General features: G+C 59.2%; 2 protein-coding genes across 2 annotated transcripts in view; one reads left to right on the plus strand and one right to left on the minus strand.

The window, feature by feature from the left end:
* Positions 1-18230: 18230 nt before the first annotated feature.
* On the plus strand, positions 18231-60598 carry LOC141976882 (immunoglobulin superfamily member 1-like). The gene is made up of 17 exons (XM_074938048.1): positions 18231-18353; positions 18480-18533; positions 19919-20203; positions 20752-21036; positions 22400-22465; positions 23345-23475; positions 29951-30065; positions 31023-31112; positions 32723-33013; positions 41127-41342; positions 41490-41525; positions 52734-53018; positions 54244-54534; positions 57291-57575; positions 58773-59063; positions 60259-60389; positions 60487-60598. Exons 1-16 carry the CDS (start codon positions 18323-18325, stop codon positions 60387-60389), a joined length of 2883 nt encoding a protein of 960 aa, XP_074794149.1. The 5' UTR covers positions 18231-18322; the 3' UTR covers positions 60487-60598.
* A 75876-nt stretch (positions 60599-136474) lies between these two features.
* The window catches only part of LOC141976883 (T-cell-interacting, activating receptor on myeloid cells protein 1-like), a 16645-nt gene continuing 12802 nt past the window's right edge, over positions 136475-140317 (minus strand). Inside the window, exons 8-10 of the mRNA XM_074938049.1 lie at positions 137934-138030; positions 136983-137113; positions 136475-136885 (exon numbers count right to left, since the gene is read on the minus strand). The gene's annotated coding sequence lies outside the window, so the exon portion shown is untranslated. The remainder of the gene's footprint in view (positions 136886-136982; positions 137114-137933; positions 138031-140317) is intronic.

Raw genomic sequence — 140317 nt, forward strand, 5'->3', positions numbered from 1 at the left:
GACACACACAGCTGTCCCACCCCAGAGGGGCTGCATCTTAGTGCCGGCTGAGGGGTCCCCATATAACCAGCCCCCATGCCCCACCCCAGAGGTAGCTGCATCTCAGCACCAGGCAAGGGGTCCCTGTATAACGAGCCACCAACACCGTGCCTCTCAGGTGCCTGGAGAGCTGACCTATGGATCAATTTCGTTATAATGAGTCACTAACGAGGGAGGATTGGGGACAGGAAAAGCCCCCCCCCCCCGAGTTAATCTGCCCCTCCCGCCGGAGCATACTATGGTGTTGTGCTGCCCCCTGCTGGTCCGTCCCACCCCAGCAGGGATCCAGGCTCAGCCCCAGCAGCAGAGGGGACCCCTCCCTGGCACCCTCATCCCTGCTGCCCTGTGGGGGGTGAGTGGCCGGTGCTGGGACCAGGGGATCGGCTCATGGGGGATTCTGGTTTGTGTCCCTCTGCAGGAAAAGGAGCCGCACCGAGACCGAGGAGGTAGGAACCCCGGCCCCTCCCGCTCCTGATCAACCTGCCTCGGTCACAGGACTCCTGGGTTCTCTCCCTGGCTCTGCGGGGGGACGGGATTGGAAGCCAGGACCCCTCAGAGATGACTTGGACCTGCTGACAGTGGAGGGGCACAACCCCAGAACAGCTGGAGTCACACCATGCCCCACCCCGCCTCCGGAAAGCAGTGACCCCCCTGCCGTGCAGCTCCCAGCTGTTCCTCTGCGCCTGCCTCTGCCCCTCCCTGTCCAGCGCAGCTCCCCAGCTCAGCTGCTCAGCGGGGAGGGGGCCTGGCTGCACCATGTCACAGAGCCACCTGGGGGTGGGTGTCATGTGACCCTGCATGCCCCCCCCCAACTGCTGCCCCCGGGGTTCAGTGCGAGGCAGGATGGGGGGCTCTCTGGGTGTGTTGGGGAATCTCCCTGTGGGTGGGGGGATATGACATTTACAGGTAGATTTTCTATCTTTTAGTGCAATCCCCTTGGGGGTGTTGAAGGCCCCGGCTCAGCAAGACCCCATCTGTGAGTAACACACCGAAGGGGGTACCAAGGTGGGGCAGGACCCCTGGGGAGGGGCAGGGCTTGTGGGGGTTCCACCAATACAGGGCAGGGCCTGATTTACAGCTGCTGCTGGGTGGGACTAAGGAGAGGGTCCCAGAGATAGCTGTTGTCAGCTGAGCTTCTTGCCTCTCTCCCCACCAACTCCCTGGGGGTCACCCTCCCCTCCCCCTCTAGTTCAGGGACTCCCTCTGTGAGTCCCCCATTCTACCCCACCAGGCCTGAGGCTTTGTGTGTCCCCCCTTCACTTCTCCATCGGACCTTCCCAGCCAGTGACCTGCGGGGAATCCCCATCCACTCCTGGCTCCCAGCCCCCCGCTCTAACTGCTAGACCCCACTCCCCTCCCAGAGGTGGGGTGAGAACCCAGGGGTCCTGACTCCCAGCCACCCTGTCCTGCCATAACACTCTAGACTCTGTTGCCATCTCTGTGCCTCAGTTTTCCTCTCTGTAACACGGGGTTAATGACCATGGCCCATGCTGTGGGGCAGGGGAGGGGTGGCTGTGCCGGTCTCTGAGCCCCCTGGCTGGACATAGGGGGTCGGAGCTAGGTGTGGGGCTCTGCTCTGGGCCGGCCGGGGGCACAGCTCAGCGGGTGTCTTTGTTCTGCAGACTCCTCCGTCGACGAAGGGAAAGAGACACAGACCCTGGTAAGTGTCCCCTGTTCCCCCATGGGGCCTGACCCCAACCTTGACCCACATGGGCCCCACTCACCTTATCTGGCACACTCAGTATTTTGGGGTGGGGGTTGGGTTGCTGGGAGGGGCTCATGGGATCGCAGCTGGGATTGCCAGTGTGTGTGTGTGTGTGTCCCTGTCACCCCCTGTGGGAGGGGACAAGCCCTGCTCTGTGTGAATGTGTGTGTGTGGGGGGGGGTTGGTGCACACACGCACACCCCAGTGACTCTCTCCCCTCCCAGCCCCAGGAGCCCGACCCTGGCACCGATGGTCTCACCTACGCTGAGCTGGACCGCCAGGCGCTGCATGCCAAGCCGGGGGGCCCGGCTCCTGCCCCTGAGCCCACCCAGCCCAGCGTGTACGCCGCAATCAACGTGAGCCGGGGAGCCCCGCAGTGAGAGCCCCCCACAGCCATGGGGCGCCGGCACCCAGGGGGCCACAGACTCACTGACTTGAAGGCCAGAAGGATCCATCGTGCTCATCTGGTGTGAGCTGCTGCACATCGCAGGCCACAGAGCCTCCCCCGCCCACTCCTGTAGCAGGCCCCTCGCCTCCGGCTGAGTCACTGACATCCTCAGATCACGGGCTACAGACTTCGACTTCCAGAGAATCCACCACTGACACTAGCTGAAACCTGCCAGTGCCCCGCGCCCCAGGCCACAGACGAAGGTGAAACCCCCCAGGGTCTCTGCCAGTCTGAGCTGGGGGGGAAATTCCTTCCTGACCCCAGATACAGCGACGGGTTAGACCCTGAGCATGTGGGCAAGACCCTCCAGCCAGACACCTGGGAACGGATCCTCCGTCGTCACTCAGAGCCCTCCCCAGCGGGTGTCCCGTCTCCGGCCGTCGGAGAGATTTGCTGCTAGCAGTCGCGGATCGGCTCCCTGCCGTTGTGGGACGTCTCCTCATCCCGCCCCCTCCAGAAACGTCTCAAGCTCAGTCTTGAAGCCAGTGAGGTCCCTTGGGAGGCTGCTCCAGAACTTCGCTCCTCTGGCGGTTGGGCCTTGTCTACACTACAGAGTTTGCCGACAAAAGGCGCCACGATGACGTCGCTATTGCCCGTTCCCACTGCGCGTCCTCTGCCGGCAGAGCGCGTCCGCCTTTGGTGCGCCACCGTCCACAGTGAGAGCAGTGCATTGTGGGTAACTGTCCCACCGTGCTACTCGGCACCTTCAGCAGCTAGGACTTGTGGGCAGGCGCGGTGGATCGCAGCGCATCATGGGGGCGGCTCAAGGTCCCATGGTGCCTTATTTTCTCTCCCAGCATCCCACGCTGTTCCAACTGCGTTTCGCGGCATTTTCCAACGGCCCCTGTTCCCGGGGCGCCCGCCACCCCTGTGCGAAAGGATGGATCCCGCCCGGCTCTCCACTGCTGTGAACGCAGCAGCTCGGCTGGTCAGGCAGGATGTCACGAGCTCCCAGTCTGAACAGGGATCAGAGCTGCCCGACAGGCTGGTGCCAGGGGAAGAAACAAGACCAGCTTCCTTCTGGCATCACGGGGCGGCTGCACACGGTGGAGTGTCGCTTTGGGGCTCGGGAAACGAGCGCTGAGTGGTGGAATCACATTGTTAGACAGGTCTGGGACAGGTGACATGTGTGTGGGGGTACGCGGGGGTCAGATGTCCCCCCCGATTTCTGCCAGGGTGCGAGTTTCCCTGTGCGTGGGAAAGGCATCAGCAGCGGGTGCTCCCGCTGAGACCCACTCGGTGTGGCCCAGAGCCGGGAACTGAGACCGGGCTGACAGCGCAGCTCTCTGCCGGAGGGGGCGCAGGGAAGCCGGCTGAGTCCCATCCCTTCCTCGCCCGGCAGCCGCATGGTGCCTGTGAGAATATCTCCTCTTCACGGGTGACACAGGTCTGGTGATCTAAGTATTAAACCAGCAGGGAAATGTATGTACCTGCTCGAGTGCGGGTCTCGACTAGCCTGCCTGGGTGCATAGAAGGGAGCTCAGGGAGTTCAGGCAAAAGGGGGAGGCAGTGGGGGCTGGGGCGATATGGGGGGTGGGGGGTTGGCGGAGGCAGCAGGGGCCAAGGCGCCAAAATATACGTTCGCCTAGGGGGACATTTCCCCTCCGGTCGACCCTGAGAGGGCTGGTCTTAAGTGTGGGCGAGGTGGGTGACCGACTGCCCCCTTTATCTGCAGTTACCCGTCGCCTGGTCTGGGATGACGAGCCGCGGTTACAGAACGTTCGGATGTGGGAAGCCTTCTTCCTGGACCTGTGTGCGGAGCTCACCCCAGCCCTGCAGCGCAAGGACACCCAAATGAGAGCAGCGTCTCGTGGAGAAGTGCCCGGCGATCGCTGTGTGGATGCTGGCCACTCAAGACTGCTACTGGTCAGCTGGAATCAGCGGGGAGAGGGAAAGTCGACCGGGGGTGCCCCGTTAACACAAGTGCACAGAGCCATTCATCACATCTCACTACGAAGGACTGTGACTCTTGGCAATGAGCGTGAAATAGCAGATAGGCTTTGTGACAATGGGATTCTCTAACTGTGGCGTGGCAATAGATGGAACACATATTCCAATTTTGGCCCTGGACGATCTTGCGACGGAGAACATCAATAGAAAGGGGTACTTCTCCATAGTATTGCAAGCACTTGTTGATCACTGTGGGTGTTTCACTGACATCAACACAGGGTGGTCCAGGAAGGTGTATGACACACACATCTTGAGGAACACTGGCCTGTACAGAAAACTGCAAGCTGGGATTTTGTTTCCAGGCTGGAAGATTCCAGTGGAGGGTGTTGAAATGCCCATAGGGATCCTGGGAGACCCAGCGTACCGCTTCCTCCCATCGACTCATGAAGCCTGACATGGGGACCCTGAACAGCAGCACGGAGCACTTCAAGAATGGGCTGAGCAGGTGCAGAATGACTGTGGAATGTGTCTTTGGCAGATTAAAAGTGCGCTGGTGATGCCTTTATGGCAGGTTAGACCTAAGTGAGGAAAACATTGCCATGGTATGACGATGTGACGCAGCAGGGAGGGGGGAGTGTTGACCTGGGAATGTGCCCTGGGGACGGGAGACCTGAGAGCCTGTCACCTGAGCCAGGAGGGGGAGGGGGAGGTGACACCTCTGCCCAGGAATGTGGATGGAGGCTGCAGCAGGGAACCTGCTCGGTGGGTTTAGTTTCAGTTTGGGGCTGGGTGGAGGAACGCAGGGAACCCCAGGGCTGGGGTCTGAGCTCCCTGCTCCCCCAGAAGGACTTCACTGAGGGGTCCTGGGTGTACCCACAAGCTCTGTTTTGGACTGTGTTCCTGTTGTCCAATAAACCTTCTGTTTTACTGGCTGGCTGAGAGTCTCAGTGAATCCCAGGAAGAGGGGTGCAGGGCCTGGACTCCCCCACACTCCGTGACAACTGGTGGCAGCGGTGGGATCTACTGCACCCCGTGAACGGCGCTTCCTGCAGTAAGTGACTGGGGAACAGTAAAACGAAGGGGGATTGACGGGGACCAGGCGTGCTGAAGATTCAGAGAGAGACGGTTTCAGGGGGCGGTTAACCCCTGGGAGTGTGTGACCAGAGAGAAGGACTTTTGCAGTAACAGGGTCCCCCGGGGGATTGCAGCGAGCGGTCCCAGGGGCGGAGGAGTCTGCAGCTCGACCCTGGCAAAGAGGTGGTGACCTCAAGAAGGACTGGCACACTAGGGGCTTTTCCTGGAAACCGTGGACAGCTGCCCGGCCTGCGAGTGGCCAGCCGGGAGATGTACGCTAAACGCCTTAAGAGCGACCTGGTGGAGCTGTGCAGGCAGAGGGGGCTGCACGTCGGGAGGTCCACCAAGGAACAGCTGATTGCCCAGCTGGAGGAGAGGGATCGCTGGGATGACCCGATCCCTGTCCCTGAGGGAAGCCGCCCGGCGGACGCAGCGTGGGCCCTGGGGCCTGACCAGGCTGGGAGGGGTCAGACTGCTGCCCAGGACACCCCGAGACCCTTCCTACCTATGCCTGGGGGAGGGGTTGTGGGAAGCCCAGCGAATACCGAGGGCCCCCTGACCCCAGCAGCCAGCAGGGGATCCTCCCAGCGGAGCTCCCCATCCCTGGAGCGGATGCGGCTGGAATGGGAGAGGGAGAGGAAAATGAGGGAGCTGGAGGATCATGAAAAACAACGTCAACATGAGGAGAAACAACGTCAACATGAGCAGGAGGAGAAGGAGAGGGAGCGTCAGGAGAAGGAGAGGGAGCGTCAGGAGAAGGAGAGGGAGCGTCAGGAGAAGGAGAGGGAACGTCAGCATGAGCAGGAGGAGAAGGAGAGGGAGCGTCAGGAGAAGGAGAGGGAACGTCAACATGAGCAGCAGGAGAAGGAGAAACAAAGACAGCATGAACTGGAGCTGGCCAGGCTGAGGAGCAGTGGGGCCCCGGCTGCGGTGAGTGAGGGGGGACCCAAGACTGCAAGGAGCTTTGATAAGTGCTTCCTGGCCCAGCGGAAGGAGGGGGAGGACATAGATAGCTTCCTGACGGCCTTTGAGAATGCCTGCGAGCTGCACAGGGTTGACCCTGCAGACAGGCTCCAGTTCCTCACCCCCTTACTGGACCCCAAAGCCGTGGAGGTCTACAGCCGGATGACAGGGGCAGAGGCAGGGGACTATGAACTGTTCAAACAGGCCCTGCTCCGTGAGTTTGGGCTGACCCCCGAGATGTACCGGAGAAGGTTCCGGAGTCAGCGTAAAACGCCTGAGGTCACCTACCTACAACTGGTCAACAGGATGCAGGGATATGCCCGCAAGTGGACAGCGGGGGCCCAAACTAAAGAGGACCTGCTTGACCTGTTTGTACTGGAGCACCTGTATGAACAGTGCCCTTCCGACCTGAGGCTGTGGCTGGTGGACAAAAAGCTCGCGAACCCCCAGCATGCAGGGCAGCTGGCCGACGAGTTTGTGAACAGTCGGTCAGGGGGTAGCCGGGAGGAGTCCCAAAAGAACAGGCCCCCCCCGATGCAGAGAGAGAGTCACCATGGGGCCTCCCAGCGGGGAAATAGGGAGAACCCCCTCCAAAGGGGAACGCCTGGTGTCGGGCCCCTCCGACCCGTTCGAGGGGACCAACGTGACCTGAGCTGCTATCACTGTGGCCAGAGAGGCCACGTACGGGCCCAGTGCCCCGGGCTCAGGGACAAACTGAGCAGACCCAACCTACCCAGGGTTAACTGGGTAGGGACTCAGCTGGACGAGGGGCAGGCGACCCAGGAAAGGGGGGCTACCAGTTTGCCACCTGCTCAGGAGGGAAGAGTACCCCCAGCCAGCCCCGCCAGAGGGCTGGAGGCTCTGGACTCCGGGTGCTCGGTTTACAGGGTGGGTGCGGGGCTGTCCCTCCGGAGAGAGTGCCTTGTTCCCCTGGAGGTGGATGGGAGGAAGGTCAATGGATACTGGGATACGGGCGCGGAGGTGACGCTGGCCCGGCCCGAGGTGGTGGCCCCAGATCGGGTGGTGCCCAACACCTACCTGACCCTGACGGGGGTGGGCGGGACCCCATTTAAGGTGCCCGTGGCAAGGGTACACCTGAAATGGGGGACCAAGGAGGGCCCCAAGGATGTGGGGGTACACCACCATTTGCCCACTGAAGTTTTGATGGGGGGAGACCTAGAGGACTGGCCAAGCGACCCCCAGACCGTCCTGGTTGTGACCCGTAGCCAGAGCCGGCGAGGGGCACTGCGACCTGACCCTGGGGAGGGTACCACACTGGAGGCGCGAGACCCTAATCGGGTGGGGAGGGAGCGCCGAGGGGCACGGCTCAGAGAGGCTGCGGCCTCAGACCTGGCCACGGAGGGGGAACCGGGCCCCATCCCTTCCCCAGCCGCTGAGTTCCAGGCCGAGTTGAGGAAAGATCCCTCCTTGCAGAAGCTCAGGGACCTGGCCGACCTCAGTGAGGGACGGACCATGAGGAGAGGCTGCCAGGAGAGGTTCCTGTGGGAGAAGGGGTTCCTGTACCGAGAATGGGCTCCCCCAGGGGAAGGGGAGTCCTGTGGGATCAGGAGGCAGCTGGTGGTCCCCCAGAAGTACCGCCGCAAGCTCCTGTCCCTGGCCCATGACATCCCCCTCGCAGGGCACCAGGGAATCCGGCGCACCCGGCAGAGGTTGCTACAGAACTTTTACTGGCCCGGGGTCTTTACCACGGTCCGGCAGTATTGCCGATCCTGTGACCCCTGTCAGAGGGTGGGGAAGGCCCGGGACAAGGGGAAAGCGGCGTTGAGACCTTTGCCCATCATAGAGGAGCCTTTCCAGAAGGTGGCCATGGACATCGTGGGGCCTCTCAGCAAGACGACCCGGTCGGGGAAGAAATACATTCTGGTGGTGGTAGATTTCGCCACCCGCTACCCGGAGGCAGTGCCCTTAGCTTCCATTGAAGCAGACACCGTGGCAGATGCGCTCCTGACCATTTTCAGCCGAGTGGGGTTCCCCAGGGAAGTCTTGACAGACCAAGGCTCCAACTTCATGTCGGCCCTGCTCCGGTGCTTGTGGGAGAAATGTGGGGTCCGGCATGACTGGGCCTCAGCGTATCACCCCCAGTCCAATGGGCTGGTGGAGAGGTTTAACGGGACGCTAAAGATGATGCTGAAAACCTTTATGAACCAGCACCCGCAGGATTGGGACAAGTACTTACCTCACCTGCTGTTCGCGTACAGGGAGGTGCCCCAGGAGTCTACCGGATTTTCGCCTTTCGAACTGTTATATGGAAGGAGGGTGAGGGGCCCCCTGGACCTGATGAGAGACGAGTGGGAGGGGAAGGCCACTCCCGATGGAGAGTCAGTGGTGGAGTATGTCCTGACCTTCCGAGAGAGACTGGCTGAACTCATGGGCCTGGCCAGGGAGAATCTGGCCAGAGCCCAGAGGAAGCAGAAGGTCTGGTATGACCGCACGGCGCGGGCCCGTGCCTACGCCACCGGGGATCAGGTGATGGTTCTCATCCCCGTGAGAAAGAACAAACGACAGGCCGCCTGGGAGGGCCCGTTCAAGGTCGTCAAGCAGCTCAATGAGGTAAACTATGTGGTGGAGCTGTCGAACCGGGCCCACCACCGCCGGGTGTACCATGTGAATATGATGAAGCCATATTATGCCAGGGGGAATGTGGTGTTAGCTGTGTGTGGTCAGTGGGAGGAGCAGGGAGATGACCCTTTAGTAGATCTATTCCCTGGGACCAGAGCTGGTTCCCCCCTGGAAACAATCCCCCTCTCGGATCAGCTCACCCCTGCCCAGCAAGCTGAGGTCAGGGGGGTGCTGCATCCGTACCGACAGCTGTTTTCCAACCAGCCTGGACGCACTAATCTGACTGTCCACCGGGTGCAGACAGGGTCGCACCCGCCGATAAGATGCTTCCCCTTCCGGGTCACAGGGAAAACTGCTCAGGACCTGGAAAGAGAGGTCCGGGACATGCTGGCTTTGGGGGTGATCCAGCCATCGGCCAGCCCTTGGGCCTCGCCGGTGGTGCTGGTCCCCAAAATGGATGGGTCAGTCCGGTTCTGTGTGGACTATCGGAAGCTCAATGCCATCACTGTATCGGATGCCTACCCCATGCCCAGGCCGGACGAGCTCCTAGACAAGTTGGGAGGAGCTCGGTACCTTACCACCATGGACCTTACAAAGGGCTACTGGCAAGTGCCGCTGGATGCAGATGCCCGGCTGAAATCGGCCTTTATCACCCCTCTGGGGCTCTATGAGTTTCTGACCCTGCCTTTCGGCCTCAAGGGAGCGCCGGCCACCTTCCAGCGCCTGGTGGACCAGCTCCTGAGGGGGATGGAGAGTTTTGCCGTGGCGTATATTGACGACATCTGTGTCTTTAGCCAGACCTGGGAGGACCACGTGTCCCAGGTTAGACAAGTGCTGGACCGACTCCAGGGGGCTGGGCTGACTGTCAAAGCGGAGAAGTGCAAGGTGGGGATGGCTGAAGTATCTTACCTGGGCCATCGGGTGGGGAGCGGCCACCTAAAGCCGGAACCGGCCAAGGTGGATGTGATCAGAGACTGGCCCGCTCCCCACACCAAAAAGCAGGTCCAAGCCTTTATTGGGATGGCAGGATACTACCGAAGTTTTGTGCCCCACTTTAGCGCCATAGCCACCCCCATCACTGAGCTATGCAAGAAGGGGAAGCCAGACAAGGTGGTCTGGACCGAGCAGTGCCAGGAGGCTTTCCGGGCGCTGAAGGAGGCTCTGGTCAGTGGCCCAGTTCTAGCAAACCCAGACTTTGACAAGCCCTTTGTGGTGTTCACCGACGCCTCCGACACGGGACTGGGGGCGGTGTTAATGCAGGAGGATGAAAAGGGGGAGAGACACCCCATCGTGTACCTGAGCAAGAAGTTGCTACCCCGGGAGCAACACTACGCGGCCATCGAGAAGGAGTGCCTGGCCATGGTGTGGGCCCTCAAGAAACTAGAGCCCTATCTCTTCGGGCGACACTTCACCGTGTACACCGACCACTCTCCCCTGACCTGGCTGCACCAGATGAAAGGAGCCAACGCCAAGCTCCTGAGGTGGAGCCTGCTCCTGCAGGATTACGACATGGACGTGGTCCATGTGAAGGGAAGTGCCAACATGATAGCGGATGTGCTGTCCCGGAGAGGGGGCCCCGAACTTCCCCAGGTCACTGGTCACAGTGACCCCGCTCAGTTCAGTCTCGAAGGGGGGAGAGATGTGACGATGTGACGCAGCAGGGAGGGGGGAGTGTTGACCTGGGAATGTGCCCTGGGGACGGGAGACCTGAGAGCCTGTCACCTGAGCCAGGAGGGGGAGGGGGAGGTGACACCTCTGCCCAGGAATGTGGACGGAGGCTGCAGCAGGGAGCCTGCTCGGTGGGTTTAGTTTCAGTTTGGGGCTGGGTGGAGGAACACAGGGAACCCCAGGGCTGGGGTCTAAGCTCCCTGCTCCCCCAGAAGGACTTGACTGAGCGGTCCTGGTTGTACCCACAAGCTCTGTTTTGGACTGTGTTCCTGTTGTCCAATAAACCTTCTGTTTTACTGGCTGGCTGAGAGTCTCAGTGAATCCCAGGAAGAGGGGTGCAGGGCCTGGACTCCCCCACACTCCGTGACACATGGTCATAGCCTGATGCACTCTCCATAAGCTATAAGAAGAAAAGGAGTACGAGTGGCACCTTAGAGACTAACCAATTTATTTATTTTATAAATTGGTTAGTCTCTAAGGTGCCACAAGTACTCCTTTTCTTCTTGCAAATACAGACTAACGCGGCTGCTACTCTGAAACCTCCATAATCTATGTGAGACTAATGGTGAAAAGTTTGCCCAGGGGTGGAGTGCCGAGGCAGATCACCTGGCTGCTGATTTTGAGCAGCCTGATACCTGGGCTATTAGGGGAACATAACGGGGGGGAATTCAAGTTAGGGAGGCTTTGAGGCAACCTTTTTTGATAATGAGCACCAGTAATGTGTATTTCTCTGCAGCAATCTGCCATGATTCATTAATTTGAGTTTTCTGATTTTGCCTAACACTTGCGATGCATCCTGAGCGGGATTTACAGAAAGCAAATGATTAAACTGTATGTCCCAGCAGTAATCACCACGTGTAGGACACAAATAAAGTTTGGTTCTCTTTCAGAGAGTTTGTTTTTATTCAACACCAATTAACACACAAAAAAGGCTTGTTGGGAAGTGAGGCAGTAGTGCAGGGCAGTGGAGGCTGTCATAGCCCTGTGTAAGTCCAGCTATCATTTTGGAAGCTGTCCGAAGGGATGGAGTGAACAGGATACCGATATGCTCCATAAAGTTCAAAGGAATGTGTGGAAGAAGTTTGGGGAGGGCATGGATAATACTTCTGTATCAGCTGCAGAGGGGGGCAAGCAGACATCTGTTCTGACTGAAATGTGATGAGAGACTTCAGCATTTCTGTTTGCTCCTCCATGACTTTTATTATCCGCTCATGGGCCTTTTGAACGCTCTCCTCACTCTCCTTTCTGTCCCACCTTTTCATTTCTCTCCACTCCCTGTGTTCTCCTTTTTTGCCTCTGAGGATTGAAGCACCTCACAGAACATGTCCTCCTTACTCCATCTAGGTCGCTTCCTTATCTGGCGGAGGCTTCTGCTGATGTGTAGGGGGTTCCCCTGAAGGCCACATCTGCAGAAGCAAAAGAAGCAATACACAGAAGCATGATTGTTAGTTCACACACAGCACTGAATCATGACAGTAAAATGCACCTCTTGTAACATACCAATTGCTTTCTCTCAGATCCTTAGCAAAGCACACATCTCGGGGAACACACTAAAAAACGTGAGTTCAGCCTGGGTGGGTGGTGGGCATTCAAACTGGGGCAAAGAGTGTAGGTGATGTTTCAAGGGGAACAATGCTGGTGAGTAGAGAGAAGATTGTAAATTCTACTCCCATTTTCCACAGGCAGGGGTCACTGAAGCCAATATCTCACTCCCGAGGGTAAGCAAGGATGCCAGTATGCATCTCCTACATGCATGCGGTTTCAGACCCGCTCCCTATGCTGCTCGCCTGTGTGCCGCTTTGGTTCCTGCACAAGTGATTGCCGAGTGGCACGGGAAAGTTTCCTACAATGGGGGAAGGAGCAAAGCAGCTCTGCCCAGGAACCTTCGGGCAGAGGATCGGCGAGTACCTCCAGGAAAGTTTCCTCGAGATCTCTCTGGAGGATTCCTGTGAAATCTCGGTGTGCATCAACACACTGATCCGCCGCACTGCTTAGCTGCACAGGGGAACGTGGAGCACATGCAAACACAGCTAGTCTGGCGCATTTCTATCGCTTCACCCACTTCTACAGTATACAGCGCAAAGGACACCTGTACGTCACATAACAGAGCAGCATCAACTCAAAAAGATCACTTCCCAGGGGTCTCCTCTCCTGCATCTTGCTCACCGGAGATGTGCTGTTGGGATTGGCTAGACCCCTCCGGAGTGGAGAAGAGTTCCTGACTGACCAGATGACCCTGCTGTAGGCCCCACATCATCCTCCAACTTCACCTCCTCGTCCACGACTTTGTCCTTGGGGTAAGGTCCACTGTCCGCTGCCTCCAGCCTGGCCGAAGTGTCCGCAGGGCTCTTGGCAGTGGAGTGGGGTCGGTGCCGAGGATGGTGCCCAGCTCCTTAGAGAAGCGGCAGGTCTTCAGAGCAGCCCCAGAGTAACGGTTTGCCTCCCTTGTCTTCTGCTATTCCTGCCTCAGCTCCTTTACCTTCGCTCTGTGCCAACCGTGTCCCGAGTGTGGCCCTTATCACACAAGCCAGGAGAAATCGGCCCGTAGGTGTCGGAGTTCCTTCAGCTGGAGCGGAGCTGGGACCGGACGGCCTCCTCTCCCCATGCACTCAGCAGATCTAACAGCTCCCCATCGCTCCAAGCAGGGGGTTTTGCCACTTGGAGCCGCCAGGTCAGCCGGGAAGAAGCGATGTGAGCTCTCCGCTGAGCAAACAGGAAATGGAATTTCAAGAATCCTCGGGTCTTTAAAGGGGGAGGGGCGGATGGTTGTTTACCTGGGTGCCGGGCAGCGGAGTTCGAACTGCTGACCAGAGCGGTCAGGATGGGCATTATGGGCCACCTCCTGGAGGCCACTTACAGTGACACAACCAAGCATGGTGTGGTCACTGACACTTTGTCGCTAAAACTTTGCCACAAAAAGCTCTACGCCTCTCCTCCAAGGGGTTTTACTTTGTCGGCTAGACGGGGAATTTTCCCGGCGAAAGTGGCACTGTAGTGCGTGCACCTCCCCTGTTTTGTCGACAAAAGCTGCCTTTTGCCGAGAAAACTGTGTAATGTAGACGAGGCCTCAGAAACCTTCATCAAATTTCAAGCCTAAACTTGCTGATGGCCAGTTTATATCCATTTGTTCTTGTGTCCAAACTGGTGCTCCATGTAAATAACTCCTCTCCCTCCCTGGGCTTTATCCCTCTGATATATTTATAGAGAGCAGAGCAGTCGTATCTCCCCTCAGCCTTCTTTGGGTTCGGCGAAACAAGCCAAGCTCTTTGAGTCTCCTCTCGTGAGGTGGGTTTTCTATTCCTCAGATCATCCTCGTAGCCCTTGTCTGCACCTGCTCCAGCTTGAATTGATCTTTCTTGAGCATGGGAGACCAGAATTGCCCACAGTGTTCCAGATCAGGTCTCACCAGTGCCCTGTAGCACGCTACGAACGCTTCCCTCTCTCTATGGGAACTACCTCGCCTGATGCATCCTGGGACTGCATTCGCCTTTCTCACAGCCACATCACACGGGCGTCTCCTAGCCATCCTGTGATCAACCCACCCACCCAGGTCTTCCTCCTCCTCTTTTGCTTCCAATTGGTACATCCCCAGCTTATAGCAAAAATTCTTGTCATTAGTGGATGATCCTGCACTTTGCATTGTTAAATTTCATCCCATGTCTATTGCTCCAGTTTTCCAGGTCGTCCAGGTCTTCGTGTACGATAGTCCGGTCCTCCTCCCGATTGGCAATACCTCCCGCCTTTGTGTCAGCTGCAAATTTTATGACAACCCACCCAGTTTTTGGGCCAAGGTCAGGAATAAAAACGTGAAATAAGCTGGGTCCCAAGCTAAGTTCCCTGTTCGCCGTGCAGCGGTGTGGCCGGACAGCAGCCCATTGAGCACCGCGCGGGAGCTCGGGGAACCCGCCCACCCGCGACCTGCTGCTACTGGGGAAGGAGCCACCCGAACGTAGCCCTGGCCGGATCTGCGGCCCCGGGGTGCCCCTCCCCCTGCCCCAGCTCAGCCACAGACCTGCCGCGGCTCGGGGAGGAGCGCCTCTCCCATGGCCCCAGCCCCGGAGCTGCTGCAGCAGGGAGAGGTGCCTCTCTCCCCGGCCCAGGTGCGGCTGCCAGGACAAAGAGCGGGGGGGAGTCCTCTCTCCCTGCTGTAGCCCTGGAGCCCCCTCCTGCACCCGAAACCCCTCATCCCCAGCCCCACCCTGGAGCTCGCACCTGCAGCCGGAGCCCTCACCCCATACACCGAACCCTCTGCCCCAACACTGAGCCCCTCATCTCTGGCCTCACCCCACAGCCCGCACCCCCAGGCACAGCCCTCACCTCCCACACAGCCCTACCCTCTGCCCCAATCCTGAGCCCCTCATCTCTGGCCCCACCCCACAGCCCGCACCTCCAGGCACAGCCCTCACCCCCCACACACCCCAACCCTCCGCCCCAGCCATACGCCCCTCATCCCAGTCCCCACCCCCCAGACAAGAGCCCACACCCTCCAGCACCCCAACCCTCTTGTCCCAGCCCTGAGCCCCCTCCCACACTCCAAATTCCTCAGCCCTAGAAGAGTCCAAAAAAAAAAAGAAAGCCAATTCCGAACCATTCTGTGTTCAACAAAGTACTAAAAAACCAAAGGGAAAGTTTAAAAACAGCTTTGACAAGGGAAGGAAACGGTTTCTGTGCTTGTTTTGTTTAAAGGAAGATGGTTAAAAGCAGCATTTTTCTTCAGCGTAGTCAAGTTTCGAAGCTGTGTGAGGTCAATGGTTAGTTGTAAACCTTTCAGAGAACCATAATGTTTTATTCAGAGTTAGGAACATTTCAGTTACGAACAACCTCCCTTCCCCAGGTGTTTGTAACTCTGAGGCTCTCCTATATTTTGCATCCTGTTACTCTCCAGATTTGTAATAAACACAGAACCACAAACCAGCCTCCCCCCCTTACAGGCACCCCAAAGCTCCCCAGTCCTCGTGCGTAACACCTGAGTGAGGTGGGATTACTCTGGAATGGGAACAGGGAGGGAGGGTCCTGCTCCAACCCCTGAACCCCACTCGCCTCCCAGAACTGGGATAGATTCCTGGGTAGGTGCTGGGCAGGATGTAATGGTGCCCCAGGGGCCGCCCTCCATTTGTTAAACTTTTCAATACTTTAATTTTTCTTGCATTTGTAGCCCATTTCATGACTTTGATGCAGGATTTGCATTCATGATTTAGCCCTGTCGTATAAGACAATAAATTTGCACACTAGGATCTGTAAATATGTATTTATTCATGCCACAGATAAGAAAAATACCCCCCCCAAAATTCATTTCTTCTAAGCTTATAGAAACGTTTTAATTTTAAGAATAACTGAAATGTACGAATGTCAAGGACTTGGCCTGTGCCCCAACCCGTACTAAATAATGTTACACCAGGTGACAGCCTGAGAACGTCCCCCCTCCTCCTTTAGTTTGAAGAGTCGCTTTTCTCACCTTCGCCCGCCCGAACTGAAGTACAGCATCCGAGCGGGAGCCAAGGACCGGCCATTGGCATTTTCAAGCGATAAAATAGCCAGCGACGTCCATCTCTCATTGGCCATCGGCGATCACAGACCTATTTTAACGAGCCTGAGCTTGGAAAAGCTCCTCTCACCGCACACGACTGTGAGCAGCCACGTGAGCAGAACCCTCGGAGCCGCCCACACGTTAGGAACCGTGTCCTGCAGCTCTGCACCACGCGCGTGTTGGAGAACTTGGAGTGGAGGGCGCGTCCCGTGTGGCCAAACGGGACGGATGTTGTCCGATTCGACAGAGAGGTCGTTACCACTGACGTGCGAGCAGTCCCCCTGCGTCAGCGCCCGGGGAAGGTCCGTACGATGGCTCAGCAGTGTTTTCCCGTCCGCCGGATGCTTACTAAAGTCGTACGAACCCCCCAGGTCTTTTCGTGGTGCTTCATTGTCCGAACCTTTCTTCGATAGACGCTTGAGCAGGGACCACGAGAGATAAAAAAACCTCCCTCGGGAACGTTTCTTCTGAAACATTTTACTCCAAACATTCGATTTTCCCTTTTGTTGCTAACAACAAAACCAGCACCCCGAGCCTGGCGCCCCCCAAGCCCAGCATCCCTGGCGGTCGCCTGCCCCTAAATCCGGCCCTGGTGCTGGGCATCAGGGTTACGCAGAGTTTCCCTGGCTCTAGCAGCGACAGCAAGCGAGAGCCGGCTCTGGGCAGACTTCCCCTTTCGCAGCTTTATCGACTGTTCCTTTAACAACTCAGCATGTAAATGGATCCCTCCCTCCCCCTGTCACAGGGGCCGGAAACCACAACCCCTCCCCACCCCCCATCCCTCCTGTCTCTGTCCCACGCCACTGGGCTAAGAACAGTATCTGCAGGGACTGTCCCTTAGAAGGACGTTGGCCAGGCCCCTCCACCCTCATGCTCCAGGGCGGAGCATGACAATGGGCTGTGAAGAGAGGACCCCGGTGACCGGACCAGCCGGTTCCAGCCAGGGGGGCCAGAGGACATAAGAGGGGAGAGGGGGCCCAGGCGACCCTGTTTACCTGGAGAGAAGACAATGGACCAGGGGTGGGGGGGCTTGCGGCCAGCCAGTGAGATCAGATGCCCAGCTAGGTAGCAGGGGGGTCGGGGCTGGAGAGAGGGAGCAGGCAGAGCCCACCTGGATGCAGGGGAGACTGGGATGTGCTGTGCGGAGGGAGGCCAGGCCTGAGGCCCGGAGAGTTTCCTGTGCTGGGTTCAGATGCTCAATAAACCCTCCTGTGTTACGCTGGCTGAGAGTCGCTCTGGGCTAGAGATCAGGGGGGCGTTATTCCCTCTGGGAGTGGAGGTCCTGGGCGTCAGAACGAGTGGACTCCCTGCGGGGCCCACGGCAGAGACAGGCCTGCTAAGGCTCGGAGAGGTGAGACTCCAGGAGGTGGAGGGGGCTAACCCCCAAGAGAGAGTGGACCCCCGAGAAGGGCTGTCACACTGAAGGGGGTTCCCCCCAGGGACTGCACGGGGCGAAGAGTGAACACGACCTGTGATTCTGTAGCACTGTATAAACAAAGCCTGTGTCACGTCCCTCTGTAGGGGTCTGGCCACATAACCATTGACAGCGTCTTCTCCAGCTCGGAGACAGGGTCTCTGTGGGGGCATTAGAAGGTCCCTGGATCTCTCCTGGCTGGTGACCGGCTGGGGGCCCGGGATGGAATTTCTCTTTCTCCGATTTTCTTTTGAACCTTGTTGATTTAATTCACACGCTGAGAAAAGCCCCTTCGAACCAGGCGTTACGGTGTAAAGCCGCCATCACCGCTCAGCTGTGGCCCAAGGGGCAGCAAACCCAGGCGTCCCCCATCGCGCCCGCTCCTCACACGGTGCCACGGCTCGTGTCGCAGGTGGGCAGCTTGGCAGGCTGAGCGGGAAGGCTGCAGAGTCAAACCCTCCAGCACCAGGAAATGCCACTGTTACAGTTTCCTGAGCGACCTTAACTGTGCTCCCTCATGCAGGCCCATTACAATGCCAGCCTTTAATTGCATGATCATGTATTAATTTTACCTACATGGGTCACCAGCCGGGCTTGAACCCAAAATGAAAAGGGGATGGAATTTTCATGGCAATCGTGGTCAGTGGCAGATTGAAGACCAGACCCCGTGGTCGCCCGGCTCTCAGCCTGAGGCACCTTCCCCAAGGGTGCAGGGTGCGTTGCGGGTGACCTGTCCCCACTCCCCACAGAGACACAGACAAGCTGGGAGCTGCATGATGCTTGGCCAGGCTGACAGTCCCTCGGTTTCCTGGGTTTTGCAAAGCCCCCTGCTTACTTTGACTGCCTTAGATTTCGCCTGCAGATTAGAGAGAAGGTGTGATGGACGCAGGAAGAGACGAGGCATCTCGGCTTCCTGTAGCTGCAGCCATCAGCTGAGCACCTTGTTTGGGGCTGGGTGGAGCTGGGCACCAGAGTGTTGCAGGCAGCACTGAGGGGCCCCTCACTGCCCCCGTCATGGCATCTGCTCTCATGATCTTCTTCCTTGGTGAGTATCGAGACAGCCAGGGCGTGTCCACTGGGGGGGGATCTGAGACCAGGGCGTGTGCCCATGGGGCGGGGGGGATCTGAGTTACTCTAGGATCTGGTCCCTAATGAACTGTCTCCTTTCCAGGCTGCTGGCTGGCCGGGCAGAGCGGGGTGTCGGGACAGAGCGGAGAGTCCGGACGTTAGTATCCGTGGTGCAGGGAAAACTTTAGTGTTCAGGATGGGGAGGTGGGGGGAAGTGATTTCCAGCCTATTCGTACCCACAGCAGCCCCCCGGGCAGGGGCTTAGCACCCTCTTTGCCTCCCACCCCCTCACCCTGGTCCTGCCCCCAGAGAGCGCGGGGCTGCTCCGTGTCCCCTAGTCACCCTCCCCTGCTGAGCCCCCTCTCTGGCCGGGGTCACTGAGGCCCCTGCAGTCAGGTTCCCAGGGCCCTGGTGCACAATGCAGCCTTCGGGCTTAACCCCTTCCTGTCCGCACTGTAACTGGGGGACGGGGGCGGCTGGGTTATGTGGGTGGCCAGCAGCAGCTTGGGGGCGTTAGCTGCCTTTCCACACTGTGCGGGCAGGGACAAGCTGCTTCCGTCCATGGGGGAGAGAGGGAGAGATGAGCTCTGCAAAGACAGGGGCCAGGTCAGCCCTTCCCTGGGCTCACTAACCTGGCTGTGTACCGGGTGGAGACGGGAGCCAACCCTCCCATCAGGTGTTCCCCATTCAGGGTTACTGGGAAACCAGCCCAGGACCTGGAGAGAGAGGTTGGGGGATCTGAGACCAGGGTGTGTGCCCATGGGGGAGGGGATCTGAGACCAGGGAGTGTGTCTATGGGGCGGGGGGGATCTGAGTTGCTCTGGATCTGGTCCCATCCCTTCCCTCCCGCACAGTGCCGAAAGGCTGCTGCTGGCTACATTCTGGTGTGAACCTTTGCAGAAATCTGGGGAGGGGAGGCATGTGACCCTGTGTCTCTCTGCCCCCCCCTCCACGTGTTGCAAGACATGGTGCCAGCTACCAGGAGAGGCAGGTCCGTCCCCGGAGGCCAGGCCAGGCATGGAGGGCGGAGAGCGCTGGGCAGGGAGGTTCGGGTCAGTCAGTCACCACCCCGTGTGAGAGAGGGGTATGGGAGTGTGTGTGTGTGTGTGTGTGTGTGTAAAACCTCTCCCTGTGGGGGGGGGAATAGGGGTGTGTGTGTGTCACCCCCACCCATGTGAACCCTAAAACCTTACAGATAAGAAGGTCAATAAAAAGAACCCAGCTAGGCAGTATTTCCTTTTAACAGGGGCTCAGTCAACTTGATGTTAATTTGAATGTTTGTTTGCGTAGTTCTGATCGATTGCCCTTGAACTCGCTTGAATACAAGTAACTTTACCAGGTGTCCCATATTCAGCATAGGGAAATACGATCACCCTCCTGGTGGGCTGAGATCAGAATCCAGCCCAGAGCGTCCCTGTGGATGCAGTGAGGTGTCTGTTACCCCCGGCGCTGTCCCTGGGGCTGGGCACTAAGGGCAGGTTACAGACACATGGGGAGGGGTTTGTGTCTCCCCATCTCACTCCTGTTTGTGTGTGAACGCAGAGGTCCCTGCGCCCAGACCCTCCATCTCCGTCAGCCCCAGTGGGGTGATCGCCCTGGGGGGAGCCGTCACCATCCGCTGTCAGTGTTGGTGCGAGGCCCGGAGGTTATTTCTGTATAAAGGTAGATTCCAAATCCAGGAGCTGGATGCTGATGGGGACAAGGGTGAATTCACCATCCCTAGCGCCAAGCGGGAAGACGGAGGGACCTACAGCTGCCGATCTCGCTCCAGATCGGAGCCGCCCAACTGGTCGTATCGGAGTAACATTGTGCGGATCATTGTAGCAGGTGAGGGGCCCGGCTTAGTGTCCCTGGCCCCAGCCCCACACCCAGCCAGACCGTCACGGGGGTCTCTGGGCAGATGGGACACTCCTTGGGATGTCACTTAACCTGCCAGTACCTCCTTTCCCCCTTGTATGAATGGGGGATAATCATCCCTCCTGCACCTTGTGTCTGGTTAGATACTCAGGACTTGTCTTTACGGCGGGGTTTTTTTCTCACCGTGTCTGTGCGGCACCCAGCACCTCTGACTCTCAGCCCTCTCCCGATCTAATCACTAGACCCCACCCCCCTCCCAGAGCTGGGGATAGAACCCAGGAGTCCTGGCTTCCAGGCTGTGGGGCCCGCAATAAATAGATAGACTGGTGCAGAGGGGTGCTCTGGATTTAGGTCCTCGGGCAGTTTCCGTCGTAGCTCCCAGGAATCTCTGGGGTCTCGGAGAGGTTCCTCTGGCTGGGTTTTCTCCCAGGGGCCCTGTCTCTGGGTCCGTGCAGCGAGGACGGGGCGCAGTGACTGTGCCGGGGTCTGTCTCACGGCCTGTCCCCTTCTCACTGCAGAGCTCAGCTACCCCAAACCCTCCATCTCCCTGCAGCCCAGCGGGGGGGTCGTCTTGGGGGGAGCCGTGACCATCCAGTGTTGGGGTCCGCTCCAGAACGTGAGGTTCCTTCTGTACAAAGAGGGAAGGCTGAAAGCGCGGCAGAACGCGGAGCTTCCTGGGGTTGAGTTTCCGATTCGCAACGTGAGCCGGAGAGACGCAGGGAGCTACAGCTGCTCTTATCACCACAAATCGGACCTGTCCATGTGGTCGCAGCCCAGCGACCCCGTGGAGCTGCTGGTAGCAGGTGAGGGGCCCGGCTCAGCATCCCCGCTCCCAGCCACACAGCCAGCCGGACCCTCAGGGGCACGGGCAAGTGCAAGGGGGGAAGCAGGCACAGGGCCCCCCCAGATCAGTGGGGCTGGAGCACAGAACTCCTCTGGGGAGCAGAGCCAGTTCCTCTGGATGCGGGAGGCACACAAAATGCCCCTCCAAAAGGGGCCACATTTTTATTCCTCTGCATGCCCCTGACCTCCCCGACTGCAACTTGAGACCATCGCTCCTTGTTCTCTCATCTGCCCCCCCTGAGAACAGCCCAGCTCCATCCTCTTTGGAACCCCCTCCAGGTGGTTGAAGGCTGCGATCAAATCCCCCCTCACTCTTCTCTTCTGCAGACTAAATAACCCCAGTTCCCTCAGCCTCTCCTCGTAAGTCATGTGCCCCAGCCCCTGATCATTTTCATTGCCCTCTGCTGGGCTCTCTCCAATTTGTCCACATCTTTTCTGTGGTGGGGGGCCCAAATTTGGATGCACCTGAACCCCTTGCCCCACCCCGGAGCCACCTTCTGCACCCCAAACTCCTCATCCCCAGAGTCTGCACTCCCCCAGTCAGAGCCTGCACCCCCCCCACACACTCTGAACCCCTCGGCCCAGCCCAGAGCCCCCTCCCATACCCCAAACCCCTCATCCCCGGCCCCACACCAGATCATGCACCCTCTCCCGCACTCCAAACCCCAAACCCCTTGGCCCCAGCCTGGAGTCCCCTCCTGCACCCAAAACCCCTCATCCCCCGCCCCACCTCAGAGCCTGCACCCCCAGCCCAGAGCTCTGACCCACTCCCACACCCCAACCCCCTCCCCTAGCCCAGTAAAAGTGAGTGAGGGTGGAGAAGAGCGAGAGATGGAGGGAGAGGGGATGGAGTGAGCAGGCGACAGGGTCTAGGAGAAGGGGCGGGGCAGGGGCGGGGCAGGGGTGTTTGGTTTTGTGTGACTAGAAAGTTGGCAGCTCTAGTGGGGACAGACGGCCACGGGTCCATGGGAATGTGGGTCCATGGGGACGTAGGGGGGTGGACACAGGGGAGCACATCTGGTGAGGGATAGAAAGATGGACAAAGACCTTGTCTACATAAAAACGGGACCCAAAATGACGAATCCCATGTGGTTCCCCATCCCCACTGGTGATCTCCGAGCAATTCTGGGGTGTCAGAATTCGCGCCTCCTGGTTTGATACAGCGAGGGAAGGGGGGGTCCCCACTCCCCAGCCACTAAACTCCCCCTCCCTGTTCCCAGGACTGAGAGTGACGACTGACGCTGAGTCGGGGGTGGGGTGATCACTAAGCCGCTGTTTTATCCCCTCCCCACACCCCGACAGACGCTGGTTCTATTCCCGCAGGGGGAACCGACCCAACCCAGCCAGGAGTGGAGCCGGCTCCCAGCCGCCCGTGCAGCACGGGACCAGGTACCGGAGCTGGGGGGGAATCACCATCGAACCAGCCCTGGAAACAGGCTCGTGATGCCCAGGAGCTGGGGCTGGGATGGGGGCAGTGAATCCGGGTGGGTGCGGCCCAGACACCACGGGGAGGGGCTCATTGACATTGGGGGATGGAGAGACAGCCCCACTGCCCTTCCCCACTGCCAGGCCCCCAGCTCCCCCAAAGTCTCCTGCCCTGCATGTCGCTGCCAGGAAGCTGTGGAGGATCCCGGGGCGGGGCAGGGTCTGGGGCACTGGGCCCTGCTGGGCGCAGGGGGGCTGGGGCTATGACCCCCTTCCCTAGGCCCCATGATGTCCCCTTGGCAATAGGGGTGACCATTACCCAGAATTCCCTCTCCTTGCCCTCCCCACATTGGGTTCTCAGGGGATCCCCGCCCCGCCCCCCAATAGATGTTCTGCTGCATCTGGCTGGGCCATGGGCACCACCGGCATGTGGGGGGCAGCGGGTGACGTCCCAGCCTCCCCCTGCGTGCACTGTTGTTTTTGGCAGGAGCCGAGATACCCCGGGGATGGGCTCACTGCACAGCAGATGGGCCGGGGCAGAGGTACCTGTGGGGGTGGACAGAAGGGCACTACGGGGTGCCAGGTAGCTAAGGGGGGAGTTCCACTGCCCAGGTGCCCCCTTCACCAGGGAAGCTAAAGCTCAGCCCCCCAGGGCAGCAGGACACGGCCTCCCCTGAGGGGTCCGACCCCGGGGATCCCCAGAGCCGCGGCACCTGGGACAGCCCCAGAAGGGGGCTGGGCCAGTCCTGCTGGACACGGGGTTGGGGGCTCTGCTCCCGGGGCAGCACCAGCTGCTGATCTCCCCATCCAAGCCGCCGAGTGACTCTCCCCTTCCCCTCGCAGCAGCCCCCCTGGGGCGCCCGGATTTCACCCACGCCAACATCACCCGCCTGGGGCTGGGCGCCGCGGTCCTGCTTGTCCTGGGTCTGAGCCTGGCTGAAGCCTATTACAGCCGCCCGAGAGGGGCACCCTCGGTGAGGTGACCCCCCCTTCTGTGTCCCCCAGGGGCTGGGCCCAGGGCGACATGGGGCCCCTCTAACTCACCATCTCTCTGAGCCCCCAGGAGCCTAGATCTGGCCGTACAGAGAAGAGAATCTCCCCGGGGGACGAGCTGCTCCACCTTGGGGGACTGAGACTCCAGCACAAACCCCCTGCCCCCAAACCCCTCTGCCTTGAGAATCATTCCCCACAGAGTGCTTCTGTCATAAATATCAAGGGAAGGGTAACCACCTTTCTGTACACAGTGCTACAAAATCCCTCCTGGCCAGAGGCAAAACCCTTCCACCTGTAAAGGGTTAAGAAGCTCAGGTAACCTCGCCAGCACCTGACCCAAAATGACCAATGAGGGGAAAAGATACTTTCAAATCTGGAGGAGGGGGAACAAAGGGTCCTGTCTGTCTCTGTGATGCTTTTGCCGGGAACAGATCAGGAATGCAGCCTTCCAACTCCTGTTAAGTTAGTAAGTAATCTAGCTAGAAAATGGTCGGTTTCAGAGTAGCAGCCGTGTTAGTCTGTATTCGCAAAAAGAACAGGAGGACTTGTGGCAGCTTAGAGACTAACCATCGGTGAAGTGAGCTGTAGCTCACGAAAGCTTATGCTCAGATAAATTTGTTAGTAGCTAGAAAATGCGTTAGATTTCCTTTTGTTTAATAGCTGGTACAATAAGCTGTGCTGGAGGGAATGTATGTTCCTGTTTTTGTGTCTTTTTGTAACGTAGGGTTTTGCCGAGATGGAATCTCTATGTTTTGAATCTGATTACCCCGTAAGGTATCTACCATCCTGATTTTACAGATGTGATTCTTTTACCTTTTCTTTAATTAAAATTCTTCTTTTAAGAACGGGCTTGATTTTTCATTGTTCTTAAGATCCAAGGGTTTGGGTCTGTGTTCACCTGTACCCATTGGTGAGGATTCTCATCAAGCCTTCCCCAGGAAAGGGGGTGTAGGGCTTGGGGGGATATTTTGGGGGAAGGCGTCTCCAAGTGGGCTCTTTCCCTGGTCTTTGTGTAAGACGCTTGGTGGTGGCAGCATACGGTTCAAGGTCAAGGCAAAGTTTGTACCTTGGGGAAGTTTTAACCTAAGCTGGTCAGAATAAGCTTAGGGGGTCTTTCATGCGGGTCCCCACATCTGTAGCCTAGAGTTCAGAGTGGGGAAGGAACCTTGACAGCTCCTGACCCGACTGCTGCCCCGCAGGATTGAACCCCGGACTTCTGGCCCCGCGAGCACCAGCCCCTGCGGCACCAGCGAGAGGAGCTGCCCCAGCGCTGGGCGCATCGGGCTCCCCACGGAGCAGCCCCTGGAGGGCATCGGGTCCCACTCGCGGGCCTAGCTGGGCCGGTCTCTGCCTGGGGCTGTCAGTGGGGAGGGGGATGCTGCGTCTGACCCTGGTGCTGGAATAACGGCACTTCCAGCCCCCAAGGGTCTGTCCCCCTCCTCTCTCTGCAGCGGGGTCCCCCAGCCCCTTTTCTCTACCCCTTTCTCCCTACACCTCCCTCGCCCTGTATTTCTATTGTACAAACCCCCAGAACTTCCTTCTCCCCTGCCCCCCAAATCTCCCCACCCCAGGGGGGGCTGTGATACCGGAGCCTCCCAATGTCCCCCCGTGGTGGGTTCAGCCGACGAAGGCGAGTGAGAAGTTCAGGCAGCGTCACGACAACCTGGACGAATGAACGTTGGGGGGAAAGTTGGCGAGACAGAAAGACGGGATTTGTCCAACCCGAGCGGCAGCTGGACAGACCCCACGGGCTGGGGCCCACCTGGGACACGGGAGAAATGGGGGAGCAGAAATCTGTGACCCAAAATTGGGGTGTCGGAAACCAGGCCTCATTGGTGGATAAAATATTGTGGGGACGGGCTGTGCCACCCACCACCCTTTGGGGCCTGAAAGAAAGAGACTCGCTTCGCCCTCCTGGCTTCCACCCCCCCCGTCTCCTGGGCCCCCCGGGCCATCCGGGCCCTGCTCCACGGAGACGTCCTGACCAGAGCGGCCGGAGAGAGGGACCCCGACGCCATCGCCCCTCCCCTGACTAACCTCCAACCTGGGAGAAAACGGGGTTGGACTTTAACAGGAGACGCAGCGACGCTGGCTCCAGCCCAGCTCCGCCGGCTCCTCTGCCCCCCAAGACAGTCGCTAGCGTCTCCGGGGCCAGCGGGGAGATGCCCAAACCAGGGGGATTTTCCGGCTAGAGACTCGCTCCAGCGAACGGGGCCGGGGCCGGAACAAACCCCTCGTTTCACACGGCGCCTGCCACGGCTCCCTGGTTCCTGCTCTGCTGGGTCTGTCACAGCTGGGGGGTTTGCCATGGGGCTGAGCAGGCTGCGGGCTCTGGACCCCACCCCCTGCCCATATTTAACCCTGTTCAGTGTGGGGCAGGGGCTGGGGCGTGTTCGCACCTCGGGCCCTTTATTGCCTCTCCATGAACACAACAGGGCCCAGAGGGATTTAGCCTCCGGCGCTTCTGGACCCCCCCACAGCGGGCGTTTGCGGGTAGCCAGCTGGGGGGAGCCAGGAGTTTGGGCGAAGTAGGTTGGGAGTGTTGGGAGGGGGGTTGAGGGGAGAGGGGTCGGGATGCAGGACAGGAGTTTGAGAGCAGACAGGTGACCCCCAAACATCAGAGCCAGGGAGCAGGATTGTTTTGGGGTGTGAGGGGGAGGGGGCAGACAGGGCCCCCCAGGAGGGAGCTGCAATTTCCACCCCTCGGCAGCTTCCCCTCTCACTTCCCCCCTCCTACTCCTGCCCCCTTAGTCCTGGGTCCCCCACTTTCTTTCCCCTCAATCTCATGCCCCCACAACACCCAACACCCCTCTCTGCCCCACATTCCCTGAGGGAGGTCGGAGGTGTGTGAGGGGATAGGGGATGGGGTGGGCAGAACGGGGGAGGGGACAGGGAGACACAACAGGGGGTGAAGGGACTTGGGACAGGGGGCAGAATTGGGGGGACGGGGACCTGATGGGGGTAACGTGAGGGAACTACAGGCTGGGGGGACAGAATGGGGAAGGGGATACAGGCCAGGGGGCAAAAAGGGGGCGACAGGGACATGAGGGGACACGGGACGGGGTGCGGATGGGGGGCGGGAACATGAATGGGGGAGGGGGCACAGGACAGGGAGCTGAGGGGCCCAATGCATGAATGTCGGGGTTGGGGGGTGAAGGGCAAATGAACTGGGGAGTCAGACCTGGGGCATCTGCTGGGTGGGGAGGAGTCTTTTCGTGGTGCTTCATTGGTCCGAACCTTTCTTCGACGGACGCTTGAGCAGGGTCAACGAGCAATAAAAAAACTCCCTCTGGAATTTTTCTTCTGAAACATTTTACTTCAAAGATTCAATTTTCCCTTTTGTCGCTAACAACAAATCCAGCACCCCGAGCCTGGTGCCCCCCAAGCCTGGCACCCGAGGCAGTCGCCTGCCCCTAAATCCGGCCCTGGTGCGGAGTTTCACTGGCAGTAGCAGAAACAGGACGCGAGCGCCGGCTCTGGGCAGACTTCCCCTTTCGCGGATTTATCCACTGCGCCTTTATCAACTCAGGATCTACATTTACCCCTCTCTCGCCCCGCCACGGGGGCTGGAAACCGCAACCCCTCCCAGCCGCCCGTCCTGTCTCTGTGCCACGTCACTGAGCTAAGAACGGCATCTGCAGCGATGGTACCTGGGAAGGAGGTTGGCCAGGCCCCTCCACCCTCATGCTCCAGGGTGGGCGCTGGGCCCATCTGGGTCAGGAAGGAATCTCTGCCCTGCTCCATGGGAGAGGGTCGCTTCATTGGGGGCACTGGGGGTGTGTGTGGAGGGTGCCCTCCTCTGCTCTGCTCTGAGCTGCTGCTCCAGGGAGGCTAGACGGGCCTGTTGGAAAAGGTCAGGGCAGCCTGGGCACTTTTGCAACCTCCCGAGATTGCCCCTGTGATGATGTGACACAGCAGGGAGGGGGGGAGTGTTGACCTGGGAATGTGCCCTGGGGACGGGAGACCTGAGAGCCTGTCACCTGAGCCAGGAGGGGGAGGGGGAGGTGACACCTCTGCCCAGGAATGTGGACGGAGGCTGCAGCAGGGAACCTGCTGGGTGGGTTTAGTTTCAGTTTGGGGCTGGGTGGAGGAACGCAGGGAACCCCAGGGCTGGGGTCTGAGCTCCCTGCTCCCCCAGAAGGACTTCACTGAGGGGTCCTGGGTGTACCCACAAGCTCTGTTTTGGACTGTGTTCCTGTTGTCCAATAAACCTTCTGTTTTACTGGCTGGCTGAGAGTCTCAGTGAATCCCAGGAAGAGGGGTGCAGGGCCTGGACTCCCCCACACTCCGTGACAGCCCCGTTCCCAGCTGGTCCCCGGACGGGGCAGCTCCCATGTGGGGCTGGGAGGTGATGGGGTGGGTGGGGAGACCAGGCAGCTGCAGGAGGGGATATGGTTTGCTGGGCGTGGCAGGGAGCTGGCTTTGCTCTGACCGCGGTAGATTTGGGCTGGAGATTGCAGAGAAACCACCCGATGGGGAAGAAAGGGGCCGAGCGCATCATGGGCTTCCTGGGGCTGCAGCCCCCGGCGCAGTTCCTCGTTCCACTCGCACTCGGGCCTCAGGCTGGGTGGAGCTGGGCACTAGGGTGTTGGTGGCAGCACTGAGGGGCCCCCGACTGCCCCCAACATGGCGTCTGCTCTCACCGTCCTCTTCCTCAGTGAGTATCGGAAACAGCCAGGGCATGTGCCCATGGAGGGGGGACCTGAGACCAGGGTGAGAATCCAGTCGCTCTGGGATCTGGTCACTAACGAGCTGTGTCCTCTCCAGGCTGCTGGCTGGCCGGGCACAGCGGGGCGTGGGGAGGTGAGTATCAGTCTGTGGGGAGGGTGGTAACATCAAGGACGGGGGAGGGGATGCGTGGGGTGGGGAAAAGAGGAACTGAGCCCTGAACCTTCCCCAAAACTCAACCCAAATTCCCCCCGTGAGCTCAGACCCGGCCCCATTCTTCTGTGCCCCTCCTCCCCTGCCATGGAGTAACTAGGAGTAAGTAACCAGGTCAATTTAAATCCCCACACCCTTTCCCAATCCGTAGGGCTCCGGGTGTAACTACTTCTGCAGGTGTGCAGGACCGTTTATCAGTGAAAGAGCCTTACCCAGTAATATCCTACATAACCTCTATTAACAATCTCCAAAACCAGACGGCACACGCTACACATACGGTGCTCACCACTCCCAATACCACAGGGGAACTTTTCTTGATGGCCGGTCAGGATCAGGCCCATCGGGGGGGCTCCAGTTTCTGCCCGGTGTCATTGGCAGAGCGTTGAGGTCTGGCAGCTCTGATCTCTGGGGCTGTGTCCTGGAGCTGGTTCCCAAAGAACTTCCTTTGGGACCCCAGTTTATAGAGTGAAACTCGAGCCCTGCTTAGCTATATCTTAACCAATCATGATAGTAAAATTTTACTAATCAATCCTAACAAAATTCTCTAACCAATCCTACCCCACCACCTTAATTAATTTACACCTAGCAACATGAATTATGTAACAGACAGAAACAATGAAAGAACCAGACAGAGACCACACAGATAAACAATAGGGAAGTGGGGACCATAATGACAGAACAATAACGAAATGAGGAGTTCACAACCACAGCTATTGAGAAGTGATTTCTTGCCAGAAAGGACGCTGTCAAACTCCGTTTTCTTTAACCATCTCAAGATCTGTTTGTTTATCTGGCGACAATGGGGGCCATTAGGCCGGGGTCTTCTTCTTAGCAGCCTGGTATGACATTGTTCGAATGTCCTGTAGATGGAAATTGAGGATTTGACTTCCTGCTTCTCAGCTAATGGCTGCTGCTCGGCTGCACTTTTAATCTGGTGGCAGACGAAGGCCTTCTCCTTACATGGGGTCTGATGAAGGAGACAGGAACCATCCCCTGGTTCAATGTCCTGCCCCCCACAGGCCGTGAGGATCGGGGGGTAGGGGGGGCAGCACGTGGATTTTTTTCAGCTCATATAAACGCTAACAGGGCTTGTCCATGGGCTCTAGATCCCCTCGGGGAACTGAAACGTTTGGGGTCAGTGCAGCCGTGGGAGAGAACCCCTCAGATCTTCCCCCGCCCCCCAGATCCACCCTCAGCTCCCTCCCCTGCACTCACAGCCCCACCCCGTCCCCAAGGCCTGGGGGAAGGTGGGTCTTGTGCGACTCCTGCTGGTCACAGACTCTATTTCCAACCCCGGGGGGTGGGGGCGGGCGGAGGCAGGGACAGAGCTGCAGGGGGCCCACGGCTGGCCTCAGGTGGGACCAGGTCGGGGGGACAGGTGACCTCTCATGCATCTGGGTCCTGAGCTACGTATGTGTGAACCCCCTACCCCCAAGTCCCATGGGCTGGCAGTGCCAACCCTGGTAGGAGACAGACTCCTAGAGAGGCTGAACGAGGGATGGACTGAATTGGGGTGGAGGGCGGGGTGGGGGGCTGCCTCTTTCCTGTTTAACTCCTGTCTCTTGTTGAAAGCAGGGTGAGAATACTCCAAACCCCCCCGTCTGGGTGAGCCCCAGCAGGGTGGTGGCGCTCGGGGGAAGCGTCACCATCTGCTGTGAGGGTTCATACCCGGGCTTGGAGTTCTTTCTGCGTAAAGCTGGACACCCGAACCCGCAGGTGCAGACGGTGCCTGATGGGACCGTGGCTGAATTTCCCATCCCCAGTGTTAGGATATAGATATTCAGGCCTGTCTGCAAAGGCCTGTACTTTAAGAATTTAGGTGTATTCTTATCACTTGGCTAGTTAGAGGTATAAAAGAAAGAATCAAAATCACTGTCTGCCAGTGTAAGGTCTTTCTCTTACTGTGACAGGCTGAGGTCCTGTTCTTAGGCTAAGGCCTTTGGCTAAGCGACAGAGGCAGCCATAAGCTGGGAAGCGACCGGTCACATCCTCACATTCCAAAGTAGTCACATTGAAAGAAGGTGCTATTGGGCTGTTAGGATACAATCCTGTCCTGATAGTGCCTATCACCTCCAGAGAAAGGGAAGTGCCTAGAAGATGTAAAAGGAAATTGAGGTTGATAGTTTTCTGTCTGGTAAGAACTCACTTATCAATAGACACAGCTGGGAAACTCTTATGTCTTTGTAGATGTAGTTGTGAAATCCCCACTTCTGTATTGTTTTGTCATTATAGTTCCCACTTTGCTATTGTTTATTGGCATGGTCTCTGTCTGGTTCTGTGATTGTTCCTGTCTGCTGTATAATTAATTTTGCTGGGTGTAAACTAATTAAGGTGGTGGGATATAATTGGTTAGCTAATCATGTTACAATATGTTAGGATTGGTTAGTTAAATTTCAGTAGAATGATTGGTTAAGGTATAGCTAAGAATATTACTATATAAATTAGGGGCAAACAGGAAGTAAGTTGGGATTCGAAAATAAGGAAAAAGGAACTTGTATTTAAGCTTGCTGGAAGTTCACCCCAATAAACATCGAATTGTTTGCACCTTCGGACTTCGGGTATTGTTGCTCTCTGTTCATGCGAGAAGGACCAGGGAAGTGGGAGAGTGAAGGAATAAGCTCTCTAACACCCAGTGTTGGCCGGGAAGATGGAGGGACCTACACCTGTGACTATTGCTCCATAACGGATCAGAATCGCTGGTCGTATCTCAGCGACCCCATCGAGATCATTGTAGGAGGTGAGGGAGAGTCCGGGCTCAGTGTCCTGACTTCCAGCCCCTCATCCATCCAGACCCACAGGGGGTCTCTGCATCGATGGGATGCTGAAAGCCAGGCTCTGCCCTGAGCCCTGGGCCCAGCAGAGGGGACACCCGGCCGGGGAGCGGGGATGGAGTCACTGCGGGGTTCCCCAGCCAGAGGGGAGAAGCAGCGGCTGGAGATTCAGGGCTGAGGGAGGGGGGATCCCTACCCACAGCGAGAGCTGCAGAGCAGAGTGGACCTTTCCCAGGCAACACGCCAGTTATGGGGTGATGGGAGGAGCTGAAGGTTATAAACCTCAGTGTATACTAGGGACTTGCACAGTCCCCTACAAGTCAGGGGTGGTGCTGTGCACAGAACCCAGGAGTCCTAGCCCCCATCCTCCCTGCTCTCCCCACTAGACCCCACTCCCCTCCCAGAGCTGAGGAGAGAACCCAGGAGTCCTGGCTCCCAGCCCTCCCAGCAGAGAAGCCAGGGTGTGAATGGACCCTAGAGACTGGCCTGGCCTGTCACCCGCTCGGGAGCAGAGCTCTGGGCCCCCAGGGGCTGGGGTTGCTCCATGTCTCATGCTGTTAGCCCAGGGCTCAGAGGAAACTCTGGGCCCCTGTGCAAAGGCATCCAGGAGCCCATCCCCAGGGCCGCCCGGTCTGACCCCCCACTGAGGCTGCGTGGTGATGACGGGCCCCAGGACTGGGTGACGGGGCCTGCGTCTCACGGCCTGTCTGCTTCCCCCTGCAGAGCCCAGCCTCCCCAAACCCAGCATCTCCCTGAGCCCCAGCTGGGGGGGTCTCCCTGGGGGAGCCGTGGCTCTCTGGTATTGGGGGCAGCGCCGGGGCGTGCGGCTGGAGAAGCGGTGGCTTGCTGGACACAGTGCTGGGCTGGGACCCAGGAGATCTGGCCCAGCTCCTGGCGTAGCCACAGACTCTGTGTGATGGGAGCACTTCGCGGTTTACAAAAGTGTCCTTCCTTGTGGTGGGGCCTCAATCTTGGGGGAATCTCAGGCCGGGCACCCACAAATGGAGACACCCACCATTAGTGGAGACCTCTGCAAACACTGGCCTCAATAGTGCTGGATCCCTTGTGTTGGGGGAGCATGTAGGGCCCCCGCCATGGTCAGGGCCCCTTTGTGCCAGGCGCTGCATAAACACAGAGTGAAGAGACCGTCCCTGCCCCTGGGAGCTCACGAAGGAAAGTGAATCTGACTGTGACTCAGGTTCCCCCCCTGTAGAATGGGGATAAAGATACCTCGATGCCTCCCGGGGAGCTGACACCCTTCCTCTGTGGAGCTCAGGCCCTGCAGTGGCGGGTGCCAGAGACCAGCCCACTCTGTGCTCGGGGGGGCCGGACACAGTGAACGAGGCAGGGGCAGGGGCCACTCACAGGCGTATGAGGACCCCAAGCACTAGGGAGCCGGTGTCTGTGGGGCTAGGAGCCCAGCTCGCAGGGCCGGGATTCTGGGCCGGGGACTCTGGGATCTGGGAGAGAATCTCTGCCCGGGGCCCTGGGTCCGCCCGTGGCTGGGGCCTGCCAGGGAGGCCGGGGCTGGGTGGGTGCCCGGGTCTGGCTCTCACAGCCTGCCTCCCGTGCGCAGATCCCAGCTTACCCAGACCCTCCATCTCTCTGAGCCCCACTGGGGTCACCGCCCCAGGGGCAGACGTCACCATCCGGTGTCAGGGGCAGCGCCGGGACGTGAGGTTCTTCCTGCACAAGGCTGGAGACCTGAACCCGCCGCGACACATGGACCCTGCTGGGGACGGGGCCGAGTTCCACATCCCCAGCGTGGGCCGGCAGGACGGAGGGAGCTACAGCTGCAGCTACCGGCCCCCATCAGAGCCCTTCATCTCCTCGCAGCCCAGCCACCCCGTGGAGTTGGTGGTAGCAGGTGAGGGACCCGGCTCCGCGTCCCCGCTCCCAGCCCCATCCCCAGCCGGACCCTCGGCAGCTTAGCACGCACGCGGTGCTCAGAGCCAGGCTCTGCTCTGAGCCCAGCAGAGGGGACCACCAGCCGGGGAGTCACTGGGGGGTTCCCCAGCCAGGGGGATCAGCAGCCACTGGAGATTTGAGGCTGAGGGGGGATCCTGGCCCCCAGATAGCTGTCCGCACTCTGGGGAGACACAGAGGAGTCGGGACCCGGAGGCTTCTGAGCCGGCATTGCCCCCCGAACCCATGAATGACAGTGACGATTGAAGCTGAGTTGTGGGGCGGGGGAGGGGCAATCACTGTCACTGTTTCATCCCCTCCCCCCACCCTGACAGACACTGGTTCGATTCCCTCAGGGGGAACTGACCCAACCCAGCCTGGAGTGGCGCCGGCTCCCACCCACCCGGGCAGCTCGGGGCCAGGTACCAGGGCCGAGGGGGAATCACCATCAAACCAGCCCTGGAAGGCTCATGCTGCCCAAGGAACCGCCCCCGGGGGTTGAGGCTGGTTGGGCAGGATGGGGGAAGTGACTCCTGGTGCATGAGCCCAGACACCAGGGGGCAGGGAAGCCCCTGCCCCTCCCTCCTCACCAGACCCCCAGCTCCTCCGGCACCTCCTGTCCTATAGGTTGGTGCCTGGAAGCAACTGGGGGATCCCAAGAGAGGACAGGATCTGGGAGTCCTGGCTTTGGGGTTGGGACGAGCTGGGTGCCCAGGCAGGTCCTGGGGCTAGGGTTGCCAGGTGTCCGGTTTTTGACCCGAACACCCGGTTGCAAGGGACCCTGGCGGGACAGTTAAAAGTCCGGTTGGCAGCACCGCGGGGCTTGCAGGGTCCCTGGCTGCTGTGGCTCTGCGCGGCTCTCGGGAAGCAGCCGGCATCTCCCTCCGGCTCCGAGGCGCAGGGTGGCCACAGGAGCTCTGCGCCCTGGCCCCGCCCCAAGCGCCGTCTCCGCAACTCCCATTGGCCAGGAACCGCAGCGAATAGGAGCTGCAGGGGGCAGCACCTGTGGGCAGGGGCAGTGCGCAGAACCCCCTGGCTGCCCCTCCAGCTCCCAGGCAGGCTGGTTACTTCCCGGGAGACGCCTGAGGTAAGCGCCACCCGAGGCCTGCACCCCGAACCCCCTCCTATGCCCCAATCCCCTGCCCCAGCCCTGAGCCCCCTCCCTCACCTAAACTCCCACCCAGAGCCCACACCCCGCACAGCCGTCTGCGCCCCAACCCCCTGCCCCAGCCCAGAGCCCCCTGCCACACTCCCAACCCCTCGGCCCCACCCCTCATCCCTGGCTCCACCCAGAGCCCGCCCCCCCCGCCGGAGCCTGTACCCCCTCCCGCACCCCAACCCCCTGAAAATGAGCGAGTGAGTGAGGGTGGGGAGAGCGAGCTGAGGCCCCAGAGCCAGACCTGCCGGATGGGTGGGTTGGCGGCTCCGCTCCCGGGGCAGCGCCAGCTGCTGATCTTCCCATCCGAGCTGCCGAGTGACTCTTCCCTTCCCCCCACAGCAGGCCCCACGGGGCACCCGGATTTCACCCAGGCCAACATCACCCACCTGGCGCTGAGCGCCGTGGTCCCGCTCGTCCTGGGGCTGATCCCGGCCGAGGCCTATTACAGCCACCCGAGGGGGGCGCCCTAGGTGACCGGAGCTGGACGCAGCACTCCCGGCCTGCCCAGCGCCGAGCAGAGCGGGACCCTCACCGCCTGGGACTCGCACGCTGCCCCTCTCTTAATGCAGCCTAAAGCTGCCTTTGCTTTTTGTTTTGCAACGGCATCGCATGGCTGCCTCATGCTGAGGGCGTGATCCACCACAACTCCCCGATCCATCTCGGCTGTGCTGATGCCAGGCCCGTTCGCCCCGACCCTTCCCTGCTGCGCTTGGTTTTTCTTCCCTACGTGCAGCACCTCTGTCGGTTTTGGAACAGTTCGGTGACGGGGTGCTCCACGCGCCATGCGGCTGGCGCCTCCTGCTGGCTGTTCGGGGGAACAGCTCGACGCCCCTTCCCGTGGCTGCCTGCCATCCCTCCACCTCTCTCTCTCTCTTGCTGCAGCAGCTTCTGCTGCCTCTTCGTGACTCGGCCCTGCGGCCAGGTCACGGCGCACGTGTTCCCCCGTTCAAAGTCTCCCTCTGCACCACTCTGGGGATGCCACCTGATGTACTGGGGTACCACAGAGCCCACCCCTTCCACCGGCCTGGGCTCCCTCACCCTGTCCTGCAGAGCCAGGCCCTCAAGCCTTCTCCAGCACATACACACACAGGTAGGGACACACCAGCTGCAGAAAGACACAGACACTGAAACCAGCCCTGCATGGGAAAGCTTTCAGCTAAGGAATTGACCTGCACTCAGGAGCACACCCTCTCAGGGTGCAAACCCAAAATTGTATTGTCTTGCGCTGCACAGAGAACTGCACTGTGTAAGCTAATTGAAATTTGCCTCCTCCCTCAATGTGGAGGAAGATATGCACAGCTTTGTCCCCCCACCCCCAGTAATGAGTTCCACAAACTGGGTTTTGAGACAACAAAACAAGTTTCTTAACTACAAAGGATAGATTTTAAGTGATTATAAGGGATAGCAAACAGATCAAAGGCAGATTACTCAGCAAATAAAACAAACATGCAAACTATAGTTTAATACACGATAGAAACTGGCTACAAGCAGTAATTTCTCACCCTCAATGTTGTTTTAAGCAGGTTGCAGAGTTTCTTGAAGACAAACTTGAAGCTCCAGGTATTCCTTTCACAGGCCAGACACCTTCTAGCCTGGGTTTAGTCCTTTCTTCCCCAGATTAGTTTTAGGTGTTTTCAGCAGTCAGCTTGGGCAGGGATTCAGTGAAGAACCAACCCTGATTATCTCACTCCCCAGCCTTAAATAGGATTTACATAAGGCGGGAATCCTTTGTTTCCCAGTTTGATCCCCACCTCCTACAAGTGGAAAACTACTATCAGTCCAAGATGGAGTCCAGTACCAGGTGACATGATCACATGACCCTGCCGTGTCAAAGCAGCCATGAGTCAAAGGTGGTTTGGAGCATCCCAGGAAACATCTGAGGAAGGTGGGAGATTAGCATCTTCAAAATCCTATTGTTCCCCCTAATGGTTCATTGACCAACCAGCCAGACTCATGGCGTTTTGTGTGTGGGCGTTCCTCAGGTGCAAACGTTTTTGTAATTGGTACATTGAAGTTAAGAATATTGACTGATACAGAAATGATCCATGCATACAAACAGGATAATCACATTCAGTAAATCATAACCTTTCCAATGATATCTTACATGACCCATCTTGCATAAAATACAACTTAGTAATGCCATATTCATATCAAAAGCAGATCCCCATGACGACTATGAAGTGCCACACCTGGGTCAGTGGGGATCCCACCCAAACACACCAGCCTGTGCTCAGGCCACAAAACCGGACGAAAGTCTGGTGTCCCTGGGCTACTTCTTACCACAGTCTGGGGGGCGGGGGTGTTCCGCAGTCCAGGGGTCCTTTGTCTCCATGGGGTACACTGCGGACGACAGTCCTGGCACCACGTCTCCAGGGTTGGTTCCCCCCGGGGGCAGGGCACTGCACAGCACAGAGTCAGCTCTGCGTTCAGCAGCAGGCTGGAGACATCTGCCTCCTTCCCCTGCAGGGCCCTCCCTTTATACTTCCTGCCCCGCCCCCGTACTTCCAGGAAGGGGGCGGGGCACATTTGACTCCACCCACCAGGGAAAACATAGTGGTCCCTCGCTTTCACGTCCAGAGGGAGGCCGCTCTGCTCACTACACCCCGATTATGTGTGGAGCCTTCATTTTATCCTCCGTTTCTCAGTGTATTATGGGATGGGATGGCCAATGGATGTGCCATTTCCTATACAATCAACGGATGCTCCTTAGACTGGAGTTACAGGATTAGCGCAGTATAGGATAGATAAGAAGGCGTGAGGAGTGTGTATCAGGTATTAGTAAAGCACGGTTAATAGCAAGGCCTACAGGCTGAGACCTGTACGATTTTAGCTTCGCCAGACTAGGCCAGAGGCTAAAGATGATTGCGTGACCTAGCAATAACCGCTAAGACCAAAGGTTACTGCATAAGATGTGCCAACATGTGAGGTTATGGGAAAATGTCTCTCCTGACTGCAGGGTACCTGCCATGCGTAGCTGCACGTGAGACAAAAAGGAACTACAAACAACCTAAGAAAAATGGGGCAGACCAATAAGCATGGGGCATGGAAGTGCAGCTAAGGAAAAGCGGGTTGACACCTTGTGACGAAGCAGGGGATTTTCTTAGTGTTGTGCATGAGTACTGTGAGTGCCTCAGTTTCCCCCGTGTGTGGCGTGTGTAATGAGGTGGTGGGAGAGGGGGTTTGCTGGTGCAGAGGGCCGGGTGTGACCTCGCCTAGCAGCCTGGACCCCGGACAATGGCCTGGACATGATAGAACTTAGCAACCGGTGACCTGGTGGCCCAGCCTGTGTTGGGAGCCGGCCAGTTCTGGCCAGTGGGAGGACAAAGGACAGAAGAGAGAGGGCCCCAGGTATCTGTTTTCCCAAAAGGAAGACAAAGGGTGGAGGTGGGGCTGTGGGGAAGGTGATATAGGGGGGTCAGCTGGAAGGAAGTCACTTCTGGACTGGGGACAAAGAGGGGTCTGGCTGCACCTGGACTGGGACAGACCGACCTGGACTGGGAGAGACCAGCCGCACGGTGCTGAGACTGGCCAGGCCTGAGCCCCTGACAACTGCCTGGGCTTTGTCCAGACATTCAATAAACCCTCCTGTTTTACGCCAGCTGAGAGTCCCTGGGGGAGGCTCATGGTGAGAGCCAGGCGGGCTGGAGGCTCTGAGAGGTGCAGTTCCAGGAGATGGTGGAACCTAGGGCATACCCCCCTAGAGAGAGTGGACCCCGAGAAAGGCTGTCAGACGGAGGGGAGTTCCTCCCGGGATCCTACAGAGCCAAGAGAGCTTGCAGGGGCCTGTGAGTCCGTGACACACCTTCATGCATAAACGGTGAGGTGGCAAAATTTGCAGATGATACAAAACTATTCAAGTTAGTTAAGTCTCAGGCAGACTGCCAAGAGCTACAAAGGGATCTCCCGAAAGTGGGTGACTGGGCAACAAACTGGCAGATGAAATTCAATGTTGATCAATGTAAAGTGATGCATTTTTGAAAGCATCATCCTAGCTCTACATATACAACGATGGGGCCTCAATTAGCTGTTACCAGGCAAGAGAGAGATCTGGGAGTCAGTGTGGAGAGTTCTCTGAAAACTTCCACTCAATGTGCAGCGACAGTCAAAAAAGCCAGCAGAAGGTTGGGCATCATTAAGAAAGGGATAGATGATAAGACAGAAAATATCATATCGCCTCTCTATAAATCCATGGTACGCCCACACCTTGAATACTGTGTGCAGATGTGGTCGCTCCATCTCAAAAAAGATAGACTGGAACTGGAAAAGGTTCAGAAAAGGGCAACAAAAATGATGAGGGGTCTGGAACGGCTTCTGTATGAGGAGAAATTAAAACTTTTCACCTTGGAAAAGAGACAACTGATGGGGGATCAGGTTGGGGTCTATAAAATCATGACTGGTGTGGAGGAAGTAAAGAAGGAAGTGGTGTTTACTCCTTCTCATGAAACAAGAACCAATGAAATTAATAGTCAGCAGGTTTAAAACAAACAAGAGGAAGTATTTCTTCACCCAACGCACAGTCAGCCTGTGGAACTCCTTGCCAGAGGATGTTATGAAAGCCCAGATTACAACAGGGTTCAAAAAAGAACTAGATAAGTTCATGCAGGTTACGTCCATCAATGGCTATTAGCCAGGATGGGCAGGGATGGTGTCCCGAGCCTCTGTTTGCTGGGAGGACGACAGAGGATGGATCACTTGATGGTTCCCTGTTCTGTTCATTGCCTCTGGGGCACCTGGCACTGGCCACTGTCACAGACAGGATACTGGGCTAGATGGCCCTTTGGTCTGACCCAGTGTGGCCGTTCTTATGTGTTAGGTGTAGTCAGAGCTACAATATCAAAGAGGGAAGACCCAAGGGAAACCCCAGCAGGAACCATCCCGCTAGTGACGCTTGTCTACTGAGAGGCCCATCGGAGCCGAGAACACCGGGGAGGAAGTGAAGATGGCCACGGCTGTAATTGTTGCACAGGGTTTTGTAGGATTTCTCTCTGCAGGACTTTACTTAGCACTGGGGAGGGCACTGACGGCCAGGGGAGAGCCCCCTAGTGACCTCTGCCCCCACTCCCTGCAGCACAGCGCCCCCCAAGCAGTGCACTGGGGTATCAGGGCCAGCAGTGACGGCCAGGGGAAAATGCCCCTCTACTGAGCCCCTCCTCCTGCTCCCTGCACCATAGCACCCCCTAGTGCAGCAGTGGAGTATTGGGGCCTAATGGGTTAGAACAGGTGGGCTGGGATCCAGGACTCCTGGGTTCTCTCCCTGGCTCCGGGAGGGGAGTGGGGTCTTGTGACTAGAGCGAGTGGGAGGCTGGGAGCCTCTGCCTCTCCGTGCACTTCCCACAGTGTGATGAAGTGGGACTGTTCTTAATGGTTCCTCTGAATAGTGTGGGGGTGCCTCAGTTTCCCCTATGCAGTTCTTAAGTATCTAGGTCGTGGGGTAAGGGTGTATGATCGTTGCAGAGCCCTAGAGGGCAGGTGTGTGCAGGGGTATGGACACAGAGAATGGCTGACACCCTGTTTCCTGGCACCTGAGGGCCTGGCCCTTCCCCCCTGGAAGGTGAGAGCTAAAGGGTTGGAGAATAAAGGAATCTGGTGCCCTCCTGGCCCCGAAAGGGACAAAGCCCAGAGGACCCCGCCTGGGCGGACTCGCTGTGGGAAGCGCACGGAGGGGCAGAGGAGGCTGACTGCTCCGAGGTCAGACCCAGGAAGGTGGAGCCGGGTGAGCTGTGTGTCCTGCAGACAGGCTGCTCCCAGAGAGGAGACTTCCCCAGAGTCCTGCCTGGCTTCGTAGGAAGCAGTTCCAGAGCATCGCCCAGGGACTCCGTGACACCCCCCAACTGCGGCCCCAAGACCAGAGAAGCTCTGCCCCACAGCCCGGCCCAGGGGCCCATTAGGGAGTGAGGGCGGCAGCTCCGCCTCTCTTCCAGGCTTGGCGGCAATTCGGCAGTGACTGCTTGGGGTGGCAAAATTGGTAGAGCCGCCCCAGGCTCCAGGGGTCCCCACTTGGCCAGGGCCCCTGGACACACAGGCCCCATAGGCCCAGTGGCTGATCCACCACTGGTTGCAGAGAGTGGGGGGCGATCCCTGTGTCGGTGTTTCAGTCCCTTTCCTCGCCCCGACAGACGCTGGTTCTGGTCCTGCAGGGGAAACCGACATGTTCACGGTCAGTGCAGCCGTGGGGAGAACCCCCCAGATCCACTCCCAAGAGCTCCCTCCCCTGCACTCACAGGCCCCCGTTCCCAAGGCCTGGGGAAAGGTGGGTCTTGTGTGACTCCCGCCGGTCACAGACTCTATTTCCGACCCCGGGGCAGGGGGCAGAGCTGCAAGGGGCCCACTGGTCAGGCTCCCTGCCTGGTCAGGCTCCCTGCCTGGCGGGGCAGGTGATCTCTCATGGAGCTGGGTCCTGAGCTATGTATCGGTGAAGCCCCTGCCCCCGAGCTTCATGGGCTGGCAGTGCCAACCCGGGAAGGGGACAGACTCCCAGAGAGACTGAAAAAAGGATGGACTGAACTGGGGTGGAGGGGAAGCGGGGGGCTGTTTCTCCCCTGTTTAACTCCTGTCTCTTGTCGATAGCAGGGTGAGAATTTCTCAAACCCACCATCTGGGTGAACCCCAGCAGGGTGATGGCTCTCAGGGGAAGCGTCACCATCCTCTGTGAGGGTTGGCTCCCAGCCCTCCCAGCAAAGAACCCAGGGAATGAATGGACCCTAGAGACTGGACTCTGTGTGATGGGAGTTCGTGGCAGTTTTCAAAAGTGTCCTTCCTTGTGGGGTGGCCCCAGTCTTGGGGGATCTCAGGGTATATAGGGTCCCAAGAACGAGGGAGCTGAGGCGCGGTGTCTGTGGGGCTGGGAGCCCAGCTGCAGGAGGGGATGTGGTTTGCTGGGCGTTGCAGGGAACTGGCTTTGCTCTGACCGCGGTAGATTTGGGCTGGAGATTGCAGAGAAACCAGCTGATGGGAAAGAAAGGGGCCGAGCAAATCACGGGCTTCCTGGGGCTGCAGCCCCCGGCGCAGTTCCTCATTCTGCTGGCACTCGGGCCTCAGGCTGAGTGGAGCTGGACACTGGGGTGTTGGTGGCAGCGCTGGGGGGCCTCCCACTGCCCCATCATGGCGTCTGCTGTCACCGTCATCCTCCTCAGTAAGTATCGGAGACAGCCAGGGCGTGTGGCCATGGGGGGCGGGGGGATCTGAGACGAGGGCGTGTGGCCATGGTGGGGATCTGAGACCTGGGTGTAGGATCCAGTTGCTCTGGGATGTGACCCCTTAACACCACTTTTCTCTCCAGGCTGCTGGCTGGCGGGGCACAGCGTGGCGTGGGGAGGTGAGTATCAGTCTGTGGGGAGGGTGGTAACATCAAGGATGGGGGAGGGGGTGCGTGGGGTGGGGAAAAGAGGAATCGAGCCCTGAACCTTCCCCAAAACACAACCCAAACTCGCCCTGTGAAGACCCGTCACAGTTCTCCTGTGCCCCGACCCCACGGAGTAACTAGGAGCCGAATCTGGCTCCCAGGCTCTGACAAAGAAGCCAGGATTTGAACCGTTCACTGGTTCAAAGCTCTGCCCCGCCCAGGCTGTGAGGATCGGAGGGAGGGACTCATGGATTTATTTCAGCTCATACAAACGCTAACAGGGCCCGTCCGTGGGCTCTAGATCCGCTCGGGGAACCGAAAGGTTCCCGGTCAGAGCAGCCATGGGGGAGAATCCCCCAGATCCACCCTGCCCCAAGATCCACTCCCAACCGCTTCCTACCCTGCACTCACAGCCCCCTGTTCCCAAGGCCTGGGGGAACGTGGGTCTTGTGTGACTCCCGCCGGTCACAGACTCTATTTCCAACCCCAAGGCAGGGGGCAGAGCTGCAAGGGGCCAACTGGTCAGGCTCCCTGGCTGGCCTTAGGTGGGGCCGGGGGGACAGGTGATCTCTCATGCAGCTGGGTCCTGAGCTACGTATGGGTGAATCCCCTGTCCCCAAGCCCCATGGGCAGGCAGTGCCATCCCTGGTAGGGGACAGACTCCTAGAGAGGCTGAATGACAGATGAACTGAACTGGGGCGGGAGGGAGGCAGGGGTGGGGTGTCTCCCTTGTTTAACGCCTGTCTCTTGTTGAAAGCAGGGCGAGAATTTCTCATGCCCACCGTCTGGCCCAGCACAGTGGTGGCGCTTGGGGGAAGCATCACCATCCGCTGTGAGGGTCGGTACCCGGGCATGAAGTTCTTTCTGTGTAAAGCCCTGGGCCTAGCAGAGAGGACGCCCGGCCGGGGAGCTGCAGAGCAGGGGGGGCATTTCCCAGCTGACATATCAGTTAGGGGTGACGGACGGAGCTGAAGGTTATAAACCTCAGTGTGTAGTAGAGACTTGTACAGTCCCCTTCAAGTCAGGGGTGGTGCAGTGCACAGAACCCAGAAGTCCTGGACCCCATCCCTCCTGCTGTCACCCCACTCCCTTCCCAGAACTGGGGAGAGAACCTGGCTCCCAGCCTTCCCAGCAGAGAAGCCAGGGAGTGAACGGACAATGGAGACTGGCTGTGAAGTGGGACTGTTCTTAATGGTTCGTCTGAATAGTGTGGGGGTGCCTCAGTTTCCCCGAGGCAGTTCTTAAGTATCTAGAGGGTGGGGTAAGGGTGTGTGATCATTGCAGAGCCCTAGAGGGCAGGTGTGTGCAGGGGTCTGGACACAGAGAATGACCAACCCCCTGTTTCCTGGCAACTGATGGCCTGGGCCCTTCCCCACTGCAAGTTGAGAGCTAAAGGGTTGGAGAACAAAGGAATCAGGTGACCTCCTGGCCCGGGAAAGGGACAAAGCCCAGAGGAGAAGGAGGGGCTGGAGGGAGTTTCAGTTTGGGGCTGGTTGGGACATGGAGTGAAGGGCAGACACGGTTGTCTGGCTCACTGCCCCCTAAAATGGACCCAGCTGAAGGGTCCCGCTCTCTGCACCTACAAGCTCTGTTTTAGACCATGTTCCTGTCATTTAATAAACCTCTGTTTTACTGGCTGGCTGAGAGTCACGTCTGACTGCGAAGTGGGGGTGCAGGACCCTCTGGCTTCCCCAGGAGCGCGGCCTGAGCAGACTCGCTGTGGGAAGTGCACGGAGGGGCAGAGGATGCTGAATGCTCCTAGGTCATACACAGGAAGGTGGAAGCTGTGTGAGCTGTGTGTCCTGAAGACAGGCTGCTCACAGAAAGGCAACTGCCCCAGAGTCCTCACTGGCTTCATGGGGAGCAGTTCCAGATCTTCACCCAGGGACTCCGTGACAACTGGTGGTAGCAGTGGGATCTACTGCACCCCATGGATGGCACTTCCTGCAGTAAGTGACTGGGGAGCAGGATTGACGAGGACCAGGAGTGCTGAAAATTCAGAGAGAGATGGTTTCTTGGGGCGGTTAACCCCTGGGAGTGTGTGACCAGGGAGAAGGACTGTGAAGTAACAGGGTCCCCTGGGGGATTGCAGCGAGCGGTCCCAGGGGTGGAGGAGTCTGCAGCTCGACCCTGGCAAAGAGGTGGTGACCTCGAGAAGGGCTGACACACGAGGGGTTCTCCCTGGAAACCGTGGGGAGCTGAGAGCGCACAGGCCTGTGAGTCCACAACAACTTGGGAAGAGTGGAGTGATGGTCTGTCACCATCTCCTTAAGAAGGACATTGTAACCCTGTGCAGAAAGAAAGGGTAGAGCATTGGAAAGTTCACCAAAGCAGAGTTAATCGTGCAGCTGGAGGAGGATGACCGCTCTAAGGAGCAGATTCCTGACCCGAAATGGGGCTATAGCAGGATCTGGGAGCAGCTGGAGTGGTAGCCAGGCATGCCCAAGACTCCTGTCCCCGACCAGACGAGGGTCTTCACGATCGGGTTCCCCATCCGGGGTTCGGAGACAGATGGGATTGGAGCTGAGTCCGAGAGAGCAAGAGGACTGTGAGAGACAGCGAGAGCCCGAGAAAGAGCTGCAGAAGCAGCAGCAGCAAGAGCTGGCGGTGGGGGAGCGGAGAGGCCTAGGGGACCTCCCAGGGGTGAGTGGGGATAGACTCTGGGGGGCCAGTTCTGCAGGGAACCTCGAGACTAAATTGCTGCCCCTGGTTAAGGAGCGGGGGATGTGGATGCCACCTCACTGCCTTTGAGCAGGCTGGCAATTTGAACCAGGGGGACCGTGCGGAAAAGCCCCGGTGTATAGCTCCCTTGCTGGGTCCCAAGGCCATAGACTCCGTCAGCCAGATGGGTGGGGTGGTGGACAGGCTCCCACTCCTGACCCCAACCTATATTTCTGTGATGGAGTTTCCTGGGGCTAGGCCCCTCGGACCCCCAGTGGGAGCGGAAGGTGATGGTCAATGGGGAGACATTCCTGGGGTGGCGAGATCCTGGGTCAGAGAGAACTGTTGTCAGGCCCTGGGTATTGCAGCCTCAGATGCTGAGGGGCTGTGTGAGATGGGTGAGGGTCCCAGGGATGAAACCCCTCGCCCTGCCTATGGCCCAGATCCCTGTGCAGACCCAGGAGGGGTCAGGCTGGCTGGCCGTTGGGGTGCTCCAGGATACCAGCTGCGAGACCCTGTTGTGGGGTGACTGTGTCTCTTTGGGACAGGATCCAGGCCCTGCTCCTGTAACTGCCAAGGGTTTGAATTTGAATCCAGGGAACCAGTTGGTGGAGAGAGAAATGGTCAGTGAAAATGCAGATGACCTGGCTGGCAGGGGGGAGGAGCGGCTAGGCTTAGGCTACCTGCCTGTCTGTAACCAGATGTCGCGGAGTGTGGGGAAGTCCAGACCCTGCACCCCTCTTCCTCGGATACACTGAGACTCTCAGCCAGCCAGTAAAACGGAAGGTTTATTGGACAACAGGAACACAGTCCAAAACAGAGCTTGTGGGTACAACCAGGACACCTCAGTCAAGTCCTTCTGGGGGAGCAGGGAGCTTAGACCCCAGCCCTGGGGTTTCCTGCGTTCCTCCACCCAGCCCGAAACAGAAAACTAAACCCCCCCAGCAGGCTCCCTCCTGGAGCCTCTGTCCACATTCCTGGGCAGAGGTGTTACCTCCCCCTCCCCCTCCCGGCTCTGGTTACAGGCTCTCAGGTCTCCCATCCCCAGGGCACATTCCCAGGTCAACACTCCTCCCTCCCTGCTGCCTCACATCATCACATCTCTCCCCCCTTCGAGACTGAACTGAGCGGGGTCACTCTGACCAGTGACCTGGGGAAGTTCGGGGCCCCCTTTCCGGGACAGCGCATCTGCTATCAGGTTGGCACTTCCCTTCACGTGGACCACGTCCATGTCGTAATCCTGCAGGAGCAGGCTCCATCTCAGGAGCTTGGCGTTGGCTCCTTTCATCGGGTGCAGCCAGGTCAGGGGAGAGTGGTCGGTGTAGACGGTGAAGTGTCGCCCGAAGAGATAGGGCTCTAGTTTCTTGAGGGCCCACACCATGGCCAGGCACTCCCTCTCGATGGCCGCGTAGTGTTGCTCCCGGGGTAGCAACTTCTTGCTCAGGTACACGACGGGGTGTCTCTCCCCCTTTTCATCCTCCTGCATTAACACCGCCCCCAGTCCTGTGTCTGAGGCGTTGGTGAACACCACAAAGGGCTTGTCAAAGTCTGGGGTTGCCAGAACTGGGCCACTGACCAGAGCCTCCTTCAGCGCCCAGAAAGCCTCCTGGCACTACTCGGTCCAGACCACCTTGTCTGGCTTCCCCTTCTTGCATAGCTCAGTGATGGGGGTGAGCTATGGTGCTAAAGTGGGGTACAAATCTTCGGTAGTATCCTGCCATCCCAATAACGGCTTGGACCTGCTTTTTGGTGTGGGGAGCGGGCCAGTCTCTGATCACCTCCACCTTGGCTGGTTCTGGCTTTAGGCGGCCCCTCCCCACCCAATGGCCCAGGTAAGATACTTCAGCCATCCCCACCTTGCACTTCTCCGCTTTTACAGTCAGCCCAGCCCCCTGGAGTCAGTCCAGCACTTGTCTAACCTGGGACACATGGTCCTCCCAGGTCCGGCTAAAGACACATATGTCATCAATATACGCCATGGCAAAACTCTCCATCCCCCTCAGTAGCTGGTCCACCAGGCGCTGGAAGGTGGCCAGCGCTCCCTTGAGGCCGAAAGGCAGGGTCAGGAACTCATAAAGCCCCAGAGGGGTGATAAAGGCCGATTTCAGCCGGGCATCTGCATCCAGCGGCACTTGCCAGTAGCCCTTTGTAAGGTCCATGGTGGTAAGGTAATGAGCTCCTCCCAACTTGTCTAGGAGCTCGTCAGGCCTGGGCATGGGGTAGGCATCAGATGCAGTGTTGGCACTGAGCTTCCGATAGTCCACACAGAACCGGACCGACCCGTCCTTTTTGGGGACCAGCACCACCGGCGAGGCCCAAGGGCTGGCAGATGGCTGGATCACCCCCAAAGCCAGCATGTCCCAGACCTCTCTTTCCAGGTCCTGAGCAGTTTTCCCTGTGACTCGGAAGGGGGAGCCTCTTATCGGCGGGGGCTACCCTGTCTGCACCCGGTGGACAGTCAGATTAGTGCGTACAGGCTGTTTGGAAAACAGCTGTCGGTACGGATGCAGCACCCCCCTGACCTTAGCTTGCTGGGCAGGGGTCAGCTGATCCGAGAGGGGAATTGTTTCCAGGGGGGAACCAGCTCTGGTCCCAGGGAATAGATCTACTAAAGGGTCATCTCCCTGCTCCTCCCACTGTCCACACACAGCCAACGCCACATTCCCCCTGGCATAATATGGCTTCATCATATTCACATGGTACACCCGGCGGTGGTGCGCCCGGTTCGACAGCTCCACCACATAGTTTACTTCATTGAGCTGCTTGACAACCTTAAAAGGGCCTTCCCAGGTGGCCTGTAGTTTGTTCTTTCTCACGGGGATGAGAACCATCACCTGATCCCTGGTGACGTAGCCACGGGCCCGCGCCGTGCGGTCACACCAGACCTTCTGCTTCTTCTGGGCTCTGGCCAGATTCTCCCTGGCCAGGCCCATGAGTTCAGCTAGTCTCTCTCGGAAGATCAGGACATACTCCACCACTGACTCTCCATTGGGAGTGGCTTTCCCCTCCCACTCGTCTCTCATCAGGTCCAGGGGGCCCATTACCCTCCTTCCATATAACAGTTCGAAAGGCAAAAATCCGGTAAACTCCTGGGGAACCTCCCTGTACGCGAACAGCAGCGGAGGTAAGAACTTGTCCCAATCCTGCGGGTGCTGGTTCATAAAGGTTTTCAGCATCATCTTTAGCGTCCCATTGAACCTCTCCACCAGCCCATTGGACTGGGGGTGATAAGCTGAGGCCCAGTTGTGCCGGACCCCACATTTCTCCCACAAGCATCGGAGCAGGGCCGACATGAAGTTGGACACTTGGTCTGTCAAGACTTCCTTGGGGAACCCCACTTGGCTGAAAATGGTCAGGAGCGCATCTGCCACTGTGTCTGCTTCAATGGAAGCTAAGGGCACTGCCTTGGGGTAGCGGGTGGCAAAATCTACCACCACCAGAATGTATTTCTTCCCCGACTGGGTCGTCTTGCTGAGAGGCCCCACGATGTCCATGGCCACCTTCTGGAAAGGCTCCTCTATGATGGGCAAAGGTCTCAAAGCTGCTTTCCCCTTGTTCCAGGCCTTCCCCACCCTCTGACCGGGGTCACAGGATCGGCAATACTGCCGGACCGTGGTAAAGACCCCGGGCCAGTAAAAGTTCTGTAGCAACCTCTGCCGGGTGCGCCAGATTCTCTGGTGCCCTGAGAGGGGGATGTCATGGGCCAGGTACAGTAGCTTGCTGCGATACTTCTGGAGGACCACCAGCTGCTTCCTGATACCACAGGACTCCACTTCCCTTGGGGGAGCCCATTCTCGGTACAGGAACCCCTTCTCCCACAGGAACCTCTCCTGGCAGCCTCTCCTCATGGTCTGTCCCACATTGAGATCAGCCAGGTCCCTGAGCTTCCTCAAGGAGGGATCTTTCCTCAACTCGGCCTGGAACTCAGCGGCTGGGGAAGGGATGGGGCCCGGTTCCCTCTCATTGGCCGGGTCTGAGGTCTCAGCCTCTCTGAGCCATGCCCCTCGGCACTCCCTCCCCATCAGGGTAGGGTCCTGCACCTCTGGTGTGGTACCCTTCCCAAGGTCAGGGTGCAGTGCCCCTCACCGGCTCTGGCTACGGGTCACAACCAGGGCGGTCTGGGGCTTGCTTGGCCAGTCCTCTAGGTCTCCCCCCTTCAAAACCACAGTGGGAAATGGTGGTGTACCCCCACATCCTTGGGGTCCTCCTTGGCCCCCCATTTCAGGTGTACCCTTGCCACAGGCACCTTAAATGGGGTCCCGCCCACCCCCGTCAGGGTCAGGTAGGGGTTGGACACCACCCGATCTGGGCCACCACCTTGGGCCGGGCCAGCATCACCTCCGTGCCCGTATCCCAGTATCCATTGACCTTCTTCCCATCCACCTCCAGGGGAACAAGGCACTCTCTCCGGAGGGACAGCCTCGCGCCCACCCTGTAAACCGAGAACCCTGAGTCCAGAGCATCCAGCCCTTTGGCGGAGCTGGCCTGGGGTACTCTTCCCTCCTGAGCAGGTGGTAAACTGGCAGCCACCCTTGCCTGGGCCGTCTGCCCCTCGTCCAGCTGGGTCTCTCCCCAGTTAACCCTGGGTAGGTTGGGTCTGCTCAGTTTGTCCCTGAGCCCGGGGCAGTGGGTCCGTACGTGGCCTCTCTGGCCACAGTGATAGCAGCTCAGGTCACATTGGTCCCCTCGAATGGGTCGGAGGGGCCCGACGCCAGGCGTTCCCCTTTGGAGGGGGTTCTCCCTATTTCCCCGCTGGGAGGTCCCAGGGTGACTCTCTCTCTGCATCGGGGGGGGGGGGGGGGGGCTGTTCTTTTGGGACTCCTCCCGGCTACCCCCTGACCGACTGTTCACAAACTTTTTTGTAAGTTGCAATTCTTGAACAAAAAAACTTCAAATCCAGACTCCAGCGAGAAACTGTTGAATTGGAATTCATTTGCAAATTGGATACAATTAACTTAGGCTTGAATAGAGTCTGGGAGTGGCTAAGTCATTACGCAAGGTAACCTATTTCCCCTTGTTTTTGCCTAACCCCTCCCCCCTCCTCAGACGTTCTTGTTAAACCCTGGATTTGTGCTGGAAATGGCCCACCTTGATTATCATACACATTGTAAAGAGAGTGATCACTTTAGATAAGCTATTGCCAGCAGGAGAGTGGGTTTGTGGGGGGAGGTATTTTTTCATGCTTTGAGTGTATGAAAGATCTTCTACACTTTCCACAGTATGCATCCGATGAAGTGAGCTGTAGCTCACGAAAGCTCATGCTCAAATAAATTGGTTAGTCTCTAAGGTGCCACAAGTCCTCCTTTTCTTTTTGCAAATACAGACTAACACGGCTGTTTCTCTGAAACAGTCCCAGGGGTTAACCGCCCCCTGAAACCGTCTCTCTCTGAATCTTCAGCACGCCTGGTCCCCGTCAATCCCCCTTCGTTTTACTGCTCCCCAGTCACTTACTGCAGGAAGCGCCGTTCACGGGGTGCAGTACATCCCACCTCTACCACCAGGTGTCACGGAGTGTGGGGGAGTCCAGGCCCTGCACCCCTCTTCCTGGGATTCACTGAGACTCTCAGCCAGCCAGTAAAACAGAAGGGTTATTGGACAACAGGAACACAGTCCAAAACAGAGCTTGTGGGTAGAACCAGGACCCCTCAGTCAAGTCCTTCTGGGGGAGCAGGGAGCTTAGACCCCAGCCCTAGGGTTCCCTTCATTCGTCCACCCAGCCCCAAACTGAAAACTAACCCCCCCGCCCCCAGCAGGCTCTCTCCTGCAGCCTCTGTCCACATTCCTGGGCAGAGGTGTTACCTCCCCCTCCCCCTCCCCCTCCTGGCTCAGGTCACAGGCTCTCAGGTCTCCCATCCCCAGGGCACATTCCCAGGTCAACACTCCCCCCTCCCTGCTGGGTCACATCCTCACACCAGACCCCTGGGGCTGGGTGGGACAGAGAGATGATCCCTGCCCCCATTTCCACGCTGGAGCGGGGGTGGGGGGTGGGGGCTCAGGCTGGCTCTGATGCAGTGAGGAAAGCAGCGAGCTCGCTGCCTACGCCCACTGGGACAGCAAGGGCAGCGCTGAGCACAGTGGGAGCTGAGACCCCAGCTGAGTGGGGGGAGACACAGGCAGGGCAGGGGATCTGTTGGGAGTGTCAAGGTGCTGGGTAAGGAAAGTTTGGATGAGCCTAGGCAGCCTTGTGAGCTGATGGCTTTGTCTAGTCAGCAGGGTGGGAAGGCGAGGAGAGTGGAAGATGAGTGTCCCTGGACCTTACCTGTTACCTGGGTGGAGAATTGTGACAGTGAAGGAAACGTGCCTGTGTCTGTCAGGGGTATTGACTTGCCTATGGAGGGAGCTACCCTGATCTCCAAGCAGTTGTCTGTGACCAGCCTTGTGTGCTGGAACAAGGGGAATGAGATCCCAAGCTGTGTGTCTGGTAAAGAAGAAAGTGTGTCCTGCTCTTCTTTGTCTGTGGAGCAGACAGAAGTGGCCTTTCAGCCTGTGATGGTCGAGGGTCGTGCAGTTGTCTCAGAGTTTGTTCTGGATTCCGCTAAAGCCCAGGAAGGGAATGGTCCCAAGATTGGGTCTGCTCAGGAGAATGGCCCTGTAACTAGGTCGCATCCAGTTAGTGTCTATGTAAAATCCCAGAGCCCAGACAATTCAGGTGCTTGTATTTTGCCTGTTGCTAGTGTGTTGTTGGGAAAGGGTGTAGCAACTCTGTCTAATCAGGTGAGATCCTAGCCAGGGCACAAGGAGAGCATGAAGGTGATGTGATTGTGTTACCTACTGAGGGTGCGGAAACCTGTTGCAAGAAGGAAAAGATTCCTGAACTTGTGTGTGGCAAAGGGAAGGAGAATGCTTCTGACCTTTTATCTAGGAAGTCTGTAAGTTTGCCTTAAAGGGGATTGTGTAGGAATCCGCCAGATGGGCCAGAGGTAAATCTGGATGTAAGTGAGACCCGGAAAGAGTCTGTTGTTGCTCAGGAAAGTGTCCCTCTAGAGCAAGCCCTAGGTAAAGAGAGTAAGAGCAGAATTTCTGTGAGGGGTGAATTGTTGCATAGAAAAGCCCCTCGGGAAAGGAATCCTCATGGAGTCTTTGCAAGCAGTTTACTGCAACTGAAGGGTGTGAAAGTGATTTAATCAAGAAAGTTTCAGTTCCTAACGGCCATCAATTTTCTGTTGTGAATGGATCCACTGACATTCCTGTTGAAGGATCCAGTGTGGATAGCTTTGAGAATGTCTCAGATGAAGTAAAAGCTGTTAAGAAAGTTAAAGAGTCCTCTAACCAAGTGGCTGTGTTTGGCCAGCTTGTTGGGGAGATGATCGAATCCCAGTTTGACCCCCTGGGGTTTTGGAGTGGCCAAAGGGCACGGGCCACATAAACCTTCCCACATGCGGACTGCGAGTGATATCAACCACCCCCGACTTAAGGGAGGGCGTGAAACTGGAAGGGCCTGGTGTAACTCCTACCAAGGAATGGGACATCCATGGAAACGTTGGTGGTTTCGAACTTCCCCAGGTCACCGGCTAAAGTGACCCCGCTCAGTTCGATCTCGAAGGGGGGAGAGATGTGATGAAGTGGGACTGTTCTTAATGTTTCCTCTGAATAGTGTGGGGGTGCCTCAGTTTCCCCTGTGCAGTTCTTAAGTATCTAGGTGGTGGGATAAGGGTGTGTGATCATTGCAGAGCCCTAGAGGGCAGGTGTGTGCAGCGGTCTGGACACAGAGAATGGCTGACATCCTGTTTCCTGCCAACTGATGGCCTGTCCCTTCCCCCCGGCAAGGTGAGAGCATAAGGGTTGGAGAACAAAGATATCAGGTGCCCTCTTGGCCCGGGAAAGGGATAAAGCCCAGAGGAGGAGGGGCTGGAGGGAGTTTCAGTTTGGGGCTGGCTGGGGACATGGAGTGAAGGGCAGACGTGGTTATCTGGCTCACTGCCCCCCAAAAATGGACCCAGCTGAGGGGTCCGGTTCTCTGCACCTACAAACTCTGTTTTAGACCATGTTCCTGTCATCTAATAAACCTCTCTTGTACTGGCTGGCTGAGAGTCACGTCTTACTGAGAAGTTGGGGGGCAGGACCCTCTGGCTTCCCCAGGAGCCCCGCCTGAGCGGACGCGCTGTGGGAAGCGCACGGAGGGGCAGAGGAGGCTGAATGCTCCTAGGTCAGACCCAGGAAGGTGGAGCCGGGGGAGCTGTGTGTCCTGCAGACAGGCTGCTCACAGGAAGGAGACTGCCCCAGAGTCCTGCCTGGCTTCATGGGGAGCAGGTCCAGAGCATTGCCCAGGGACTCCGTGACACTGGCCTGGCCTTTCTTCTGCTAGGGAGCAGAGCTCTGGACCCCTGGGGCTGGGGTTGCTCCATGTCTCATGCTGTTAGCCCAGGGCTCAGAGGAAACTGGGCCCCTGTGGAAAGGCATCCAGGAGCCCGTCCCCAGGGCTGCCAGGTCTGACCCACCACTGAGGCTGCGTGGTGGGGATGGGCCCCAGGACTGGGTGAAGGGACCTGCGTCTCACGGCCTGTCTGCTTCCCCCTGCAGAGCCCAGCTACCCCAAACCCAGCATCTCCCTGAGCCCCAGCGGGGGGGTCTCCCTGGGGGAAGCCGTGGCCATCTGGTGTCGGGGGCAGCGCCAGGGCATGCGGTTCGTCCTGAATGAAGAGGGACGCCATTTCCCACCTGTGGATCCGAACGGGTTGGAGGCTGTGTTTCCCATCAGCAACGTGAGCCGGGAGGACGGCGGGAGCTACAGCTGCTCCTATCACAGCAGATCAAAGCCGTCTGCCAGGTCGTCCCCCAGCGACCCCGTGGAGCTGGTGGTGAGAGGTGAGGGGCCCGGCTCGGCATCCCCATTCCCAGCCCCAGCCAGACCCTCACAGGGGCTCGGTGCTAATGGGACGCTCAGGGCCAGGCTCTGCCCTGAGCCCTGACGGGATGCCTGTCATAGAATCATAGATTATCAGGGTTGGAAGGGACTCAGGAGGTCATCTAGTCCAACCCCCTGCTCAAAGCAGGACCAAATCCCCAGTTTTTGCCCCAGATTCCAAAATGGCCCCCTCAAGGATTGAACTCATAAGCTTGGGTTAGCAGACCAATGCTCAAACCACTGAGCTATCCCTCCCCCGTGGAGCAGCAGCCCCTGGAGACTCGGGGCAGGGAGGTGACTTTAATGCTGCCCCTTGTGGGTAGGAGCCGTGAGTCGCTATTTAATCCTGTGATCCCCTCCGCTCTGTTCTCCAGGCCCTGCCCCAGGCAGTGCCCCGGCCGGAGCTGAATGAGGCAGGGCCTGCAGGGGAAGTGGTGGCTTGGTGGACACGGTGCTGGGCTGGGACCCAGGAGATCTGGCCCAGCTCCTGGCGCGGCCACAGACTCTGTGTGATGGGAGCATGTCATGATTTTCAAAAGTGTCCTTCAAAAGGGCCTCAATCTTGGGGGACCTCAGGCCAAGCGCCAGAAACCAAGATGCCCACAGTTAGTGGAGACTTCTGCAAACGCTGGCCTCCATAGCACTGCATCTCTTGTGTTGGGGGAGTACGTAGGGCCCCTGCCATGTTCAGGGCCCCTTTGTGCCAGGCGCTGCATAAACACAGAGTGAAGAAACGGTCCCTGCCCCTGGGAGCTCACAAAGGAAAGTGAATCTGACTGTGCCTCAGTTTCCCCTTCTGTTGAATGGGGATAATGACACCTCCCTGCCTCCCTGGGGGGCTGGCAGGGTGACTTCCTTTCTGTGTGGGGCTCAGGTTCTGTCGTGCTGGGCCCCAGAGACAAGCCCGTGAGTCGCTGTGTGTCCAGGGCAGGCCAGATGCAGTAAACAAGGCAGGGGTCACAAACGGGCATAGGAGGATCCCAAGCACTAGGGAGCCGTGGCTCGGTATCTGTGGGGTCGGGAGCCCAACTCGCAGGGCCGGGATTCTGGGTGGGGGGACTCTGGGATCTGGGAGAGAATCTCTGCCCTGGGCCCTTGGATCTGCCTGTGGCTGGGGCCTGCCAGGGAGTACGGGGCTGGGTGGGTGCCCAGGTCTTGTTCTCACAGCCTGTCTCCCGTGCGCAGATCCCAGCCTGCCCAGACCCTCCATCTCTCTGAGCCCCACTGGGGTCACCACCCCAGGGGCAGACGTCACCATCCGGTGTCAGGGGCAGCGCCGGGACGTGAGGTTCTTCCTGCACAAGCCTGGAGACCTGAACCCGCCGCGACACATGGACCCTGCTGGGGACGGGGCCGAGTTCCACATCCCCACCGTGGGCCGGCAGCACGGAGGGAACTACAGCTGCAGCTACCGGCCCCCATCAGAGCCCTTCGTCTCCTCGGACCCCAGCGACCCCGTGGAGCTGGTGGTAGCAGGTGAGGGGCCCGGCTCCACGTCCCCGCTCCCAGCCGGACCCTCAGAAGGTCGGCACCCAGATGGGATGCTCAGAGCCAGGCTCTGCATAGAGCCCTGGGATTTGCCTGGACAGGGAGCGGGGACAGTGTCACTGGGGGGTTCCCCAGCCAGTGGGGAGCAGCAGCTCCTGGAGACTTGGTGCCAAGGGAGGGGGGATCCCTGCCCCCAGGGGGAGCTGCAGAGCAGGGGGCCTTTCCCAGGGGATGCTTCCGCAGCTGCCCCTGCACTGGGGACGCACAGAGGAGTCAGGGCCCAGGGGCTGCCCAGCCAGCTCCGTCCCCAGCCACAAACCCCCGTCCCCGGGACTGACAGTAACGATCGATTAATGCTGAGTCACGGGCCGAGGTGGATTAAGGTTTCTTGGGGCCCTGGGCCAGAGCAAGGGGGATCCCTCCCCACCCCTTCCTCCTGCCCCCCACACTGTTCAGAGGAAATATTAAGAACAGTCCCACTTCGTCACACAAGGTTGTTGGGAGAGGAATGTCTCCATGCTAGTTCTGTAAGTAAACAGTATGTGGCCCAGGTCAAGATGGGGGCTCTTAACCAAGAGAGCCCAAATTGCAGCCCTCCAGACTGGAGCGCTGGGAGCAGACCCAATCCCAGTTTGACCCCCGGGGGTTTTGGGGGGCCAAAGGGCACGGGCCACATAAACCTTCCCACATGCGGACTGCTAGTGCTATCGACCACCCCCGACCTAAGGGAGGGTGTGAAACTGGAAGGGCCTGGTGTAACTCCCACCAAGGAAGGGGAGAGATGTTGGGGCATCCATGAGAACGTTGGTGGTTTCGAACTTCCCCAGGTCACCGGCTAAAGTGACCCCGCTCAGTTCGATCTTGAAGGGGGGAGAGATGTGACGAAGTGGGACTGTTCTTAATGTTTCCTCTGAATGGTGTGGGGGTGCCTCAGTTTCCCCTAGGCAGTTCTTAAGTATCTAGGGGGTGGGGTAAGGGTGTATGATCATTGCAGAGCCCTAGAGGGCAGGTGTGTGCAGGGGTATGGACACAGAGAATGGCCGACACCCTGTTTCCTGGCACCTGAGGGCCTGGCCCTTCCCCCCTGCAAGGTGAGAGCTAAAGGGTTGGAGAATAAAGGAATCAGGTGCCCTCCTGGCCCCGAAAGGGACAAAGCCCAGAGGACCCCGCCTGGGTGGACTCGCTGTGGGAAGCGCACGGAGGGGCAGAGGAGGCTGACTGCTCCGAGGTCAGACCCAGGAAGGTGGAGCTGGGGGAGCTGTGTGTCCTGCAGACAGGCTGCTCCCAGAGAGGAGACTTCCCCAGAGTCCTGCCTGGCTTTGTAGGGAGCAGTTCCAGAGTATCGTCCGGGGACTCCGTGACACCCCCCAACTGCGGCCCCAAGACTGGAGAAGCTCTGTCCCCACACCCCGGCCCAGGGGCCCAGTGGGGAGTGAGGGCGGCAGCTCCCCCGCTCTTCCGGGCTCGGCGGCAATTCGGCAGCGACTGCTTGGGGTGGCAAAATTGGTAGAGCTGCCCCTGGCTCCAGGAGGCCCCACTTGGCCAGGGCCCCTGGGCACACAGGCCCCATAGGCCCAGTGGCTGATCCACCACTGTTTGCAGAGAGTGGGGGGCTATCTCTGTGTCGGTGTTTCAGCCCCCTTCCCCCCCCCCCGACAGACGCTGGTTCTGTTCCTGCAGGGGAAACCGACACGTTCATGGTCAGTGCAGCCCCGGGGAGAAACCCCCAGATCCACTCCCAAGAGCTCCCTCCCCTGCACTCACAGCCCCCCATTCCCAAGGCCTGGGGGAAGGTGGGTCTTGTGTGACTCCCACTGGTCACAGACTCTATTTCCGACCCCGGGGCAGGGGGCAGAGCTGCAAGGGGCCCACTGGTCAGGCTCCCTGGCTGGCCTTAGGTGGGGCCGGGGGGACAGGTGATCTCTCATGCAGCCGGGTCCTGAGCTACGTATGGGTGAACCCCCTGTCCCCAAGCCCCATGGGCAGGCAGTGCCATCCCTGGTAGGGGACAGACTCAGTGACAGATGAACTGAACTGGGGCGGGAGGGAGGCAGGGGTGGGGTGTCTCCCTTGTTTAACTCCTGTCTCTTGTTGAAAGCAGGGTGAGAATTTCTCACGCCCACCGTCTGGCCCAGCACGGTGGTGGCACTCGGAGGAAGCATCACCATTAGCTGTGAGGGTCGGTACCCGGGCATGAAGTTCTTTCTGCTTAAAGCCCTGGGCCTAGCAGAGAGGACGCCGGCCGGGGAGCAGCAGAGCAGGGGGGGCATTTCCCAGCCAACATATGAGTTAGGGGGTGACAGGCGGAGCTGAAGGTTATAAACCTCAGTGTGTAGTAGAGACTTGTACAGTCCCCTACAAGTCAGGGGTGGGGCAGTGCACAGAACCCAGAAGTCCTGGACCCCATCCCTCCTGCTGTCCCCCACTCCCTTCCCAGAGCTGGGGAGAGAGCCTGGCTCCCAGCCCTCCCAGCAGAGAAGCCAGGGAGTGAACAGACCCTGGAGACTGGACTGGCCTGTCTCCTGCTAGGGAGCAGAGCTCTGGCCCCCAGGGGCTGGGGTTGCTCCGTGTCTCATGTTGTTAGCCCGGGGCTGAGAGGAAACTGGGCCCCTGTGGAAAGGCATCCAGGAGCCCGTCCCCAGGGCTGCCAGGTCTGACCCACCACTGAGGCCGCGTCGTGAGGACGGGTCCCAGGACTGATTGACGGGGCCTGCGTCTCACGGCCTGTCTGCTTCCCCCTGCAGAGCCCAGCTACCCCAAACCCAGCATCTCCCTGAGCCCCAGCGGGGGGGTCTCCCTGGGGGAAGACATGACCGTCTGGTGTCGGGGGCAGCGCCAGGGCATGCGGTTCGTGCTGAATAAAGAGGGACGCCATTTCCAAACTGTGGATCCGAACGGGTTGGAGGCTGTGTTTCACATCAGCAACGTGAGCCGGGAGGACGGCGGGAGCTACAGCTGCTCCTATCACAACAGATCAAAGCCGTCCGCCGCATCGTCCCCCAGCGACCCCGTGGAGCTGGTGGTGAGAGGTGAGGGGCCCGGCTCGGCATCCCCATTCCCAGCCCCAGCCAGACCCTCACAGGTGCTAATGGGACGCTCAGGGCCAGGCTCTGCCCTGAGGCCTGACGGGATGCCTGTCATAGAATCATAGATTATCAGGGTTGGAAGGGACCTCAGGAGGTCATCTAGTCCAACCCCCTGCTCAAAGCAGGACCAATCCCCAATTTTTGCCCCAGATTCCAAAATGGCCCCCTCAAGGATTGAACTCATAACCTTGGGTTTAGCAGGCCAATGCTCAAACCACTGAGCTATCCCTCCCCCCGTGGAGCAGGAGCCCCTGGAGACTCGGGGCAGGGAGGTGACTTTAACGCTGCCCCTTGTGCGTAGGAGCCGTGAGACGCTATTTAATCCAGTGATCCCTCCGCTCTGTTCTCCAGGCCCTGCCCCAGGCAGTGCCCCGGCTGGAGCTGAATGAGGCAGGGCCTGCAGGGGAAATGGTGGCTTGGTGCTGGGCTGGGACCCAGGAGATCTGGCCCAGCTCCTGGCGCAGCCACAGACTCTGTGTGATGGGAGCATGTCATGATTTTCAAAATGATTTTCAATCTTGGGGGACCTCAGGCCAAGCGCCAGAAACCAAGATGCCCACAGTTAGTGGAGACCTCTGCAAACGCTGGCCTCAATAGCTCTGGATCCCTTGTCTTGGGGGAGCATGTAGGGCCCCTGCCATGTTCAGGGCCCCTTTGTGCCAGGCGCTGCATAAACACAGAGTGAAGAAAAGGTCCCTGCCCCTGGGAGCTCACGAAGGAAAGTGAATCTGACTGTGCCTCAGTTTCCCCTTCTGTTGAATGGGGATAATGACGCCTCCCTGCCTCCCTTGGGGGCTGGCAGGGTGACTCCCTTTCTGTGTGGGGCTCAGGCCCTGTCATGCTGGGCCCCGGAGACAAGCCCATGAGTCACTGTGTGTCCAGGGCAGGCCAGATGCAGTGAACAAGGCAGGGGCCACAAACGGGCATAGGAGGATCCCAAGCACTAGGGAGTCGTGGCTCGGTATCTGTGGGGCCGGGAGCCCAGCTTGCAGGGCCCGGATTCTGGGTGGGGGGACTCTGGGATCTGGGAGAGAATCTCTGCCCGGGGCCCTGGATCTGCCCATGGCTGGGGCCTGCCAGGGAGTACGGGGCTGGGTGGGTGTCCTGGTCTTGTTCTCACAGCTTGTCTCCTATGTGCAGATCCCAGCTTACCCAGACCCTCCATCTCTCTGATCCCCACTGGGGTCACCGCCCCAGGGGCAAACGTCACCATCCGGTGTCAGGGGCAGCGCCGGGACGTGAGGTTCTTCCTGCACAAGGCTGGAGACCTGAACCCGCCGCGAGACATGGACCCTGCTGGGGACGGGGCCGAGTTCCACATCCCCAGCGTGGGCCGGCAGCACGGAGGGAACTACAGCTGCAGCTACCGGCCCCCATCAGAGCCCTTCGTCTCCTCGGACCCCAGCGACCCCGTGCAGCTGGTGGTAGCAGGTGAGGGGCCCGGCTCCACGTCCCCGATCTCAGCCCCACACCGAGCCAGATCCCTCGGGGCTTCGCACTGATGGGACGCTCAGAAGCAGGGTCTGCCCTGAGCCCTGGGCCCAGCAGAGGGGACACCCAGCCGTGCAGCTGGGACGTAGTGAGTTGGGGGTTCCCCAGCCAGGGGTGAGCAGCAGCCACTGGAGGTTCGGGGCAGAGGGAGGGGGGATCCCTTCCCCCAGGGGGAGCTGCAGAGATGGGGGCTTTTCCCAGGGGGATGTTCCCCTGTGTTGCTCCCATTCTTGGGACCCATAGAGGTGGTTGGGTCCTGGGTCCGGGGTCGGGGGCAATTACTGTGGAAACAGGTCGTGGTGCCCAGGGGTGAGTGGGGCTGAGACATCAGGGGGAGGGGCAACCCCAGACCCACAGCTCCCCCTATGCCTCCTGCTCTGCAGGTCGCAGCCGGGAATTTGCTGGGGGATCCCAGGGGAGGGACAGGATCTGTGGGCCTGGGCTGTGAAATTGGGCCCAGAGTCCTGGGGCAATAACCCCCCATTATTGGGCCACATGACATCTCCCTGGCAATAGGAGTGAGCATTAGCCAGAATTTCCTTGGTTCTTGCTTCCCCTCCCCCCACTGGGGTCTCAGGGGACCCCCTGACCCTCTCCCCAATAGATGTTCTGCCGCCTCTGGGCACCGCCCGAGTGTTGGGGGCAGTGGGTGATGTACCAGCCTCCCCCCACGCACTGCCTGGCTGTGTTTGGCAGTAGCCAAGATACCCCGGGGATGGGCTCACCGCACAGCAGACAGGCCGGGGCAGAGGCACCTGTGGGGGTGGACAGAGGGGTTCTATGGGGACAGGGAGCTGGGGTGGTTCCCTGCTGTGGGGGGCTAAGACCCTGAGGCTCTGATTGTCCCCATCCCCTGGCGTAGTCCTGGGGTGCCAGGTGTCTCGGGGGCAGTTCGTCTACCCGGGAGCCCCCTTCACCGGGGAAGCTGAGGCTCAGCCCCCTGGGGCAGCAGGACATGGCCTCACCTGAGGGGTCCGGCCCTGGGGAGATCTCAGAGCTGCAGCACCTGGGAGACCCCCAGAGGGGGCTGGGCTGGACCTGCTGGACGGGGTGTTGGGGGCTCCACTCCTGGGGCAGAACTAGCTGCTGATCTCCCCATCTGAGCTGCCAAGTGACTCTCCCCTTCCCTCTGCAGCAGCCCCCCCGGGACACCAGGATTTCACCTACGCCAACATCGCCCGACTGGCGCTGAGCGCCATGGTCCTGCTCGTCATGGGGCTGATCCTGGCTGAGGCCTATTACAGCCGCCCGAGGGAGGTGCCCTAGGTGAGGTGACCCCCCCTTCTGAGCCCCTTGCTCCCCCCAGGACTTGGACCCATGGTGACATGGGCCCCTCTAACCAGCTGTCTCTCTGTGCCCCCAGGAGTCTGGATCCGGCCGTGCAGGGAAGAGAATCTCCCCGGGGGACGAGCCGCTTCTCCTCGGGGGACTGAGATGCCAGCACAAACCCCCCTGCCCCCAAATACCCCTGCCTCAGAGAATCCCCTCCCAAAACAGCTCCCGACCTGACAGCAGCTCCCCAGTATTGAACCCCCAATGCCATGTGTGACACTGCACTCCATATGTTTATGGAAATATGCTTATGAGTGTAAATATAATGTAACTGGAATATTCTTTAAGCAAAAGGTCTCTTGGAAGGTATCATTACAAAACTTATGATCTACTGAGTGTGGTCATCCTATTTATATGCATGTATCATTCTTGTATCTAAAACTCGAAATATGACGTTAACTCTGAAGTCAATTAATGGTGGTTTAGAATCTTGATGGCCCCCATCGACTAGGACAATTGGCTGTAGATGGTTTATTTACCTGCAAGCCTTCTTGTTGACATGGCAGCCAGCCTGTGGGTAATGAAGAAGGAGGTCTGGGGGAGTCCAGGCCCTGCACCCCTCTTCCTGGGATTCACTGAGACTCTCAGCCAGCCAGTAAAACAGAAGGTTTATTGGACAACAGGAACACAGTCCAAAACAGAGCTTGTGGGTACACCCAGGACCCCTCAGTGAAGTCCTTCTGGGGGAGCAGGGAGCTTAGACCCCAGCCCTGGGGTTCCCTGCGTTCCTCCACCCAGCCCCAAACTGAAACTAAACCCACCGAGCAGGTTCCCTGCTGCAGCCTCCGTCCACATTCCTGGGCAGAGGTGTCACCTCCCCCTCCCCCTCCTGGCTCAGGTGACAGGCTCTCAGGTCTCCCGTCCCCAGGGCACATTCCCAGGTCAACACTCCCCCCTCCCTGCTGCGTCACATCGTCACATCTCTCCCCCCTTCGAGACTGAACTGAGCGGGGTCACTGTGACCAGTGACCTGGGGAAGTTCGGGGCCCCCTCTCCGGGACAGCGCATCCGCTATCAGGTTGGCACTTCCCTTCACATGGACCACGTCCATGTCGTAATCCTGCAGGAGCAGGCTCCACCTCAGGAGCTTGGCGTTGGCTCCTTTCATCTGGTGCAGCCAGGTCAGGGGAGAGTGGTCGGTGTACACGGTGAAGTGTCGCCCGAAGAGATAGGGCTCTAGTTTCTTGAGGGCCCACACCATGGCCAGGCACTCCTTCTCGATGGCCGCGTAGTGTTGCTCCCGGGGTAGCAACTTCTTGCTCAGGTACACGATGGGGTGTCTCTCCCCCTTTTCATCCTCCTGCATTAACACCGCCCCCAGTCCCGTGTCGGAGGCGTCGGTGAACACCACAAAGGGCTTGTCAAAGTCTGGGTTTGCTAGAACTGGGCCACTGACCAGAGCCTCCTTCAGCGCCCGGAAAGCCTCCTGGCACTGCTCGGTCCAGACCACCTTGTCTGGCTTCCCCTTCTTGCATAGCTCAGTGATGGGGGTGTCTATGGCGCTAAAGTGAGGCACAAACCTTCGATAGTATCCTGCCATCCCAATAAAGGCTTGGACCTGCTTTTTGGTGTGGGGAGCGGGCCAGTCTCTGATCACCTCCACCTTGGCCGGTTCCGGCTTTAGGCGGCCGCTCCCCACCCGATGGCCCAGGTAAGATACTTCAGCCATCCCCACCTTGCACTTCTCCGCTTTGACAGTCAGCCCAGCCCCCTGGAGTCGGTCCAGCACTTGTCTAACCTGGGACACGTGGTCCTCCCAGGTCTGGCTAAAGACACAGATGTCGTCAATATATGCCACGGCAAAACTCTCCATCCCCCTCAGGAGCTGGTCCACCAGGCGCTGGAAGGTGGCCGGCGCTCCCTTGAGGCCGAAAGGCAGGGTCAGAAACTCATAGAGCCCCAGAGGGGTGATAAAGGCCGATTTCAGCCGGGCATCTGCATCCAGCGGCACTTGCCAGTAGCCCTTTGTAAGGTCCATGGTGGTAAGGTACCGAGCTCCTCCCAGCTTGTCTAGGAGCTCGTCCGGCCTGGGCATGGGGTAGGCATCCGATACAGTGATGGCATTGAGCTTCCGATAGTCCACACAGAACCGGACTGACCCATCCTTTTTGGGGACCAGCACCACCGGCGAGGCCCAAGGGCTGGCCGATGGCTGGATCACCCCCAAAGCCAGCATGTCCCGGACCTCTCTTTCCAGGTCCTGAGCAGTTTTCCCTGTGACTCGGAAGGGGGAGCATCTTATCGGCGGGTGCGACCCTGTCTGCACCCGGTGGACAGTCAGATTAGTGCGTCCAGGCTGGTTGGAAAACAGCTGTCGGTACGGATGCAGCACCCCCCTGACCTCAGCTTGCTGGGCAGGGGTGAGCTGATCCGAGAGGGGGATTGTTTCCAGGGGGGAACCAGCTCTGGTCCCAGGGAATAGATCTACTAAAGGGTCATCTCCCTGCTCCTCCCACTGACCACACACAGCTAACACCACATTCCCCCTGGCATAATATGGCTTCATCATATTCACATGGTACACCCGGCGGTGGTGGGCCCGGTTCGACAGCTCCACCACATAGTTTACCTCATTGAGCTGCTTGACGACCTTGAACGGGCCCTCCCAGGCGGCCTGTAGTTTGTTCTTTCTCACGGGGATGAGAACCATCACCTGATCCCCGGTGGCGTAGGCACGGGCCCGCGCCGTGCGGTCATACCAGACCTTCTGCTTCCTCTGGGCTCTGGCCAGATTCTCCCTGGCCAGGCCCATGAGTTCAGCCAGTCTCTCTCGGAAGGTCAGGACATACTCCACCACTGACTCTCCATCGGGAGTGGCCTTCCCCTCCCACTCGTCTCTCATCAGGTCCAGGGGGCCCCTCACCCTCCTTCCATATAACAGTTTGAAAGGCGAAATTCCGGTAGACTCCTGGGGCACCTCCCTGTACGCGAACAGCAGGTGAGGTAAGTACTTGTCCCAATCCTGCGGGTGCTGGTTCATAAAGGTTTTCAGCATCATCTTTAGCGTCCCGTTAAACCTCTCCACCAGCCCATTGGACTGGGGGTGATACGCTGAGGCCCAGTCATGCCGGACCCCACATTTCTCCCACAAGCACCGGAGCAGGGCCGACATGAAGTTGGAGCCTTGGTCTGTCAAGACTTCCCTGGGGAACCCCACTCGGCTGAAAATGGTCAGGAGCGCATCTGCCACGGTGTCTGCTTCAATGGAAGCTAAGGGCACTGCCTCGGGGTAGCGGGTGGCGAAATCTACCACCACCAGAATGTATTTCTTCCCCGACCGGGTCGTCTTGCTGAGAGGCCCCACGATGTCCATGGCCACCTTCTGGAAAGGCTCCTCTATGATGGGCAAAGGTCTCAACGCCGCTTTCCCCTTGTCCCGGGCCTTCCCCACCCTCTGACAGGGGTCACAGGATCGGCAATACTGCCGGACGGTGGTAAAGACCCCGGGCCAGTAAAAGTTCTGTAGCAACCTCTGCCGGGTGCGCCGGATTCCCTGGTGCCCTGCGAGGGGGATGTCATGGGCCAGGGACAGGAGCTTGCGGCGGTACTTCTGGGGGACCACCAGCTGCCTCCTGATCCCACAGGACTCCCCTTCCCCTGGGGGAGCCCATTCTCGGTACAGGAACCCCTTCTCCCACAGGAACCTCTCCTGGCAGCCTCTCCTCATGGTCCGTCCCTCACTGAGGTCGGCCAGGTCCCTGAGCTTCTGCAAGGAGGGATCTTTCCTCAACTCGGCCTGGAACTCAGCGGCTGGGGAAGGGATGGGGCCCGGTTCCCCCTCCGTGGCCAGGTCTGAGGCCGCAGCCTCTCTGAGCCGTGCCCCTCGGCGCTCCCTCCCCACCCGAGTAGGGTCTCGCGCCTCCAGTGTGGTACCCTCCCCAGGGTCAGGTCGCAGTGCCCCTCGCCGGCTCTGGCTACGGGTCACAACCAGGGCGGTCTGGGGGTCGCTTGGCCAGTCCTCTAGGTCTCCCCCCATCAAAACTTCAGTGGGCAAATGGTGGTGTACCCCCACATCCTTGGGGCCCTCCTTGGTCCCCCATTTCAGGTGTACCCTTGCCACGGGCACCTTAAATGGGGTCCCGCCCACCCCCGTCAGGGTCAGGTAGGTGTTGGGCACCACCCGATCTGGGGCCACCACCTCGGGCCGGGCCAGCGTCACCTCCGCGCCCGTATCCCAGTATCCATTGACCTTCCTCCCATCCACCTCCAGGGGAACAAGGCACTCTCTCCGGAGGGACAGCCCCGCACCCACCCTGTAAACCGAGCACCCTGAGTCCAGAGCCTCCAGCCCTCTGGCGGGGCTGGCTGGGGGTACTCTTCCCTCCTGAGCAGGTGGCAAACTGGTAGCCCCCCTTTCCTGGGTCGCCTGCCCCTCGTCCAGCTGAGTCCCTACCCAGTTAACCCTGGGTAGGTTGGGTCTGCTCAGTTTGTCCCTGAGCCCGGGGCACTGGGCCCGTACGTGGCCTCTCTGGCCACAGTGATAGCAGCTCAGGTCACGTTGGTCCCCTCGAACGGGTCGGAGGGGCCCGACACCAGGCGTTCCCCTTTGGAGGGGGTTCTCCCTATTTCCCCGCTGGGAGGCCCCATGGTGACTCTCTCTCTGCATCGGGGGGGGCCTGTTCTTTTGGGACTCCTCCCGGCTACCCCCTGACCGACTGTTCACAAACTCGTCGGCCAGCTGCCCTGCGTGCTGGGGGTTCGCGAGCTTTTTGTCCACCAGCCACAGCCTCAGGTCGGAAGGGCACTGTTCATACAGGTGCTCCAGTACAAACAGGTCAAGCAGGTCCTCTTTAGTTTGGGCCCCCGCTGTCCACTTGCGGGCATATCCCTGCATCCTGTTGACCAGTTGTAGGTAGGTGACCTCAGGCGTTTTACGCTGACTCCGGAACCTTCTCCGGTACATCTCGGGGGTCAGCCCAAACTCACGGAGCAGGGCCTGTTTGAACAGTTCATAGTCCCCAGCCTCTGGCCCTGTCATCCGGCTGTACACCTCCACGGCTTTGGGGTCCAGTAAGGGGGTGAGGAACTGGAGCCTGACGGCAGGGTCAACACTGTGCAGCTCGCAGGCATTCTCAAAGGCCGTCAGGAAGCTATCTATGTCCTCCCCCTCCTTCCGCTGGGCCAGGAAGCACTTATCAAAGCTCCTTGCAGTCTTGAGTCCCCCCGCACTCACCGCAGCCGGGGCCCCACTGCTCCTCAGCCTGGCCAGCTCCAGCTCATGCTGTCTTTGTTTCTCCTTCTCCTGCTGCTCATGTTGACGTTCCCTCTCCTTCTCCTGACGCTCCCTCTCCTTCTCCTGACGTTCCCTCTCCTTCTCCTGACGCTCCCTCTCCTTCTCCTCCTGCTCATGTTGACGTTGTTTCTCCTTCTCCTCCTGCTCATGTTGACGTTGTTTCTCCTCATGTTGACGTTGTTTTTCATGATCCTCCAGCTCCCTCATTTTCCTCTCCCTCTCCCATTCCAGCCGCATCCGCTCCAGGGATGGGGAGCTCCGCTGGGAGGATCCCCTGCTGGCTGCTGGGGTCAGGGGGCCCTCGGTATTCGCTGGGCTTCCCACAACCCCTCCCCCAGGCATGGGTAGGAAGGGTCTCGGGGTGTCCTGGGCAGCAGTCTGACCCCTCCCAGCCTGGTCAGGCCCCAGGGCCCACGTTGCGTCCGCCGGGCGGCTTCCCTCAGGGACAGGGATCGGGTCATCCAAGCGATCCCTCTCCTCCAGCTGGGCAATCAGCTGTTCCTTGGTGGACCTCCCGACGCGCAGCCCCCTCTGCCTGCACAGCTCCACCAGGTCGCTCTTAAGGCGTTTAGCGTACATCTCCCGGCTGGCCACTCGCAGGCCGGGCAGCTGTCCACGGTTTCCAGGAAAAGCCCCTAGTGTGCCAGTCCTTCTTGAGGTCACCACCTCTTTGCCAGGGTCGAGCTGCAGACTCCTCCGCCCCTGGGACCGCTTGCTGCAATCCCCCGGGGGACCCTGTTACTGCAAAAGTCCTTCTCTCTGGTAACACACTCCCAGGGGTTAACCGCCCCCTGGAACCGTCTCTCTCTGAATCTTCAGCACACCTGGTCCCCGTCAATCCCCCTTCGTTTTACTGTTCCCCAGTCACTTACTGCAGGAAGCGCCGTTCACGGGGTGCAGTAGATCCCACCCCTGCCACCAGTTGTCACGGAGTGTGGGGGAGTCCAGGCCCTGCACCCCTCTTCCTGGGATTCACTGAGACTCTCAGCCAGCCAGTAAAACAGAAGGTTTATTGGACAACAGGAACACAGTCCAAAACAGAGCTTGTGGGTACACCCAGGACCCCTCAGTGAAGTCCTTCTGGGGGAGCAGGGAGCTTAGACCCCAGCCCTGGGGTTCCCTGCGTTCCTCCACCCAGCCCCAAACTGAAACTAAACCCACCCAGCAGGTTCCCTGCTGCAGCCTCCGTCCACATTCCTGGGCAGAGGTGTCACCTCCCCCTCCCCCTCCTGGCTCAGGTGACAGGCTCTCAGGTCTCCCGTCCCCAGGGCACATTCCCAGGTCAACACTCCCCCCTCCCTGCTGCGTCACATCGTCACAGTGACCATGTCACCTGATACTGGAATCTATCTTAAGCCTGGTGCTTTTCCATTTAGAAGGGGGGGTGGGAACCCAGAGAGAGACAAGGGAGTCCCGCCTTTGGCCAAAGCTATAAAAGGGGGTGGAACAGAACAAAGGGGGCTGCCAGACATGAGGAATCGCCTAGTTACCACTTGAACTAAAACTAACAAGGGCTGTAGCAGGGGAAAGGATTGGGCCCAGACTAGGAAGGAGTCTAGTCTGGGAAAGACGCTTATTGGAACATCTTAGAATATCAGGGTTGGAAGGGACCTCAGGAGATCATCTTGTCCAACCCCCTGCTCAAAGCAGGACCAATCCCCAATTTTGGCCCCAGATCTCTAAATGGCCCCCTCAAGGATTGAACTCACAACCCTGGGTTTAGCAGGCCAATGCTCAAACCACTGAGCTATCCCTCAGCTTCTTAGAACATCTCTAAGGGGGAGATTTACCTGTATTCAGTTTCTTAATGCATTAGGATTAGACTTGCGTGTTTTGTTTTATTTTGCTTGGTAATCTTACTGTTATTACTTGAAACGACTTAAATCCTACTTTTAATACCTAATAATATCACTTTTGTTTATTAATTAACCCAGAGTAAGTGATTAATACCTGGGGGAGCAAACAGCTGTGCATATCTCTCTATCAGTGTTATAGAGGGCGAATAATTTATGAGTTTACCCTGTATAAGCTTTATAGAGAGTAAAATGGGTTTAATTGGGGTTTGGATCCCATTGGGCGCTGGGTGTCTGTGTGCTGGAGATAGGTGACCTGCTGAGCGGAGTTTGGTCAAAGCCTGCAGCTTTGGGGGTGTGGACCAGACCTGGGTCTGTGTTTGCAGCAGACTAGTATGTCTGGCTCAGCAAGGCAGGGTTCTGGAGTCTCAAGGTGGCAGTGGAGAACGGCTCAGAGGTAATCTCAGCACGTCAGGTGGCAGTCCGAAGGGTGTCTCTCTGACTGAACCCATCACACCGTGAGCACGAGCCCCTGCAGTACCAGCTAGAGGAGTTGCCCCTGGGCTGGGCACATTGGACTCCCTATGGAGCAGAACCTGGAGGGTGATGGAGTCCCACTCGCTGGCCCAGCCAGGCTGGTTCTGCCCAGGGCTGCCAGTGGGGCGCAGGGACGAAGCAGGGCTCAGCATGGGGAAGGTGTGACGAAGTGGGACTGTTCTTAATGTTTCCTCTGAATAGTGTGGGGTGCCTCAGTTTCCCCTAGGCAGTTCTTAAGTGTCTAGGTGGTGGGCTTCCCCAGGAGCCCTGCCTGAGCGGACTCACTGTGGGAAGCGCACGAAGGGGCAGAGGATGCTGAATGTTCCGAGGTCAGACCCAGGAAGGTGGAAGCTGTGTGAGCTTTGTGTCCTGAAGACAGGCTGCTCACAGGAAGGCGACTGCCCCAGAAACCTGACAGGCTTCATGGGGAGCAGTTCCAGAGCATCGCCCAGGGACTCAGTGACAGAAGGCACTACCTGCATCTGCGGGAAGCCCAGAGCACTGGGGAGCCGGGCACTCGATAACTAGCCCCTTCCCGGCCGGATTCCCAGCACTGCCTGTTCAGCCCGCTCCCTTTCCTTGGGGCTGGGCACCCGGCATTTCACAACCATGGTCACCCCACCCGCCTGCCAGCTGCCACTTCACAGCCAGCACCTGCCTGCAGGTCCCCATCGAGTCTAAACTGGCCACCCCCAGTTGTGGCCTCCTTCTCAGACACCCGCCGTCACCCCCCGTCCATCCAGGACCTCACTGGGCAGGGTGCGTTAGGCCCTAGCGCTTTCCCAACCCGCAGCTGGGTAGTTAAATCCCCCAGCACCACCAGGGCTCATCGCCCAGCCCTGAGCTGGACCCCTCCCCGCATCCCACAAAATCCCATTCCCCCCAGCATCCCTAGACAGAGCCCCCGGTCCCCTGTGTGTGGGGAGGCTGCGTCTGGCCCTGGCGCTGGAATAACGGCACTTACTGCACCCCCAGTGTCTGTCCCCCTCCTCTCTCTGCAGCGGGGTCCCCCAGCCACTTTTCTGTCCCCCCTTTCTCCCTAGACCTCCCCCTCCCTGTATTTCTATTGTACAACCCCCCCCAGAGCTTCATGCTCCTCTGCCCCCCAAAGTTCCCCACCCCAGGGGGCGGCTGTGATACCAGAGCCTCCAAATGTCCCCAAATGTTGCAGCTGACAAAGGTGAGTGAGAAGTTCCGGCAGCGTCACGAGAACCTGGACGAATGAACGTTGGGGGGAAAGTTGGCGAGACACAAAGACGGGATTTGTCCAACCCGAGCAGTTGCCAGACAGAACCCACGGGCCAGGCTGGGGCCCACCTGGGACACGGGAGAAAGGGGGGAGCAGAAATCCGTGACCCAAAAATGGGTGTCGGAAACGAGGCCTCATTGGTGGATAAAATATTGTGGGGACAGGCTGTGCCGCCCACCACCCTTTGGGGGCCTTAAAGAAAGAGACTCGCTTCACCCTCCCGGCTGCCAGCCCCCGTCTCCTGGGCCCCCTGGGCCATCTGGGCCCTGATCTGCGGAGACGTCCTGAGCAGAGCGGCCGGAGAGAGGGACCTCGACTCCATCGTCCCTCCCCTGGCTGAACCCCCAACCCGGGAGGAAACGGGGTCGGTGTGACATTCAACTCCATATCTTTATTAAAATATTTGTATATGTGTGGATATGATGTAACTGGAATATGCTTTATGCAAAAGTTTTCTTGTCAGGTATCATTACAAAGCTTATAATCTACTGAGTGTGGTCATCCTATTTGTAGGAATGTATCATTCTTGTATCTGAAACTAGGAATATGAAATTTAACTCCGAGGTCCTCTTGTAATTATGCAAAGTGTGGGCCATTAATGGTGGTTTGGAATCTTGAGGCTCCCATTCACCAGGACAATTGGTTGTAAATGGCTCTATTTACTTGTAAGACTTCTTGTATAGCTGTGTGCCAGCAAGCAAGTAATGAAGTCTCACAGGATATGTGATCATGTCACCTGAACTGAAATCCATCTTTAACCGGATGCTTTTCCATTTTGAAGGAGACAAAGATTCCTGCCTTCTGCCAAAGCTATTAAAGGAACAGAACAAAGTGGGTCTCCGTCATGTTGAATCCCCTGCTTTTCACCTAAGATATCTGCTGCAATTAACAAGGACTGTACTATTGAAAGGATTGAGCCCAGACTAGGAAGGAGTCTAGTCTGGGAAAGAAACTTATTGGAACATCTCTGAGGGTGAGATTTACCTGTGTTCAGTTTTTTAAATGTATTAGGGTTTGACTTGCGTGTTTTGTTTTATTTTGCTTGGTAACTTACTTTGTTCTGTCTGTTATTACTTGAAACCACTTAAATCCGACTTTTTATACTTAATAAAATCATTTTTATGTATTAATTGACCCAGAGTAAGTGATTAATACCAGGGGGAGCAAATAGCTGTGCGTATCTGTCTATCAGTGTTATAGACAGTCATAAATATAAAGGGAAGGGTAACCACCTTTCTGCATACAGTGCTATAAAATCCCTCCTGGCCAGAGGCAAAGTCCTTTTACCTGTAAAGGGTTAAGAAGCTAAGATAACCTCGCTGGCACCTGGCGGGACTGGCTCAAACCAGACCGGGCACTGAAGTCTTAAGCTGGCAGGGAAAAGAGACTCAGAGTTAGTCAAAGCACATCAGCAGACACGCTCCTCCAAGAAGGTCAGAGCTGCGGGGGCGGGGGTAGGATTGTTGGGCATGTGAGGAGCGAGGGGGGAGCAGCACCGCCCAGCACTCCCTGGGCTGCCACTTCTACCCCCAGCAGCCTCCCCTCTCACTGCCCCCCCTCCACATCCCTCCGCAGCTCCAGCCCCCTCACCCTCAGGGTCCCCCATTTTCTTTTGAGTCCCCTGAGTCTCCCCTCACAGCCCCTCTGCTGCAAATTCCCTGCCCAATAAGGGCCCCAACCCCACAGTCACCTCTCTCCCTGCTCCTTCCAAGGGGGGCAGCAAGCTGGGAGATTGGGGGGATCAGGCAGTGGGGTCAGGTGTGGGGGGGAATGACCCTGCTTCACAATGAATGTGCTGCTCGTCTCCCTCCTGCTCCGGTGGCTGGGGGCGAAGGGTCCGGGGGGGCTGGTGAGGAGGTGGGCCGGGGCGCTGGGACGAGGGAGCTGATTGAAGGAGGCTCATTGGGAGCCTTCGGCTGGGCAGCTGATGCACCTTTAATGCAGCCCCGGCCCAGCCCAGAGCTGTGTGCAAGCCCCGGAGGGGTGACACCACAATTGTGACACCAGGAGTCCTGACCCCAGCTCCACCCCCCGGCTCTAACCACTAGTCCCCACTTCACTGCCAGAGCCCAGAAATGAGTCAAACCTTCCTGACCCCCAGCTTTCTGCTGTCCTCTAGCCAATGGCATGTAAACAAAGCCTGTCATGTCCCTCTCTAGGGGCCTGGCCACATAACCACTCACAGTGTCTCCTCCAGCTCGGGGGACAGGGTCTCTGCAGGGGCATTAGAAGGTCCCTGGGTCTCTCTCGGTTGGTGACCCGTTCGGGGACTGGGATGGAATTTCTCTTTCTCTGATTTTCTTTTGAACCTGGTTGATTTAATTCACATGCTGAGAAAAGCCCCTTAGAACCAGGCATTACAGTGTAAACCCGTCACTACCGCTCAGCTAAGGCGCAAGGGGCAGAAAAAGCAGGCCCTTCCCTATCGTGCCCGCTCTTAAAACGGTGCCACGGCTTGTGTTGCAGGTGGGCAGGTTGGCAGACTGAGCGGGAAGGCTGCAGTCAAACCCTCCACCATCAGGGAATGCCACAAAGTTTCCCAAACACCCTTAACTCTGCCCCCTTGTGCACATGCATTATGGTGCCATCCTTTAATTTCGTGATCATGTATTAATTTAATCTTCATGGGCCATGTCAAGGTTCCTTCCCCACTCTGAACTCTGGGGTACAGATGTGGGGACCCGCATGAAAGACCCCCCAAGCTTATTTCTACCAGCTTAGGTTAAAAACTTCCCCAAGGCACAAAATCTCTATTTGTTCTTGGACTAGGAATGCTGCCACCACCAAGCGCTTTAACCAAGAACCAGGGAAAAGGACCACTTGGAGTTCCTCTTCCCCCAGCAATTCCCCAGAGCCCTCACACCCCCTTTCCTGGGGAGGCTTGAGAATAAACAAGTTGAGCACAGACCAGCTTGGATTTCTTAGGACCCTAAAAACCCAATCAGATTCTTAAAAAGCAGAACTTTATTAGAAGAACAAAACAAAGATAAAAGAAACACTCTGTAAGATTAGAATGGAAAAGAATCTCACAGGCAGTCAGATTCAAAACACAGAGAATCCCTCTAGGCAAAACCTTAAATTACAAAAAAAACACAAAAACAGGAATACACATTCCCTCCAGCACAGGGAATTTACAAGCCCATACAAAGAAAACCGAAAGTATTTTCTAGCTAGATTACTTACTAACTTTACAGGAGTGGAGGGCTTGCATCCTTGATCTGTTCCTGGCAAAGGTATCACACAGACAGACAAAAGACTTTCCCCCCCCCCTCGAGGTCTGAAAGTATCTTGCCCCCTTGTCATAAATATAAAGGGAAGGGTAAACACCTTTAAAATCCTTCCTGGCCAGCGGAAAAATCCTTTCACCTGTAAAGGGTTAAGGAGCCAGGATAACCTCGCTGGCACCTGACCAAAATGACCAATGAGGAGACAAGATACTTTCAAAAGCTGGGAGGAGGGAGAAAAACAAAGGGTCTGTGTCTGTCTAGGTGATGCTTTTGCCGGGGACAGAACAGGAATGGAGTCTTAGAACTTAGTGAGTAATCTAGCTAGATATGCGTTAGATTATGATTTCTTTAAATGGCTGAGAAATTAAGTTGTGCTGAATAGAATGAATATTCCTGTCTGTGTGTCTTTTTTGTAACTTAAGGTTTTGCCTAGAGGGATTCTCTATGTTTTGAATCTAATTACCCTGTAAGGTATTTACCATCCTGATTTTACAGAGGTGATTCTTTTTAACTTTTTACTTCTATTAAAATCCTTCTTTTCAGAAACTGAATGCTTTTGTCATTGTTCTAAGATCCAGTGGTTTGGGTCTGTGTTCATCTATGCAAATTGGTGAGGATTTTTACCAAACCTTCCCCAGGAAGTGGGGTGCAAGGGTTGGGAGGATTTTGGGGGGAAAGACGTGTTCAAACTACTGTTTTCCCAATAAACCCAGATAAACATTTGGTGGTGGCAGTGGAAGTCCAAGGGCAAAGGGTAAAATAGTTTGTACCTTGGAGAAGTTTTAACCTAAGCTGGTGAAAGTAAGCTTGGGAGGTTTTCATGCAGGTCCCCACATCTGTACCCTAGAGTTCAGAGTGGGGAAGGAACCCTGACACCCCTCATTGGTCATTTTGGGTCAGGTGCCAGCGAGGTTACCTGAGCTTCTTAACCCTTTACAGGTGAAAGGGTTTTGCCTCTGGCCAGGAGGGATTTTATAGCACTGTGTACAGAAAGGTGGGGACCCTTCCCTTGATATTTAGGACAGGCCACCACCCATGTTTGAACCCAGAATGTAAGAAAGGACGGGTGTGGGGGAATCTGCATGGAAATCGTGGTCAGTGGCACATTGAAGACCAGACCCCGTGGTCTCCTGGCTCCCAGCCTGGTGCACCTTCCCCAAGGCTGCAGGGTACATGGAGGGAGAACTGTCCCCCCTCCCCACAGAGACGCAGACAAGCTGGGAGTTGCATGACACTTGGCCAGGCCGATGGGCCCAGGCTTGGGTTTTGCAGGCGCCTCTGCTTACTTTGACCGCACTAGATTTCCCCTGCAGATTAGAGACAAAATGCGATGGACACAGGAAGAGACGAGACATCGTCGGCTTCCTGTAGCTGGAGACACCAGCTGAGTTTGTTATTTGGGGCTGGGTGGAGCTGGGCTCTGGGGCGTTGGTGGCAGTGCTGAGGGGCCTCTCGCTGCCTCCGTCATGCCATCAGCTCTCACCATCCTCTTCCTCAGTGAGTGTCAGAGAAAGCCAGTGCACATGCCCACTGAACTGATTTCTCCTTCCCCAGCTGATAGAGATAAAACGCAATTGGCCTCTAGGTCATCTCTGCCTCTCCTTGCCCTGCTCCAGCCACCCCTCCATGGGCTCCTGGCAGATGGATCCGTGCCGTTGCCCTGCTGAGGGGTGGGGGGCCCCAGGGGCTCTTGTGTCGCTAGCCCAGCTCTCTCGCTCTTGGATTTGGGGAAAAAGCATCCAGGAGACTCTCTCCCTGCAACCCCCTGTAGCTGCCTCGTCACTGGGGCCGGGCTGTGGGGACGGGGTGCAGTGACCGTGCCGGGGTCTGTGTCTCATGGCCTGTCTCCTCCTGCCTGCAGAGCCCAGCTACCCCAAACCCAACATCTCCCTGCACCCAAGTGGGGGGTCGCCCCAGGGGGAGCCGTGACCGCCTGGTGTGAGTGTCGGTGTCGGGGAGCGAGGGTCCTTCTGTATAAAGCTGGAGACCCAGAAGCACGACAGGGCAAAGACCCCCCAGAGGATGTGGCTCAATTTTCCATCCACAACGTGAGCCAGAGAGATGCAGGGAGCTACAGCTGCCGATATAGCATCAAATCCGACCTGTCCGTCTGGTCAGAGCCCAGGGACACCATGGAGCAGGTAGTAGCAGGTGAGGGGCCCGGCTCAGCATCCCCGCTCCCAGCCCCACACCCAGCTGGATACTCAGAGGGGCTCAGCTCCAAAGGGACGCTCAGAGCCAGGCTCTGCCCTGAGTTCTGGATCCAGCAGAGGGGACACCCGGCTGGGGAGTGGGGATGGAGTCACTGCGGGGTTCCCCAGCCAGGGGGAGCAGAAGCTGCTGGAGATTCAGGGCAGAGGAAGGGGGGATTCCTGCCCCCAGGGAGGCTGCAAAACAGGGGGCCTTTCCCATGGGGGATGTTCCCCCAGCTGATCCCGCTCTGGGGACACACAGAGGAGTCAGGGCCCAGAGGATGCCCAGCTGGCTCCGGCCCCAGCGCTGAATTCACTCCTCACCAGCCTGGACAATTAAACCCATAACAAACGCCTGGTCGTGGGGCGAGGGGCCCAGTCGCTGAGTCACTGTTTCAGCCCCTTCCCACCAGGGCCTGGGTGCTGGTTCCGTCCCTCCCCAGCCCCAGCCCACGCTCGATTTCATCCCACAGAGGGAACCGACCCAGCTGGGCCCCAGCAGCCGGATCCCCCCATGATGGAGCCGGAGGGAGAAGGTGAGCCTGAGAAATGGAACAATTCATCCCCCAGGGAACAGGGCTCCCCGCTCTGATGCCCATGGGGCAGTCGGGCTGTTTGGAGGGGGATGGTCCCTGCAGACAGAGCTGATGGGTTCATTTCTTCTATATAGAGGGTGATGGACAGATCCATGGGCACGGACGGCCACGGGTTGGTGGGAATATGAGTCTGTGGGAAAGTAGGGAGGTGGACAGATGGGAGCGTGTTTGGTGAGGGATAGAAAGATGGACTAAAACCTTGTCTACATGAAAACTGGACCTGAAATGACGAATCCCATGTGGTTCCCAACTGCCCCCCCACGGTGATCTCAGAGCAAGTCTGGGCTGTCGGATTAGCCATCCCCCCTGCCCCCGGTTTGATACAGCCCCATTTGGCAGATGAGCTCCCCTTTAGCTCTATAGACACAGGGACGTTCCTCCTCCCAAATAGGAACAGCCGCACCAAGACCGGCTCTGCAGTGACTCCAGGTGTGAATGGCACCTCCTGGCCTGCCTCTGCTACAGACAAACAGGAGGAAGTGAGCGTCCCCCCCAGGGAGGGAACGGGGCGGGGGGTCCCCATTCTCCACCAACTAAAATCCATCCCTCCTATCCCTGGGAATGACAGTGAAGATGGATGCTGAGTCAGCAGCTGGGGGGAGATCGCTGAGTCGCTGTTTCTTCCCCTCCCCAGGCCCTGGTGTACGCTGGTTCTATGCCCGCAGAGGGAACCGCCCTGATCCAGCCTGGAACGGCGCCGGCTCCCACCCGCCCGAGCAGCACAGGGCCAGGTACCAGGGCCGGGGCGGGAATCACCGTCCAGCCAGCCCTGGAAACAGCCTTGTGGTGCCCAGGGGCTGGGGCTGGTTGCAGGGAATGACGGGGGAGTGAATCTGGGTGGATGAGGCCCAGACTCCACAGGGAGGGGCTCATTGACATGGGGGGGAAGGAGAAACAGACCCACTGCCCCTCGCCCACTGCCAGGCCCTCAGCTCCCCGGACGCCTGCTGCCCTGCAGGTCACTGCCTGGGAGCTGTGGGGGGATCCCAGGGGAGGGACGGGGCTGTGGGGGCTGGGCCCTGCTGGGTGCACAGGGGCTGGGGGAATGAGCCCCCTCCCTGGGCCCCATGATCTCCCCCTGGCAATAGGGGTTTCCATTATCCAGAATTCCCTCTGCTCTTGCTTGCCCTCCCCCACGGGGGTCCCAGGGGACCCCCGACCCATCCCCCACAGATGTTTTGCGGCCTCTGGCTGCTCCCTGGGCACCACAGGATGGGGGGAGCAGCGGGTTATGTACCAGCCTCCCCCCGTGCGCCCTGCCTGGCTGTGTTTGGCAGCAGCCGAGATTCCCCGGGGATGGGCTCACTGCACAGCAGACAGGCTGGGGCAGAGACACCTGTGGGGGTGGCCTGAGGGGTCCTACGGGGACAGGGAGCTGGGGTGGTTCCCTGTCCTGGGGGGTCTGGGACGGCACTGACCCCACTCCACTGCCAAGAGCCCTGTGGACACTTCGGCCGGGCTGGAGGCAGCGGACAGTGGACCTTACCCCAAGGACAAAGTCGTGGACGAGGAGGTGAAGTTGGAGGATGATGTGGGGCCTACAGCAGGGTCGTCTGGTCAGTCAGGAACTCTTCTCCACTCCGGAGGGGTCTAGCCAATCCCAGCAGCACATTTCCGGTGATCAAGATGCAGGAGAGGAGTGTGAGGATGTGACGCAGCAGGGAGGGGGGAGTGTTGACCTGGGAATGTGCCCTGGGGACGGGAGACCTGAGAGCCTGTCACCTGAGCCAGGACGGGGAGGGGGAGGTAACACCTCTGCCCAGGAATGTGAACAGAGGCTGCAGCAGGGAACCTGCTGCGGGGGTTTAGTTTCAGTTTGGGGCTGGGTGGTGGAACACAGGGAACCCCAGGGCTGGGGTCTAAGCTCCCTGCTCCCCTAGAAGGACTTGACTGAGGGGTCCTGGGTGTACCCACAAGCTCTGTTTTGGACTGTGTTCCTGTTGTCCAATAAACCTTCGGTTTTACTGGCTGGCTGAGAGTCTCAGTGAATCCCAGGAAGAGGGGTGCAGGGCCTGGACTCCCCCACACTCCGTGACAAGGAGACCAATGGGAAGTGATCTTTTTGAGTTGATGCTGCTCTGTTATGTGACGTACAGGTGTCCTTTGCGCTGTATACTGTAGAAGTGGGTGAAGCGATAGAAATGCGCCAGACTAGCTGTGTTTGCATGTGCTCCACGTTCCCCTGTGCAGCTAAGCAGTGCGGCGGATCAGTGTGTTGATGCACACCGAGATTTCACGGGAATCCTCCAGAGAGATCTCGAGGAAACTTTCCTGGAGGTACTCGCCGATCCTCTGCCCGAAGGTTCCTGGGCAGAGCTGCTTTGCTCCTTCCCCCATTGTAGGAAACTTTCCCGTGCCACTCGGCAATCACTTGTGCAGGAACCAAAGCGGCACACAGGCGAGCAGCATAGGGAGCGGGTCTGAAACCGCATGCATGTAGGAGATGCATACTGGCATCCTTGCTTACCCTCGGGAGTGAGATATTGGCTTCAGTGACCCCTGCCTGTGGAAAATGGGAGTAGAATTTACAATCTTCTCTCTACTCACCAGCATTGTTCCCCTTGAAACATCACCTACACTCTTTGCCCCAGTTTGAATGCCCACCACCCACCCAGGCTGAACTCACGTTTTTTAGTGTGTTCCCCGAGATGTGTGCTTTGCTAAGGATCTGAGAGAAAGCAATTGGTATGTTACAAGAGGTGCATTTTACTGTCATGATTCAGTGCTGTGTGTGAACTAACAATCATGCTTCTGTGTATTGCTTCTTTTGCTTCTGCAGATGTGGCCTTCAGGGGAACCCCCTACACATCAGCAGAAGCCTCCGCCAGATAAGGAAGCGACCTAGATGGAGTAAGGAGGACATGTTCTGTGAGGTGCTTCAATCCTCAGAGGCAAAAAAGGAGAACACAGGGAGTGGAGAGAAATGAAAAGGTGGGACAGAAAGGAGAGTGAGGAGAGCGTTCAAAAGGCCCATGAGCGGATAATAAAAGTCATGGAGGAGCAAACAGAAATGCTGAAGTCTCTCATCACATTTCAGTCAGAACAGATGTCTGCTTGCCCCCCTCTGCAGCTGATACAGAAGTATTATCCATGCCCTCCCCAAACTTCTTCCACACATTCCTTTGAACTTTATGGAACATCTCGGTATCCTGTTCACTCCATCCCTTCAGACAGCTTCCAAAATGATAGCTGGACTTACACAGGGCTATGACAGCCTCCACTGCCCTGTCCTACTGCCACACTTCCCACCAAGCCTTTTTTTTTGTGTTAATTGGTGTTGAAAAAAAACAAACTCTCTGAAAGAGAACCAAACTTTTTTTGTGTCCTACTGTCACGGAGTGTGGGGGAGTCCAGGCCCTGCACCCCTCTTCCTGGGATTCACTGAGACTCTCAGCCAGCCAGTAAAACAGAAGGTTTATTGGACAACAGGAACACAGTCCAAAACAGAGCTTGTGGGTACACCCAGGACCCCTCAGTGAAGTCCTTCTGGGGGAGCAGGGAGCTTAGACCCCAGCCCTGGGGTTCCCTGCATTCCTCCACCCAGCACCAAACTGAAACTAAACCCACCCAGCAGGTTCCCTGCTGCAGCCTCCATCCACATTCCTGGGCAGAGGTGTCACCTCCCCCTCCCCCTCCTGGCTCAGGTGACAGGCTCTCAGGTCTCCCGTCCCCAGGGCACATTCCCAGGTCAACACTCCCCCCTCCCTGCTGCGTCACATCGTCACATCTCTCCCCCCTTCGAGACTGAACTGAGCGGGGTCACCGTGACCAGTGACCTGGGGAAGTTCGGGGCCCCCTCTCCGGGACAGCGCATCCGCTATCAGGTTGGCACTTCCCTTCACGTGGACCACGTCCATGTCGTAATCCTGCAGGAGCAGGCTCCACCTCAGGAGCTTGGCGTTGGCTCCTTTCATCTGGTGCAGCCAGGTCAGGGGAGAGTGGTCGGTGTACACGGTGAAGTGTCGCCCGAAGAGATAGGGCTCTAGTTTCTTGAGGGCCCACACCATGGCCAGGCACTCCTTCTCGATGGCCGCGTAGTGTTGCTCCCGGGGTAGCAACTTCTTGCTCAGGTACACGATGGGGTGTCTCTCCCCCTTTTCATCCTCCTGCATTAACACCGCCCCCAGTCCCGTGTCGGAGGCGTCGGTGAACACCACAAAGGGCTTGTCAAAGTCTGGGTTTGCTAGAACTGGGCCACTGACCAGAGCCTCCTTCAGCGCCCGGAAAGCCTCCTGGCACTGCTCGGTCCAGACCACCTTGTCTGGCTTCCCCTTCTTGCATAGCTCAGTGATGGGGGTGGCTATGGCGCTAAAGTGGGGCACAAATCTTCGGTAGTATCCTGCCATCCCAATAAAGGCTCGGACCTGCTTTTTGGTGTGGGGAGCGGGCCAGTCTCTGATCACCTCCACCTTGGCCGGTTCCGGCTTTAGGCGGCCGCTCCCCACCCGATGGCCCAGGTAAGATACTTCAGCCATCCCCACCTTGCACTTCTCCGCTTTGACAGTCAGCCCAGCCCCCTGGAGTCGGTCCAGCACTTGTCTAACCTGGGACACGTGGTCCTCCCAGGTCTGGCTAAAGACACAGATGTCGTCAATATACGCCACGGCAAAACTCTCCATCCCCCTCAGGAGCTGGTCCACCAGGCGCTGGAAGGTGGCCGGCGCTCCCTTGAGGCCGAAAGGCAGGGTCAGAAACTCATAGAGCCCCAGAGGGGTGATAAAGGCCGATTTCAGCCGGGCATCTGCATCCAGCGGCACTTGCCAGTAGCCCTTTGTAAGGTCCATGGTGGTAAGGTACCGAGCTCCTCCCAGCTTGTCTAGGAGCTCGTCCGGCCTGGGCATGGGGTAGGCATCCGATACAGTGATGGCATTGAGCTTCCGATAGTCCACACAGAACCGGACTGACCCATCCTTTTTGGGGACCAGCACCACCGGCGAGGCCCAAGGGCTGGCCGATGGCTGGATCACCCCCAAAGCCAGCATGTCCCGGACCTCTCTTTCCAGGTCCTGAGCAGTTTTCCCTGTGACTCGGAAGGGGGAGCATCTTATCGGCGGGTGCGACCCTGTCTGCACCCGGTGGACAGTCAGATTAGTGCGTCCAGGCTGGTTGGAAAACAGCTGTCGGTACGGATGCAGCACCCCCCCTGACCTCAGCTTGCTGGGCAGGGGTGAGCTGATCCGAGAGGGGGATTGTTTCCAGGGGGGAACCAGCTCTGGTCCCAGGGAATAGATCTACTAAAGGGTCATCTCCCTGCTCCTCCCACTGACCACACACAGCTAACACCACATTCCCCCTGGCATAATATGGCTTCATCATATTCACATGGTACACCCGGCGGTGGTGGGCCCGGTTCGACAGCTCCACCACATAGTTTACCTCATTGAGCTGCTTGACGACCTTGAACGGGCCCTCCCAGGCGGCCTGTAGTTTGTTCTTTCTCACGGGGATGAGAACCATCACCTGATCCCCGGTGGCGTAGGCACGGGCCCGCGCCGTGCAGTCATACCAGACCTTCTGCTTCCTCTGGGCTCTGGCCAGATTCTCCCTGGCCAGGCCCATGAGTTCAGCCAGTCTCTCTCGGAAGGTCAGGACATACTCCACCACTGACTCTCCATCGGGAGTGGCCTTCCCCTCCCACTCGTCTCTCATCAGGTCCAGGGGGCCCCTCACCCTCCTTCCATATAACAGTTCGAAAGGCGAAAATCCGGTAGACTCCTGGGGCACCTCCCTGTACGCGAACAGCAGGTGAGGTAAGTACTTGTCCCAATCCTGCGGGTGCTGGTTCATAAAGGTTTTCAGCATCATCTTTAGCGTCCCGTTAAACCTCTCCACCAGCCCATTGGACTGGGGGTGATACGCTGAGGCCCAGTCATGCCGGACCCCACATTTCTCCCACAAGCACCGGAGCAGGGCCGACATGAAGTTGGAGCCTTGGTCTGTCAAGACTTCCCTGGGGAACCCCACTCGGCTGAAAATGGTCAGGAGCGCGTCTGCCACGGTGTCTGCTTCAATGGAAGCTAAGGGCACTGCCTCGGGGTAGCGGGTGGCGAAATCTACCACCACCAGAATGTATTTCTTCCCCGACCGGGTCGTCTTGCTGAGAGGCCCCACGATGTCCATGGCCACCTTCTGGAAAGGCTCCTCTATGATGGGCAAAGGTCTCAACGCCGCTTTCCCCTTGTCCTGGGCCTTCCCCACCCTCTGACAGGGGTCACAGGATCGGCAATACTGCCGGACGGTGGTAAAGACCCCGGGCCAGTAAAAGTTCTGTAGCAACCTCTGCCGGGTGCGCCGGATTCCCTGGTGCCCTGCGAGGGGGATGTCATGGGCCAGGGACAGGAGCTTGCGGCGGTACTTCTGGGGGACCACCAGCTGCCTCCTGATCCCACAGGACTCCCCTTCCCCTGGGGGAGCCCATTCTCGGAACAGGAACCCCTTCTCCCACAGGAACCTCTCCTGGCAGCCTCTCCTCATGGTCTGTCCCTCACTGAGGTCGGCCAGGTCCCTGAGCTTCTGCAAGGAGGGATCTTTCCTCAACTCGGCCTGGAACTCAGCGGCTGGGGAAGGGATGGGGCCCGGTTCCCCCTCCGTGGCCAGGTCTGAGGCCGCAGCCTCTCTGAGCCGTGCCCCTCGGCGCTCCCTCCCCACCCGAGTAGGGTCTCGCGCCTCCAGTGTGGTACCCTCCCCAGGGTCAGGTCGCAGTGCCCCTCGCCGGCTCTGGCTACGGGTCACAACCAGGGCGGTCTGGGGGTCGCTTGGCCAGTCCTCTAGGTCTCCCCCCATCAAAACTTCAGTGGGCAAATGGTGGTGTACCCCCACATCCTTGGGGCCCTCCTTGGTCCCCCATTTCAGGTGTACCCTTGCCACGGGCACCTTAAATGGGGTCCCGCCCACCCCCGTCAGGGTCAGGTAGGTGTTGGGCACCACCCGATCTGGGGCCACCACCTCGGGCCGGGCCAGCGTCACCTCCGCGCCCGTATCCCAGTATCCATTGACCTTCCTCCCATCCACCTCCAGGGGAACAAGGCACTCTCTCCGGAGGGACAGCCCCGCACCCACCCTGTAAACCGAGCACCCGGAGTCCAGAGCCTCCAGCCCTCTGGCGGGGCTGGCTGGGGGTACTCTTCCCTCCTGAGCAGGTGGCAAACTGGTAGCCCCCCTTTCCTGGGTCGCCTGCCCCTCGTCCAGCTGAGTCCCTACCCAGTTAACCCTGGGTAGGTTGGGTCTGCTCAGTTTGTCCCTGAGCCCGGGGCACTGGGCCCGTACGTGGCCTCTCTGGCCACAGTGATAGCAGCTCAGGTCACGTTGGTCCCCTCGAACGGGTCGGAGGGGCCCGACACCAGGTGTTCCCCTTTGGAGGGGGTTCTCCCTATTTCCCCGCTGGGAGGCCCCATGGTGACTCTCTCTCTGCATCGGGGGGGGCCTGTTCTTTTGGGACTCCTCCCGGCTACCCCCTGACCGACTGTTCACAAACTCGTCGGCCAGCTGCCCTGCATGCTGGGGGTTCGCGAGCTTTTTGTCCACCAGCCACAGCCTCAGGTCGGAAGGGCACTGTTCATACAGGTGCTCCAGTACAAACAGGTCAAGCAGGTCCTCTTTAGTTTGGGCCCCCGCTGTCCACTTGCGGGCATATCCCTGCATCCTGTTGACCAGTTGTAGGTAGGTGACCTCAGGCGTTTTACGCTGACTCCGGAACCTTCTCCGGTACATCTCGGGGGTCAGCCCAAACTCACGGAGCAGGGCCTGTTTGAACAGTTCATAGTCCCCTGCCTCTGCCCCTGTCATCCGGCTGTAGACCTCCACGGCTTTGGGGTCCAGTAAGGGGGTGAGGAACTGGAGCCTGTCTGCAGGGTCAACCCTGTGCAGCTCGCAGGCATTCTCAAAGGCCGTCAGGAAGCTATCTATGTCCTCCCCCTCCTTCCGCTGGGCCAGGAAGCACTTATCAAAGCTCCTTGCAGTCTTGGGTCCCCCCTCACTCACCGCAGCCGGGGCCCCACTGCTCCTCAGCCTGGCCAGCTCCAGCTCATGCTGTCTTTGTTTCTCCTTCTCCTGCTGCTCATGTTGACGTTCCCTCTCCTTCTCCTGACGCTCCCTCTCCTTCTCCTCCTGCTCATGTTGACGTTGTTTCTCCTTCTCCTCCTGCTCATGTTGACGTTGTTTCTCCTCATGTTGACGTTGTTTTTCATGATCCTCCAGCTCCCTCATTTTCCTCTCCCTCTCCCATTCCAGCCGCATCCGCTCCAGGGATGGGGAGCTCCGCTGGGAGGATCCCCTGCTGGCTGCTGGGGTCAGGGGGCCCTCGGTATTCGCTGGGCTTCCCACAACCCCTCCCCCAGGCATAGGTAGGAAGGGTCTCGGGGTGTCCTGGGCAGCAGTCTGACCCCTCCCAGCCTGGTCAGGCCCCAGGGCCCACGCTGCGTCCGCCGGGCGGCTTCCCTCAGGGACAGGGATCGGGTCATCCAAGCGATCCCTCTCCTCCAGCTGGGCAATCAGCTGTTCCTTGGTGGACCTCCCGACGCGCAGCCCCCGCTGCCTGCACAGCTCCACCAGGTCGCTCTTAAGGCGTTTAGCGTACATCTCCCGGCTGGCCACTCGCAGGCCGGGCAGCTGTCCACGGTTTCCAGGAAAAGCCCCTAGTGTGCCAGTCCTTCTTGAGGTCACCACCTCTTTGCCAGGGTCGAGCTGCAGACTCCTCCGCCCCTGGTACCGCTCGCTGCAATCCCCCGGGGGACCCTGTTACTGCAAAAGTCCTTCTCTCTGGTGACACACTCCCAGGGGTTAACCGCCCCCTGAAACCGTCACTCTCTGAATCTTCAGCACGCCTGGTCCCCGTCAATCCCCCTTCGTTTTACTGTTCCCCAGTCACTTACTGCAGGAAGCGCCGTTCACGGGGTGCAGTAGATCCCACCGCTGCCACCAGTTGTCACGGAGTGTGGGGGAGTCCAGGCCCTGCACCCCTCTTCCTGGGATTCACTGAGACTCTCAGCCAGCCAGTAAAACAGAAGGTTTATTGGACAACAGGAACACAGTCCAAAACAGAGCTTGTGGGTACACCCAGGACCCCTCAGTGAAGTCCTTCTGGGGGAGCAGGGAGCTTAGACCCCAGCCCTGGGGTTCCCTGCATTCCTCCACCCAGCACCAAACTGAAACTAAACCCACCCAGCAGGTTCCCTGCTGCAGCCTCCATCCACATTCCTGGGCAGAGGTGTCACCTCCCCCTCCCCCTCCTGGCTCAGGTGACAGGCTCTCAGGTCTCCCGTCCCCAGGGCACATTCCCAGGTCAACACTCCCCCCTCCCTGCTGCGTCACATCGTCACACCTACACGTGGTGATTACTGCTGGGACATACAGTTTAATCATTTGCTTTCTGTAAATCCCACTCAGGATGCATCGCAAGTGTTAGGCAAAATCAGAAAACTCATATTAATGAATCATGGCAGATTGCTGCAGAGAAATACACATTACTGGTGCTCATTATCAAAAAAGGTTGCCTCAAAGCCTCCCTAACTTGAATTGCCCCCCCCCTTATATCCCCCTAATAGCCCAGGTATCAGGCTGCTCAAAATCAGCAGCCAGGTGATCTGCCTCGGCCCTCCACCCCTGGGCAAACTTTTCACCATTCGTCTCAGATAGATTATGGAGAGTGCATCAGGCAGCTATGACCATGGCAATGTTTTCCTCACTTAGGTCTAACCTGCCATAAAGGCATCACCAGCGCGCTTTTAATCTGCCAAAGACACATTCCACGGTCATTCTGCACCTGCTCAGCCCATTCTTGAAGTGCTCCTTGCTGCTGTTCAGGGTTCCCATGTAAGACTTCATGAGTCGATGAGAGTAAGGGGTACGCTGGGTCTCCCAGGATCCCTATGTGCATTTCAACACCCTCCACTGGAATCTTCCAGCCTGGAAAGAAAGGCCCAGCTTGCAGTTTTCTGTACAGGCCAGTGTTCCTGAAGATGTGTGTGTCATGCACCTTCCTGGACCACCCTGTGTTGATGTCAGTGAAACGCCCACGGTGATCAACAAGTGCTTGCAATACTATGGAGAAGTACCCCTTTCTATTGATGTTCTCCGTCGCAAGATCGTCCGGGGCCAAAATTGGAACATGTGTTCCATCTATTGCCACGCTGCAGTTACAGAATCGCATTGTCGCAAAGCCTATCTGCTATTTCACGCTCATTGCCAAGAGTCACGGTCCTTTGTAACGAGATGCGATTAATGGCTCTGCACACTTGTGTTAACGGGGCACCCCCGGTCGACTTTCCCTCTCCCAGCTGATTCCAACTGACCAGTAGGAGTCTTGAGTTGCCAGCATCCACACAGCGATCGCCAGACACTTCTCTACGAGAGGCTGCTCTCATTTGGGTGTCCTTGCGCCGCAGGGCTGGGGTGAGCTCCGCACACAGGTCCAGGAAGGAGGCTTCCTGCATCCGAACGTTCTGTAGCCGCAGCTCTTCATCCCAGACCAGGCGACGGGTAACTGCAGATAGGAGGGCGTGGTCAGTCACCCACCTCACCCACACTTAACACTGGCCCTTTCAGCGTCGACTGGAGGGGAAATGGCACCCTAGGCGAACTTGTATTTTGGCACCTTGGCCCCTGCTGCTTCCCCCAGCTCCCCACCCCTCATATAGCCCAATCCCCCACTGCCTTCCTCTTTTGCCCTGACTCCCTGAGCTCCCTTCTATTCACCCAGGCAGGCTAGTCCAGACCCGCACTCGAGCAGGTACATACATTTCCCTGCTGGTTTCATACTTAGTTCACCAGACCTGAGTCACCCGTGAAGAGGAGTTATTCTCACGGGACCATGTGGCTGCCGGGCGAGGAAGGGATGGGACTCAGCCGGCTTCCCCGCGCCCCCTCCGGCAGAGAGCTGCGCTGACAGCCCGGTCTCACTTCCCGGCTCTGGGACACACCGAGTGTGTCTCAGCGGCAGGACCCGCTGCTGGTGCCTTTCCCAGGCACAGGCCAACTCGCTCCCTGGCAGAAATCGGGGGGGACATGTGACCCCCGCGTACCCCCCCACACACGTCACCTGTCCCAGACCTGCATCAGAATGTGATCTCACCACTCAGCACTCGTTTCCCGAGCCCCAGAGCGACGCTCCGCTGTGTGCAGCCGCCCCGTGATGCCAGAAGGAAGCTGGTGTTGTTTCTTCCCCTGGCACCCAGCCTGTCGGGCAGCTCTGATCCCTCTTCAGACTGGGAGCTCGTGACATCCTGCCTGACCAGCCGCGCTGCGTTCACAGCAGTGGAGAGCCGGGCGGGATCCATCCTTTCGCACAGGGGTGGCGGGCGCCCCGGGAACAGGGGCCGTTGGAAAATGCCGCGAAACGCAGTCGGAACAGCATGGGATGCTGGGAGAGAAAATAAGGCACCATGGGACGTTGAGCCGCCCCCATGACGCGCTGCGATCCACCGCGCCTGCCCACAAGTCCTAGCTGCTGAAGGTGCCGAGTAGCACGGTGGGACAGCTACCCACAATGCACTGCTCTCGCTGTGGACGGTGGCGCACCAAAGGTGGACGCACTCTGCCGGCAGAGGACGCGCAGTGGGAACGGGCAATAGCGACGTCATCGTGGCGCCTTTTGGCGACAACACTCTGTAGTGTAGACAAGGCCCAACCGCCAGAGGAGCGAAGTTCTGGAGCAGCCTCCCAAGGGACCTCACTGGCTTCAAGACTGAGCTTGAGACGTTTCTGGAGGGGACGGGATGAGGAGACGTCCCACAACGGCAGGGAGCCGATCCGCGACTCCTAGCAGCAAATCTCTCCGACGGCCGGAGACGGGACACCCGCTGGGGAGGGCTCTGAGTGACGACGGAGGATCCGTTCCCAGGTGTCTGGCTGGAGGGTCTTGCCCACATGCTCAGGGTCTAACCCGTCGCTGTATCTGGGGTCAGGAAGGAATTTCCCCCCCGGCTCAGACTGGCAGAGACCCTGGGGGGTTTCACCTTCGTCTGTGGCCTGGGGCGCGGGGCACTGGCAGGTTTCAGCTAGTGTCAGTGGTGGATTCTCTGGAAGTCGAAGTCTGTAGCCCGTGATCTGAGGATGTCAGTGACTCAGCCGGAGGTGAGGGGCCTGCTACAGGAGTGGGCGGGGGAGGCTCTGTGGCCTGCGATGTGCAGCAGCTCGCCCCAGATGATCGCGATGGATCCTTCTGGCCTTAAAGTCAGTGAGTCTGTCGCCCCCTGGGGGCCGGTGCCCCATGGCTGTGGGGGGCTCTCACTGCGGGGCCCCCTGGCTCACGCTGATCACGGCGTACACGCTGGGCTGGGTGGGCTCAGGGGCAGGAGCCGGGCCCCCCGGCTTGGCATGCAGCGCCTGGCGGTCCAGCTCAGCGTAGGTGAGACCATCGGTGCCAGGGTCGGGCTCCTGGGGCTGGGAGGGGAGAGAGTCACTGGAGTGTGCGTGTGTGCACCAATCCCCCCCACACACATTCACACAGAGCAGGGCTTGTCCCCTCCCACAGGGGGTGACAGGGACACACACACACACACACTGGCAATCCCAGCTGCGATCCCATGAGCCCCTCCCAGCAACCCGACCCCCACCCCAAAATACTGAGTGTGCCAGATAAGGTGAGTGGGGCCCATGTGGGTCAAGGTTGGGGTCAGGCCCCATGGGGGAACAGGGGACACTTACCAGGGTCTGTGTCTCTTTCCCTTCGTCGACACAGGAGTCTGCAGAACAGAGACACCCGCTGAGCTGCACCCCCGGCCGGCCCAGAGCAGAGCCCCACACCTAGCTCCGACCCCCTATGTCCAGCCAGGGGGCTCAGAGACTGGCACAGCCACCCCTCCCCCGCCCCACAGCATGGGCCATAGTCATTCGCCCCATCTTACAGAGAGGAAAACTGAGGCACAGAGATGGCAGCAGAGTCTAGGTTGTTATGGCAGGGCAGGGTGGCTGGGAGTCAGGACCCCTGGGTTCTCACCCCACCTCTGGGAGGGGAGTGGGGTCTAACAGTTAGAGCAGGGGGCTGGGAGCCAGGAGCGGATGGGGATTCCCCCCAGGTCACTGGTGTGACGATGTGACGCAGCAGGGAGGGGGGAGTGTTGACCTGGGAATGTGCCCTGGGGACGGGAGACCTGAGAGCCTGTCACCTGAGCCAGGAGGGGGAGGGGGAGGTAACACCTCTGCCCAGGAATGTGGAGGGAGGCTGCAGCAGGGAACCTGCTCGGTGGGTTTAGTTTTCAGTTTGGGGCTGGGTGGAGGAACACAGGGAACCCCAGGGCTGGGGTCTAAGCTCCCTGCTCCCCCAGAAGGACTTCACTGAGGGGTCCTGGGTGTACCCACAAGCTCTGTTTTGGACTGTGTTCCTGTTGTCCAATAAACCTTCGGTTTTACTGGCTGGCTGAGAGTCTCAGTGAATCCCAGGAAGAGGGGTGCAGGGCCTGGACTCCCCCACACTCCGTGACAACTGGTGGCAGCGGTGGGATCTACTGCACCCCGTGAACGGCGCTTCCGGCAGTAAGTGACTGGGGAACAGTAAAACGAAGGGGGATTGACGGGGACCAGGCGTGCTGAAGATTCAGAGAGAGAGACGGTTTCAGGGGGCGGTTAAACCCTGGGAGTGTGTGACCAGAGAGAAGGACTTTTGCAGTAACAGGGTCCCCCGGGGGATTGCAGCGAGCGGTCCCAGGGGCGGAGGAGTCTGCAACTCGACCCTGGCAAAGAGGTGGTGACCTCAAGAAGGACTGGCACACTAGGGGCTTTTCCTGGAAACCGTGGACAGCTGCCCGGCCTGCGAGTGGCCAGCCGGGAGATGTACGCTAAACGCCTTAAGAGCGACCTGGTGGAGCTGTGCAGGCAGAGGGGGCTGCGCGTCGGGAGGTCCACCAAGGAACAGCTGATTGCCCAGCTGGAGGAGAGGGATCGCTTGGATGACCCGATCCCTGTCCCTGAGGGAAGCCGCCCGGCGGACGCAGCGTGGGCCCTGGGGCCTGACCAGGCTGGGAGGGGTCAGACTGCTGCCCAGGACACCCCGAGACCCTTCCTACCTATGCCTGGGGGAGGGGTTGTGGGAAGCCCAGCGAATACCGAGGGCCCCCTGACCCCAGCAGCCAGCAGGGGATCCTCCCAGCGGAGCTCCCCATCCCTGGAGCGGATGCGGCTGGAATGGGAGAGGGAGAGGAAAATGAGGGAGCTGGAGGATCATGAAAAACAACGTCAACATGAGGAGAAACAACGTCAACATGAGCAGGAGGAGAAGGAGAAACAACGTCAACATGAGCAGGAGGAGAAGGAGAAACAACGTCAACATGAGCAGGAGGAGAAGGAGAGGGAGCGTCAGGAGAAGGAGAGGGAGCGTCAGGAGAAGGAGAGGGAGCGTCAGGAGAAGGAGAGGGAACGTCAACATGAGCAGCAGGAGAAGGAGAAACAAAGACAGCATGAACTGGAGCTGGCCAGGCTGAGGAGCAGTGGGGCCCCGGCTGCGGTGAGTGAGGGGGGACCCAAGACTGCAAGGAGCTTTGATAAGTGCTTCCTGGCCCAGCGGAAGGAGGGGGAGGACATAGATAGCTTCCTGACGGCCTTTGAGAATGCCTGCGAGCTGCACAGGGTTGACCCTGCAGACAGGCTCCAGTTCCTCACCCCCTTACTGGACCCCAAAGCCGTGGAGGTCTACAGCCGGATGACAGGGGCAGAGGCAGGGGACTATGAACTGTTCAAACAGGCTCTGCTCCGTGAGTTTGGGCTGACCCCCGAGATGTACCGGAGAAGGTTCCGGAGTCAGCGTAAAACGCCTGAGGTCACCTACCTACAACTGGTCAACAGGATGCAGGGATATGCCCGCAAGTGGACAGCGGGGGCCCAAACTAAAGAGGACCTGCTTGACCTGTTTGTACTGGAGCACCTGTATGAACAGTGCCCTTCCGACCTGAGGCTGTGGCTGGTGGACAAAAAGCTCGCGAACCCCCAGCATGCAGGGCAGCTGGCCGACGAGTTTGTGAACAGTCGGTCAGGGGGTAGCCGGGAGGAGTCCCAAAAGAACAGGCCCCCCCCGATGCAGAGAGAGAGTCACCATGGGGCCTCCCAGCGGGGAAATAGGGAGAACCCCCTCCAAAGGGGAACGCCTGGTGTCGGGCCCCTCCGACCCGTTCGAGGGGACCAACGTGACCTGAGCTGCTATCACTGTGGCCAGAGAGGCCACGTACGGGCCCAGTGCCCCGGGCTCAGGGACAAACTGAGCAGACCCAACCTACCCAGGGTTAACTGGGTAGGGACTCAGCTGGACGAGGGGCAGGCGACCCAGGAAAGGGGGGCTACCAGTTTGCCACCTGCTCAGGAGGGAAGAGTACCCCCAGCCAGCCCCGCCAGAGGGCTGGAGGCTCTGGACTCAGGGTGCTCGGTTTACAGGGTGGGTGCGGGGCTGTCCCTCCGGAGAGAGTGCCTTGTTCCCCTGGAGGTGGATGGGAGGAAGGTCAATGGATACTGGGATACGGGCGCGGAGGTGACGCTGGCCCGGCCCGAGGTGGTGGCCCCAGATCGGGTGGTGCCCAACACCTACCTGACCCTGACGGGGGTGGGCGGGACCCCATTTAAGGTGCCCGTGGCAAGGGTACACCTGAAATGGGGGGCCAAGGAGGGCCCCAAGGATGTGGGGGTACACCACCATTTGCCCACTGAAGTTTTGATGGGGGGAGACCTAGAGGACTGGCCAAGCGACCCCCAGACCGCCCTGGTTGTGACCCGTAGCCAGAGCCGGCGAGGGGTACTGCGACCTGACCCTGGGGAGGGTACCACACTGGAGGCGCGAGACCCTACTCGGGTGGGGAGGGAGCGCCGAGGGGCACGGCTCAGAGAGGCTGCGGCCTCAGACCTGGCCACGGAGGGGGAACCGGGCCCCATCCCTTCCCCAGCCGCTGAGTTCCAGGCCGAGTTGAGGAAAGATCCCTCCTTGCAGAAGCTCAGGGACCTGGCCGACCTCAGTGAGGGACGGACCATGAGGAGAGGCTGCCAGGAGAGGTTCCTGTGGGAGAAGGGGTTCCTGTACCGAGAATGGGCTCCCCCAGGGGAAGGGGAGTCCTGTGGGATCAGGAGGCAGCTGGTGGTCCCCCAGAAGTACCGCCGCAAGCTCCTGTCCCTGGCCCATGACATCCCCCTCGCAGGGCACCAGGGAATCCGGCGCACCCGGCAGAGGTTGCTACAGAACTTTTACTGGCCCGGGGTCTTTACCACCGTCCGGCAGTATTGCCGATCCTGTGACCCCTGTCAGAGGGTGGGGAAGGCCCGGGACAAGGGGAAAGCGGCGTTGAGACCTTTGCCCATCATAGAGGAGCCTTTCCAGAAGGTGGCCATGGACATCGTGGGGCCTCTCAGCAAGACGACCCGGTCGGGGAAGAAATACATTCTGGTGGTGGTAGATTTCGCCACCCGCTACCCCGAGGCAGTGCCCTTAGCTTCCATTGAAGCAGACACCGTGGCAGATGCGCTCCTGACCATTTTCAGCCGAGTGGGGTTCCCCAGGGAAGTCTTGACAGACCAAGGCTCCAACTTCATGTCGGCCCTGCTCCGGTGCTTGTGGGAGAAATGTGGGGTCCGGCATGACTGGGCCTCAGCGTATCACCCCCAGTCCAATGGGCTGGTGGAGAGGTTTAACGGGACGCTAAAGATGATGCTGAAAACCTTTATGAACCAGCACCCGCAGGATTGGGACAAGTACTTACCTCACCTGCTGTTCGCGTACAGGGAGGTGCCCCAGGAGTCTACCGGATTTTCGCCTTTCGAACTGTTATATGGAAGGAGGGTGAGGGGCCCCCTGGACCTGATGAGAGACGAGTGGGAGGGGAAGGCCACTCCCGATGGAGAGTCAGTGGTGGAGTATGTCCTGACCTTCCGAGAGAGACTGGCTGAACTCATGGGCCTGGCCAGGGAGAATCTGGCCAGAGCCCAGAGGAAGCAGAAGGTCTGGTATGACCGCACGGCGCGGGCCCGTGCCTACGCCACCGGGGATCAGGTGATGGTTCTCATCCCCGTGAGAAAGAACAAACTACAGGCCGCCTGGGAGGGCCCGTTCAAGGTCGTCAAGCAGCTCAATGAGGTAAACTATGTGGTGGAGCTGTCGAACCGGGCCCACCACCGCCGGGTGTACCATGTGAATATGATGAAGCCATATTATGCCAGGGGGAATGTGGTGTTAGCTGTGTGTGGTCAGTGGGAGGAGCAGGGAGATGACCCTTTAGTAGATCTATTCCCTGGGACCAGAGCTGGTTCCCCCCTGGAAACAATCCCCCTCTCGGATCAGCTCACCCCTGCCCAGCAAGCTGAGGTCAGGGGGGTGCTGCATCCGTACCGACAGCTGTTTTCCAACCAGCCTGGACGCACTAATCTGACTGTCCACCGGGTGCAGACAGGGTCGCACCCGCCGATAAGATGCTCCCCCTTCCGAGTCACAGGGAAAACTGCTCAGGACCTGGAAAGAGAGGTCCGGGACATGCTGGCTTTGGGGGTGATCCAGCCATCGGCCAGCCCTTGGGCCTCGCCGGTGGTGCTGGTCCCCAAAAAGGATGGGTCAGTCCGGTTCTGTGTGGACTATCGGAAGCTCAATGCCATCACTGTATCGGATGCCTACCCCATGCCCAGGCCGGACGAGCTCCTAGACAAGCTGGGAGGAGCTCGGTACCTTACCACCATGGACCTTACAAAGGGCTACTGGCAAGTGCCGCTGGATGCAGATGCCCGGCTGAAATCGGCCTTTATCACCCCTCTGGGGCTCTATGAGTTTCTGACCCTGCCTTTCGGCCTCAAGGGAGCGCCGGCCACCTTCCAGCGCCTGGTGGACCAGCTCCTGAGGGGGATGGAGAGTTTTGCCGTGGCGTATATTGACGACATCTGTGTCTTTAGCCAGACCTGGGAGGACCACGTGTCCCAGGTTAGACAAGTGCTGGACCGACTCCAGGGGGCTGGGCTGACTGTCAAAGCGGAGAAGTGCAAGGTGGGGATGGCTGAAGTATCTTACCTGGGCCATCGGGTGGGGAGCGGCCGCCTAAAGCCGGAACCGGCCAAGGTGGAGGTGATCAGAGACTGGCCCGCTCCCCACACCAAAAAGCAGGTCCAAGCCTTTATTGGGATGGCAGGATACTACCGAAGATTTGTGCCCCACTTTAGCGCCATAGCCACCCCCATCACTGAGCTATGCAAGAAGGGGAAGCCAGACAAGGTGGTCTGGACCGAGCAGTGCCAGGAGGCTTTCCGGGCGCTGAAGGAGGCTCTGGTCAGTGGCCCAGTTCTAGCAAACCCAGACTTTGACAAGCCCTTTGTGGTGTTCACCGACGCCTCCGACACGGGACTGGGGGCGGTGCTAATGCAGGAGGATGAAAAGGGGGAGAGACACCCCATCGTGTACCTGAGCAAGAAGTTGCTACCCCGGGAGCAACACTACGCGGCCATCGAGAAGGAGTGCCTGGCCATGGTGTGGGCCCTCAAGAAACTAGAGCCCTATCTCTTCGGGCGACACTTCACCGTCTACACCGACCACTCTCCCCTGACCTGGCTGCACCAGATGAAAGGAGCCAACGCCAAGCTCCTGAGGTGGAGCCTGCTCCTGCAGGATTACGACATGGACGTGGTCCACGTGAAGGGAAGTGCCAACCTGATAGCGGATGCGCTGTCCCGGAGAGGGGGCCCCGAACTTCCCCAGGTCACTGGTCACAGTGACCCCGCTCAGTTCAGTCTCGAAGGGGGGAGAGATGTGACGATGTGACGCAGCAGGGAGGGGGGAGTGTTGACCTGGGAATGTGCCCTGGGGACGGGAGACCTGAGAGCCTGTCACCTGAGCCAGGAGGGGGAGGGGGAGGTGACACCTCTGCCCAGGAATGTGGAGGGAGGCTGCAGCAGGGAACCTGCTCGGTGGGTTTAGTTTTCAGTTTGGGGCTGGGTGGAGGAACACAGGGAACCCCAGGGCTGGGGTCTAAGCTCCCTGCTCCCCCAGAAGGACTTCACTGAGGGGTCCTGGGTGTACCCACAAGCTCTGTTTTGGACTGTGTTCCTGTTGTCCAATAAACCTTCGGTTTTACTGGCTGGCTGAGAGTCTCAGTGAATCCCAGGAAGAGGGGTGCAGGGCCTGGACTCCCCCACACTCCGTGACAACTGGCTGGGAAGGTCCGATGGAGAAGTGAAGGGGGGACACACAAAGCCCCAGGCCTTGTGGGGTAGAATGGGGGGCTCACAGAGGGAGTCCCTGAACTAGCGGGGGAGGGGAGGGTGACCTCCAGGGAGTTGGTGGGGAGAGAGGCAAGAAGCTCAGCTGACAACAGCTATCTCTGCGACCCTCTCCTTAGTCCCACCCAGCAGCAGCTGTAAATCAGGCCCTGCCCTGTATTGGTGGAGCCCCCACAAGCCCTGCCCCTCCCCAGGGGTCCTGCCCCACGCTGGTACCCCCTTTGGTGTGTTACTCACAGATGGGGTCTTGCTGAGCCGGGGCCTTCAACACCCCCCACGGGATAGTGCTAAAAGATAGAAAATCTACCTGTAAATGTCATATCCCCCCACCCACAGGGAGATTCCCCAACACACCCAGAGAGCCCCCCATCCTGCCTCGCACTGAACCCCGGGGGCAACAGTTGGGGGGGGCATGCAGGGTCACATGACACCCACCCCCAGATGGCTCTGTGACATGGTGCAGCCAGGCCCCCTCCCCGCTGAGCAGCTGAGCTGGGGAGCTGCGCTGGACAGGGAGGGGCAGAGGCAGGCGCAGAGGAACAGCTGGGAGCTGCACGGCAGGGGGGTCACTGCTTTCCGGAGGCGGGGTGGGGCATGGTGTGACTCCAGCTGTTCTGGGGTTGTGCCCCTCCACTGTCAGCAGGCCCAAGTCATCTCTGAGGGGTCCTGGCTTCCAATCCCGTCCCCCCGCAGAGCCAGGGAGAGAACCCAGGAGTCCTGTGACCGAGGCAGGTTGATCAGGAGCGGGAGGGGCCGGGGTTCCTACCTCCTCGGTCTCGGTGCGGCTCCTTTTCCTGCAGAGGGACACAAACCAGAATCCCCCATGAGCCGATCCCCTGGTCCCAACACCGGCCCCTCACCCCCCACAGGGCAGCAGGGATGAGGGTGCCAGGGAGGGGTCCCCTCTGCTGCTGGGGCTGAGCCTGGATCCCTGCTGGGGTGGGACGGACCAGCAGGGGGCAGCACAACACCATAGTATGCTCCGGCGGGAGGGGCAGATTAACTCAAGGGGGGGGGCTTTTCCTGTCCCCAATCCTCCCTCGTTAGTGACTCATTATAACGAAATTGATCCATAGGTCAGCCCTCCAGGCACCTGAGAGGCACGGTGCCGGTGGCTCGTTATACAGGGACCCCTTGCCTGGTGCTGAGATGCAGCTACCTCTGGGGTGGGGCATGGGGGCTGGTTATATGGGGACCCCTCAGCCAGCACTAAGATGCAGCCCCTCTGGGGTGGGACAGCTTTGTGTGTCCAGGGATTACTCACACAGCGCCCCCTGCTGATCCACAACCCCTGCTCCTGGGCTTTCCCGGCACAGTCCCCCATCCAAGCCGCGACCGCATCCCGCCCTGCTTAGCGGCAGGTTTAACCCTTCCCTCGCTGGGCAGAGCACTCACTGACTCGGGTTTTTCTGAAGCAGAAGAAGGCCACAAGGAGGAGGAGGAGGAGGAGGAGGACAGCGGCTGCCGCGCTTGCCCCGGCAATGATGGGGCTGGTCAGACCTGAAAGTGCCAGCGATTTGGATCCACCTGGGAAATAGCAGCAGGCCGTGAGTGCCAGGAGCGGCTGGTCTGTTCCCCCCCACGCCCCCTCCTACCCCAGGTGGCACCCAAGGGGCTGGGACACCGCAGGGCAGAGGGATCCGAAAATTCTGTGGGGAGGATGTCGGGGGCCCCAGGGCATCAAGTGGGGTCAGAGCAAGCAAGGTTTGGGGGATTTGTAGCGCTAGGGGGCCCTGGGCTGCAGGGGGCAGGGAGCTCAGTAGGGGGCGCTCTCCCCATCAGTAAGGGCTGGCCCCATTGCCCCAGCATGGCGCTAGTGGGTCCTGTCTGATCCAGCCTGGCCGTCATTTCTAAGGCATTTCACCCCCTTCCTCATGGCCACACCGACTCAGGCCAACAGGCCCATCTAGCCCGGTATCCCGCCTCCCATACTGACTGCTCCTGGCTGCTTCGCAGGGAGCTCCAGGGCACCCCCCTCCATGGCCACTGATGGGCCCGGCTGCCCCCAGAGGAAGCCTCCGGCTGCCCCGTTAGTGGCAGGTTCGTGTTTGAGCAGGAGGCTTCGCTCCCCTCCCAAAACCATTGGCGGGGGGGAGTCACTGCCCCCGTGAACAGCCTCCGTCTATTGTGGCTCAATAGATTCCCATCCCAGCCCGGTACCTGACCCCGCCCTGCCTGCATGGGTGGGAGCCGACGCCGCTCCAGGCTGGGTCAGGTGGGTTCCCCCTGCAGGAATAGAACCAGCGTCTGTCGGGGAGGGGCTGAAACACCGACTCAGAGATCGCCCCGTACCCTCCGCAACCAGTGGTGGATCAGCCACTGGGCCTATGGGGCCAGTGCCCAGAAGCCGCAGCCAAGTGGGGGGCCCCAGAGCCCTGGCCACCGGGCGAGCAGGACGGGAGAAGCCCCAGCAGCCTGACCCTGCTCCTCTCAGAAGCACGGGGTGGTGGTGGCAGGGGAAGCCTTAGCACCGGGACCTCCGTTGCAGCCCGGGGACGGGAGGAGCTCTCGCTGCCCGCCACTGCCTCGGGGCTGGGGGACTCTCACTCCCCGCTGCGCCCCTGGGCCGGGGTCGGGGGACAGAGCTTCTCCAGCCTTAGGGCTGCAGTTGGGGTCAGGGGGTCAGAAAGTAGCAAATGGGTTGTGGGGCTGCAGTGGGGGGACGGAATGAGGCAGGACCGTGGGTGGAATGGGGGGGAGAGAGAAAGGGGTGGGGCTGTGGGCGGGGCCACAGGCCGAGGAGGCGGGACAGGAGAGGGACGCAGGTGGAAGGGGTCGGGAGGGATCCCCCTTGCTCTGGCCCAGGGCCCCAGGAAACGTTAATTCATCTCTGCCCGTGACTCAGCATCAATTGTTACTGTCAGTCCCGGGGAGGGGGGTTTGTTGCTGGGGACGGTGCCGGCTGGGCAGCCCCTGGGCCCTGACTCCTCTCTGAGTCCCCAGTGCAGGGGCAGCCGGGGGAGCATCCCCTGGGAAATGCCCCCTGCTCTGCAGCTGCCCCTGGGGGCAGGGATCCCCCCTCCCTTGGCACGAAATCTCCAGGAGCTGCTGCTCCCCCTTGGCTGGGGAAACCCCCAGTGACACTGTCCCCGCTCCCTGTCCAGGTGAGTCCTAGGGCTCTGGGCAGAGCCTGGCTCTGAGCATCCCATCTGGGTGCCGACCTTCTGAGGGTCCGGCTGGGAGCGGGGATGTGGAGCCGGGCCCCTCACCTGCTACCACCAGCTGCACGGGGTGGCTGGGCTGCGAGGAGACGAAGGGCTCTGATGGGGGCCGGTAGCTGCAGCTGTAGCTCCCTCCGTGCTGCCGGCCCACGGTGGGGATGTGGAACTCGGCCCCGTCCCCAGCAGGGTCCATGTGTCGTGGCGGGTCCCGGTCTCCAGCCTTGTGCAGGAAGAACCTCACGTCCTGGCGCTGCCCCTGACACCGGATGGTGACGTCTGCCCCTGGGGTGGTGACCCCAGTGGGGCTCAGAGAGATGGAGGGTCTGGGTAAGCTGGGATCTGCACACAGGAGACAGGCTGTGAGAGCCAGACCCGGGCACCCACCCAGCCCCGGCCTCCAGCTGCAGAAGAGAAGAGCGAAGGGGGATTTGATAGCAGCCTTCAACTCCCTGAAGGGGGGCTCCAAAGAGGACGGAGCTGGGCTGTTCTCAGTGGGGGCAAATGACAGAACAAGGAGCGATGGTCTCAGGTTGCAGTGGGGGAGGTTTAGGTTGGATATTAGGAAACACCATTTCACTAGGGGGGTGGTGAGGCACTGGAATGGGTTCCCTAGGGGGGTGGTGGAATCTCCATCCTTAGAGGTTTCTAAGGCCCGGCTTGACAACGCCCCAGCTGGGATGATTTAGTTGGTCCTGCTTTGAGCAGGGGGTTGGACTAGAACCTCCTGAGGCCTCTTCCAACCCTGATCTTCTATGATTCCCCAGCCGGCCCCAGCGCAGGCAGATCCAGGGGCCCTCGGCAGAGATTCTCTCCCAGATCCCAGAGTCCCCCTGACCCAGAATCCTGGCCCTGCGAGCTGGGCTCCCAGCCCCACAGACACAGGGCCACGGCAGCTGAGTTGTTGGGGTCCTCATATGCTGTGTGTGACCCCTGCCTCGTTCACTGTGTCTGAGCCCTACCCCCCACTCCCCCAGAGATACAGAGCGACTCACGGGCTGGTCCCTGGTGCCCGGCAGCACAGGGCCTGAGCCCCACACAGGAAGGGAGTCAGCCCCCTGGGAGGCAGGGAGGTGTCATTATCTCCATTCTACGTGGGGAAACTGAGGCACAGACAGATTCACTTTCCTTAGTGCGCTCCCAGGGGCAGAGACCGTCTCTTCACTCTGTGTTTATGCAACACCTGGCACAAAGGGGCCCTGATCATAGCCTGGTTAGAGCAGGGGAGGGGATGGCTGGGGGCCAGGACTCCTGGGTTCTGTGCACAGTCCCACCACTGACTTGTAGGGGACTGTGTAAGTCTCTACTATCCACTGAGGTTTATAACCTTCAGCTCCACCCGTCACCCCCTAACTGATGTGTTGCCTGGGAAAGGACCCCCCTGCTCTGCAGCTCCCCCTGGGGGCAGCGGTCCCCCCTTCCTCAGCCCCAAATCTCCAACAGCTGCTTCTCCCCTGTGGCTGGGGAACCCCCCAGTAACTCGGTCCCTCCTTCCCGGCAGGTGTCCCCTCTGCTGGGCCAAGGGTCCGGCTGGGCCTAAGGCTCGGAGCGGAGACGCCGAGCCGGGCCCCGCACCGGCTACCACCGACTCCACGGGGTCGCTGGGCTCCGACCGGGTGTCGGGATCCGAGTCGGGGGGATAATAGCAGGTGTAGCTGCCTCCGTCTGCCCGGCTCACTCTAGGGATGGGGAAAGTTGACACCAGCCGAGTCCCCGCCCTGCACTGCTGCGTTCATGGCCCCTGCCTTGTACAGAACCAGCTCCAGACCCCGGCGCTGACCCCGACACCGGAGGGTCACGGCTCCCCACAGGGCGACCCCCCCGCTGGGGCTCAGGGAGATGGAGGGTTTGGGGGAGCTGAGCTCTGCAGTAGGAGAGGGATGGGGCGTGAGACAGACCCCGTCCCCAGCAGGGAGCATCAGCGATGGGGCAGAGACAGGGTCAGGGTCTCCCTTGGGATCCAGGGCCGAGATATCCTCCCTCCCCTCAACCTTCACTGGTTGGGCTGGACGTCCCATCTGCTGGGCACCAGGGCTCGCTGAGACCCCCTGGGGGCCTGGCTGGCTGTGGGGCTGGGAGCCGAGGTGCCGGGCTGGGCCCCTCACCTGCTACAATGATCTGCACAGGGTCGCTGGGCTCCGAGTAGGCAGCTGGTCCTGTTCTGTAGCTATAACGACAGGTGTAGCTGCCCCCGTGTTCCCGTCTGGCGCTGGGGATGGGAAATTCAGCCACATAACCAGCAGGGTCCGTGTACCTCAGATAGTTCCCGTCTCCATCCTTGTAGAGGAGGAACCTCATGTGACGATGTGACGCAGCAGGGAGGGGGGAGTGTTGACCTGGGAATGTGCCCTGGGGACGGGAGACCTGAGAGCCTGTCACCTGAGCCAGGAGGGGGAGGGGGAGGTAACACCTCTGCCCAGGAATGTGGAGGGAGGCTGCAGCAGGGAACCTGCTCGGTGGGTTTAGTTTTCAGTTTGGGGCTGGGTGGAGGAACACAGGGAACCCCAGGGCTGGGGTCTAAGCTCCCTGCTCCCCCAGAAGGACTTCACTGAGGGGTCCTGGGTGTACCCACAAGCTCTGTTTTGGACTGTGTTCCTGTTGTCCAATAAACCTTCGGTTTTACTGGCTGGCTGAGAGTCTCAGTGAATCCCAGGAAGAGGGGTGCAGGGCCTGGACTCCCCCACACTCCGTGACAACTGGTGGCAGCGGTGGGATCTACTGCACCCCGTGAACGGCGCTTCCTGCAGTAAGTGACTGGGGAACAGTAAAACGAAGGGGGATTGACGGGGACCAGGCGTGCTGAAGATTCAGAGAGAGAGACGGTTTCAGGGGGCGGTTAACCCCTGGGAGTGTGTGACCAGAGAGAAGGACTTTTGCAGTAACAGGGTCCCCCGGGGGATTGCAGCGAGCGGTCCCAGGGGCGGAGGAGTCTGCAACTCGACCCTGGCAAAGAGGTGGTGACCTCAAGAAGGACTGGCACACTAGGGGCTTTTCCTGGAAACCGTGGACAGCTGCCCGGCCTGCGAGTGGCCAGCCGGGAGATGTACGCTAAACGCCTTAAGAGCGACCTGGTGGAGCTGTGCAGGCAGAGGGGGCTGCGCGTCGGGAGGTCCACCAAGGAACAGCTGATTGCCCAGCTGGAGGAGAGGGATCGCTTGGATGACCCGATCCCTGTCCCTGAGGGAAGCCGCCCGGCGGACGCAGCGTGGGCCCTGGGGCCTGACCAGGCTGGGAGGGGTCAGACTGCTGCCCAGGACACCCCGAGACCCTTCCTACCTATGCCTGGGGGAGGGGTTGTGGGAAGCCCAGCGAATACCGAGGGCCCCCTGACCCCAGCAGCCAGCAGGGGATCCTCCCAGCGGAGCTCCCCATCCCTGGAGCGGATGCGGCTGGAATGGGAGAGGGAGAGGAAAATGAGGGAGCTGGAGGATCATGAAAAACAACGTCAACATGAGGAGAAACAACGTCAACATGAGCAGGAGGAGAAGGAGAAACAACGTCAACATGAGCAGGAGGAGAAGGAGAAACAACGTCAACATGAGCAGGAGGAGAAGGAGAGGGAGCGTCAGGAGAAGGAGAGGGAGCGTCAGGAGAAGGAGAGGGAACGTCAGGAGAAGGAGAGGGAGCGTCAACATGAGCAGCAGGAGAAGGAGAAACAAAGACAGCATGAACTGGAGCTGGCCAGGCTGAGGAGCAGTGGGGCCCCGGCTGCGGTGAGTGAGGGGGGACCCAAGACTGCAAGGAGCTTTGATAAGTGCTTCCTGGCCCAGCGGAAGGAGGGGGAGGACATAGATAGCTTCCTGACGGCCTTTGAGAATGCCTGCGAGCTGCACAGGGTTGACCCTGCAGACAGGCTCCAGTTCCTCACCCCCTTACTGGACCCCAAAGCCGTGGAGGTCTACAGCCGGATGACAGGGGCAGAGGCAGGGGACTATGAACTGTTCAAACAGGCTCTGCTCCGTGAGTTTGGGCTGACCCCCGAGATGTACCGGAGAAGGTTCCGGAGTCAGCGTAAAACGCCTGAGGTCACCTACCTACAACTGGTCAACAGGATGCAGGGATATGCCCGCAAGTGGACAGCGGGGGCCCAAACTAAAGAGGACCTGCTTGACCTGTTTGTACTGGAGCACCTGTATGAACAGTGCCCTTCCGACCTGAGGCTGTGGCTGGTGGACAAAAAGCTCGCGAACCCCCAGCATGCAGGGCAGCTGGCCGACGAGTTTGTGAACAGTCGGTCAGGGGGTAGCCGGGAGGAGTCCCAAAAGAACAGGCCCCCCCCGATGCAGAGAGAGAGTCACCATGGGGCCTCCCAGCGGGGAAATAGGGAGAACCCCCTCCAAAGGGGAACGCCTGGTGTCGGGCCCCTCCGACCCGTTCGAGGGGACCAACGTGACCTGAGCTGCTATCACTGTGGCCAGAGAGGCCACGTACGGGCCCAGTGCCCCGGGCTCAGGGACAAACTGAGCAGACCCAACCTACCCAGGGTTAACTGGGTAGGGACTCAGCTGGACGAGGGGCAGGCGACCCAGGAAAGGGGGGCTACCAGTTTGCCACCTGCTCAGGAGGGAAGAGTACCCCCAGCCAGCCCCGCCAGAGGGCTGGAGGCTCTGGACTCAGGGTGCTCGGTTTACAGGGTGGGTGCGGGGCTGTCCCTCCGGAGAGAGTGCCTTGTTCCCCTGGAGGTGGATGGGAGGAAGGTCAATGGATACTGGGATACGGGCGCGGAGGTGACGCTGGCCCGGCCCGAGGTGGTGGCCCCAGATCGGGTGGTGCCCAACACCTACCTGACCCTGACGGGGGTGGGCGGGACCCCATTTAAGGTGCCCGTGGCAAGGGTACACCTGAAATGGGGGGCCAAGGAGGGCCCCAAGGATGTGGGGGTACACCACCATTTGCCCACTGAAGTTTTGATGGGGGGAGACCTAGAGGACTGGCCAAGCGACCCCCAGACCGCCCTGGTTGTGACCCGTAGCCAGAGCCGGCGAGGGGCACTGCGACCTGACCCTGGGGAGGGTACCACACTGGAGGCGCGAGACCCTACTCGGGTGGGGAGGGAGCGCCGAGGGGCACGGCTCAGAGAGGCTGCGGCCTCAGACCTGGCCACGGAGGGGGAACCGGGCCCCATCCCTTCCCCAGCCGCTGAGTTCCAGGCCGAGTTGAGGAAAGATCCCTCCTTGCAGAAGCTCAGGGACCTGGCCGACCTCAGTGAGGGACGGACCATGAGGAGAGGCTGCCAGGAGAGGTTCCTGTGGGAGAAGGGGTTCCTGTACCGAGAATGGGCTCCCCCAGGGGAAGGGGAGTCCTGTGGGATCAGGAGGCAGCTGGTGGTCCCCCAGAAGTACCGCCGCAAGCTCCTGTCCCTGGCCCATGACATCCCCCTCGCAGGGCACCAGGGAATCCGGCGCACCCGGCAGAGGTTGCTACAGAACTTTTACTGGCCCGGGGTCTTTACCACCGTCCGGCAGTATTGCCGATCCTGTGACCCCTGTCAGAGGGTGGGGAAGGCCCGGGACAAGGGGAAAGCGGCGTTGAGACCTTTGCCCATCATAGAGGAGCCTTTCCAGAAGGTGGCCATGGACATCGTGGGGCCTCTCAGCAAGACGACCCGGTCGGGGAAGAAATACATTCTGGTGGTGGTAGATTTCGCCACCCGCTACCCCGAGGCAGTGCCCTTAGCTTCCATTGAAGCAGACACCGTGGCAGATGCGCTCCTGACCATTTTCAGCCGAGTGGGGTTCCCCAGGGAAGTCTTGACAGACCAAGGCTCCAACTTCATGTCGGCCCTGCTCCGGTGCTTGTGGGAGAAATGTGGGGTCCGGCATGACTGGGCCTCAGCGTATCACCCCCAGTCCAATGGGCTGGTGGAGAGGTTTAACGGGACGCTAAAGATGATGCTGAAAACCTTTATGAACCAGCACCCGCAGGATTGGGACAAGTACTTACCTCACCTGCTGTTCGCGTACAGGGAGGTGCCCCAGGAGTCTACCGGATTTTCGCCTTTCGAACTGTTATATGGAAGGAGGGTGAGGGGCCCCCTGGACCTGATGAGAGACGAGTGGGAGGGGAAGGCCACTCCCGATGGAGAGTCAGTGGTGGAGTATGTCCTGACCTTCCGAGAGAGACTGGCTGAACTCATGGGCCTGGCCAGGGAGAATCTGGCCAGAGCCCAGAGGAAGCAGAAGGTCTGGTATGACCGCACGGCGCGGGCCCGTGCCTACGCCACCGGGGATCAGGTGATGGTTCTCATCCCCGTGAGAAAGAACAAACTACAGGCCGCCTGGGAGGGCCCGTTCAAGGTCGTCAAGCAGCTCAATGAGGTAAACTATGTGGTGGAGCTGTCGAACCGGGCCCACCACCGCCGGGTGTACCATGTGAATATGATGAAGCCATATTATGCCAGGGGGAATGTGGTGTTAGCTGTGTGTGGTCAGTGGGAGGAGCAGGGAGATGACCCTTTAGTAGATCTATTCCCTGGGACCAGAGCTGGTTCCCCCCTGGAAACAATCCCCCTCTCGGATCAGCTCACCCCTGCCCAGCAAGCTGAGGTCAGGGGGGTGCTGCATCCGTACCGACAGCTGTTTTCCAACCAGCCTGGACGCACTAATCTGACTGTCCACCGGGTGCAGACAGGGTCGCACCCGCCGATAAGATGCTCCCCCTTCCGAGTCACAGGGAAAACTGCTCAGGACCTGGAAAGAGAGGTCCGGGACATGCTGGCTTTGGGGGTGATCCAGCCATCGGCCAGCCCTTGGGCCTCGCCGGTGGTGCTGGTCCCCAAAAAGGATGGGTCAGTCCGGTTCTGTGTGGACTATCGGAAGCTCAATGCCATCACTGTATCGGATGCCTACCCCATGCCCAGGCCGGACGAGCTCCTAGACAAGCTGGGAGGAGCTCGGTACCTTACCACCATGGACCTTACAAAGGGCTACTGGCAAGTGCCGCTGGATGCAGATGCCCGGCTGAAATCGGCCTTTATCACCCCTCTGGGGCTCTATGAGTTTCTGACCCTGCCTTTCGGCCTCAAGGGAGCGCCGGCCACCTTCCAGCGCCTGGTGGACCAGCTCCTGAGGGGGATGGAGAGTTTTGCCGTGGCGTATATTGACGACATCTGTGTCTTTAGCCAGACCTGGGAGGACCACGTGTCCCAGGTTAGACAAGTGCTGGACCGACTCCAGGGGGCTGGGCTGACTGTCAAAGCGGAGAAGTGCAAGGTGGGGATGGCTGAAGTATCTTACCTGGGCCATCGGGTGGGGAGCGGCCGCCTAAAGCCGGAACCGGCCAAGGTGGAGGTGATCAGAGACTGGCCCGCTCCCCACACCAAAAAGCAGGTCCAAGCCTTTATTGGGATGGCAGGATACTACCGAAGATTTGTGCCCCACTTTAGCGCCATAGCCACCCCCATCACTGAGCTATGCAAGAAGGGGAAGCCAGACAAGGTGGTCTGGACCGAGCAGTGCCAGGAGGCTTTCCGGGCGCTGAAGGAGGCTCTGGTCAGTGGCCCAGTTCTAGCAAACCCAGACTTTGACAAGCCCTTTGTGGTGTTCACCGACGCCTCCGACACGGGACTGGGGGCGGTGCTAATGCAGGAGGATGAAAAGGGGGAGAGACACCCCATCGTGTACCTGAGCAAGAAGTTGCTACCCCGGGAGCAACACTACGCGGCCATCGAGAAGGAGTGCCTGGCCATGGTGTGGGCCCTCAAGAAACTAGAGCCCTATCTCTTCGGGCGACACTTCACCGTGTACACCGACCACTCTCCCCTGACCTGGCTGCACCAGATGAAAGGAGCCAACGCCAAGCTCCTGAGGTGGAGCCTGCTCCTGCAGGATTACGACATGGACGTGGTCCACGTGAAGGGAAGTGCCAACCTGATAGCGGATGCGCTGTCCCGGAGAGGGGGCCCCGAACTTCCCCAGGTCACTGGTCACAGTGACCCCGCTCAGTTCAGTCTCGAAGGGGGGAGAGATGTGACGATGTGACGCAGCAGGGAGGGGGGAGTGTTGACCTGGGAATGTGCCCTGGGGACGGGAGACCTGAGAGCCTGTCACCTGAGCCAGGAGGGGGAGGGGGAGGTAACACCTCTGCCCAGGAATGTGGAGGGAGGCTGCAGCAGGGAACCTGCTCGGTGGGTTTAGTTTTCAGTTTGGGGCTGGGTGGAGGAACACAGGGAACCCCAGGGCTGGGGTCTAAGCTCCCTGCTCCCCCAGAAGGACTTCACTGAGGGGTCCTGGGTGTACCCACAAGCTCTGTTTTGGACTGTGTTCCTGTTGTCCAATAAACCTTCGGTTTTACTGGCTGGCTGAGAGTCTCAGTGAATCCCAGGAAGAGGGGTGCAGGGCCTGGACTCCCCCACACTCCGTGACACCTCATGCCCAGGCGCTGATGCCAACACTGGATGGTGACGTTTCCCCCCACAGGGATCACCCCACCGGGGCTGACGGAGATGGAGGCTTTGGGGAGGGACCCCTCTGGATTCACAAACAAACAGGCCGTGAGTGGGGGTGACACAAACCGCGTCCGTCTGGTGCAATCCTCTGCCCGTCTGTCGCTCCAGCCTTTCACCCCAGCCCCGCCTGTCCCTGCGGTGCAGGCCCGGCCCCGGGACTCACAGCCGGGGAGAGACACAGCAGGGGGAAGGAGATTTCCAGTCTCTGGTTCCTTTAGTTCTCCAGGGTCAATTCAGCCCGGCCCCCGCTGCAGTCAGGGGTAACTCCGGATTGAGCCCGGGGGGCTGAGATCAGAACCCAGCCCTGCCCCCGTCGCACTCAGGCGGTGAATTGGGATCCACCCTGCGAGGTGTGACGGGGTAGGGAGTAGAGAATATTAACCTGGTGATGTTGCGTGGGAGTTTTACTCGTTGACTGTCGGCATTGACACTAGATGATGGTGGGATATCAGGGTGTGACTTCTCTGCGGGATGATACTTGGCGGCCAGCTCGTAACCTGAGCCCAGGAGCGGGTTGGGGCCAGGTGACACCTTCTGCCCTGGAAACTGGACCAAGGCTGGAGGAGGGGTCGGGGTGTGTGGCTGTGGGAGGCGACTGGAGGGAGTTTCAGTTTGGAGCCGGCTGAGGGGGGAGGCCCAGAACCTGGGTCTGGGCTCCCCACCCCCGAAGAAGGACCCCACTGAGGGGTCCTGTTTTGTGTACCTCCAAGCTCTGTTTGAGACCGTGTTCCTGTCGTGTAATAAACCTTCTGTTTTACCGGCTGGCTGAGAGTCACAGTGAATCGCAGGAAGTGCGGGGTGCAGGGCCCTGACTCCCCCACACTCCGCGACATGGGGCTCCTGGTCTAAATATGGGTCATTTGAGGAAGCTGCTCCCAGGACAGGCACCCCAAGAAAACATGTTAACAAAATCCCCCAGTTGTTCCAACAGGTTCCCATCCCTGTGATGAGTAGGGCGAGGTCTCAGTCCCCACCTCTGGAGAACACGTCTGACAGGATCATCCCTTTGGGGGACTGGTGCCCCTCACCCCCACCCACATCCCTCGTCCTTAATGTGGAAATTCCTCCAGCTTCCCCATTCCCCACAGATACTCACGTCCCAACGCCCCGCTCCGCCCAGCCAGCCAGCAGCCTGGAGAGGAGACAACTTGTTAGAGACCAGATCCCAGAGCAACTGGACCCTGGTCTCAGATCTGCCCCCGGTGCCCCATGGGCACACTCCCTAGTCTCAGATCCGCACCGTGGGCACACGCCCTGGCTGTGGCCGATACTCACCGAGGAGGACGGTGAGAGCAGACGCCATGATGGGGCAGTGGGGGGCCCCTCAGCACTGCCACCAACACCCCAGTGCCCAGCTCCACCCAGCCTGAGGCCCGAGTGCAAGCGGAATGAGGAACAGCGCCAAGGGCTGCAGCCCCAGGAACCCCGTGATGTGCTCAGCCCCTTTCTTCCCCATCAGATGGTTTCTTTGCACTCTCCTCCGCAAATCTACCACGGTCAGAGCAAAACCAGCTCCCTGCCACGCCCAGCAAACCACATCCCCTCCTGCAGCTGCCTGGCCCCACCCCGCCATGATCTCCCAGCCCCACATGGGAGCTGCCCAGTCCGGGGACCAGCTTGGAGCGGGGCAATCTCAGGAGGCATCAAAAGGTGCCCATGTTGCCCTGACCTTTTCCAACAGGCCCATCTAGCCTCCCTGGAGCAGCAGCTCAGAGCAGAGGAAGGCTTCCCCCATACACACACAGTGCCCCCCACGGAGTGGCCCTCTCCCATGAAGCAAGGCAGAGATTCCTTCCTGACCCACCCTGGAGCATGAGGGTGGAGGGGCCTGGCCAAACTCCTTCTCAGGTCATGTCACTGCAGAATCTATTCTTCGCCCAGTGATGTGGCACAGAGATGGGACGGGTGGCTGGGAGGGGTTGTGGTTTCCGGTCCCCGTGAGTGGGGGAGGAAGGAATAAATGTAGATCCTGAGTTGTTAAAGGAACAGCCAATAAATCCATGAAAGGGGAAGTCTGCCCAGAGCCAGCGCTCGCGTCCTGTTTCTGGTACTGCCAGTGAAACTCTGAATCATAGAATATCAGGGTTGGAAGGGACCTCAGGAGGTCATCTAGTCCAACCCCCTGCTCAAAGCAGGACCAATCCCCAACTAAATCATCCCAGCCAGGGCTTTGTCAAGCCTGACCTGAAAAACTTCCAAGAAAGGAGATTCCACCACCTCCCTAGGTAACGCATTCCAGTGCTTCACCACCCTCCTAGTGAAAAAGTTTTTCCTAATATCCAACCTAAACCTCCCCCACTGCAACTTGTTCTGTCATCTTCTACCACTGAGAATAGTCTAGATCCATCCTCTTTGGAACCCCCTTTCAGGTAGTTGAAAGCAGCTATCAAATCCCCCCTCATTCTTCTCTTCCGCAGACTAAACAATCCCAGTTCCCTCAGCCTCTCCTCATAACTCATGTGTTCCAGTCCCCGAACCATTTTTGTTGCCCTCCGCTGGACTCTTTCCAATTTCTCCACATCCTTCTTGTAGTGTGGGGCCCAAAACTCAACACAGTCCTCCAGGTGAGGCATCACCAATGTCGAATAGAGGGGAACGATCACGTCCCTCAATCTGCTGGCAATGCCCCTACGTATACATCCCAAAATGCCATTGGCCTTCTTGGCAACAAGGGCACACTGTTGACTCATATTCAGCTTCTCGTTCACTGTAACCCCTAGGTCTTTTCTGCAGAACTGCTGCCAAGCCATTCGGTCCCTAGTCTGTAGCGGTGCATGGGATTCTTCCATCCTAAGTGCAGGACTCTGCACTTGTCCTTGTTGAACCTCATCAGATTTCTTTTGGCCCAATCCTCTAATTTGTCTAGGGCCCTCTGTATCCTATCCCTACCCTCCAGCGTATCTACCTCTCCTCCCAGTTTAGTGTCATCCGCGAACTTGGTGAGGGTGCACTCCACACCATCCTCCAGATCATTTATGAAGATATTGAACAAAACCGGCCCCAGGACCGATCCTTGGGGCACTCCTATTGATACCGGCTGCCAGCTAGACATGGAGCCATTGATCACTACCCATTGAGCCCGACAATCTAGCCAACTTTCTATCCACCTTATAGTCCATTCATCCAGCCCATACTTCTTTAACTTGCTGGCAAGAATACTGTGGGAAACCATGTCAAAAGCTTTGCTAAAGTCAAGGAACAACACGTCCACCGCTTTCCCCTCATCCACAGAGCCAGTTATCTAGTCACAGACTCCCCCGATCGCCACGAGTTTTCAAAGATAATGGCCAATGGCTCTGCAATCACATCCGCCAACTCCTTTAGCACTCTCGGATGCAGCGCATCCGGCCCCATGGACTTGTGCTCATCCAGCTTTTCTAAATAGTCCCGAAGCACTTCTTTCTCCACAGAGGGCTGGTCACCTCCTCCCCATGCTGTGCTGCCCAGGGCAGCAGTCTGGGAGCTGACCTTGTTTGTGAAGACAGAGGCAAAAAAAGCATTGAGCACATTAGCTTTTTCCACATCCTCTGTCAGTAAGTTGCCTCCCTCCTTCAGTAAGGGGCCCACACGTTCCTTGACTTTCTTCTTGTTGCTAACATACCTGAAGAAACCCTTCTGGTTACTCGTAACATCTCTTGCTAGCTGCAACTCCAGGTGTGATTTGGCCTTCCTGGTTTCACTCCTGCATGCCTGAGGAATTTTTTTATAAACCTGATGCAGCTACCCTGTTATATACCACAGTTCGGGGAGGGGAATGGGGTCTAGTGATTGGGCGGGAGGGGCTGGGAGCCAGGACTCCTGGGTTCTCTCCCTGGCTCTGGTTGGGGGGTGGGATCTGGTGCTTAGAGAAAAAGGACACAGATTCGAGCCAGCCCCCTAGCGGTGAAAGGCCCCATGTCCCTTCCCCAGCCAATCCCCGGGGCAGCGGGTCTGCACAGCTCAGGGCCTAGGGCAGAGCTCACAGGGGGTGGACAGCTAAGCAGAGTTTCCCTCTCCCCCCTCAGGATGCTGCAAAAGGGACACAGGGGATGGGAGAGAGCTGACCAGCCCCCCAGAAAGGGGAGGGGGCAAGATCACGGGGACAGAGCTCAAGAGAAACTGGCCCCCCCGGCAGATGCTCCAGCTCTGGCTCCCCAGCTCATTTTCCCTTCACCCCCCCCCCACATTCAGGCATTGGGCCCCTCAGCCCCCCCATTCTGCCCCCTGGCCTGCGTCCCCTCCCCCATTATGTCCCCCCAGCCTGCAGTTCCCTCACGTCCACCCCATCATGGCCCCCGCCTTCCTAGTTCTGCCCTGTCCCCTATCCTTTCATCCCAGGTTGTGCCCCTCATGCCCCATGTCCTGTCCCCTGTTCTGCCCCCCATCCCCCTGACCTCCCCGTTGTAGGGAAGGGACACCTGGCTGCCCTCAGTTAACATGGCCGCCCCCTCACCCCCTGCAGCCCTCACAGGGCAGCCATGCTGGCCCCTGGCTAAGATGGCCAATGCCTCAACCTGGGGGCAGGAACAATCCTGTCCCCCCTGTGATGGGTTGGATCACAGGAAACCCCCGTGGGACTGCCAACTGATTTGCTGAGACTTCTTCTGCCCCTGCTTTCCCTGCCAATTTGGGACTCCAGAACGCTGCCTGGTTTGAGCCAGACACGCTATCCTGTTACAAATCAAGACCCAGGTCTGAACAACATCCCACAAAAGCTGCAGGCTTAACTGAAAACAGATTAAGAAGTGTTCCTGTCTCCAACACGCAGATGCCCAGTTCCCAATGGGGTCCAAACCCCAAATAAATCCATTTTACCCTAGATAAATTTATACAGGGTAAACTGATAAACTGTTCACCCTCTATAACACAGAGAGATATGCACAGCTGTTTCCTCCCGCCCTCCCCCCTCCCCCCTCGGGCTCGGTATTAATACATACTCTGGGTTAATAAGTCAAAAGTGATTTTATTAAATACAAAAAGTAGGATTTAAGTGGCTCCAAGTAATAACAGACAGAACAAAGTGAATCACCAAGCAAAATAGAATAAAACATGCATGTTTAAACCTAATACAGTAAGAAAGTGATTACAGGTGAAATCTCACCCTCAGAGATGTTCCAATGAGCTTCTTTTACAGACTAGGCTCCTTCTAGTCTGGGTTCAGCAATCACTCACACCCCTCAGTTACTGTCCTTTCTACCAGTTTCTTTCAGGTATCCTTTGGGGGTGGGGAGGCTAACTCTTCAGCCAGCTGAAGACAAAATGGAGGGGTCTCCCAGGGGCTTAAATAGACTCTCTTGTGGGTGGAGACCCCCTCCTCTCTCCTATGCAGAATCCAGCTGCAAGATGGAGTTTTGGAGTCACGTGGGCAAGTCACATGTCCATGCATGACTTAGTTTTTACCGGCAGCAGCCATTGCCCACATGCTATCTTGAATGTCTCTAGGAAGACTTCTTATGCAGATTGGAGTCTTCCAAGATCCATTGTCAGTTAAGTGTTTCTTGATCGGGCACTTAATTTGCCCATTCCTTTCTCAAGAAGCTGACCAAATGCCTTAGTAAGGCTACTTCAACTCAAACAAGTACACAGCCAATATTCATAACTTCGAATACAAAAATGACCCCTGCATACAAATAGGATGAATATATTCAGTAGGCCATAACCTTTGCAGAGATACGTTACATGGCATATGTAGCATAAAACATATTCCAGTTATGTCATATATACATTCATAAGCATAGTTCCATAAAGAATTATGGGGTGTGTCATGGACTCCCAGGTCATGCCCACTCTCAGCCCCGTACGGCCCCTGGTGAAAACCCCCTTCAGTGTGACAGCCCTTCTCGGGGGTCCACTCTCTCTTGGGGATTAGGCCCCTCCGCCTCCTGGAACCGCACCTCTCTGAGCCTTAGCACACCTGTCTCTCGCCATGGGACCCCTCAGGGAGTCCACTTGCTCTGGACCCCTGGGGCCTCCACTCCCAGAGGGAATAATGCCCCCCTGTTCCCTAGCCCGGAGCGACTCTCAGCCAGCGTAACACAGCAGGGTTTATTGAGCATCTGAACCCAGCACAGGAAACTCTCCGGGCCTCAGGCCTGGCCTCCCTCAGCACAGCACATCCCAGTCTCCCCTGCATCCAGGTGGACTCTGCCTGCTCCCTCTGTCCAGCCCCGAGCCCCCCTGCTTCCCAGCTGGGCATCTGATCTCACCGGCCCCAAGCCCCCACTCCCCGTCCATTGTCTTCTCTCCAGGTAAACAGGGTCGCCTGGGCCCCCTCTCCCCTCTTCGGTCCTCTGGCTGGAACCAGCTGGTCAGATCACTGGGGTCCTCTCTTCACAGCCCATTGTCCTTCCACTGGCCAGATGAGCTGTGACTCCCGAGCTGGGCCTCCCGGTCACCAGGTCACCAGTCGCTGGGATCTCCATTCTCCAGGGCATTGGCCAGCGTCCCCAAGTTCCGTTGCGGGTCCCCTGTACCAATAAACTCCCTCTCCCATCACCTCGTGAAACCAGTAACACCAAGGGAAACTGAGTCCCACCTACTCTGCATGCAAACCATTGGAAAAACCAAGGAAAAGCCAAGAAACGCCCCCACTTCGTCACAGTGGGGAGCAGGGGTTGCCCCTATTGGTAGGGGGTCGTCATGGCCCCAAGGGAGGGAGGTTATTACCCTAGATCTCCTCCTAGATCATGCCCCTTCCCTGAGATCCCCCCACAGCTTCCAGGCAGTGACCTGCAGGGCAGGAGTCATCGGGGGAGCTGGAGGTCTACCAGTGGTGGAGGGGCAGTGGGGTTGTCTCTCCATCCCCCCATCTCAATGAGCCCCTCCCCGAGGTGTCTGGGCCCCACTCACCTGGATTCACTGCCCCCGTCCCCCTGAACCAGCCCCAGCCCCTGGGCACCACGAGCCTGTTTCCAGAGCTCGTTTGATGGTACCTGGCCCCTTGCTGCCCGGGGGGCTGGGAGCCGGGGCCGCTCCAGGCTGGGTCGGGTTGGTTCCCCCTGTGGGAATAAAACAAGCACCTGTCAGGGGCCAGGGGAGGGACTGAAACAGCGACTCAGTGATCTCCCCCTCTCCCCACCTCAATTCATCATCGGTCGTCACTGTCATTCCCAGAGGCAGGGGGGAAGGATTTCCGTGGCTGGGGACGGTGCCGGCTTGGCAGCCCCTGGGCCCCAACTATGCATCCCCAGAGTAGGGACAGCCCTGGGAAAGGCCCCCTGCTCTGAAGCTCTCCCTGGGGGCAGGGATCCCCCCTCCCTCAGCACCAAATCTCCAGCAGCTGCTGCTGCTCCCTAGTTGGGGACCTCCACCCCAGTCCTAGTGACTCCATCCCAGCTTCCCGGCCAGGCATCTCCTCTGCTTTGCCCAGGGCTCATGGCAGAGCCTGGCGCTGAGCATCCTATCAATGCGGAGCTCCCCCGAGTGCCCAGCTGGGCGTCGGGTTGGGAGTGAAGATGCCAAGCCGGGCCCTTCACCTGCTACCACCAGCTCCACGGGGTCACTGGGCTCTGACCTGACGGGCAGGTCTGGTTTGGTGCTATATCGGCAGCTGTATCTCCCTGCGTCTCTCCGGCTCACACTGCTGATGGGAAACTCAGCCATGTCCCCAGCCGGCTCCGCGTCCTGCAGCCCGTTCGGGTTTCCATCTTGGTACAGAAGGAACCTCACGTTCTGGTGCCGACCCCAACACCGGATGGTCACGGCTCCCCCATCTGCTGGGACTCAGGGAGATGGAGGGTTTGGGGTAGTAGGTCTCTGCAGTGAGAAGGAGACAGGCCATGAGACAGACCCCGGCACAGTCACTGCACCTGTCCTCACCGCACGGTCCCAGACATGGGGCCCCTGGGAGAAAACCCAGCCGGAGGAACCTCTCCGAGATCCCAGAGATTCCTGGGAGCTCCGACTGAAGCCTCCCGAGGACCTAAATCCACAGCACCCCTCTGTACCCGTCTATCCACTTAATGGGCCCCCCCAGCCCAGTGCCCCCCTCCCCATCCCTGCCCCATGGGATCAGACCCATGGGCCCATCCTGCCAGTATCATCCCCCAACCCCCCGGATCAGACCCACAGGCCCTCACAGCCGCTGTCTCGTACCCAGCAGCCACCAGCAGCTGCTGCGTCTCTGGCAGGCGCTGGGAACCTGCCGCTCTCGGGCTGGCGGCACCGGGCAGGGCCAGATTGTGTCTGGTACGACAACACCCGGCTCCTCCCCAGCGCTTCGCACCCGCAGATCTCACAGTGCTTCACAGAGGGGGGCACGGGAACCAGCCCCATTTTACAGAGGGGGAAACTGAGGCAAAGAAGGGGGCAGGGACTTGGCCACAGTCCCCCAGAAAATCATGGCAACACTAGGAACGGCAGCCAGCTCTCCTGAGTCCCGGCCCCTGCGCTCTCCCCACTAGGCCACACGGCCACCCAGGGAGTGTCAGCCCGGCTCAGGGCCGTAGTCCGTACAGCATTGGTGGGCTAGTGGCTACAGTAGAGGACTGAGATCCAGGGTTATATCCCCAGCTCCGGGAGGAGAGTGGGGTCTAGAGGTGGGGGTGGGGAGGCCTGGGAGCCAGAATTCCTGGGTTTGATCCCAGCACAGAGAGGGGAGTGGGGTCTAGTGGTTAGATCGGGAGGGGGCTGGGAGTCAGAGGTGCTGGGTGCTGCACAGACACAGTGAGAAAAAGCCCCCACCCTAAAGCCAAGCCCTGACTATCTAACCAGACACGAGGTACAGGAGGAATGATTGTCCCCAGGTCATACAAGGGGAAATGGAGGCACAGGCAGGTTGAGTGACAGCCCAAGGTCCCCTGGGGGCAGGGATGCCCCCTCCCTCAGCCCCAAATCTCCAGTGGCTGGGAACCCCCCAGTGACTCCGTCCCCACTCCCCAGCCGAGCGTCCCCTATGCTGGGCCCACGGCGCTGAGCATCTGTCACGGAGTGTGGGGGAGTCCAGGCCCTGCACCCCTCTTCCTGGGATTCACTGAGACTCTCAGCCAGCCAGTAAAACAGAAGGTTTATTGGACAACAGGAACACAGTCCAAAACAGAGCTTGTGGGTACACCCAGGACCCCTCAGTGAAGTCCTTCTGGGGGAGCAGGGAGCTTAGACCCCAGCCCTGGGGTTCCCTGTGTTCCTCCACCCAGCCCCAAACTGAAACTAAACCCACCCAGCAGGTTCCCTGCTGCAGCCTCCGTTCACATTCCTGGGCAGAGGTGTTACCTCCCCCTCCCCGTCCTGGCTCAGGTGACAGGCTCTCAGGTCTCCCGTCCCCAGGGCACATTCCCAGGTCAACACTCCCCCCTCCCTGCTGCGTCACATCGTCACATCTCTCCCCCCTTCGAGACTGAACTGAGCGGGGTCACTGTGACCAGTGACCTGGGGAAGTTCGGGGCCCCCTCTCCGGGACAGCGCATCCGCTATCAGGTTGGCACTTCCCTTCACGTGGACCACGTCCATGTCGTAATCCTGCAGGAGCAGGCTCCACCTCAGGAGCTTGGCGTTGGCTCCTTTCATCTGGTGCAGCCAGGTCAGGGGAGAGTGGTCGGTGTACACGGTGAAGTGTCGCCCGAAGAGATAGGGCTCTAGTTTCTTCAGGGCCCACACCATGGCCAGGCACTCCTTCTCGATGGCCGCGTAGTGTTGCTCCCGGGGTAGCAACTTCTTGCTCAGGTACACGATGGGGTGTCTCTCCCCCTTTCCATCCTCCTGCATTAACACCGCCCCCAGTCCCGTGTCGGAGGCGTCGGTGAACACCACAAAGGGCTTGTCAAAGTCTGGGTTTGCCAGAACTGGGCCACTGACCAGAGCCTCCTTCAGCTCCCGGAAAGCCTCCTGGCACTGCTCGGTCCAGACCACCTTGTCTGGCTTCCCCTTCTTGCATAGCTCAGTGATGGGGGTGGCTATGGCGCTAAAGTGGGGCACAAATCTTCGGTAGTATCCTGCCATCCCAATAAAGGCTTGGACCTGCTTTTTGGTGTGGGGAGCGGGCCAGTCTCTGATCACCTCCACCTTGGCCGGTTCTGGCTTTAGGCGGCCGCTCCCCACCCGATGGCCCAGGTAAGATACTTCAGCCATCCCCACCTTGCACTTCTCCGCTTTGACAGTCAGCCCAGCCCCCTGGAGTCGGTCCAGCACTTGTCTAACCTGGGACACGTGGTCCTCCCAGGTCTGGCTAAAGACACAGATGTCGTCAATATACGCCACGGCAAAACTCTCCATCCCCCTCAGGAGCTGGTCCACCAGGCGCTGGAAGGTGGCCGGCGCTCCCTTGAGGCCGAAAGGCAGGGTCAGAAACTCATAGAGCCCCAGAGGGGTGATAAAGGCCGATTTCAGCCGGGCATCTGCATCCAGCGGCACCTGCCAGTAGCCCTTTGTAAGGTCCATGGTGGTAAGGTACCGAGCTCCTCCCAGCTTGTCTAGGAGCTCGTCCGGCCTGGGCATGGGGTAGGCATCCGATACAGTGATGGCATTGAGCTTCCGATAGTCCACACAGAACCGGACTGACCCATCCTTTTTGGGGACCAGCACCACCGGCGAGGCCCAAGGGCTGGCCGATGGCTGGATCACCCCCAAAGCCAGCATGTCCCGGACCTCTCTTTCCAGGTCCTGAGCAGTTTTCCCTGTGACTCGGAAGGGGGAGCATCTTATCGGCGGGTGCGACCTTGTCTGCACCCGGTGGACAGTCAGATTAGTGCGTCCAGGCTGGTTGGAAAACAGCTGTCGGTACGGATGCAGCACCCCGCTGATCTCAGCTTGCTGGGCAGGGGTGAGCTGATCCGAGAGGGGGATTGTTTCCAGGGGGGAACCAGCTCTGGTCCCAGGGAATAGATCTACTAAAGGGTCATCTCCCTGCTCCTCCCACTGTCCACACACAGCTAACACCACATTCCCCCTGGCATAATATGGCTTCATCATATTCACATGGTACACCCGGCGGTGGTGGGCCCGGTTCGACAGCTCCACCACATAGTTTACCTCATTGAGCTGCTTGACGACCTTGAACGGGCCCTCCCAGGCGGCCTGTAGTTTGTTCTTTCTCACGGGGATGAGAACCATCACCTGATCCCCGGTGGCGTAGGCACGGGCCCGCGCCGTGCAGTCATACCAGACCTTCTGCTTCCTCTGGGCTCTGGCCAGATTCTCCCTGGCCAGGCCCATGAGTTCAGCCAGTCTCTCTCGGAAGGTCAGGACATACTCCACCACTGACTCTCCATCGGGAGTGGCCTTCCCCTCCCACTCGTCTCTCATCAGGTCCAGGGGGCCCCTCACCCTCCTTCCATATAACAGTTCGAAAGGCGAAAATCCGGTAGACTCCTGGGGCACCTCCCTGTACGCGAACAGCAGGTGAGGTAAGTACTTGTCCCAATCCTGCGGGTGCTGGTTCATAAAGGTTTTCAGCATCATCTTTAGCGTCCCGTTAAACCTCTCCACCAGCCCATTGGACTGGGGGTGATACGCTGAGGCCCAGTCATGCCGGACCCCACATTTCTCCCACAAGCACCGGAGCAGGGCCGACATGAAGTTGGAGCCTTGGTCTGTCAAGACTTCCCTGGGGAACCCCACTCGGCTGAAAATGGTCAGGAGCGCATCTGCCACGGTGTCTGCTTCAATGGAAGCTAAGGGCACTGCCTCGGGGTAGCGGGTGGCGAAATCTACCACCACCAGAATGTATTTCTTCCCCGACCGGGTCGTCTTGCTGAGAGGCCCCACGATGTCCATGGCCACCTTCTGGAAAGGCTCCTCTATGATGGGCAAAGGTCTCAACGCCGCTTTCCCCTTCTCCCGGGCCTTCCCCACCCTCTGACAGGGGTCACAGGATCGGCAATACTGCCGGACGGTGGTAAAGACCCCGGGCCAGTAAAAGTTCTGTAGCAACCTCTGCCGGGTGCGCCGGATTCCCTGGTGCCCTGCGAGGGGGATGTCATGGGCCAAGGACAGGAGCTTGCGGCGGTACTTCTGGGGGACCACCAGCTGCCTCCTGCTCCCACAGGACTCCCCTTCCCCTGGGGGAGCCCATTCTCGGTACAGGAACCCCTTCTCCCACTGGAACCTCTCCTGGCAGCCTCTCCTCATGGTCCGTCCCTCACTGAGGTCGGCCAGGTCCCTGAGCTTCCTCAAGGAGGGATCTTTCCTCAACTCGGCCTGGAACTCAGCGGCTGGGGAAGGGATGGGGCCCGGTTCCCCCTCCGTGGCCAGGTCTGAGGCCGCAGCCTCTCTGAGCCGTGCCCCTCGGCGCTCCCTCCCCACCCGAGTAGGGTCTCGCGCCTCCAGTGTGGTACCCTCCCCAGGGTCAGGTCGCAGTGCCCTCGCCGGCTCTGGCTACGGGTCACAACCAGGGCGGTCTGGGGGTCGCTTGGCCAGTCCTCTAGGTCTCCCCCCATCAAAACTTCAGTGGGCAAATGGTGGTGTACCCCCACATCCTTGGGGCCCTCCTTGGTCCCCCATTTCAGGTGTACCCTTGCCACGGGCACCCTAAATGGGGTCCCGCCCACCCCCGTCAGGGTCAGGTAGGTGTTGGGCACCACCCGATCTGGGGCCACCACCTCGGGCCGGGCCAGCGTCACCTCCGCGCCCGTATCCCAGTATCCATTGACCTTCCTCCCATCCACCTCCAGGGGAACAAGGCACTCTCTCCGGAGGGACAGCCCCGCACCCACCCTGTAAACCGAGCACCCGGAGTCCAGAGCCTCCAGCCCTCTGGCGGGGCTGGCTGGGGGTACTCTTCCCTCCTGAGCAGGTGGCAAACTGGTAGCCCCCCTTTCCTGGGTCGCCTGCCCCTCGTCCAGCTGAGTCCCTACCCAGTTAACCCTGGGTAGGTTGGGTCTGCTCAGTTTGTCCCTGAGCCCGGGGCACTGGGCCCGTACATGGCCTCTCTGGCCACAGTGATAGCAGCTCAGGTCACGTTGGTCCCCTCGAATGGGTCGGAGGGGCCCGACACCAGGCGTTCCCCTTTGGAGGGGGTTCTCCCTATTTCCCCGCTGGGAGGCCCCATGGTGACTCTCTCTCTGCATCGGGGGGGGGGCCTGTTCTTTTGGGACTCCTCCCGGCTACCCCCTGACCGACTGTTCACAAACTCGTCGGCCAGCTGCCCTGCGTGCTGGGGGTTCGCGAGCTTTTTGTCCACCAGCCACAGCCTCAGGTCGGAAGGGCACTGTTCATACAGGTGCTCCAGTACAAACAGGTCAAGCAGGTCCTCTTTAGTTCGGGCCCCCACTGTCCACTTGCGGGCATATCCCTGCATCCTGTTGACCAGTTGTAGGTAGGTGACCTCAGGCGTTTTACGCTGACTCCGGAACCTTCTCCGGTACATCTCGGGGGTCAGCCCAAACTCACGGAGCAGGGCCTGTTTGAACAGTTCATAGTCCCCTGCCTCTGCCCCTGTCATCCGGCTGTAGACCTCCACGGCTTTGGGGTCCAGTAAGGGGGTGAGGAACTGGAGCCTGTCTGCAGGGTCAACCCTGTGCAGCTCGCAGGCATTCTCAAAGGCCGTCAGGAAGCTATCTATGTCCTCCCCCTCCTTCCGCTGGGCCAGGAAGCACTTATCAAAGCTCCTTGCAGTCTTGGGTCCCCCCTCACTCACCGCAGCCGGGGCCCCACTGCTCCTCAGCCTGGCCAGCTCCAGTTCATGCTGTCTTTGTTTCTCCTTCTCCTGCTGCTCATGTTGACGTTCCCTCTCCTTCTCCTGACGCTCCCTCTCCTTCTCCTCCTGCTCATGTTGACGTTGTTTCTCCTCATGTTGACGTTGTTTTTCATGATCCTCCAGCTCCCTCATTTTCCTCTCCCTCTCCCATTCCAGCCGCATCCGCTCCAGGGATGGGGAGCTCCGCTGGGAGGATCCCCTGCTGGCTGCTGGGGTCAGGGGGCCCTCGGTATTCGCTGGGCTTCCCACAACCCCTCCCCCAGGCATAGGTAGGAAGGGTCTCGGGGTGTCCTGGGCAGCAGTCTGACCCCTCCCAGCCTGGTCAGGCCCCAGGGCCCACGCTGCGTCCGCCGGGCGGCTTCCCTCAGGGACAGGGATCGGGTCATCCAAGCGATCCCTCTCCTCCAGCTGGGCAATCAGCTGTTCCTTGGTGGACCTCCCGACGCGCAGCCCCCTCTGCCTGCACAGCTCCACCAGGTCGCTCTTAAGGCGTTTAGCGTACATCTCCCGGCTGGCCACTCGCAGGCCGGGCAGCTGTCCATGGTTTCCAGGAAAAGCCCCTAGTGTGCCAGTCCTTCTTGAGGTCACCACCTCTTTGCCAGGGTCGAGCTGCAGACTCCTCCGCCCCTGGGACCGCTCGCTGCAATCCCCCGGGGGACCCTGTTACTGCAAAAGTCCTTCTCTCTGGTCACACACTCCCAGGGGTTAACCGCCCCCTGAAACCGTCTCTCTCTGAATCTTCAGCACGCCTGGTCCCCGTCAATCCCCCTTCGTTTTACTGTTCCCCAGTCACTTACTGCAGGAAGCGCCGTTCACGGGGTGCAGTAGATCCCTCCGCTGCCACCAGTTGTCAAGGAGTGTGGGGGAGTCCAGGCCCTGCACCCCTCTTCCTGGGATTCACTGAGACTCTCAGCCAGCCAGTAAAACAGAAGGTTTATTGGACAACAGGAACACAGTCCAAAACAGAGCTTGTGGGTACACCCAGGACCCCTCAGTGAAGTCCTTCTGGGGGAGCAGGGAGCTTAGACCCCAGCCCTGGGGTTCCCTGTGTTCCTCCACCCAGCCCCAAACTGAAACTAAACCCACCCAGCAGGTTCCCTGCTGCAGCCTCCGTTCACATTCCTGGGCAGAGGTGTCACCTCCCCCTCCCCCTCCTGGCTCAGGTGACAGGCTCTCAGGTCTCCCGTCCCCAGGGCACATTCCCAGGTCAACACTCCCCCCTCCCTGCTGCGTCACATCGTCACAGCATCCCATTGGCATGGAGAACCCCTGTAGGTCGGGCTGGGTGTGGGGCTGGGAGCGGGGACACCGAGCCAACAACAATCCGCACGATGTCACTAGGATCCGACCAGCTGGGCGGCTCCAATCCGGAGTGAGGTCGGCAGCTGTAGGCCCCTCCGTCTTCCCGCCTGGCACTGGGGATGGTGATTTCAACAATGTCCCCAGCAGTATCCAGCTTCCAGATTTCGATTCCACCTTTATACAGAAATAACCTCCTGGCCTCGCACCGACACTGACAGTGGATGGTGACGGCTCCCCACAGGGCGATCACCTCGCTGGGGATGGCGGAGATGGAGGGTCCGGGCGCAGGGAGCTCTGCGTTCACACACAAACAGGAGTGAGATGGGGAGACACAAACCCCTCCCCGTGTGTCTGTAACCTGCCCCTAGCGCCCAGCCCTGGGACAGTGCCAGGGCTAACAGACACCTCACTGCATCCAGAGGGAACCTGTGGGCCGGGTTCTGATCTCAGCCCCCTGGGGTCAACCCGGAGTCACCCCTGAGTGCACTGGGGGCAGGGCTGGGGTTAATCCAGGGGGGTTGATTTGAGGTTTGGGGGGAAGGTTCCGGGCTCAGCTAGTCTGTTCTCCCCCATCCTTAACTTTCCCCCACCCCTCATTGATACTCACGTCCAGACACCCCACTCCACCCGACCAGCCAGCAGCCTGGAAAGGAAACTGTTTGTTAGGGACCAGATCCCAGAACGACTGGAGCCTGCACCATGGTCTCAGATCGATTCCCCCCACTCCCCCACCCCCGACCCACCCATGGTGACACTCACCAAGGAAGAGGACAGTGAGATGAGAGCAGATGCCATGATGGGGCAGCGCGGGGGCTCTCAGCAGTGCCACCAATGCCCCGGTGCCCAGCTCCACCCAGCCCCGAATAAGGCACTGAGCCAGGGGCTGTAGCCACAGGAAGCCGGTGATGTGTCATCTCTTCCTGTATCCGTCACACCTTGTCTCTAATCTACCGGCCAAATCTAGCAAGGCCAAAGTAAGCAGAGGTACCTGCAAAACCCAGGAAATCCTGGGACCGTCAGCCTGGCCAGGTGTCATGCAGCTCGCAGCATGTCCCTGTGTCTGTGGGGAGTGGGGACAGGTCACCCTCAGTGTACCCTGCAGCCTTGGGGAAGGTGCGCTAGGCTGGTAGCCAGGAGACCACGGGGTCTGGTCTTCAATCTTCAACTGACCACTGCGAATATTTAAGTGCAGATCCTCCTTCTCATTACTTTCTGGGTTCAAACCTGGCTGATGACCCATATCCGTAAAAGTAATATGATCATGCAATTAAAGTATGATGTCATAATGCACAACGGGGCAGAGCTAAGAGTGTTCAGGAAACCGTAACTGAGGCATTTCCTGGTGCTGGAGGGTTTGACTCCGCAGCCTTCCCGCTCAGCCTGCCAAGCTGCCCACCTGCCACACGAGCCATGGCACCGTGTGAGGAGCGGGCACGATGGGGGACACCTGGGTTTGCTGCCCCTTGGGCCACAGCTGAGCGGTGATGACGGGTTTACACTGTAACGCCTGGTTCTAAGGGGCTTTTCTCAGCATGTGAATTAAATCAACCAGGTTCAAAACAAAACTGGAGAAAGAAATTCCATCCCAGGCCCCCAGCCGGTCACCAGCCAGGAGAGACCCAGGGACCTTCTAATGCCCCGCAGAGACCCTGCCCCCGAGCTGGAGGAGACCCTGTCAGTGGTTATGTGGCCAGGCCCCGAGAGAGGGACGTGACACAGGCTTTGTTTATACGCCATTGGCTGAGGGCAGCAGAAAGCTGGGGGTCAGGAAGCTTTGACTGTGTCCTTGGCTCTCGTCGTTGGAGCAGGGGGCTGGGAGCCAGGATCCCGGGCGTGATGGTTGCGCCGTTCCCCATCCGTTGCTCTCACACAGCGCTGGGTAATGCCGGGGGCACCGCGACTTGGGGGCAGCGTTAAAGGTGCCTCAGGAGTCCAGCCAGATGGTCCCAACGGGCTTTAACTCCCGCATCCCCCTGCTCACCAGTCGCCCCCCCCTCGGCTGCCCCTGGTCCCCCAGAGCAGGAATGGGACAAGCAGCGGATTTGCTGCATAGCAGAGTCATCTCCCGGCCTTTTCACTCCCCAAACTTACCCCCCCGCCCTGCCCCGGGTCTGGGAAATGGCAGCCACCTGGGCTGGGAGGGGCACTGGGGGGCAGGTAGGGTGACCAGATGTCCCAATTTTATAGGGCCAGTCCCGATATTTGAGGTTTTGTCTTCTATGGTCCCCACCCCCATCCCGATTTTTCACACTTGCTCTCTGGTCACCCTAGGGGCAGGGGAATATGGCGGGTGGGAGAACGTGGGGGAACATTGGGGCCGGGGGGCTGAGGGGGCAGGCCTGCAGGGCAGGGCAGTGGAGGGGAGACAATGGAAGCTGCCCCCAGTGGCTGGGGTTCGCCTGGGTTCCCCCCGGTGAGTGTTTCAGGGTGAATCTGCCCTATGGCCATGGGGGGCATCGTCTCCCCTCCCTCCCCTGCCCCGCCCCAGTGAGCCAGAAGTGCCCCAGCTCAGTGGGAATTTTGGCAGGAAAACAAATCCCCCCCCAACCCCATCTGCCGACTCCCCCCCTCAAAACCCCATCCTATCTCAAAACCACCGCCCCCGCCCCGACTAGTCTCCCCTCAAACTCCCAACTCCACCACTTGCCCCAGCCTCGGCCCGTCTCCCCTCACAACCACGTCCCCCCCACCCCAACCTCATTCCGTCTCCCCTCGTGCCCACATTCCCCCACCCCGACCCATCTCCCCTCACACCCACGTCCCCCCACTATGACCTCGGCCCGTCTCCCCTCATGCCCGTGTCCTCCCAACCCCGACCTCGGCCTGTCTCCCTTCACACCCATGTCCTGCCCTCCCCAACCTCAGCGTGTCACTCTGCCTCGGTGGGTCACAACTGTGAATACCAAATTCAGGGCAAGCTGCTGACAAGTAGGGCAGACACACCCCGAAACGGGTGCTTATTCTTCCATAAGATATTCCAAACCAGCAACTAACGTAAACTTCTGTCTCACCCCAGTGGCTAACAAGAAGTTAGAAATGCAGGGTCCTTAGGAATTCCAGTCCTTGTTCCAACTCCCAGACACTAGACTTCATGATGGGTGGTTATTTAAAACCAACTGCGTCAACCAAAGGGTTCTTCTGATCCCAAAGGACCAGCCACGCACCCAGGTCAATATGTAACTCAGATCTTACTAAAGGATTGGCAAGAGTGTGATCAATGGGGTATCTAATATCTAAAGGTTTATTTATAAAAAGAAAGAGGGGAGAGTTAAAGTTGGTTAAAGGAATCAAATACTTACAACAATTGCAAAGTTCTTGGCTCAGGCTTGAAGCAGCGATGAAATAATGTGCTGGCTGGTTCAGTCTCATTGGAAGGTCCTCGGTCGGTCGGTTTGAAGGCTCCCGTTCATATAAGTCCACAGTCCAGAGAGCAGAGCAGGAAAAAGGGGAAATGGAGATGTTTCCAGGGCTTTTTATAGCATCTGTGGCATTATAGGATTCAAATATGACCATGTAGATCATTGTTGCTACCACTGTTATACAATTGCAACAAATCTTCTGCAAAGTAGGTCATGTAAGGTGTCGTGGTTTCTCGACAAGCCCTCAGCACACTCTGTGGAAACATACAGGCACAAGATGCAGTTTAGTGTCACGTGATCTGGTCACACGCCTGCCCTCCAGTGCTTGGATGAGTCATAACAGGGGCCATTATCCAGATTCCAGTTAGAGCGGTCACATGAAAGTCCGCCAGGTGTGGATAAGCTTCTTCCATGGCCCATTGTGTCTGTTGAGGGGCCATCACTCGAATGCTCCGTTCGCAATGTGCTGGCTAGACTCCATGTAAACGGTCCTGTGGGTGTTACCACAGGAGCAAACACATTTGAAAGACAGGTACCTAGTCAATATCCATAACTGCAGATACAAAAACGGTGCATGCATACAAACAGGATAGTCTTATTCAGCAAACCCTAACTTTTCCATTGACCCCTTACATGACATACTTCAGAGAAGATTTGTTGCAACTGAGTAACAGTGGTAGCAACAACGATCTACATGGTCATATTTGAATCATATAATGTCACACCACGTCCCCCCTGCCCCGACCTCGGCCTATCCCCCAAATCTCCCGTAGCCTGGCTGCTCTTTGCAGAGGGTCTCACCGGCCCAGAGAGTTCAAGGGGTTTGGAAACTCTCTCCCTTGCCAGCGTTACCCAGGCAGGGGGGGCTCGTTTCAAACAGAGCCCTTTGTTTTACTCAGCTCCTGGGCAAACCCCCAGCAGCAGCCATTTAAAGGCAAAGCTTTCAGGTTAGACCCACGGACAAGGAATCAAACCCGGCCTTTATGTTGAAACGGGGGCTGCGTGACTGCGGCCAACAGCCGGAGTCAGACCGGCTCCAAGTCTTGCTCCGTCGGGAGTCACCAGAGCAGAATCGCTTGTTTCCAAAACAGCCAGGCTTTGTGGGGAGGAACGGGTTCATTTCACTCGCCCGACAGACGGGAAGGGCAGGCGCTGACCGCGCTCCTAGCAAACAGACAGAAGGGAGGTGGGGGAGAGACAGGATGGAAATGGGGGTGAAATACGGCTTCTGGGGATGGTGTCGGGTGCTGGCCGTGAGTTAGTGACAAGTGGGTGCGTTGGCTGCAAGGCAACCCTGACCCCTGCTGTTTGGACCCTGGGTGGTTACAATCTGGCCAGGGCCGCTCCCGGGTTGGGTCCCTTCTCCTTAGGCAGGGCAGGTGGGGTGGGTGCCACACACCTGACTGCAGCATCCGATGGAAAGCCAGGAGAGTGAGCTAGGAGAGGACGAAAGACACAGCGGGGTGGCAAACAACCCAACCAGGGAAGGGAAAAGGATCTTGTCACGGAGTGTACAGAGTGTGGGGGAGTCCGGGGCCTGCACCCCTCTTCCTGGGATGCACTGAGACTCTCAGCCAGCCAGTAAAATGGAAGGTTTATTGGACAATAGGAACACAGTCTAAACCAGAGCTTGTGGGTACACCCAGGACCCCCTCAGTCCAGTCCTTCTGGGGGAGCAGGGAGCTCAGACCCCAGCCCTGGGGTTCCCTGTGTTCCACCACCCAGCCCAAACCTGAAACTAAACCGCACCCCCCCCCCCCCCCCCCCGCTCAGCAGGCTCTCTCCTCCAGCCTCTGTTCACATTCCTGGGCAGAGGTGTTACCTCCCCCTCCTGGCTCAGGCTCTCAGGTCTCCCATTGAAACTCCCCTGCCACATTCCCAGGTCAACACTCCCCCTACCCTGCTGCGTCACATCTCTCCCCCCTTCGAGACTGAACTGAGCGGGGTCACTCTGACCAGTGACCTGGGGAAGTTCAGGGCCCCCTCTCCGGGACAACGCGTCCGCTATCATGTTGGCACTTCCCTTCACGTGGACCACGTCCATGTCGTAATCCTGCAGGAGCAGGCTCCATCTCAGGAGCTTGGCGTTGGCTCCTTTCATCTGGTGCAGCCAGGTCAGGGGAGAGTGGTCGGTGTACACGGTGAAGTGTCGCCCGAAGAGATAGGGCTCTAGTTTCTTGAGGGCCCACACCATAGCCAGGCACTCCTTCTCGATGGCTGCATAGTGTTGCTCCCGGGGTAGCAACTTCTTGCTCAGGTACACGATGGGGTGTCTCTCCCCCTTTTCATCCTCCTGCATTAACACAGCCCCCAGTCCCGTGTCTGAGGCGTCGGTGAACACCATAAAGGGCTTGTCAAAGTCTGGGTTTGCCAGAACTGGGCCACTGACCAGAGCCTCCTTCAGCGCCCGGAAAGCCTCCTGGCACTGCTCGGTCCAGACCACCTTGTCTGGCTTCCCCTTCTTGCATAGCTCAGTGATGGGGGTGGCTATGGCGCTAAAGTGAGGCACAAATCTTCGGTAGTATCCTGCCATCCCAATAAAGGCTTGGACCTGCTTTTTGGTGTGGGGAGCGGGCCAGTCTCTGATCACCTCCACCTTGGCTGGTTCCGGCTTTAGGAGGCCGCTCCCCACCCGATGGCCCAGGTAAGATACTTCCGCCATCCCCACCTTGCACTTCTCAGCTTTTATGGTCAGCCCAGCCCCCTGGAGTCGGTCCAGCACTTGTCTAACCTGGGACACGTGGTCCTCCCAGGTCTGGCTAAAGACACAGATGTCATCAATATATGCCACGGCAAAACTCTCCATCCCCCTCAGGAGCTGGTCCACCAGGCGCTGGAAGGTGGCCGGCGCTCCCTTGAGGCCGAAAGGCAGGGTCAGGAAATCATAGAGCCCCAGAGGGGTGATAAAGGCCGATTTCAGCCGGGCATCTGCATCCAGTGGCACTTGCCAGTAGCCCTTTGTAAAGTCCATGGTGGTAAGGTATCGAGCTCCTCCCAGCTTATCTAGGAGCTCATCAGACCTAGGCATGGGGTAGGCATCAGATACAGTGATGGCATTGAGCTTCCGATAGTCCACACAGAACCGGACCGACCCATCCTTTTTGGGGACCAGCACCACCGGCAAGGCCCAAGGGCTGGCAGATAGCTGGATCACCCTCAAAGCCAGCATATCCCTGACCTCTCATTCCAGGTCCTGAGCAGTTTTCCCTGTGACTCGGAATGGGAACATCTTATCGGCAGGTGCGACCCTGTCTGCACCCGGTGGACAGTCAGATTAGTGCGTCCAGGCTGGTTGGAAAACAGCTGTCGGTAGGGATGCAGCACCCCCCTGACCTCAGCTTGCTGGGCAGGGGTTAGCTGATCCGAGAGGGGAATTTTTTCTAGGGGGGAACCAGCTCTGGTCCCAGGGAATAGATCTACTAAAGGGTCATCTCCCTGCTCCTCCCAATGTCCACAAACGGCCAACACCACATTCCCCTTGGCATAATATGGCTTCATCATATTCACATGGTACACCCGGGGGTGGTGCGCCCAGTTAGACAGCTCCACCACATAGTTTACCTCATTGAGCTGCTTGACAACCTTGAAAGGACCCTCCCAGGTGGCCTGTAGTTTCTTCTTTCTCACGGGGATGATCCCTTGATCCCCGGTGGCAAAGGCACGGGCCCGCACTGTGCGGTCATACCAGACCTTCTGCTTCTTCTGGGCTCTGGCCAGATTCTCCCTGGCCAGGCCCATGAGTTCAGCCAGTCTCTCTCGGAAGATCAGGACATATTCCACCACTGACTCTCCATTGGGAGTGGCCTTCCCCTCCCACTCGTCTCTCATCAGGTCCAGGGGGCCCCTCACCCTCCTTCCATATAACAGTTCGAAAGGCGAAAATCCGGTAGACTCCTGGGGTACCTCCCTGTACGCGAACAGCAGGAGAGGTAAGTACTTGTCCCAATCCTGCGGGTGCTGGTTCATAAAGGTTTTCAGCATCATCTTTAGCGTCCCATTGAACCTCTCCACCAGACCATTGGACTGGGGGTGATACGCTGAGGCCCAGTTGTGCTGGACCCCACATTTCTCCCACAAGCATCGGAGCAGGGCCGACATGAAGTTGGAGCCTTGGTCTGTCAAGACTTCCTTGGGGAACCCCACTCGGCTGAAAATGGTCAGGAGCGCATCTGCCACGGTGTCTGCTTCAATGGAAGCTAAGGGCACTGCCTCAGGGTAGCGGGTGGCAAAATCTACCACCACCAGAATGTATTTCTTCCCCGACCTGGTCGTCTTGCTCAGAGGTCCCACTATGTCCCTGTCCACCTTCTGGAAAGGTTCCTCTATGATGGACAAAGGTCTCAAAGCCGCTTTCCCCTTGTCCCGGACCTTCCCCACCCTCTGACAGGGGTCACAGGATCGGCAATACTGCCGGACCGTGGTAAAGACCGCGGCCCAGTAAAAGTTCTGTAGCAACCTCTGCCGGGTGCGCCGGATTCCCTGGTGCCCTGAGAGGGGGATGTCATGGGCCAGGTACAGGAGCTTGCCGTGATACTTCTGGGGGACCACCAGCTGCCTCCTGATCCCACAGGGCTCTACTTCCCTTGGGGGAGCCCATTCTCGGTACAGGAACCCCTTCTCCCACAGGAACCTCTCCTGGCAGCCTCTCCTCATGGTCCATACCACACTGAGGTCGGCCAGGTCCCTGAGCTTCCGCAAGGAGGGATCTTTCCTCAACTCGGCCTGGAACTCAGCGGCTGGGGAAGGGATGGGGACCGGTTCCCTCTCATTGGCCGGGTCTGAGTCCACAGCCTCTCTGAGCCGTGCCCCTCGGCACTCCCTCCCCACCAGGGTAGGGTCCTGCACCTCCGTTGTGCAGGACAATCCTCCTCAAGGTCTGCTCAGTCTGTCCCTGAGCCTGGGGCATTGGGTCCATACTGGGTCCATACGTGGCCTCTCTGGCCACAGTGATAGGAGCTCAGGTCACGTTGGTCCCCTCGAGCGGGTCGGAGGGTCCCGACGCCAGGCATTCCCCTTGGGAGAGGGTTCTCCCTATTTCCCCGCTGGGAGGTCCCAGGGTGACTCTCTCTCTGCATCGTGGGAGGCCTGTTATTTTGGGACTTCTCCCTGCTACTCCCTGACCGACTGTTCACACACTCGTCAGCCAGCTGCCCTGCGTGCTGGGGGTTCGCGAGCTTTTTGTCCACCAACCACAGCCTCAGGTTGGAAGGGCACTGTTCATACAGCTGCTCCAGTACGATTAGGTCAAGCAGGTCCTCTCTAGCTTGGGCCTCAGCTGTCCACTTGCGGGCATATCCCTGCATTCGGTTGACGTTCCCTCTCCTTCTCCTCCTGCTCATGCCGACGTTGTTTTTCCTCATGCTGACGCTGCTTTTCACGGTCCTCCAGCTCCCTCATTTTCATCTCCCTCTCCCATTCCAGCCGCCTCCGCTCCAGGGATGGGGAGCTTCGCCGGGAGGATCACCTGCCGGCTGCCGGGGTCAGGGTGCCCTCGGTATTCGCTGGGCTTCCCCCAACCCCTCCCCCAGGAGTAGGTAGGAAGGGTCTCGGGGTGTCCTCGGCAGCAGTCTGACCCCTCCCAGCCCGGTCAGGCCCCAGGGCCCACGCTGCGTCCACCGGGCGGCTTCCCTCAGGGACAGGGATCGGGTCATCCAAGCGATCCCTCTCCTCCAACTGGGCAATCAGCTGTTCCTTGGTGGACCTCCCAATGCGCAGCCCCCTCTGCCTGCACAGCTCCACCAGGTCACTATTCAGGTGTTTAGCGTACATCTCCCTGCTGGCCACTCGCAGGCCGGGCAGCTTTCCACGGTTCCCAGGAAAAACCCCTCGTGTGCCAGTCCTTCTTGAGGTCACCACCTCTTTGCCAGGGTCGAGCTGCAGACTCCTCCGCCCCTGGGACTGCTCACTGCAATCCCCTGGGGGACCCTGTTACTGCAAAAGTCCTTCTCTATAGTCACACACTCCCAGGGGTTAACCGCCCCCTGAAACCCTCTCTCTCTGAATCTTCAGCACGCGTGGTCCCCGTCAATCCCCCTTCGTTTTACTGCTCCCCAGTCACTTACTGCAGGAAGCGCCATTCACGGGGTGCAGTACATCCCACCTCTGCCACCAGTTGTCACGGACTGTGGGGGAGTCCAGGCCCAATACCCCTCTTCCTGGGATTCACTGAGACTCTCAGCCAGCCAGTAAAACAGAAGGTTTATTGGACAACAGGAACACAGTCCAAAACAGAGCTTGTGGGTACACCCAGGACCCCTCAGTGAAGTCCTTCTGGGGGAGCAGGGAGCTTAGACCCCAGCCCTGGGGTTCCCTGTGTTCCTCCACCCAGCCCCAAACTGAAACTAACCCCACCCAGCAGGTTCCCTGCTGCAGCCTCCGTCCACATTCCTGGGCAGAGGTGTCACCTCCCCCTCCCCCTCCTGGCTCAGGTGACAGACTCTCAGGTCTCCCGTCCCCAGGGCACATTCCCAGGTCAACACTCCCCCCTCCCTGCTGCGTCACATCGTCACATCTCTCCCCCCTTCGAGACTGAACTGAGCGGGGTCACTGTGACCAGTGACCTGGGGAAGTTCGGGTCCCCCTCTCCGGGACAGCGCATCCGCTATCAGGTTGGCACTTCCCTTCACGTGGACCACGTCCATGTCGTAATCCTGCAGGAGCAGGCTCCACCTCAGGAGCTTGGCGTTGGCTCCTTTCATCTGGTGCAGCCAGGTCAGGGGAGAGTGGTCGGTGTACACGGTGAAGTGTCGCCCGAAGAGATAGGGCTCTAGTTTCTTGAGGGCCCACACCATGGCCAGGCATTCCTTCTCGATGGCCGCGTAGTGTTGCTCCCGGGGTAGCAACTTCTTGCTCAGGTACACGATGGGGTGTCTCTCCCCCTTTTCATCCTCCTGCATTAACACCGCCCCCAGTCCCGTGTCGGAGGCGTCGGTGAACACCACAAAGGGCTTGTCAAAGTCTGGGTTTGCTAGAACTGGGCCACTGACCAGAGCCTCCTTCAGCGCCCGGAAAGCCTCCTGGCACTGCTCGGTCCAGACCACCTTGTCTGGCTTCCCCTTCTTGCATAGCTCAGTGATGGGGGTGGCTATGGCGCTAAAGTGGGGCACAAATCTTCGGTAGTATCCTGCCATCCCAATAAAGGCTTGGACCTGCTTTTTGGTGTGGGGAGCGGGCCAGTCTCTGATCACCTCTACCTTGGCCGGTTCCGGCTTTAGGCGGCCGCTCCCCACCCGATGGCCCAGGTAAGATACTTCAGCCATCCCCACCTTGCACTTCTCCGCTTTGACAGTCAGCCCAGCCCCCTGGAGTCGGTCCAGCACTTGTCTAACCTGGGACACGTGGTCCTCCCAGGTCTGGCTAAAGACACAGATGTCGTCAATATACGCCACGGCAAAACTCTCCATCCCCCTCAGGAGCTGGTCCACCAGGCGCTGGAAGGTGGCCGGCGCTCCCTTGAGGCCGAAAGGCAGGGTCAGAAACTCATAGAGCCCCAGAGGGGTGATAAAGGCCGATTTCAGCCGGGCATCTGCATCCAGCGGCACTTGCCAGTAGCCCTTTGTAAGGTCCATGGTGGTAAGGTACCGAGCTCCTCCCAGCTTGTCTAGGAGCTCGTCCGGCCTGGGCATGGGGTAGGCATCCGATACAGTGATGGCATTGAGCTTCCGATAGTCCACACAGAACCGGACTGACCCATCCTTTTTGGAGACCAGCACCACCGGCGAGGCCCAAGGGCTGGCCGATGGCTGGATCACCCCCAAAGCCAGCATGTCCCGGACCTCTCTTTCCAGGTCCTGAGCAGTTTTCCCTGTGACTCGGAAGGGGGAGCATCTTATCGGCGGGTGCGACCCTGTCTGCACCCGGTGGACAGTCAGATTAGTGCGTCCAGGCTGGTTGGAAAACAGCTGTCGGTACGGATGCAGCACCCCCCTGACCTCAGCTTGCTGGGCAGGGGTGAGCTGATCCGAGAGGGGGATTGTTTCCAGGGGGGAACCAGCTCTGGTCCCAGGGAATAGATCTACTAAAGGGTCATCTCCCTGCTCCTCCCACTGTCCACACACAGCTAACACCACATTCCCCCTGGCATAATATGGCTTCATCATATTCACATGGTACACCCGGCGGTGGTGGGCCCGGTTCGACAGCTCCACCACATAGTTTACCTCATTGAGCTGCTTGACGACCTTGAACGGGCCCTCCCAGGCGGCCTGTAGTTTGTTCTTTCTCACGGGGATGAGAACCATCACCTGATCCCCGGTGGCGTAGGCACGGGCCCGCGCCGTGCAGTCATACCAGACCTTCTGCTTCCTCTGGGCTCTGGCCAGATTCTCCCTGGCCAGGCCCATGAGTTCAGCCAGTCTCTCTCGGAAGGTCAGGACATACTCCACCACTGACTCTCCATCGGGAGTGGCCTTCCCCTCCCACTCGTCTCTCATCAGGTCCAGGGGGCCCCTCACCCTCCTTCCATATAACAGTTCGAAAGGCGAAAATCCGGTAGACTCCTGGGGCACCTCCCTGTACGTGAACAGCAGGTGAGGTAAGTACTTGTCCCAATCCTGCGGGTGCTGGTTCATAAAGGTTTTCAGCATCATCTTTAGCGTCCCGTTAAACCTCTCCACCAGCCCATTGGACTGGGGGTGATACGCTGAGGCCCAGTCATGCCGGACCCCACATTTCTCCCACAAGCACCGGAGCAGGGCCGACATGAAGTTGGAGCCTTGGTCTGTCAAGACTTCCCTGGGGAACCCCACTCGGCTGAAAATGGTCAGGAGCGCATCTGCCACGGTGTCTGCTTCAATGGAAGCTAAGGGCACTGCCTCGGGGTAGCGGGTGGCGAAATCTACCACCACCAGAATGTATTTCTTCCCCGACCGGGTCGTCTTGCTGAGAGGCCCCACGATGTCCATGGCCACCTTCTGGAAAGGCTCCTCTATGATGGGCAAAGGTCTCAACGCCGCTTTCCCCTTCTCCCGGGCCTTCCCCACCCTCTGACAGGGGTCACAGGATCGGCAATACTGCCGGACGGTGGTAAAGACCCCGGGCCAGTAAAAGTTCTGTAGCAACCTCTGCCGGGTGCGCCGGATTCCCTGGTGCCCTGCGAGGGGGATGTCATGGGCCAAGGACAGGAGCTTGCGGCGGTACTTCTGGGGGACCACCAGCTGCCTCCTGCTCCCACAGGACTCCCCTTCCCCTGGGGGAGCCCATTCTCGGTACAGGAACCCCTTCTCCCACTGGAACCTCTCCTGGCAGCCTCTCCTCATGGTCCGTCCCTCACTGAGGTCGGCCAGGTCCCTGAGCTTCCGCAAGGAGGGATCTTTCCTCAACTCGGCCTGGAACTCAGCGGCTGGGGAAGGGATGGGGCCCGGTTCCCCCTCCGTGGCCAGGTCTGAGGCCGCAGCCTCTCTGAGCCGTGCCCCTCGGCGCTCCCTCCCCACCCGAGTAGGGTCTCGCGCCTCCAGTGTGGTACCCTCCCCAGGGTCAGGTCGCAGTGCCCCTCGCCGGCTCTGGCTACGGGTCACAACCAGGGCGGTCTGGGGGTCGCTTGGCCAGTCCTCTAGGTCTCCCCCCATCAAAACTTCAGTGGGCATATGGTGGTGTACCCCCACATCCTTGGGGCCCTCCTTGGTCCCCCATTTCAGGTGTACCCTTGCCACGGGCACCTTAAATGGGGTCCCGCCCACCCCCGTCAGGGTCAGGTAGGTGTTGGGCACCACCCGATCTGGGGCCACCACCTCGGGCCGGGCCAGCGTCACCTCCGCGCCCGTATCCCAGTATCCATTGACCTTCCTCCCATCCACCTCCAGGGGAACAAGGCACTCTCTCCGGAGGGACAGCCCCGCACCCACCCTGTAAACCGAGCACCCGGAGTCCAGAGCCTCCAGCCCTCTGGCGGGGCTGGCTGGGGGTACTCTTCCCTCCTGAGCAGGTGGCAAACTGGTAGCCCCCCTTTCCTGGGTCGCCTGCCCCTCGTCCAGCTGAGTCCCTACCCAGTTAACCCTGGGTAGGTTGGGTCTGCTCAGTTTGTCCCTGAGCCCGGGGCACTGGGCCCGTACGTGGCCTCTCTGGCCACAGTGATAGCAGCTCAGGTCACGTTGGTCCCCTCGAACGGGTCGGAGGGGCCCGACACCAGGCGTTCCCCTTTGGAGGGGGTTCTCCCTATTTCCCCGCTGGGAGGCCCCATGGTGACTCTCTCTCTGCATCGGGGGGGGCCTGTTCTTTTGGGACTCCTCCCGGCTACCCCCTGACCGACTGTTCACAAACTCGTCGGCCAGCTGCCCTGCATGCTGGGGGTTCGCGAGCTTTTTGTCCACCAGCCACAGCCTCAGGTCGGAAGGGCACTGTTCATACAGGTGCTCCAGTACAAACAGGTCAAGCAGGTCCTCTTTAGTTTGGGCCCCCGCTGTCCACTTGCGGGCATATCCCTGCATCCTGTTGACCAGTTGTAGGTAGGTGACCTCAGGCGTTTTACGCTGACTCCGGAACCTTCTCCGGTACATCTCGGGGGTCAGCCCAAACTCACGGAGCAGGGCCTGTTTGAACAGTTCATAGTCCCCTGCCTCTGCCCCTGTCATCCGGCTGTAGACCTCCACGGCTTTGGGGTCCAGTAAGGGGGTGAGGAACTGGAGCCTGTCTGCAGGGTCAACCCTGTGCAGCTCGCAGGCATTCTCAAAGGCCGTCAGGAAGCTATCTATGTCCTCCCCCTCCTTCCGCTGGGCCAGGAAGCACTTATCAAAGCTCCTTGCAGTCTTGGGTCCCCCCTCACTCACCGCAGCCGGGGCCCCACTGCTCCTCAGCCTGGCCAGCTCCAGCTCATGCTGTCTTTGTTTCTCCTTCTCCTGCTGCTCATGTTGACGTTCCCTCTCCTTCTCCTGACGTTCCCTCTCCTTCTCCTGACGCTCCCTCTCCTTCTCCTCCTGCTCATGTTGACGTTGTTTCTCCTCATGTTGACGTTGTTTTTCATGATCCTCCAGCTCCCTCATTTTCCTCTCCCTCTCCCATTCCAGCCGCATCCGCTCCAGGGATGGGGAGCTCCGCTGGGAGGATCCCCTGCTGGCTGCTGGGGTCAGGGGGCCCTCGGTATTCGCTGGGCTTCCCACAACCCCTCCCCCAGGCATAGGTAGGAAGGGTCTCGGGGTGTCCTGGGCAGCAGTCTGACCCCTCCCAGCCTGGTCAGGCCCCAGGGCCCACGCTGCGTCCGCCGGGCGGCTTCCCTCAGGGACAGGGATCGGGTCATCCAAGCGATCCCTCTCCTCCAGCTGGGCAATCAGCTGTTCCTTGGTGGACCTCCCGACGCGCAGCCCCCTCTGCCTGCACAGCTCCACCAGGTCGCTCTTAAGGCGTTTAGCGTACATCTCCCGGCTGGCCACTCGCAGGCCGGGCAGCTGTCCACGGTTTCCAGGAAAAGCCCCTAGTGTGCCAGTCCTTCTTGAGGTCACCACCTCTTTGCCAGGGTCGAGCTGCAGACTCCTCCGCCCCTGGGACCGCTCGCTGCAATCCCCCGGGGGACCCTGTTACTGCAAAAGTCCTTCTCTCTGGTCACACACTCCCAGGGGTTAACCGCCCCCTGAAACCGTCTCTCTCTGAATCTTCAGCACGCCTGGTCCCCATCAATCCCCTTTCGTTTTACTGTTCCCCAGTCACTTACTGCAGGAAGCGCCGTTCACGGGGTGCAGTAGATCCCACCGCTGCCACCAGTTGTCACGGAGTGTGGGGGAGTCCAGGCCCTGCACCCCTCTTCCTGGGATTCACTGAGACTCTCAGCCAGCCAGTAAAACAGAAGGTTTATTGGACAACAGGAACACAGCCTCCGTCCACATTCCTGGCAGAGGTGTCACCTCCCCCTCCCCCTCCTGGCTCAGGTGACAGGCTCTCAGGTCTCCCGTCCCCAGGGCACATTCCCAGGTCAACACTCCCCCCTCCCTGCTGCGTCACATCGTCACACCCCCCAACGTTCATTCATCCAGGTTCTCGTGAGGCTGCTTGAACTTCTCACTCGCCTTCGTCGGCTGAACCCACCACGGGGGGACATTGGGAGGCTCCGGTATCACAGCCCCCCCTGGGGTGGGGAGATTTGGGGGGCAACTCTGAGGGTTTGTACAAGAGAAATACAGGGTGGGGAAGGTCTAGGGAGAAAGGGGGGAGAGAAAAGGGGCAGGGGGGACCCCGCTGAAGAGAGAGGAGGGGGATGGAAACCGGGGGGGGCAATAAGTTCCATTATTCTAGTGCCACGCAAGACGCAGGCTCCCCGCTCTCCACTGACAGCCCTGGGCAGAGACTGGCCTGGCAGGGCCAGTGAGTGGGACCCGGCGCTGTCCAGGGGCTGCTCCGCGGGGAGCCTAATGAGCCCAGCACAGGGGCAGTTCCTCTAACCGGTGCTGCAGGGGCTGGTGATCGCGGGGTTCGGGGTTCAATCCTGGGGTGTTGCTGTCAGGTCAGGAGCTGTTGTGGGGGGGATTCACCGAGGCAGGGGTGTTTGGGAGCAGGAGGTTTTGTGCCGGCATTTCAGCCCCCCAAGGGGGAGCAGCTCGTCCTGTGGGGAGATTTTCTTCTCTGCATGGCTGGATCCAGGCTCCTGGGGGTGCAGAGAGATGGCAGGTTAGAGGGGCCCGTGTCGCACTAGACCCAGCCCCTGGGGGCAGCAAGGGGCACAGAAGTGGGGGTCACCTCACCTAGGACACCACCCTCGGGCGGCTGTAGCGGGCCTCAGCCAGGATCAGCCCCATGATGAGCAGGACCATGACGCTCAGCGCCAGGTGGGCGATGTCAGCGTGAGTGAAATCCGGGCATCCCAGGGGGGCTGCTGCGGGGGGAAGGGGAGAGTCACTCGGCGGCTCAGATGGGGAGATCAGCAGTTGGGGGCCAAAGAGAATGGGTGAACTGCCCCCCTGAGCCACCCGGCACCCAAGGGCCTGGCCAGGGGACTGTGACAGTCAGAGACACAGGGTCCCAGGCCCCCCGGGACAGGGAACCACCCCAGCTCCCTGTCCCGGTAGGACCCCTCAGTCCACTCCCACAGGTGGCTCTGCCCCGGCCTGTCTGCTGCGCAGTGAGCCCATCCCCGGGGTATCTCGGCTGCTGCCAAACACAGCCAGGCAGGGCGCCCGGGGGGGGGGCTGGGACGTCACCCGCTGCTCCCCCCACCCCGTGGTGCCCAGGGAGCAGCCAGAGACAGCAAAACATCTGTGGGGGATGGGTCGGGGGTCCCCTCGGACCCCCGTGGGGGAGGGCAAGCAAGAGCAGAGGGAATTCTGGATAATGGTCACCCCTGTTGCCAGGGGGAGATCATGGGGCCCAGGGAGGGGGCTCATTGCCCCAGCCCCTGTGCACCCAGCAGGGCCCAGCCCCCACAGCCCCGTCCCTCCCCTGGGATCCCCCCACAGCTCCCAGGCAGTGACCTGCAGGGCAGCAGGCGTCCGGGGAGCTGAGGGCCTGGCAGTGGGCGAGGGGCAGTGGGTCTGTTTACCTTCCCCCCATGTCAATGAGCCCCTCCCTGTGGTGTCTGGGCCTCACCCACCCAGATTCACTCCCCCGTCATTCCCTGCAACCAGCCCCTGCCCCTGGGCACCACAAGGCTGTTTCCAGGGCTGGCTGGACGGTGATTCCCGCCCCGGCCCTGGTACCTGGCCCTGCGCTGCTCGGGCGGGTGGGAGCCGGCGCCGTTCCAGGCTGGATCAGGGCGGTTCCCTCTGCGGGCACAGAACCAGCGTACACCAGGGCCTGGGGAGGGGAAGAAACAGCGACTCAGCGATCTCCCCCCAGCTGCTGACTCAGCATCGATCTTCACTGTCATTCCCAGGGATAGGAGGGATGGATTTTAGCTGGTGGAGAATGGGGACCCCCCGCCCTGTTCCCTTGTTGGTGGGGACACTCACTTCCTCCTGTTTGTCTCTAGCAGAGGCAGGCCAGGAGGTGCCATTCACACCTGGAGTCATTGCGGAGCCGGTCTCGGTGCGGCTGTTCCTATTTGGGAGGAGGAACGTCCCTGTGTCTATAGAGCTAAAGGGGAGATCGTCTGCCAAACGGGGCTGTATCAAACCGGGGGGGGGCGGCTAATCCGACAGCCCAGACTTGCTCTGAGATCACCGTTTGGGGGCGGGGGTTGGGAACCACAAGGGAGTCATCATTTCAGGTCCAGTTTTCATGTAGACAAGGTTTTAGTCCATCTTTCTATCCCTCACCAAACACACTCCCATCTGTCCACCTCCCTACTTTCCCACAGACTCATATTCCCACCGACCCGTGGCCGTCCGTGCCCATGGATCTGTCCATCACCCTCTATATAGAAGAAATGAACCCATCAGCTCTGTCTGCAGGGACCATCCCCCTCCAAACAGCCCGACTGGCCCCATGGGTGTCAGAGCGGGGAGCCCTGTTCCCTGGGGGATGAATTGTTCCATTTCTCCTGCTCACCTTCTCCCTCCGGCTCCGTCATGGGGGGATCCGGCTGCACCCACCCAGCTGGGTCGGTTCCCGTTGTGGGATGAAATCGAGCGTGGGCTGGGGCTGCGGAGGGATGGAACCAGCACCTAGGCCCTGGTGGGAAGGGGCTGAAACAGTGACTCAGAGACTGGACCCCTCGCCCCACGACCAGGCGTTTGTTATGGGTTTAATTGTCCAGGCTGGTGGGGAGTGAATTCAGCGCTGGGGCTGGAGCCAGCTGGGCATCCTCTGGGCCGTGACTCCTCTGTGAGTCCCCAGAGCGGGGTCAGCTGGGGGAACATCCCCCTGGGAAAGGCCCCCTGTTCTGCAGCCTCCCTGGGGGCAGGAATCCCCCCTTCCTCTGCCCTGAATCTCCAGCAGCTTCTGCTCCCCCTGGCTGGGGAACCCCGCAGTGACTCCATCCCCGCTCCCCAGCCGGGTGTCCCCTCTGCTGGATCCACAGCTCAGGGCAGAGCCTGGCTCTGAGCGTCCCATTGGGGCTGAGCCCCTCTGAGTATCCAGCTGGGTGTGGGGCTGGGAGCGGGGATGCTGAGCCGGGCCCCTCACCTGCTACTACCAGCTCCATGGCGTCGCTGGGCTCTGACCAGACGGACAGGTCGGATTTGATGCTATATCGGCAGCTGCAGCTCCCTGCATCTCTCTGGCTCACATTGTGGATGGAAAATTGAGCCACATCCTCTGGGGGGTCTTTGCCCTGTCGTGCTTCTGGGTCTCCAGCTTTATACAGAAGGACCCTCGCTCCCTGACACCCACACTCACACCAGACAGTCACGGCTCCCCCCGGGGCGACCCCCCACCTGGGTGCAGGGAGATGTTGGGTTTGGGGTAGCTGGGCTCTGCAGGCAGGAGGAGACAGGCCATGAGACACAGACCCCGGCACGGTCACTGTTCCCTGTCCCCACAGCCCGGCCCCAGTGACGAGGCCGCTACAGGGGGCTGCAGGGAGAGAGTCTCCTGGATGCTTTTTCCCCAAATCCAAGAGCGAGAGAGCTGGGCTAGCGACACAAGAGCCCCGGGGGTCCCCCACCCCTCAGCAGGGCAACGGTGCGGATCCATCTGCCAGGTGGCTGGGGCAGGGCAAGGAGAGGCCGAGGCGACCTAGAGGCCAATTGCGTTTTATCTCCATCAGCTGCGGAAGGAGAAATCGGTTCAGTGGGCACGTGCACTGGCTTTCTCTGACACTCACCGAGGAAGAGGACGGTGAGAGCAGATGGCATGATGGACGCAGCGAGAGGCCCCTCAGCACTGCCACCAACGCCCTAGAGCCCAGCTCCACCCAGCCCCAAATAACAAACTCAGCTGGTGTCTCCAGCTACAGGAAGCCGACGATGTCTCGTCTCTTCCTGTGTCCATCACACGTTGTCTCTAATCTGCAGGGGAAATCTAGTGCGGCCAAAGTAAGCAGAGGCGCCTGCAAAACCCAAGCCTGGGCCCATCGGCCTGGCCAAGTGTCATGCAGCTCCCAGCTTGTCTGTGTCTCTGTGGGGAGGGGGGACAGTTCTCCCTCCATGTACCCTGCAGCCTTGCGGAAGGTGCACCAGGCTGGGAGCCAGGAGAGCACGGG

This window comes from Natator depressus, chromosome 23 (assembly GCF_965152275.1).
Source record: "Natator depressus isolate rNatDep1 chromosome 23, rNatDep2.hap1, whole genome shotgun sequence".
Classification (NCBI taxonomy): domain Eukaryota; kingdom Metazoa; phylum Chordata; order Testudines; family Cheloniidae; genus Natator; species Natator depressus.

Coding starts and splice junctions, on each gene's coding strand:
- LOC141976882 (XM_074938048.1), top strand. CDS start 18,323: ATGGCATCTGCTCTCATGATCTTCTTCCTTG. Junction 33,014..41,126: donor CGTGGAGTTGGTGGTAGCAG/GTGAGGGACCCG, acceptor TGACCGCGGTAG/ATTTGGGCTGGAGATTGCAG. Junction 53,019..54,243: donor CGTGGAGCTGGTGGTGAGAG/GTGAGGGGCCCG, acceptor TCCCGTGCGCAG/ATCCCAGCCTGCCCAGACCC.